This window comes from Hypanus sabinus, chromosome 25 (genome assembly GCF_030144855.1).
Source record: "Hypanus sabinus isolate sHypSab1 chromosome 25, sHypSab1.hap1, whole genome shotgun sequence".
NCBI lineage: Eukaryota > Metazoa > Chordata > Chondrichthyes > Myliobatiformes > Dasyatidae > Hypanus > Hypanus sabinus.
The window spans coordinates 42,530,690-42,674,868 of NC_082730.1; the positions used below are offsets into that span (position 1 = coordinate 42,530,690).

The 144,179-nt window shown below is 52.0% G+C and overlaps 2 long non-coding RNA genes across 4 annotated transcripts; both read left to right on the forward strand.

Moving 5' to 3' along the window:
• Positions 1 to 4,379: 4,379 nt before the first annotated feature.
• LOC132381200 (uncharacterized) lies at positions 4,380 to 29,280 on the forward strand. Of its 3 annotated transcripts, none has more exons than XR_009507979.1 (7): positions 4,380 to 5,646; positions 13,153 to 13,582; positions 16,466 to 16,822; positions 16,919 to 17,129; positions 19,361 to 19,705; positions 19,823 to 20,047; positions 27,438 to 29,280. It is a non-coding gene; the product is annotated as an uncharacterized LOC132381200 (long non-coding RNA). The 3 variants fall into 3 exon arrangements; XR_009507980.1 differs by having other exon boundaries at positions 16,466 to 16,808; XR_009507981.1 differs by lacking the exon at positions 27,438 to 29,280 and adding an exon at positions 25,130 to 25,242.
• A 269-nt stretch (positions 29,281 to 29,549) lies between these two features.
• Positions 29,550 to 64,446, forward strand: LOC132381302 (uncharacterized). The gene is made up of 4 exons (XR_009508001.1): positions 29,550 to 30,820; positions 36,213 to 36,329; positions 43,003 to 43,337; positions 64,273 to 64,446. It is a non-coding gene; the product is annotated as an uncharacterized LOC132381302 (long non-coding RNA).
• The last annotated feature ends 79,733 nt before the right edge of the window (positions 64,447 to 144,179 follow it).

Below are 144,179 nucleotides of genomic sequence, written 5' to 3' on the forward strand. Positions count from 1 at the left end.
AGGTTGTCTCCAGAAATGGAGAAAGAGAGATCGAGAATGGGTTTTGACGTGTCCCAAATGGAGCAAGTGAATTGAAGGACAGGTTGGAAATTAGAGGCAAAGTTGATTAAATTGACAGGCTCAGCATGGCTGTCTGATGCTACACCAATGCAGCCATCGACGTTGCGGAGGAAGAGTTGGGGAGTGTTACCTGGGAAGGCTTGGAATATGGGCTGTTTTACATAACTAACAAAGTGGCAGATATAGCTGGGGGCGATGCGAGTGCCAATGGCTATCCCTTTGAGTCTGGAGAAAATAGGAGGAGCCAAAGGAAATGTCCCAGATGGAGGAGAGGGGTGGTGGAGGGGAACTGATTGGTTCTTATATTGAGCTTGAGGCCTTCATGATGGGGTTAGAAGTATACAGGGACTGGACATCTATGGTGAATATCCTGAGCCACTTATGGCCAGGAAATATATGGAGGAGCTCAAGAGCATGGGAAGTGTGGTGGATGTCAGTGGGAAGGGACTGAACCAAGGTCGAGTTAGGAGTAGGTATAAGGAGGTGTCATAGAGCTGTCACTCTGCCTTAACAAGGTAGGGGTCTTGTTTGCCACAGCACCTTCTTTGTCTGCGGGTGTGATGGTAAGGTTGGGATCAGTTCGGAAAGAGAGGAGGGCCTATTGGCCTTCATTAGTCAAGGGACTGAATTCTAAGGACATGAGGTGATATTGTAGCTCTATAAAATTCTTGTTCAACCACACTTTAGAGTATTGTCTTCAGCTCTAGTCGCTTTATTACAGGAAGCATGTGGAAGGACAAGAAAGGGTGCAGAGGAAATTTACCTGGATGCTATCTAGATTAGAGAGCATGTCTTATGATGAAAGATCTTGGGAGCTTGGGGTTTTGTCTTTCAGGGAAGATGAATGAGATTAGACTTGACCTAGGTGGTGGTGTTCCTTTTCACACCTTCTGTACATTGGGTGGCATTTTGCCGGTTCCATAGCATATGACTACTTTCTTACAAGGCTAGGTTGCTAGCTCAGCATGTATGGAGCGTGTAGGGTGCTGGTCGGATTTGAACTTGGGATCATTCTTTTGGAAGTGCCATGTTGATTCCACCACGCCACCGGCCAGCACTTGATTTTGGTGTGCAAGTGAGCTAGCTGGTGTGTTCGCTGACATCTTCAACTGCTCCCTGCTTCAGTCTAAGATCCCCCTCATGTTTTAAGAAGGCAACGATAATCCCGGTGCCGAAGAAAAGCAAGGTGGCATGCCTGAATGAATATCGACCTGTGGCTCTGACAGCAATTGCTATGAAGTGCTTCAAGCGATTGGTAATGGCACACAACAACCATAGCCTACCGGTCAACCTTGACACTTTGCAATTCACCTACTGGAGCAACAGGTCAACGGCAGATGCCATCTCTCTGGCACTACATTCCTCCTTAGAACACCTGGAGAATAAAGACTCATATGTAAGGCTCCTTTTCACTGACTGCAGCTCTGCCTTTATTACCATCATTCCAAATTAACTGATTCCTAAGCTCTGGAACCTGTCTTAGCATTCAGATTTGCATCTGGATCTTCAACTTCCTCACAGACAGGACCCAGGCTGTAAAGGTAGGGGACAAGCTCTCCTCTGCAATCACTCTGAGCACTGGTGCCCCACAAGGCTGTGTACTCAGCCCCCTGCTGTACTCACTGTACACCCATGATTGTGTAGCTAAGTTTCCATCGAACTCAATATGTAAGTTTGCTGATGACATCACAATTGTAGGCTGTATCTTGGGTAATGATGAGTCAGAGTACAGAGAGGAAATTAAGAACCTGGTGGCATGGTGCGAAGACAATAACCTATCCCTCAATGTCAGCAAGACCAAGGAATTGGTTGTTTACTTCAGAAGGAGTAGCGGATCACACAACCCCATCTACATCAGTGCTGCGCAGGTGGAACAGGTCAAAAGCTTTAAGTTCCTCAGTGTGAATATCACAACTGACCTGACTTGGTCGAACCAAGCAATGTCCACTGCCAAGAAGGCCTACCAGCACATTTACTTCCTGAGAAAGCTGAAGAAATTTGGCCTGTCGCCTAAAACCCTCACTAATTTTTATAGATGCACCGTAGAAAGCATTCTTCTAGGGTACATCACAACCTGATATGGAAGTTGTCCTGTCCAAGACCGGAAGAAGCTGCAGAAGTTAGTGAACATAGCCCAGCACATCACACAAACCAATCTTCCATCCTTGGACTCATTTTACAGTGCACACTGTTGGAGTAGTGCTGCCAGGATAATCAAGGACATGACCCACCCAACCAACACACATTTTATCCCTCTTCCCTCCGGGAGAAGGTTCAGGAGCTTGAAGATTCATATGGCCAGATTTGGGAACAGCTTCTTTCCAACTGTGATAAGACTGCTGAAGTGGATCCTGACCCAGATCTGGGCTGTACCTTCCAAATATCCGGACCTAACATGCACTACCTTACTTTCCCTTTTCTATTTTCTAATTATGATTTATAATTTAAAATCTTATTATTATATCTACTTGGATTTGTACTTCAGGGAGCACGAAGCGCAGAATCAATTATCGCTGTGATGATCGTACACTCCAGCATCAATTATTTGGTGACAATAAAGTAAAGATGATAAAAGGCATAGAGTGGACAGCCAATACTTTTTTCACAAGGTGACAATGGCTAATAAAATGGTACATTATTTTACAATGATATTCAAAGTAGGTTTGTTTTCAAACAGAGAGTGTAGTGCACACATTTCCTGCCAGGGATGCTGGTAGAAGCAGATACATTAGCAACATTTAAAAAAGGCACATGAATGATAGGACAATGGAGGACTGTGGGAAGGAAAGGGTTTAGAAAGTTTTTGACAAGGACGGGGTATTTGGCTCAAAAACCCTTCTCCAATTCCTATTCAAATGGTGTGTTGAAATAACTATATAGAGTTCAGATTTGAAAGCCTCTACGATACTACTCTCAACTACACAACCAAATAGTTTGTTCCATGTGTCCACAGTTCCTTGTGTAAAGAAATGCTTCCTGATGGTAGTCTGAAATCTCCCCTTAACTAGTCTACACCGATGGCCCCATGTCCTTGATGATGGATTAACTTTAAAGTAGTTGCCCTTACTTACACCCTTAATTATTTTGAACACTTCTATCATATCTCCTCTCATTCTATGTCTACTTAGGTTATAAAGGTTTAATTCTGTAAATTTTTCATCATAGCTCATACCCTGCAGACCTGGAATGAGTCCAGTTGCCCTTCTCTGGACTCTCACAAGCGCCTTCACATCCCTGACAAAATATGGAGATGAAAATTGTACATAGCATTCAAGGTGTGTCCTCACAAATGCATTATAAAGCTGAGGGAGAATGTTTCTTGACTTGAACTCCACTGAGTGCATTCTTTTAGTCTTCCTAATTGTTTCTGTGCATTGTATAAAAAAAACTCAACTCCAACAGTCCTCCCTTTGATTCAATAAGGTAGTACATTACACACACTGCATCTGAAAATTCAGAGAGAGAAAATCTTATTAGTTTCTACGTTACAGAGTAATTAAAAACTACTTTGATTTTGTTGCAGGCAACGATACCATTTAGAAGAAGTCTGACTGGCACATTCTGGCTTTTATCTTTCTTAAGGCTAGGAGGGAACTCTTGCTTAAATGAAAGGATGCTGCTCTGCCTAATCACGCTCAGAGGTTACGGGATGTTATGGGACGCTTAAATTTAGAAAGGATTTGTTGTTCAATTTCTGAATGTAACCAAGATTTTCAAAATTTGTGGGGACTGTTTTTGAATTATTTTCAAAACCTTCAATTTCCCATTAAAGTACAGATGTTGGTTAATAGCATATTTCACTATCTGATAAGGTTTTTTCTCCTTTTTTTCTTTACCAAACAGCTTTGTCTTTGGTAGTGGGTATACATTTTTTACATATATAAAAATTATTCATATCTCAACATATGAATTAATGTAATCTACACCAATATAGAGTAAGGACTTTGTTAATGTAATTCAAATATAATGTACTTGGTATTATTTTATCTTTCTTTGGTTTTATAATATGTATTTTGTTCAACTCTGTATTTTTCTATGTAGAAATTAAGAAAAAGATTGAAAAAGAAATTCGAAGAGTATATTTTCCTTACTGTATCTGTGCTATTGTCAAGGGCAGATGGGGTAGTGTTGTGTTGTTTATATTAATACGTCCCATGGGTTACTCATAAAGAAACATATTGTGGAAGAATAAAACTAAAACTTATTGACAACAACCAGCCCACGCTTTAAACCGCCATGCTTCTCGATCATTCTGGATCTTTCTGAGATGTCTGCGCATGCTCGGAAGGCTGTCAACACTCAGGTGACATCCCCACGAGTGGAAGCTGTCTTCAGCGCGGCGGCGGGGCTTTTGTAAACTCTGTCGGATGGAGAGGGGGTGGAGTGGCGGTGATTTTGCCGGCTGCTTCCCCGAGACAGTGAGAAGTGGGACAGAGTTCCCGGGGGGAGATTGTTTTCTGTCTTGCGTCTCCATAATCCTCTGAATTTCTTGTAGTCACGGACAAGATGATAATGAGGGAGATTGAGTCCATCGGGTTGTGCTGTGGGATGTCTCGATAGACTATTCTTCTTCTGTACTGATGGTGGGTTGCACCTGTCAGCAACCCGCCCAGCCCCGACTCTTTCTGCTCGCCAAAACCCATCGGCTCCCCTCACTCAAACCGCCAGAGCCGACACTGTCCGGTTGTGTCCGCTCTCCCGGCCCGATCCTCCCCCCACACTCCCTCACCCTCCGTGTCTGCCACACTCGCTTCAATAGTCTGATAACTGCTGTCCGTCACACGGACATTTCCCCAGATATGGGCCCCGTCCGACACTCCCCGCGCTGGCGGCTGCGACTGTCGGCCGGCGGGGCCGCCCAATGTGGGGCAGGAAGGGGCGGCCGAGCCGGAGTGTGAGCGGGAGAAGGGAGTCGGTGGCCGAGAGGTCAGGAATTGAGGGAATTCTGGCCGTGGGGGAGAGGAAGCGACCGGGGAGCCCCAAGCTGGGGCGGCACGGCCCAGTCGGAAGGTTGGGGAGGGGAGCCTGGATCCAGGGGAGAGGGAATCAGATCAGGAGGTTGGGAACCTGCATGTGGGTGAGGGGAGACTGAATCTGGATATGGATCCGGAGCCTGGATGCCACAATTTACAGGCGGCAATATGGAAGCGGGGACGGGCTCTGAGGAAAGGGGCAGGGGGTCAAGCCTCAGGAACTGGCAGTTGGCCCAAAGATGAACAGGATGGACGGAAACTGGATCCTGGTGAGGAGAGAGTGAAAATGTGAAGTGAGGGCAGAGGAAGGGTCGGAGATGATCAGGAGCTGAACGACGACAAGAGGCCGGGGGTCCAGATAAAACAGAACAACACGGCACAGTGCCCGAAGAGATCTGGTAAAAAATAGAGAAGGTCGAATCCCAACTCTTATGGAGCAGATGAAGGCAAAAATGATAGTAAAATAGATCTGTGTATGTGAGAGAGTTTGAGCGGTTAAATGTCAAGGAAAAAAATGCATCAAGTTTAATTTTAATATGAAATCAACGCAGTGGTCTCCTGTGTCGAATGAAGTGGTTCACGGTCTTCTGTCGCCATCGCCCATCTCTTCAAGGTTTGACATGTTTTTCATTCGGAGATGCTGTTTTTCACTCTGCTGTTATAACGAGTGATTATTTGAGTTTCTGTTCCCTTCCTGTCTGCCTGAACCAGTCTGGCCATGCACCCCCAAACTTTCTGATTAACAAGGCGCTTTTACACAGAGAACTGCCACTCAGGATGTTTGTTTTTGTTGTTTATCCTACCGTTCCCTGTAAACTGGAGATATTGTTGTGCGTGAAAAGCCTGAACGATCAGCAGTTTGAGATACTGAAACCACCCTGCCTGGCATCAACAATCATCCACACTTTTCTTCCCCATTTTGATGTTTGGTCTGAACATCAACTGAACGTCTTTACCACATCTGCATGCTATAATGAATCGAGTTGCTGGCAGATGATGGGCTGAATAGATATTTGCATTAACAAGCAGGTGTACATATACAGTAGGTGCGCCAAAGAAAGTGGTCAGTGAGTGTTCTTCCGAGTATCCTTTGCACTTTTGTAGGGTTTAGGTAGCATTAAGAAGGAGATAGGGGACTCTGACTCGAATACTGGCGCTGACGTGCCTGTTCCTAGGTAATGGTGAATTCATCTTTCTCTTTTCACATCTCACTTGCAACCACATTCTCACTTTTTACCTTGCTCAAAGCAGGAATTGAGGGCAGTCTTTTAAAGATTAGCTTTATTTATCACATTGAAGCATTCAGTGAAATACATCTTTTTGTGACGACAAACAGCACAGTCGGAGAATGTGCTGGTGGGCAGCCCACAAGTGTCACCATGCTTCTGGTAACAACATAGCATTCCATAATTCACCAATACCACTACTATCCAGATATTTTGCTTGCTGCATTTGAATTTTACTTGATTTGTTATCTGACTGTGCAGCTGTATAAGGTATTCTTGAAATGTGATGTCAATATCATTCTCATCTCACAATATCCCTCAATGTTCCTCCAACATTATGGCAATCATGTCCTAATGGTGGACACAGTTCATGCAGAAACATCAGGAAGAGCATTCTTACATGATCCATGAATTCCCTGATTCTTCCAACCATCGAAAAGCATTACCAGATACGGAAGGCATTATATTTTGTAGTGGATTTGTTTTGAATAGCTCTTGATTTCTTTCTTTTTCAATGCTTTTGTTAATTTCTTACATAAGAATGCAGGGTACAGTAAGATATATATTGATTACAATATCTTGAAATCACAGATGAAGTGTAATTACCCCATATGCATATAGATCAAATTTAAACTTAAAATTGAAAAGAAATGATTTTTTTTATACATAAAATCTAAACCAACTACCAGAAGAAAAAAGCAACACATACAAACAAGCTGGGTGAACTCAGCAGGTCGGGCAGCATCCGTTGAAAGGAGCAGCCAGTGTTTCGGGCCGAGACCCTTCATGAAAACGAAACGTTGACTGCTCATTTCAGCGGATGCTGCCCGACCTGCTGAGTTCATCCAGCTTGTTTGTACATGTTGATTTGACCACAGCATCTGCAGTGTACTTTGTGTTTAGAAGAAAAAAATCAGGTGTTTGGTTAACAGAATGGAAAACATCCTTAACATATAGTAAAACATTATTAGTCAACATCTGTGCTTAATAGCAAATCAAAAATTTTGAAAGTAATTCAAAAAAGGTCCCCACATCATTAAAAAGATCTTGTGTAGGTTTAGAAATTGAACAGTGAATCTTATCTAAGTTTAAGCAAGACATAACATCATGTAACCAATGAGTATGAGTAGGCGGAGTGGCATCCTTCCACTTAAGCAACAATGCCCTCTTGGCTATAAGAGAAATAAAGGCCAAAATATGCAAATCATGTGTCTCCAAAATAATATTATTTCCTCCAACAATACCAAATAAGGCAGTCAAAGGATTAGGTTTAAAATATACTATAAAAAGCACCGAAAAAGTTTGAAATACTTCCATCCTACATTTTTTAAGACTTGGACAAGTGCAAAACGTGGATTAGTGATGCTTCTCCAATATTTCGTCTTTCACAATAGGGAGATACATCCAAATAAAAAGGAGACAGTTTATCTTTAGACATATGGGCTCTATGAACCACTTTAAATTGTAGAATGTACGGGCACATAATGATGAGGCATTAACCAATATAAAAATTTCATTCCATGTGTCCTCAGAAATTGACATCTGTAAATCTTGTTCCATAAGATTTTTAATTTTATCTAAAAGAATATTTCCTCATTCCCAACAACAAACCATAAATATCAGATATATTTGCATTATAGAAAGGTTTCAAATTAAAAATTATATCAAGTAAACTTTTATCTGGACTCTTGGGAAATGTCTGTACTTGAGAAGGCAGAAAGTTATCGATGAAAGTTGAGTTCTGGGTAGACTAAAGTGACAGTTGTTCAAATGAAGAGAGACTATCTCCAACAAACAAACCATGAAAATGTTTAATACCCAATCTATTCCACTCTTTAAAAATTACAGCAGTCATAGGTTTAAAAAAAATAGAAAAAATGGGACTGGAAAGTGAAAAACTCAATAAACCAAAATATTTTCTAAATTGTACCCAAATCCTTAAAGTGTGTTTAACTACAAAATTATCATTTAAATTACTTAAAGATAAAGGAATGGAAGATCCGAGAAGAGAAATGATAGAAAATTTATTAACAGAGTTGGCTTTCAAAGAGGCCCAGACCGCACAGTCCTCTCGATTAATATAATATCACCAAAAAGTAAAATTCTGCATATTAACTGCCCAGTAATAAAACCTAAAATTGGGTAAGGCTAAACCTCCATTCCTTCTAGCTTTCTGCGGATGAACTTTCTTTAACTAAGAAATTTTATTATTTCCTATATAAGAAGATATAATAGAATCCAAAGAATCAAAAAAGGATTTAGGAATAAAAACAGGTATGGCCTGAAATAAATATAAAAATTTAGGCAAAATATTCATTTTATTAGAATTGATTTGGCCAATCAACGATAAAGAGAGGGGTGACCAATTAGATAGTACCTTCTGAATATAATTCAGAATTGTAAAAAAAATTTCTTTAAAGAGGAATTTAGAATTCCTAGTGATTGTTATGCCCAAATAAGTAAAATAATTTCTTACCAATTTAAAAGGAAGGTTAGTATTAACTAAAACCAAATTATTCTAAAGAAAAAGTTCACTCTTAAGAAAGTTAATTAACTAAAGCCAGAGAGTAAAGAAGACTCCACATTAGAAATGTAGAGCAAAAGGTATTCAGCATAAAGCAAAACTTTGTTGGTAATACCCCTCCTTAAAATACCAGTGATATCATTAGATCCCGGAAAGCAACAGCTAAAGGTTCTAAAACCAAATCAAAAATCAAAGGACAACCGTCTTTAGTTCAATGATGACGTTTAAATAGTTTGGACTACTGAGAGTTAGTAAGAAGCTGAGTGCAGGGAGATAAATGTTAAGTAATTTAATCCATTGAATAAAATCGGGCCCAAAGTTAAATTTTTCTGAAGTTTTAAATAGATAATTCCATTCAGCCTGATCAAAGGCTATCTCAGCATCTAAGGATATCACACATTGCAAAATCTCTATAGAAGGAGAATAAATAATAATCAGTAAATGACAAATATTATTGAAGTTTGAGAAATCCAGTCTGATCATCAGAGATAATCGTTGGCAAAATATTTTCAATCCTACGAGCCAAAAATTAAGATAAAATTGTAGTATCAACGTTAAGTAAGGAAATAGGTCAATAAGAAGAGCATTCAGTTGGGTACTTATTCATTTTAAGAATAAGCAAAATAGAGGCTTAAGAAAAAGATTGTGGCAACTCACCCAATTTAAAAGAATCGGAAATGACTGAATATAAACGAGGTATGAGCAAAGAGGAAAAAGCCTTATAAGATACACAAGGCATATTTTGCAGTGGATTTCTTTGAAGAAATAGCTCTTGATTTCAAATATAGTTTCATATTTGGTATCTGACTTAAGATTTCAGGCAAAACGTCATTTTCTCTCTGGTATAATCTCACGTGAAATGAATCAGTATTGAATATACATAGAAAAATAAATGTAGCTTTTTGGTGTTTCTTTTTTTTCTTATTTTTTAATTAGTTTTTCAAAACATTTTACAAATTAAAAACCCCAAATCCCAATGAGGAACATTAAAACAGTGCAAAATTAAGCATACAATAACAATATGCTACAAAGGAAGAGAATTTAGCAAAAAAAAAGCACCAAAATTAAAGACAAGTAAGCTTAGTGTCCTCCTCAAGCCCCACAACACAAGAAAAAACAACAGCAACTCCAGACCAACCACAACACAATATAGAGAGTATAAGTCAGGACAGCCAAACTCCCAGACTGTGAATACACTCAGCAACAGAGGGTAATAATGCCTTCAACCAGAAAAAAAAGGAGCTGAAAGCAAGGGACCGAAAAGATAAAAAAACCCTAGTTAAGAGGAAGGTTATGAAAGTACTCAATAAAAGGTCCCCAGACCTTATGGAACTTTAGATGCGAATTGAGAACTGAATAATGAATTTTTTCGAGGTCCAAACAGGCCATGATGTCGTTAAGCCATTGAGCATGAGTGGGCGGGGCAACATCTCTCCATCTGAGGAGGATCAAGCGTCTAGCCAGGAGTGAGGCAAAGGATAATATTCGGCATTTGGTCGGACCCAGACATAAATCTGTCTCGCCCCAAAAACCGAACAGCAATTAAGGGGTTTGGTTCTAGGTGCTGATTCAGAATATACGACAACGTAGTGAAGACATCTTTCCAAAATTTCTCCAAGCTAGGACAGAACCAGTACATATGGATGAGAGAGGCCACGCCCCTCTTGCATTTATCACAGAGCGGACTAACACTAGGGTAGAATCGAGATAGTTTAGATTTAGACAAATGGGCTCTATGAACAATCTTAAACTGTAAAAGGCAGTGGCGAGCACAAAGAGAGGTTGAGTTAACCGATTTGAGAACTGAATCCCAGCTCTCCTCAGATAAGGAGATATTTAAATCCTGCTCCTAGGCCATTTTGATTTTATCCATGGGGGCCCGTCGTAAGGCTGCTAGTTTATCTCGGATGATTGATATTAAGCCTTTACCTAGTAGATTCATGGAAAGAAATAGGTCCTTAGCATTTTTCGCAGGCATTTCAGGAAAGTTAGGAATTAAAGGAGCAATTAAAGTGTCGGATTTGGAGATATCTGAAAAAATGAGCATTGTGCAGATTGAACTTAACAGAGAGCTGCTGAAAAGAAGCGAAGCGATTATCAATGAAAAGATCTTCAAAATGTCTAATGCCCTTCCTATACCAAACCTGGAATGCTGAATCGTATGTAGTTGGTAAAAAAAAAAGTGATTATGAGTAATAGGGCTGGAAACAGAAAACCCCTGGAAACAATAGCATTTCCTGATCTGAGCCCATATGCGCAAAGTGTGTCTAACAAGAGGATTAGCTATTGATCTGGGCAGACTACTAGGGAGTGCAGAGCCAAGAAGTGCAGAGATAGATAATTCTTTAGTGGAGCTCAGCACCATCGCCACCCAGTTAGGGCACTCAGGTTGGCCATGGAAGAAAGACCAGAAGGTAGCACAATGTATATTAGCTGCCCAATAATATAAACGAAAGTTAGGTAAAGCCATGCCACCTTTTTTTTAGATTTTTGGAGATGGATTTTATTAATTCTAGAGCGCTTATTCTGCCACAGATATGACAAAATAATAGAGTCTAAGGAATCAAAAAAAATTTAGGAATAAAAATTGGGATAGATTGAAATAGGTATAAAAATTTGGGGAGAACATACATTTTAACAACATTAATATGACCTACCAAAGACATAGATAGAGGTGACCATTGTACCAGACTCTGTTTTATAGCATATGAAAGATTGGCAAAGTTTTCACGAAAGAGATCTTTAAACTTCCTTGTGACTGTAATTCCAAGATAAGTAAATTGATTATGGACTACTTTAAAAGGGAGATCATGAAATGTTAGTTCTTGTGCTTCTTTATTAATTGGGAGAAGTTCACTCTTATGTAAATTAAGTTTATAGCCAGAGATCTGGCTAAACTGGTCAAGAAGTGAAAACATTAGAGGTAAGGATGTAGACAGATTTGAGAGAAAGAGTAATAAGTCATCAGCATAGAGAGAAACTTTATGCTCAACACCCCCTCTCCAAATCCCAGTCAATTCAGGGCAGTTTCGAAATGCTATCGCCAGAGGTTCCATAGCCAAATCAAAGAGAAAGGGACTTAAGGGGCATCCCTGGCGGGTGCCACGTTTGAGATGAAATACTTGGGATTTCTGAAAATTGGTTAAAACAGAGGCAGTAGGACACAGATACAGCAATTGGATCCAAGAGATGAAACTTTGGCTAAGGTCAAATTTTTCTAAAACTGCAAAAAAGTAGTTCCACTCTATACGATCAAATGCTTTCTCCGCATCGAGGGAAATAACACATTCAGGAATCCCAGTTGGAGGTGAGTACAAGATATTAAATAAATGCCGAATATTAAAAAATGGGAACGGTTTTTAATAAAGCCTGTTTGGTCATCAGAGATAATGGAGGGAATAACGGTTTCTAATTTATGAGCCAAAACTTTAGCTAAGATCTTTACATCAACATTGAGCAGAGAGATCGGCCTATACGATGAACCCTCTGTTGGGACTTTGCCCTTTTTTAAAAGAAGAATAATAGATGACTCACTGAAAGAGGGTGGCAATTTGCCGTAATTAAACGAGTCAGATAATACTGAAAGTAACTGAGGAGAAAGAAGAGAAGAGAATGATTTATAAAATTCTACAGGGAACCCATCAGGTCCAGCTTTTTGGTGTTTCTTAGACACATGCCATAATTTTTTTTTAAATGCGACAATATATTGAAATTCTGTGGGGCAATATAAGAATGTGGACGTCAAGAAAACTGAATTGAACTTCCTTTCAAAATATAAGTGTCAGGGATTTAATGGAGGTTGTAGCGGTAGATAATGTTGCATGGATCTTCAACTCTTTGCAATTTAGTCATTACTGGCAGATGATCCAACTGCAGTAATTGCAGCCTTCATGTCACATTTTATAAGTATAACACACAAGTGTCAGTGGGAAAGCAACTGGACCAGCCTCCTGCTTGAGACCTGCTGACTGGCTTTGCTGCAGACAGCCTTGTGAGGTAGTATTCCAAGACCTTTCATGAATCCGATGGTGGAGTGCAAAAAGCTCTTCCTAAAATGTTGAGTGTGGGATTTTGGTCTCATGTACCTCCTCTGATGATAGCAATGAGAAGAGGCATATTCTGATTCATGGGGCTGCCACAGTTTAATGTTATCACGTTTTCATGAAGCCCTTGATGCCAAGGAAACTAGTGCCCATTATGAAGTTTACAACCCTCTGTTACTTTTCCTGATTCTGTGCAATTGCACCTCCATTTATTGAGCTTATGCAACCAGTCAAAATGCATGGTACAGGATACAATGAATGGAGGCACATGTGAGATTGTAATGAGGTAGATTGTGAAGTCACAACTGTTTTTTATTATACTGCAGGAAGCTGGTTTCCGTGATGTGCTGAGCTGTTTCACAACACTCTTCAATTTCTTGTATTCACATGCTGAATCACAATGTGGTAGATTGTGAAGAGTACTACAGAACTATTCAACAGTCTATTAACTGCAGGATGGAAGCTGTACCTGACAAATCCGTTCCCCTCTATGCTGAAGATGATATTGTCTTAATACTTTGTCTCTGGAATATCGTTTGAAGCTCTGACCATATTCCCTTGCAATAGGCAACAGTTCTGTATCTGACCGAAGTAACTCCACATAATCACGGCACTGATGGTCCTCGGGAGTTTCATCGTGCATGGCTGCCATCTTCTTTGGCAGGTTAACCCACCAGAATTTCAGTAGGAAGAGCCAGACAAAGGAAGCTGGACCAGAAATTGAGTGGGAGAAAGGAATCTGTGGCCAACAGGCCGGTAAGTGAGCGACAGATCTCTGTGGGGGTGAGGTCGGCTGGGGAGTGGAAGCGACCGAGGAGAGGGTTGTCAGGATGCAAAAGGGGACAACCCAGATGATTCCGAAAAGCAAGAAGATTCAGGCAGGCTGAGAAGTGGAATGGGGCGACACAAAAGCAGCAGAGGGGCTTCCAGAGTTAGAAAACCAGTGTCTGAAGATAGGACAGTCAATCAAGAAATTGAAAAGATGAGTCCTTATATTTCATCTAAAGCAGATGGCTGGAATCCCAATTCTTATGGAGTAGATGAAGGTTAAAAAAAGGGTTATATAAATAAATCTGTCTATTTACTTGAGAGCGTTTGAGAAATTTAATGTATCGCCACAAATTTATATTTTTGCGGTCTCTTGCTGCTGGAACCAACCCACTTCAAACTGACATACTCTGCATTCACACTTTCATTTCTGCACACCACTCTTGTAAAGCTTGATTATCTGAGTTACTGCCAGATCCTGTCAGCTTGAACTAATCTGGCCATTCTCCTCTGACCTCTCTTGTTCACATGGCATTTTTGCCCACAGAACTGCCGCTCACTGGATGTCTTTATTGTTTATCCCATTGTTTTCTGTAAACTCTAGAAACCGGTGAGTGTGAAAATCCCAAAACAATATCAGTTTCTGAAATACTCAAATCACCCCATCAGGCATCAACAATTGTTCCACTGTCAAAGTCATTGAGGTCACATTTCTTCCTGAATTTTGATGTTTGGTCTGAATAACAGCTGAAATCTTCACCGTGTCTGCATGCTTTGATGAATTGACTTGCTATCACATGGTTGGCTGATAAGATTGTTGTATTAACAAGCAGGTCTACAGCTTTACCTAATATAGTGGCCATTGAGTGTAACTCAAGTTTAGACAGTATTATAAAGTAAAAAAGACTGTGACTCAAAAAGGAACGCTGATTCTGTTCTTTGGGAGTGCTGACTTCATCTTTCTGATTGCCATCTCTTCCTTGGCTGCCTCCTCTCTTTTTACCTCTCTGTGAAGCAATCTAGGCAGTCCTTTTAAAGATTAGCTTAATTTATCACATGTACATTGAAACAGTCAGTGAAATGCCTGAATTTGTGTCAGGGTCCAGCACAGTCCAAGGATGTGGTAGGGGCTGTGGCGGACATCCCACAGTTGTTGCCACAGTTCTCAGAGCAACATGGTACGCCTATCTTTCACAAACCTGAACCCGGACTTCTTTGAAATGAGGGAGGAAACAATTTCTAAATGTTTAAAATAGCACCCAGAAGGAACTATTCCAGTCATACAAAGTCCTTACAGACATTCGTGGGAATCAACCCCCAATTATGATGTTTGGCACTGCAAAGTGATAACCCAGCTGATAACTAATTGATGGGATTCTGAACGCTTTTTTGATTGAAACAGGTTTTGGTAAGCATGTTCAACTGAGTAGGGAATGACTCAATGAGGAGGTACCAGGACCAGTTTCTTCCAGTAACTTGCAGACTTGAGTCAGAGGTAAGGAAGGCAAATGCAATGTTAGCATTCATTTCAGGAGGACTGCAATATAAAATTATAAATGTAATGCTTTGGCTTCACAAGGCATTGGTTGGACTTCTCTTGAGTGTTGTGAGCTGTTGTGGGACTTTATATGTAAGAATGTGCTGGTATGGGAAAGGGTCAAGAGGAAGTTGACTAGAATGATCCTGGGAATGAGTAGATTAACAGATGAATAGCACTTGATGGCTCAGGGCTTGTACTGACTGGAATTTAGAAGAATGAGGGGGTATTTCATTTAAATCTATTGAATATTGGAAGTCTAGATATAGTGGATGTGGAGAGTATGTTTCCAATAGTTGAAGAGACTAGGACAAGTGGGCACATACTCAGAATTGAGAGACATCCCTTTACGACAGAGAAAATGGAATTTCTTTAGCTAGAGGGAGGTGAATCGAAGGAATTCATTTTCACAGATGGTAGTGTAGATTAATGTATTGGGAATATTTGAAGTGGAGGCTGATGGGTTCTTGGTTAGTAAGGGTGTCCAAGGTGATGGGGAGAAGGCAGGAGAATGGAATTGAGATGATTAATAAATTACTGATGATGGAATGGTGGAGCAGTTCTGATGGGCCAAAGGCAGTCATTTTGCTGCTGTTTATTATGTTGAATTGAATGTTTATTTCTGTGTTTGCTGAGACCCTGGGTGTAAACTGATTTGGTATCTGTTTACAATGCAGCCATCACTGTTTAAAAGCATAACACACAATATTTTGTAGGAACTCAGCAGGTCAGGCAGTATCAATAGATTGGAATGTAGTGTCAACATTTCAGGCTGAGATCCTTCGTCAGAACTGAAAAGGAAGCGTGCAGAAGCCAGAGTAAAGTGGAGCTCGATTCCCTAAGTCAGTCTTCCATTGAGTTCAGTGCTGGTAACTCCTGTGACACTGCTAGTACCAAAAAGGATTGGTCTGTGCCGTTCCTTTGAATTCATCAGAGGCGTGGAGAGGGGGAGTTTGCTACAGCTTGCTTTCCATATACCACCTTGAGTTCTGTACCTAGATAGTGAGGACATGATATCCATGGTGAACTCTGACTGACAGAGACTCATATCATCACAAATAACGAAGAATTTATGCTACAGAAACATAACTGGTCATTGTAAATTGTCCAGTGATTTGGCTAGAGATCAATAGGTGGGCTGTTGGGCAGTGCTGCTCATTGGGACAGAAGGACCGACTCTGTACCGTATTTCTAAATTAATAATGAGCAAGTAGTGTGTTATTCTGAATTTCCAGGACCAGCAGAATCTCTTGTCTTTATGAACTTGAATCTCCTATTTTGATCTCTGCTGTTGTTTTTCTCCTCCCCCCACCCCCATCCCTGAACCCCTGCAGTATTGATTTACGACATCCAGGAGTTGAAACCAGGTCATCAGTCGGATGTCATGCAGCGGTACACCGAGGAGATGCCCACCAGCTGCTGCTTCACTATTGTCTTCAAAGGCAGGAAGGAAAACATGGACCTGGTGACCCTCAATGGCACAGAGGCCTGCCACTGGATCTATGTCTTCACCAAACTCAAGAAGAGAGACTGCAACATCAACAGGAGAGTGTGACTGAACCAACGTCATTTGTGGTCTGTGCCAGGGGGTACACCACAGGGAGGATGCCGCTTCACCCAATATCTTCACTGATGGCAGCCCCTACGTCTGCTCCCACCTCGTGTGGAAGAGCAAAGGTAGTAGGCACATGGTAATAAACTCCCATCCAAGTGACGCTTCCTTACATAAGACAATAATGCAGTGGTTGTCAGTATTTTTGATACAATTAAAATGTATGTTTTCATAGGTTATGTGCAGCAACGTGGCTGGAAAGCAAAGGTACAACTGGTCAAAGTTGGCTGCAGAGGATTTGTAGCCAGATCAACATCAAGGCTACTCCGGGAGTTGAGAGTGCGAGGGAAGACGCCCCGACAAGCTATGAAATACCTCTCCAGAGCTGCTGAAAAGGGTAGTCAGAGGCACTTGATGTAGAGAAGAGATTCCATCTGGGCACCCAAGTGAGTGAATGGCATCAAGGAGGTGAGCCTGGGACGCCAGGATTCATTGCAGAACCTTCTGGAGATGTCATGGGCCTATCGGCGAAACACTGAGTAGAGAGGGTGCCACTCACTTGGCTACCCCGCAGAGTCCAGGCAGCATGTCTCAGGAGTATATATATATATAAGGGATATTAACAGCGAGTCCTGCATAACAGACCATAAATGTTTTAGTAGGTTATAGGTATATTGATAGTTTCAGAATCAGGTTTAATATCACTAGCATGTGTTGTGAGATTTGTTCACTTAGTGGCCGCAGTACAATGCATATGATAAAAGCTATTGAAAAATAATTGATTACAGTAAATATATGTATATTAAGTAGTTAAAATAGTGCAAAGAAAGAAATAATAGAAAAGTGATGTAGTCTTCATTGGTTCAATAAACATTTGAAAATCTGATACAGAGGGGAAGAAGCTGTTCCTGAATGGCTGAATGTGTACCTTCAGGCCTCTGAACCTCCTTGTGGACATTAACAATGAGAAGAGGGCATGCCTGGGTGATGGGGTTCCTTAAAAATGGATTCCACCTTTCAGAGCCAATACTTCTTAATAATGTCTTGGTATACTACAGAGGCTAGCACCTATGATGGAGTGACTCATTTTACAATTTTCTGTAGCTTGTTTTGATTCTGTGTGGTAGCCCTCCCCCATACCAGACGCTGATGCAGCCTGTCAGAATTTTCTCCACTGTACATCTGAAGAAGTTTTCGAGTGCTTTAGGTGACAAACCGGATGTCCTCAAACTCCTACTCAAATATAGCTGCTGTCTCGCCTTCATTATAGCTGTATCAATATGTTGAGATCAGGTTATATCCTCAGAGATATTGACACCCGGGAACCTGAAGTTGCTCGCTCTCTCCACTTCTGATCCCTCTATGAGGATTGGTTCGTGTTCCCTCGTCTTACCCTTTCTGAGGTCCACAATCAGTTCTTTAGTGTTACCGACATTGAGTGCAAGGTTGTTACTGCAACGCCACTCTACTTGCTGGTATATCTCACTCCTCTACTCCCTCTCTTCACTATCTGAGATACTGTCATTATCAGCAAATTGCTGGATGGCATTTCAACTGTGCATAGCCACACAGCCATGGCCTTGGAGAGTAGAGTAATCGGCTGAGCACACATCCCCGCGGTGCGGCAGAGTTGATTGTCAGTGAGGAGGAGATGTTATTACCTATCCGCACAGATTGTGGTCTTCCAGTGTAATGTTGAATCAGGTTTGTGGGTCTGGCAACAGATACAGAACATAATCTCTGTGAATAGGTATATTAATCATTTACTTACAAATAGTGAAATTTCACCGAACATTAATGTTCCCCCAAGTTACAGACACTAGAAACTGGAATATTCAACAGACATACTTAGTTAAAAGTGTTCGATTATCATGTCTGAAACAAAGGAAGGAGAGGGCAAGGCCCTTCCACATGCTATTTTACATACACAGGATATTTGAAATGGGATACCAATCAGCTATCCAATGGGAGGACCAGCTGTAGTTTCTAAACTAACGTCACAACAGAAGTGACTTTCCACAAGCGGAATAAGACGCGTCCCACAACCCTCAGTCCAGCATGACTCTCATGAACTCCCAACTAAATTATACATGAAACACGAGTCCAATACATAGTGCTGTAAGCCCAATTGTTACCCCCAATATTCTACAGTCGTCCTTCAGCTTTCCTTTGCTCCATAAGGCCACCAACCACACCCTGGAGTGTAATACCCATTGAGATGGTCTTGTGACGCTGCTGATACCAAACTGTATTGGTCTCTGCCGTTCCTTTGAATTCATCAGATGCGTGGAGAGGGGGAGCTTGCTACAGCTTGCTGTCCATATACTGCCCAGAGTTGTGTACCTGGACAGCAAGGACTTGATATCCATGGTCAATTCTGACTGATGGAGGCTTTTATCATCACCAATATTGAAGGATTTGTGCTATAGAAACGTAACTGGTCATTATAAATTGTCCAGTGATTTGGCTAGAGTTCAATAGGTGGGCTGTTGGGCAGTGCTGCTCATTGGGACAGACTCCGTGCTATATTTCTAAATAAATAATGAGCAAATAGTTACTCTGAATTTCCAGGACCAGCAGAATCTCTTGTCTTTATGAACCTGAATCTCCTATACTGATCTCTGCTCTTGTTTTTCTCCTCCCTCTACCCCCCCCCCCCATCCCTGAACCCCTGCAGCATTGATTTACGACATCCAGGAGTTGAAGCCAGGTCATCAGTCAGATGACATGCAGTGGTACGCCAAGGAGATGCCCACCAGCCGCTGCTTCACTATTGTCTTCAAAGGCAGGAAGGAAAACGCGGAACTGGTGATCCTCAGTGGCACAGAGGCCTGTCACTGGATCTATGTCTTCACCAAACTCAAGAAGAGAGACTGCAACATCAACAAGAGAGTGCGACTGGACCAACGTCGTTTGTGGTCTGTGCCAGGGGGTACACCACAGAGGGAAGGTGTCACTTCACCCAATATCTTCACTGATAGCAGACCCAAAGTCTGCTCCCACCTTGTGTGGAAGAGCAAAGGTAGTAGGCACATGGGAATAAACTCCCATCCAAGTGACATTTCTTTACATAAAACAATAATGCAGTGGTTGTCAATATCTTTGATATAATTAATATGGATGTTTTAATATGTTATAGGTTATATGCAGCAACGTGGCAGCTGGAAGGCAAGGGTGCGACTGGTCGAAGTCGGCAGAGAATATGTAGCCAGATCAACATTGAGGGTACTCCGTGAGTTAGGAGTGTGAGGGAAGACACACCGACAAGCAGTCAAATACCTCTCCAGAGCTGCTGAAAAGGGTAGTCTGTGGCTGTGGATGAAGAGAATGGATTCCATCTAGGTGCCCAAGTGGCATCAAGGAGGTGAGCCTGGGACACCAGCATTCATTGCTGAAACCTCTGGAGGTGTTGATTACAGTAAATATATATAAAGTAGTTAAATTAAAAATAATGCAAAGACAAATTATAAAAAAGTGATGTAGTCTTCATTGGTTCAATAAACACTTAAAAATCTGATGGCAGAGGGGAAGAAGCTGTTCCTGAATGGCTAAGTGTGTACCTTCAGGTCTCTGTACCTCTTTGTGGACATTAACAATGAGAAGAGGGCATGCCTGGGTGATGGGGTTCCTTAATACTGGATGACACCTTTCTGAAGCAATTCTTCTTAAAACTGTCTTGGTATGCTGCAGAGGCTAGCACCTCTGATGGAGTGACTCATTTTACAATTTTCTGTAGCTTGTTTTGATCCTGTGTGGTTGCCCTCCCCCATACCAGACGCTGATGCAGCCTGTCAGAATTTTCTCCACTGTACATCTGAAGAAGTTTTCGAGTGTTTTAGGTGACAAACCGGATGTCCTCAAATTCCTAATCAAATATAGCTGCTGTGTTGCCTTCATTATAGCTGCATCAATATGTTGAGATCAGCTTATATTCTCAGAGATATTGACCGGGAAACTGAAGTTGCTCACTCTCTCCACTTTACATCTGGAAATCTCCAGGAAGGCCTTCATTGCTGCTGCTGCTGCTGTGAGGTCCAGGTCTCTGCTGAGAAGAACAGGCCCCCAGTCTTCGGGGTTGTGTTACCGGTGACGATTGGCTGGGTCATCCTAATGCACTCGGCATAAGATGGTACTCGGAGAGGCTGTGCCAGAGGCTTGGAGGTTTGACGGACTCGGAGTTTGCTGTGGACGGGGTGCGTTCACTGTGTGCTGCGTCTGCGAGGCTGGGTCCGATGGAGCTTTCATTCTATGCTGCGTCTGCAAGGCTGAGTCCGGATGTGCCTTGAAAGTCCATAGCAGGGGTATTCCCTTCTGCCACTGGCGTGAGATGACGAGTCAATCGGGACCCTGAGAACTTGTGGAAACTGTGGTGGTTTCTTTCAAACTTACAGTCTTTTAACATCTTTGGACAATTTTTTACTGTGCCCATGTTCTTTTTTTATCAATTATGCTATTGTCTGCACTGTTGTATCTATATGTTAAATATAACGATATGGTTCTGTGTAGGCTTTGTCGCTTTAGTTTTTGGTTTGTTGGGTGGTAGAGCTGGTCTCTTGATTTAGTGTGTCTGGGTAGTCTTGTCTGGTGGTTTGGAGCTCCTTTCCGGGAACCACGATAAGATGGTAGCGCGATATTAATACGCAGCAGCCTGTCCGGATTCTGGATTGGGGATTGCCAAATCTTATGTGGATTTTCTGGTTTAGTCTGTTTTGTCATGTGCTATTGTGATATCATTCTGGAGGAACGTTGTCTCATTTTTTAACTGCATTGCATTTGTGGTTTCTAAATGACAATAAACTGAATCTGAATCTGAATCTGAAAATTGCTCTCTCCGTAGATGTTGAAAATGTTTAAGGACTCTTGGTTTACAGTTAACAGTTCCAGCTCTTTATAGTTTACAGTTTCTGTTCTATAGATTTACCCGCAGTAGAAGAATCTCAGGGTTGTATGTGCAGATCTATATGCAGTCTGATAATAAAGTTTACTGTGAACTTTGAACTCCAATCTGCCACAAAGGTCTGTTTTTTTTTTATCTTCAATCATGGACCTATATGAAGTCAACTCTTCGTGCAGTCCTGTTCACTGTTTGGGCCCAATTGAGACTCTGGAAACTGCCATTAAGCATTTTTTTTTAAAACCTTTACTGGCGAATCTGTGTGAAGTCGCCTTTTTTTCTTGCACTGCCGATCAGTGATAGAACAGAATCAAATGAAATGAATAAACAGTCGACAATATTGGGCCTTCTTCAAGACTGGAAAGGAAGGGATAAATGCCAGAATAAAAAGTTGCAGCAAGGGGAAGGATAGCTGGAAGGTGACAGGTGGAGCCCGGTGGGAGGAAAGATAAAGTACTGGAGAGGAAGGTATCTGATAGGACAGGAGATTGGACCATCGGAGAACGGGAAGGAGGAGGGTACCCTGAGAGAGGTGATAGGCAGCTGAGAAGAAGGAGGATGCCAGAGTGGAGAATAGAAAATCAGGGGATGTGTAGGAAATATATTATTTTACTGGCTAGAGAAATCAATTTTCATGCCATCAGGTTGGTGGCTACCCAGAATACTGTATAAGGTGTATATTTGGATATGAGGTGTCATTCCTTCACCCACAAGAGGAATCTATGGACCAACATGTAGCAATGGGAATGGGAATCACAATTAAAATGTTTGGTCAGTGGGAATTTTCTGCTTTCGTGGATGGAATGGAAGGACTTGACAAAACAGTACCCCATCTCACCAATATAGAGGAGGCAGGTTTTGAGCCCTGAGTGGAGGTGAGAGAGGAGGTGAATGGGCAGGTGTAGCATTTAAGCTACTCGCAGGGATATTTACCAGGAGGAGGATTAGTCAGGAGGGTCGGATAGACGAATGAATCATGGAGGGGTCGATTGTTGCTGAAAGCAGAGAGAGTGGGAGGTAAAAGTATTTTTGATGATCGGAACCCTTGGAGATGGTGAAAGTTGCAGAGGATAGTGTATCAGATGTGGAGTATCGTGGAGTGATTGGTCAGGACGGGAGGAACTATCACTGTTAAGGTGGTGGAAAGATGGGGTGAGTGTAGATGTTTGGAAAATGAAGGATATACAGGTGAGGGCAGCAAGAATGGTGGAGGAAAGCAAACCCCATTCTCTGAAGGAGGAGGACATTTCTCATGTCCTGGAAAGGAAAGCTGCATCCTGGAACAGATGGAGGAACTGAGAATAAGGAATAGCATTTTTACAGGAGACAGGGAGGGAAGAGGTTTAGTCACAATAACTGCAGGAGTCTGTTGGCTTATAAAAGATGTTCATCAACAGGTCGTCTCCAGAAATGGAGAAAGAGAGATCGAGAATGGGGATTGAGGTGTCCCAAATGGAGCAAGTGAATTTAAGGACAGGTTGGAAATTAGAGGCAAAGTTGATTAAATTGACAGGCTCAGCATGGCTGTCTGATGCTACACCAATGCAGCCATCGATGTTGCAGAGGAAGAGTTGGGGAGCGTTACCAGGGAAGGCTTGTAATATGGACTGTTTTACATAACTAACAAAGAGGCAGATATAGCTGGGGGTGATGTGAGTGCCAATGGCTATCCCTTTGAGTCTGGAGAAAATAGGAGGAGCCAAAGGAAACGTCCCAGATGGAGGAGAGTGGTGGTGAAGGGGAACTGATTGGTTCTTATATTGAGCTTGAGGTCTACATGATGGGGTTAGAAGTATACAGGGACTGGACATCTATGGTGAACATCCTGAGGAGCTCAAGAGCATGGGAAGTGTGGCGGATGTCAGTGGGAAGGGACTGAACCAAGATGAATAGAATATAGTCGAGGTAAGAGGACAAGAGTTCTGTGGGATAGAAACAGGCAGAGATAGGCCTACACAGACAGTCAGGTTTGTGGATTTCGGGTAAGAAGTAGAAGTAAGTAATGTAGGGTCTGAGAACTAGGAGTTTGGTAGCAGTTGGTGAGGTCAGTGATAGAGTTGCAGTTTTCTGATGGTCTGCAGTGAGGTCCTCTTAAAGGAGTAGGAATAAGGAGGTGTCAGAGAGCTGTCACTGTGCCTTAGCAAGGTAGAGGTCTTGTTTGCCACAGCACCTACTACAACAGCACCTCCTTGGTCTGTGGGTGTGATGGTAAGGTCTGGATTAGTGCGGAGAGAGAGGGCCTGTCAAGGGACTGAATTCTAAGGACATGAGGTGATGTTGCAGCTCTAGAAAACTCTTGATAGACAACACTTCAGAGTATTGTCTTCAGATCTGGTTGCTTTATTATAGGAAGCACGCGGAAGGACAAGAGAGGGTGCAGAGGAAATTTACCAGGATGCTGCCTAGGTTAGAGATCATGTTTTATGATGAAAGATTTTGTGAGCTTGGGCTTTTGTCTTTGAGGGAAGGTGAATGGAATTAGACTTGATCTCGGTGGTGGTGTTCCTTTTCACACCTTCTGTACATTGGGTGGCATTTTGCCGGTTGCATAGCATATGACTACTTTCTTACAAGGTTAGGTCGCAAGCTCAACACTCAAACCAGCATGTATGGAAAGCGTGCAGGGTGCTGGCCAGATTTCAACTTGGGATCATTCTTCTGGAATAGCCATGTTGATTCCACCACACCACCGGCCAGCACTTGATATTGGTGTGCAAGATGAAAACAGGCGTAGAGTGGACAGCCAATGCTTTTTTCACAAGGTGACAATGGCTAATAAAATGGTACATTATTTTACAATGATATCCAAAGTAGGTTTGTTTTCAAGCAGAGTGTGTGGTGCACACATTTCCTGCCAGGGATGCTGGTAGAGGCAGATACATTAGCAACATTTGGAAAAGGCACATGAATGATAGGACAATGGAGGGCTGTGTGGGAAGGAAAGGGTTTACAAATTTTTGACAAGGACAGGGTATTTGGCTCAACAACGCTTGTTCAATTCATATTCACATGGTGTGTTGAAAGAACTACAGAGTTTAGATTTGAACGCCTCTTCGTTACTACTCTCAACTGCACAACCAAATAGTTTGTTCCATCTGTCCACAATTTTCTGTGTAAAGAAATGCTGCCTGATGGTAGTCTGAAATCTCACCTTCACCAGACTGCACCGATAGCCCCATGTCCTTGATGATGGATTAATTTTAAAGAAGTTGCCCTGAATTATTTTGAACACTTCTATCATATCTCCTCTCATTCTATGTCTACTTAGGCTATAAATTCTTTCAATCTTTCTTCATAGCTCATACCCTGCAGACCTGGAATGAGTCCAGTTGCCCTTCTCTGGACTCTCTCAAGCGCCTTCACATCCCTGACAAAATATGGAGATGAAAATTGTCCATAGCCTTCAAGGTGTGGCCTCACAAATGCATTATACAGCTGAAGGAGAATGTTTCTTGACTTGAACACTGAGTGTATTCTATTAGCCTTCCGAATTGTTTCTATGCATTGTATAAAAAAACTCAATTCTAACAGTCCTCCCTTTGATTCAATAAGGTAGTACGTGACAATCACTGCTGAATTGGTAATCAACAGTACTTGCTGAGGACCTTCCCACCGAGCTCCTAGTGGTTCCTTGTATTGTTTTTTGACCAGGACCCACTCACCAGGAATCAAGGTGTGTCCTCCTTCCAATAGACCACTTCAAGCAGCTGAATCCTGTTGAGAAATAGAGTAAACAACTTGGGTTAGTTTCACACAACAATCAACAAAATTTCTGAGGCAATGTGTATATCAGCAACTTTAAGATCGAGAGGTTCTAGTCGTGATGTAGGTTGCCACAAGAACAGTGGAATACTTGGACCACCGAACAGTTGTCACTTCACAGAATCGGTGAAATCTGCCGCATATTACAGGCCTTCGGCCCACAATTTGTGCCGACCTTGTGACCTACTCTAGAAACTGCCCAAAATTTTCTCTAGCGGATTGTCCTCTACTTTTCTAAGCTCCATGTACCTATCTAAGAATCTCTTAAAGGATCCTACTGTATCTCCCTCTATTAATGTCCCTGGCAGTGCATTCCATGCACCCACTACTCGACGTGTAAAAACTTACCTCTGACATCCTCCTTGTACCTACTTCCAAGCACCTTAAAACTATGCCCCCTTGTGTTAGCCATTTCAGACCTATTCTCATAAGGCATGTTCTCCAATCCAGGCAACATCTTTGCAAACCTCCTCTGCACTCTGTCTATAGCATCAACATCCTTCTTGTACTGAGGTGACCAGATCTGAACACAGTACTCCAGGTGAGGCCTCAGTAAAGTCAATATAGCTTCATCATTACCTCATGGCTCTTGAACTCAATCCCACAGTTGATGAATCACACCGTAGGTCTTCTTCACAACAATGTCCACTGCGCAGCAGCTTTGACTGTACTATGGACATGAACCCCAAAATCTCACTGATCCTCCACTGCCGAGATTCTTAGCATGGATATTACATTCTGTCTTCAAATTTGACCTATTGAAATGAACCACTTCACACTCACCTGGTTTAAACTGCATCGACTGAGTTGGCTGGTGTGGTATCCTGCATCCGGTGCTCCCAGTGTGGCCTTTTATATATTGGCGAGACCTGACGCAGACTGGGAGACCGTTTCGCTAAACACCTACGCTCGGTCTGCCAGAAAAAGCAGGATCTTCCAGTGACCACACATTTTAATTCCACCTCCCATTCATATGTCTATCCATGGCCTCTATTGTCAAAATGAATCCAAACTCAGGTTGGAGGAACAACACCTTGTGTACCGGCTGAGTAGCCTCCAACCTGATGGCATGAACATTGACTTCTCTAACTTCCATTAATGCCCCTCCTCCACTTCTTACCCCATCCCTGACATATTTAGTTGTTTCCCTGTTCTCCATCTCCCTCTGGTGCTCCCCCCCCCTTTCTTTCTCCTGAGGCTTCCCATCCCATGATCCTTTCCCTTCTGTATCACTTTCGCCAATCACCTTTCCAGCTCTTAGCTTCATCCCAACTCCTCCAGTCTACTATCATTTCGCATTTCCCCCTCCCCCCTCTACTTTCAAATTTCTTACTATCTATCCTTTCGGTTAGTCCTGACGAAGGATCCCGGCCCGAAGGGTCGACATGGCTTCTCCCTACAGATGCTGCCTGGCCTGCTGTGTTCTACCAGCATTTTGTGTGTGTTGTTGTTTAAACTGCATCTGCCACTTCTCAGCCAGAGAACTTATTCTTAACCCATAAATTTATGAAGGCTGATTTCTTAGCCCATTCGAGTTGCAACTTGTAATTTCCTAGTCTGGATCCACCACAAACAAAGTAAAATACAGTTTTGTTCTCACTGATGGACTCCCTTTAAATGCTGTGCTGAAGCAGAATCAGATGTTTTCTCTGATAATTCAAGATCGGAGGAAGCTCTCTTATCTCATGGATGTGCATCAAAAATTGCTTTCTTTGACCAATGAATTCTGTGATTTCTGTTTCTTTCAAGTGACCGGTCCCACATTGTGTGGCAAAAACTATTGAATCTTGTGTAATTATTGATTTTTTACGTGTTTAAAATGAGCAAGTTGAACAACTACAGAGATAGCGCAGTGCAGTGCAGTTAAACAATAAGATGCAAAATCATAATAAGATAAATTGTAAGGTCTGCATTCCATCAAGAAAATATAGAACATTACAGCACAGTACAGACCATTCAACCCATGTTCCTATAACAACCTTTTAAGTTCCATCTAAATCTTCCCCCAACATAGCCCTCATGTTCTTGATATTTATTGTTTATTTATTATAATTATATAAATATCTTATCTTATTATTTCTTTTATTTGTATTTGCAGCTTGTGGTCATTTGTATACTGCTTGTCCATCCTGCTGGCATAGTCTTTCGTGATTCTGTTACGGTTATTGGATTTATTGAGTCTGCCTGCAAGAAGATACATCTCACGTTTGTATATGATGACATATGCACTTAGATAATAAATTTACTTTGAACTTTTTAAAATTATATAAAAAGAAAATTATCATTGGTTGTCTGAATTAATTGTATTAAACTGAATATCTTACTTAAATTTATATACCTTTTCCAGGCCTTACCCGTCTTTACTCGTAATCCTTTTTTGATTCTGTTGACTCTCTTTTATCCTCTTAGGTCTGGAGAAATAAACATCCTCGACTGAATAACGTTCATCTCTAGAAAGTTAAAACGAGTGGAGGTTTAGCTTAACCAAATTTTAGCTTTTATTATTGGGCAGTTAATATACAGAATCTTACGTATTGGTTCAATTATATTAATTATGAGGACTGTCCGGGGTGGGCTTCTTCAGAAGCTAACTCTGTTAATAAATGTTCTATCATCTCTCTTTTGGGATCTTCACTTCCTTTCTCTTTTAGTAAAATAACTGAAAATGTGGTAGTTAAACACATACCTTGTGGATCTGGATACATTTTAGAAAACACTTTGGTTTATTGAGATTTTCCCTCTCTAGTCCTATTTTTCTTAATTATTTTTAAAGCCCTCTATGACTGATGCAGTTTTTAAACAGTGGGATAGATTATGTGTTAAATGATTGCAGGATCTGTTTGTTGGAGTAAGTCTTTCTTCTTTCGAACAACTGTCAACAAAATATAGTTTACCAAAAACCCACTTTTTTCGATATTTACAAATTGGAGATGTTCTGCGATCTCAATTATGTACATTTCCTAAAAGTCCTGATAATTTCTTATTAGATGAAATTCTTAATTTGAAACTTTTTTATAATGGTTCAATATCCAATATTTATGATATGCTTATGGGAATGAGAAATGATTCTTTAAATAAAATCAAAAATCTTTGGGAACAAGATTTACAGACTTCAATTTCTGAAGAAACTTGGAATGACATTTTTAAACTGGTTAATACTTCCATCATTATGTGCCTGTCATTCCCCCTACAATTTAAAGTGGTCCATAGGGCTTAAATAACAAAGGATAAGCTATCTCATTTTTATATGGATATATCTCCCTACTGTGATAGGTGTAACAATGGAGAAGCTTCATTCATTCATCTTTTTTTTAAAGATATTGGATGGAAGTATTCCAATCATTTTCTGTTCTTTTTAAAGTAAAATTTAAGCCTAATCAATTGACTGCTTTATTTGGTATTGTTGGAGGGAAAGATACCATTTTGAAGACATCTGACTGGCACACTGGCTTTTATCTCTCTTATGGCTAGGAGGGCATTCTTGCTTAAAAGGAAGGATGCTGCTCCGCCTACTCACACTCACTGGTTACGGGATGTTATGGCATGCTTAAATTTAGAAAAGATTTGTTGTTCAATTTCTGAATCTAACCAAGATTTTCAAAATTTGCGAGGACTGTTTTTGAATTATTTTCAAAACCTTCGATTTCCCGTTAAAGTACAGATGCTTGTTACTAGCATATTTCATTATCTGATAAGGGTTTTTCTTTTTTTTCTTTACAAACAGCTTTGTCTTTGGTAGTGGGTATAGATTTTTTTATATATATATATAAAATTATTCATATCTCAACATATGAATTAATGTAATCTACATCAATATAGGGTAAGGTATTTGTTAATGTGATTCAGATATAACCTATTTGGCATTATTACATCATTCTTTTGTTTCATAATATGTATTTTCTTGAACTGTATTCTTCTATTTAGAAATTAATAAAATATTGAAAAAGGAGAAGAAATTTTAAGAGTTTCTTATTTTCCCTACTGTATCTGTGCTATTGTCAAGGACAGATGGGGTAGTGTTGTGTTGTTTATATTAATACGTGCCGTGGGTTACTCATACAGAAACATATTGTGGAAGAATAAAACTAAAACTTATTAACAACAACCAGCCCACGCTTTAAACCGCCATGCTTCTCGATCATTCTGGATCTTTCTGAGATGTCTGCGCATGCTCGGAAGGCTGTCAACACTCAGGTGACATCCCCACGAGTGGAAGCTGTCTTCAGCGCGGCGGCGGGGCTTTTGTAAACTCTGTCGGATGGAGAGGGGGTGGAGTGGCGGTGATTTTGCCGGCTGCTTCCCCGAGACAGTGAGAAGTGGGACAGAGTTCCCGGGGGGAGATTGATTTCTGTCATGTGTCTCCATAATCCTCTGAATTTCCTGTAGTCACGGACAAGATGATAATGAGGGAGATTGAGTCCATCGGGTTGTGCTGTGGGATGTCTCGATAGACTATTCTTCTTCTGTACTGATGGTGGGTTGCACCTGTCAGCAACCCGCCCAGCCCCGACTCTTTCTGCTCGCCAAAACCCATCGGCTCCCCTCACTCAAACCGCCAGAGCCGACACTGTCCGGTTGTGTCCGCTCTCCCGGCCCGATCCTCCCCCCACACTCCCTCACCCTCCGTGTCTGCCACACTCGCTTCAATAGTCTGATAACTGCTGTCCGTCACACGGACATTTCCCCAGATATGGGCCCCGTCCGACACTCCCCACGCTGGCGGCTGCGACTGTCGGCCGGCGGGGCCGCCCGATGTGGGGCAGGAAGGGGCGGCCGAGCCGGAGTGTGAGCGGGAGAAGGGAGTCGGTGGCCGAGAGGTCAGGAATTGAGGGAATTCTGGCCGTGGGGGAGAGGAAGCGACCGGGGAGCCCCAAGCTGGGGCGGCACGGCCCAGTCGGAAGGTTGGGGAGGGGAGCCTGGATCCAGGGGAGAGGGAATCAGATCAGGAGGTTGGGAACCTGCATGTGGGTGAGGGGAGACTGAATCTGGATATGGATCCGGAGCCTGGATGCCACAATTTACAGGCGGCAATATGGAAGCGGGGACGGGCTCTGAGGAAAGGGGCAGGGGGTCAAGCCTCAGGAACTGGCAGTTGGCCCAAAGATGAACAGGATGGACGGAAACTGGATCCTGGTGAGGAGAGAGTGAAAATGTGAAGTGAGGGCAGAGGAAGGGTCGGAGATGATCAGGAGCTGAACGACAACGAGAGGCCGGGGGTCCAGATAAAACATAGAACAACACGGCACAGTGCCCGAAGAGATCTTGTAAAATATAGAGAAGGTCGAATCCCAACTCTAATGGAGCAGATGAAGGCAAAAATGATAGTAAAATAGATCTGTGTATGTGAGAGAGTTTGAGCGGTTAAATGTCAAGGAAAAAATGCTGCATCAAGTTTAGTTTTAATATAAAATCAACGCAGTGGTCTCCTGTGTCGAATGAAGTGGTTCACGGTCTTCTGTCACCATCGCCCATCCCTTCAAGGTTTGACATGTTTTTTATTCGGAGATGCTGTTTTTCACTCTGCTGTTATAACGAGTGATTATTTGAGTTTCTGTTCCCTTCCTGTCTGCCTGAACCAGTCTGGCCATGCACCCCCAAACTTTCTGATTAACAAGGCGCTTTTACACAGAGAACTGCCACTCAGGATGTTTGTTTTTGTTGTTTATCCTACCGTTCCCTGTAAACTGGAGATATTGTTGTGCGTGAAAAGCCTGAACGATCAGCAGTTTGAGATACTCAAACCACCCTGCCTGGCATCAACAATCATCCACACTTTTAGACAATAGGTGCAGAAGTAGACCATTTGGCCCTTCGAGCTTGCGCGGCCATTTTGAGATCATGGCTGATCATCTACTATCAAAACCCTGTTCCTGCCTTGTCCCCATTTCCCTTGATTCCCCTATCCATAAGATACCTATCTAGCTGCTTCTTGAAAGCATCCAGAGAATTGGCCTCCACTACCTTCCGAGGCAGTGCATTCCAGTACCCCAGAACTCTCTGGGAGAAGAAGTTTTTCCTTAACTCTGTCCTAAATGACCTACCCCTTATGCTCAAACCATGCCCTCTGGTACTGGACTCCCAGCATCTGGAACATATTTCCTGCCTCTATCTTGTCCAATCCCTTAATAATCTTATATGTTGCAATCAGATCCTCTCTCAATCTCCTTAATTCCAGCATGTATAAGCCCAGACTCTCTAACCTCTCTGTGTAAGACAGTCCAGACATCCCAGGAATTAACCTCGTGAATCTATGCTGCACTTCCTCTACAGCCAGGATGTCCTTCCTTAACCCTGGAGAACAAAACTGTACACAATACTCCAGGTGTGGGCTCACCAGGGCCCTGTACAAATGCAAGAGGATTTCCTTGCTCTTGTACTCAATTCCCTTTGTAATAAAGGCCAACATTCCATTAGCCTTCTTCACTGCCTGCTGCACTTGCTCATTCACCTTCAGTGACTGATGAACAAGGACTCCTAGATCTCTTTGTATTTCTCCCTTACCTAACTCTACACCGTTCAGATAATAATCTGCCTTCCTGTTCTTACTCCCAAAGTGGATAACCTCACACTTATTCACATTAAACGTCATCGACCAAGTATCTGCCCACTCACCCACCCTATACAAGTCACCCTGAATTCTCCTAACATCCTCAGCACATGTCCACTGCCACTCAGCTTAGTACCATCAGCAAATTTGCTGATGTTATTCTCAATGCCTTCATCTAAATTGTTGATGTAAATCGTAAACAGCAGTGGTCCCAATACCGAGCCCTGTGGCACCCACTAGTCACCACCTGCCATTCCGAGAAACACCCATTCTCTGTTACCCTTTGCTTTCTATCTGCCAACCAGTTTTCTATCCATGTCAATGTCTTCCCCCCGATTCCATGAGCTTTGATTTTACCCACCAATCTCCTATGTGGGACCTTATCAAATGCCTTCTGAAAATCGAGTTACACTACATCCACTGGATCTCCCCCGTCTAACTTCCTGGTTACATCCTCGGAAAACTCCAACAGATTAGTCAAGCATGATTTACTCTTGGTAAATCCATGCTGGCTCAGCCCAATCCTATCACTGCTATCTAGATATGCCACTATTTCATCCTTAATAATGGACTCTAGCATTTTCCCCACCACCGATGACAGGCTGACAGGTCGATAGTTCTTTGTTTTCTCCCTCCCTCCTTTCTTAAAAAGTGGGATAACATTAGCCATTCTCCAATCCTCAGGAACTGATCCTGAATCTAAGGAACATTGGAAAATGATTACCAATGCATCTGCAATTTCCAGGGCCACCTCCTTCAGTACCCTAGGATGCAGACCATCTGTACCTGGGGATTTGTCAGCCTTCAGTCCCATCAGTCTACTCATCACCATTTTGGTCCTAATGTCAATCTGTTTCGTTTTCTCTGTTACTCTATGTCTTTGGCCCATACATTCATCTGGGAGATTGCTTGTGTCTTCCTTAATGAAGGTAGATCTAAAGTACTTCTTAAATGCTTCTGCCATTTCTCTGTTTCCCATAACAATTTCACCCAATTCATTCTTCAAGGGCCCAACATTGTTCCTAACTATCTTCTTTCTCTTCACATACCTAAAAAAGCTTTTGCTATCCTCCTTTATATTCCTGGGTAGCTTGCGTTCGTACCTCATTTTTTCTCCCCGTATTGTTTTTTTAGTTAAGTTCTGTTGTTCCTTAAAAACTTCCCAATCATCTGTCCTCCCACTCACCTTAGCTCTGTCGTACTTCCTTTTTTTTAATGCTATGCAATCTCTGACTTCCTTTGTCAACCACTGTGGCTCCTTTCCCCCCTTTGGGAAAGAACTGATTTTGCACCTTGTGCATTATTCCCAAGAATACCTGCCATTGCTGTTCCACTCTCTTTTCTGCTAGGATATCCATCCAGTCAACTTTGGCCAGCTCCTCCCTCATGGCTCCATAGTTTCCCCTGTTCGACTGCAACACTGACAACTCCGTCCGAGCTGCCCTTATCCTTCTCAAATTGCAGATAAAAACTTATCATATTATGATCACTACCTACTAATGGCTCCTTTACTGCAAGATCGCTTATCAAATCCTGTTTATTACATAACACTAAATCCAGAGTAGTCTTGTACCTGGTCGGCTCTCGTACAAGCTGTTCCAAGAATGCATCCCGTAGGCACTCTACAAACTCCCTATCCTGTGGTCCAGCACCAACCTGATTCTCCCAGTTCACCTGCATGTTGAAATCCCCCATAACTACTGCGACATTACCTTTGCCACATGCTAATGTTAACTCCCTATTCAACTTGCACCCAATAACCATGCTACTGTTTGGTGGCCTGTAGACAACACCCTTTAGGGTCCTTTTGCCCTCACTGTTCTTCCCCATTTTGACATTTGGTCTGAACAACAACTGAACATCTTTACCACATCTGCATGCTATAATGAATCGAGTTGCTGGCAAATGATTGGCTGAATAGATATTTGCATTAACAAGCAAGTATATAGGTGTGCCAAAGAAAGTGTTAATTGAGTGTATTTCAGAGTATCCTTTCCACTTGTGTAGGTTTTGGTAGTATTAAGAAGGAGAAAGGGGACTTTGACTTGAACACACGCTGACTTGCCTGTTCCTGAGTAATGCTGAGTTGATCTTTCTCTTTACGCAGCTCAATCTCGAACTGCCTGTCCCTTTTTACCTTGCTCAGAGAAGTAATTGAGGCCAGTCTTTCAAAGATTAGTTTTATTTTACAGATTTGCATTGAAGCATTCAGTGAAACACATCTTTTTGCAATGACAAACAGCACAGTCGGAGGATGTGCTGGTGGGCAGCCCACAAGTGTCACCACGCTTCTGGTAACAACATAGTATTCCATAATTCATCAACCTGAACCTATACATCTTTGGAATGTGGGGGGACACCGGAGCACCCAGAATAAATCCATGCAGTCGTACAAACTCCTTACAGACATGGGTGGGAAATGAGCCCCATTTGTGTTTGTGGGCAATGCAAAGCGATTTCACTATTGACTATGGAATAGTGATACCCGAGCCATTCAGTAGAAGGGGGAGTTCTGAACTGTTGCTTGTTTGGAAACTGTCCTGGTAAACAAGTTCAAATGAGCTTAAGGAAGGACTCAATAAGAAAGTACTAGATTCTTCTAGTGCCCTGCTTTGTAATGTTCAAGGAATTTCTAAATGGGGAGTATTTACAGCAATCAGAGTTACAAAGGGACTTGTGCACCTCATGCACGATTCCATAAGGGTAACTTGTGGTTTGAGTCAGTGGTAAGGAAGTTCATTCTCACACTGTTGGTGATTGACACAAAACTGATACAAAACTGTATTTTTGATATATTTGTGAGAAATAAATGACATCTTTTTTTCTGTTTAATAAATTGAGGTTGGCGCTATCTCATCTAGAACACCACTGATATCAGTGAAGGGAAAATGCTTGAGGTTCACTCTGTACAATTTGCCTCTTGATTTATGTGACAAAAATAATGAAATTACTTGCTCAATAATTCCAGCAATAAATATAGTGATGAGTACAAGACATCAGATTTCAACCAAGAGTGCTGAATCACAGTGAAGACAGATGTAAATATAAGCTGTACTACATCTTAGATCTTGAATTTTGGTCAGCTGAGGGCGTTATTCATTGGAGACTAAGGGTGATCTTATGGAGGTGTAAAACGTCATGGTGGGCACAGATCGAGTGAATGTACTCAGTCTTTTTCCCAGCTTTGGTGAATGAAGAACTTGAAGTTTAAAGTAAGAGAGGAGAGATTTATAACTGACTTTATGTGTCACGATATCTCAGAAACAGATGGTGAAATATGTTTTTTGTGTCAATGAGAAACACAGTCTGAAGACTGTGCTGGGGACAGTGTACAAGTGTCACCATGCTTCCAGCACCAACATGGCAGGCCCACATTGTACTGACCATAATCTGTTGTTCTGTCAGGCCATGAAGTGTCATAGAGCCCCACAACAGGGAAAAAGGCTCTTTGGCCCACAATCTCCATGCTGACCCATCAGTACTATCCCAGTTATGAGTATCATATTTGTTGTCTTCAACAGGGGCCCCCATCCATGCTACTTTGGGGTGATACTGATTCAGGTTCGAAGAGATGTGGTGTAAGACAGATGTGGTTCAGGTGAGAATCCAAAAGCACAAACTTGGTCTTAGATAAGCATTAACTGCACGAGAGACACCTGCCAAAGAGGGAATGTCTGTTGTGCCAGAGAACACTGTCGATATTAGTTCCAGAATGGAGTTGTATACTCAGACTGGATAATAGGGTTTTGAGCAATCAGTTCAAATGAGAAAGGGTAAATTCAAAGGAGATGTGCTGGGCCAGTTGTTTTTCACAGAGAGAGTGGTGGCTGCCAGGGATGGTACTGGAGGAAAGGATAAAAGAGGTATTTTAAAGGGCTCTTACATGGGTAGATGAATGTGTATGGAATGGAAAGAAATGGACATTGTGGAGGCAGAAGAGGGCAGGTTAATTAGGAATTAATTACTGTTGTAATTATTTTGTCAAGGCATGGTGGGGCAAAGAGCCTTTTTCAGAGCTGTGCTGTTCCATTTTCTAGATAGTTAGCAGACTCTGGTTAGAGTCTCTCATTACCTGTAACGTGGTCTCTGCAGAGTGGGTACTTGACTCTTCAGAGTGTCCTTTGTTTTGCAATCTTGGGACATTCTGTACAATCAACATTTTTTGTTTTCTAATCAGCTTGAATTTAACTTTGTACTTTAGTGAAAAGTCACCTTCCATGGACTGTCCTTTAACGTGATCTATATCTCAGTACTAGTGTGTCCAATCAAGTTGTCTTTATCACAATACCCATCCATTATTTAACCCTTTCTTTCCCCACCATGCAGGAGAATGCATCCTCTACAATCAACTGAAGTTCCTGGACTGGGAAGTGAAAGTACTGACTGCACGTGGCGTCTCACACTTCTCTGGAAATGGCGACAAATTGAGATGGTTCAATGACTGTAAGTGGTTTATTATTGTTGCGTGTACCAAGATGCACTGGTAAAAACTTTGTTTTGCACACCATCCATGTAGATCATTTTATGACATTAGTGCATTCAGGTTGTACTGGGGAAAAGCAATAAGGGAATGCAGAATGAAGTGTTACAGAGAAAGTGCAGTGTAGGTTCGAGGCCATGATGTAGTAGATTGTGTGTGCATGTGCAATTCGTATGGTGGAACAAAAGCGTTCAGTATTATAACAGTGGGGTAGAAACTTCTTCAGAATGATGGTAAATGCTTTCAGAGAGATTGAAGGTCTTTGATTTTGTTGGCTGCTCTACTGAGGCGGGGGAAGTGTGTGCTGAATCCATGGACTGGTTTCTGTGATATGTTGAGCTCTGTGCACAGCTCACTGCTGTTTCCTACATTCAGTGGCAGAGCAGTTGGCGTACCAATCTGCGATACATCCCACATAGGGTTCTTACTCCGTGATGTGTCGTGAGAAATCGGTGAGGTTCAAAGGGGACTTGCTGAATTTCTTTAGCATCCTGAGGGAGGAACGTTACTGATGGGCTTTGTTAGCCATGGTATCTATGTGTTTGGACCAGAACCTTCAGGGTCTCAGAAGATCTGAATGGGCCTTGTGTTCCCTGGAATTCAGACATTACCATCTCAGTGACACCAGATATCGTGGTGCTTGTTCACTTTCGAATATGAGAGCTGGGCTTTGGGTAACTGATTGCTACCATATAGACAATGACATTTAGCCCAAAGTACCACAGATTAACTCATGATACACGATGGTCTTCATCAAATCAGAGACACAAGGGACAGCAAATGCTGGGATGTGGAGTGTGAAAACAGGGAGAACCGGAGGTACTCAGCAGGTCAGGCAGCATCCAATGAGAGAAATGGATGGCTGAAATTTCGGGTTGAGATCATTGCTGAATATATTTGACCTGACCTGCTGAGTTCCTCCAGTGGCTCGACTCTGCACATAGTGAAAGCAGTCAATGTATGATTGTCGTAAATGATGAGAGTATTTCAGCTCCCTGCTCTCTCCACTGCAGCTTTTACCCTTCTTCACTTTATTCTCTGCTCCTGTCTAACTTTTCCTTTCACACCCTTATCCTTCAATCACCTCTTCTTCTCTTCCTCCCACCCCCTCGTCCTTCTGAATTCCAGCAAGTACAGACTCAGAGCCATCAAACGTTCCCCATATGATAACCCTTTTAGTCCTGGAATCTTCCTTGTGAGCCTCCTCTGGACCCTCTCCAATGCCAGCACATCTTTTCTACGATGAGGGTCCCAAAACTGTTCACAATACTCAAGGTGAGGCCTCACCAATGCCTTAGAAAGCCTGAGCTACGCATCCTTGCTCTTGTATTCTAGACCTCTTGCAATGAATTTGCCTTCCTCACCACTGACTCTACCTGCAAGTTGACCTTTTGGGTTTTCTGCACAAGGACTCCCAAGTCCCTTTGCATCTCAGATTTTTGGCTTTTCTCCCCATTTAGAAAATGTTCTGCACATTTATTTCTAATACCAAAGTGCATGACCATGCATTTTCTAACTTTGTATTTCCTTTGCCAGTTTCTTGCCCATTCTCCTAATCTGTCTAAGTCCTTCTGCATCCTGCCTGTTTCCTCAACACTACCTGCCCCTCTACCAATCTTCATATCATCTGCCAACTTGGGAACAAAGTCATCTATTCCATCAGCTGAATCATTTATATACAGTATAAACAGAAGTGGTTCCAACACCGATCCATGTAGAACACGTCTAGTCACTGGCAGCCAACCTGAAAATGATCCTTTTATTCCCACTGGCTGTCTCCTACCAATCAGGAAATGCTCTAACCATGTTAGTAACTTTCCTGTAATACCATGGGCTCTTAACTAGGTAGACTGCATCATGTCTGGCATCTTGTCAAAGGTCTTCTGAAAGTCCAAATAGACAACATACACTGATGTTAAGCCATTTTGGGGAGTAATCACATACAGAAGATCAAATCTGGCTCATGCACGAAATCCCGTTTTTACAAACTCCATGGTGACTGTCGGATAGTGTTGTACAATTTCCAAAAGATCCTGATGTTGGCCGGGAATCAGTCTGTGAGTATTGACGAGTTTTGGAGGGATGATGGGGGAGGGAGCATGTTTAAAGAAAGTTTACAAAAGTATTTGTTCAGAATATTGGACAGCTGAGCCTGTGATTAGTCCCTGATTCCTGATATGGCTCCATGCTGAAGCCAGTGGAGATTCTACATCAAGGCACAAGTATGCATTTTACTTATTTCATTGAGAGATGCAGCGTGGAACAGGCCCTTCTGGCCCATTGAGCCACTCTGCCCTGCAAACCACCTATTTAACACTAGCGTAATCACAGCACAATTTACAATGACCAACTAGCCTACCAACTGGTTCGTCTTTGGAATGTGGATGGAAACTGGGGCACCCGGTGGAAACTGATGGGAAGAACGTAGAAACTCTGTACAGATGGGTTACAGGTCCCATGGCACAAGCTGTAATTGTGTTGCACTAACCACTGCACCCCTTGACCTTTGATGCTGTCTGTGTGGAGTTTGCACCTTCTCCCTGTCGCCGTATGGGTTTCTCCTGGGAGTTTCACTTTCCTTCCTTTATTAATAATTGGGGTATTTTTCTCACAAATGACGAGATACAGTGTACAACTGTTGTTTTGCATAAATCACTTTGCACCGAAATGGACCTTGTTTTTTTGTAATTATGTTTTTTCAATACATTGCATATAATTTTATTTTCTAATGAATGCTGCTGATCTGACACTATGAGCCTGTTAGACTGTTGAAAGTAAGTTTCTCATTGCCCCTGTTCACACATGTACTTTACATATGACAATAAATACAACTGACAGCTACACAGATTATTTTAAAATGTAAGTACATTGAAGTCATACAAAGGAAAAACAATGCCAAACTGCAGAATATACACCCAATGGCCATTTCATTCAGTATCCCTGTACAGCTGCTCATTAATGCAAATAACTGTTCAACCAATAATGTGGCTGTCCCTGTATTCTTGAGCTGTTATATCTTCAGCCCAACAGGGAACAGAGAGAATGACCTATGTGGTAGGATTTCCTGGTTATGTTGGTGGTTTTAAAGGGCTTTAAGTTAATTGGCCACTGTCAATAGCCATTCGTGGATAGATGAGTGGTAAAATTTAGGGGGACTTAAGGTGAAACTGTGGAGCACCACAGGCTCATAGCAAAATACTGGAAGAATTTAACAAATCAGGCAGCATCTATGGACTAGAATAAACATTTGACATTTTGGGCCAAGACCCTTCATTAGGATGACATAGGAAGGAAGCAAAAGCCAGAGAAGAGGGTGAGAGGAGAGGGAAGAGTAAAAACTGATAGGTGAGAGGTGAACATGATCAGGGGAAAGGTGGGAGATGTGAGAAGGGGGATGAACTGAGAAGTTTGGTGACATGTGGACGAGATCTCTTCAATGTCCCTAATGTATCTGCCTTTACCACCACTGCTGGCAGTGTGTTCCACGCACTCAATATTCTGTGTAGTTTAAAAAAAGCACTACATGTGACATGCACCCTATACTTCCTCCAATCACCTTAAAATTATGCCCCTTCGCATTAGACATTCATGCTCTGGGAAAAAGTCTGGCCATCTGCTCGATCAATGCCTCTTATCGGCTTGTACACTGTGATTAAGTCTCCTCTCATCCTCCTTCGCTCCAGAGAGAAATCATACTTGCTTACCCAATCATCATAACATTTGTACACTTGTCCAGATATCATCATTGTAAATTTCCTCTGTAGACTCTCTATTGCTTCCACATTCCTCCTATAATGAGGCAATGGTGTGAGCTGCTTCACCATGAGGTGGGAGAGGGCATGAGCTGAAAATATGGAAGCACAGATGGACTATGGATGTGAACTGGTTGTGTTCCAAACTTGCAAACAGATCCTATATTATAACAAGGGATCTTTGATAAACATGGCATTTACATCATATCTTGAGTCTTTGATCTGGTTTTTCCAGGGCATCAACATTGAACAATACAGCACAGTACAGGCCTTTTGGCCCACAATGTTGTGCCGACCCTTAAACCCTGCCTCCGATATAACCCTCCAGCTTAAATTCCTCCATATATCTGTCTAGTAGTCTCTTAAATTTCACTAGTGTATCTGCCTCCACCACTGACTCAGGCAGTGCATTCCACGCACCAACCACTCTGAGTAAAAAAACCTTCCTCTAATATCCCCCTTGAACTTTCCACCCCTTACCTTAAAGCCATTCCCTCTTGTATTGAGCAGTGGTGCCCTGGGGAAGAGGCATGCACAAGAATTGTCACATTATACTTTTCAGAAGAATGAGATATTTCTAAATGCCTCACTGTGCCCCAATTCTGCCTTTGTTAATCTGCTGAGTACCCTATCTTTTATTCTGAGGATGTCCTTCTGCAACTGGATGTTCGACTTCCTAACTAGAAGACCACAGTCTGTGCCTTTTGGTAACAACATCTTCACCTCACTGACAGTCAACACTGGGGCATCTCAGGGATATGTACTTAGCCCACTTCTTCACTCTCTGTATACCTCTGACTGGGTGGCAGGGCACAGCTCAAATGCCATCTAAAGATGTGCTGATGGGACAGCCAGTGTTAGCAGAATCTCAGATGTTGACAAAAAGGTGTACAGGAGTGAGATATACCAGCAAGTTGAGTCGTGTCACAGCAACAGCCTTCAAGGAGCGATGCCTTGAAAAGGTGTCCATCATTAAGGACCTCCACCACCCAGGAGATGCCCCCTTCTCATGTTACCATCAGACAGAAGGTACATAAACCTGAAGGCACACACTGAGCCCTTCAGGAACAGCTTATTTCTCTCTGCCATCCAATTTCTGAATGGACATTGAAGCTATGAACACTACCTCACTACTTTTTTATTTCTGTTTTTGCACAACTTTAGCTATGTGATATACATATTTAAACGGTGAAATCAGTGGTTTGCTTTCTATATTATCAATATTGTATTGCTGCAAGAAAGCTCAGAAATTTCACAGCAGATGCCAGTGATATGATTCTTATTCTGGGTCTTGTGAGAATTTTTGTGGCCCCCAGGTAATAAAGGATTTGTTAGCCTTGGAGGCTTTGGACAAGGTCCAGAGTAGCATGGGAGAAAACCCAAGAATGAAAGGGTTAACATAACGTAAGTGGCTGAATGCTCTGGGTCTTTACTCACTTTAGTTCAGAAAAATTAGGGGGATCTCCTTGAAACCTATCAAATATTGAAAGGCAAGATGGAGTGGTTGCTGACAGGATGGCATTTATAGTAGGGGAGTCTCATGACCAAAGGACACAGGCGCAGTTTAGAAAGACGCCGCTTCTATTCTGAGAAGGGGAAAAATTCCTTTAGCCAGAGGGTGGTTAAACTGTGAAAGTCATTGCTGCAGTCAGCTCTGGAGGCTAAGTCATTGAGTATCTTTAAAGTGGAGGTTGATAAGTGCTTTATTAGTCAGGCATCAAAGGTTATGGGGAGAATGCAGGAAAACTGGTTGAAAGAGTGAAATAAATCAGCCATGAATGAATGGTGGAATAGACACAATCAGCCAGAGAGCCTAATTCTGCTCGTCTGTCTTATGGTCTTTCAGCAGAAAGTGACAGCACTTTAAGTGTCGCATTGGGTTAAAGTTGAAGTCCATTTGATTGCCACCTGCACAAGTCATGTAATAAAAAACTTACTTGCAGCAGCATCACAGGCACATCACATCAGATAAGCAACAGTCACCGGAAAAAAAAATTAAAAATAATTCATTCACATCTCTTACAAAAAAGAGTAATTTGAACAAAATACAATAAATTTTAGTGTATTCTTGGGTTCTGTAGCAGCTTCTGTAGATACCACTGCAGGTGGGGGAGGGATGTGTTTGTGTTGTCTTGGGGGGAATCCACTATTCTCTGCAGCTTCTTGCATTCCTTCTCATTCGAATTGTCATAAAAGTCTATGATGGTATGAGTCAGGATAATTTCATTAGTACGTCTAGAATATTGTTTGATGACAATCCGCACCTTCTTAAACTCCCGAGAAATTAAAGACACTGTGGTGCTTCCCTTGTTATCTTGTTCCCTTGTTCCCTTGGGCATCACTGCCTTGCTATGGATGGGCCACTGCACAGGATTGCAGAGGGTTTTAAATTTAGCCAGCTTTATTGTGGACACCAACCTCCCAAGCATCGAGGACGTCTTCAATGCATGAAGCCTTCGAAAGTCTGCATCCGTCATTAAAGATCCCCACCACACAAGGCATGTCTTGTTTGTATTATTACAATCAGCGAGGAGGTGCAGGAGTCTGAAGACTCAGCTTTTTAGGTATAAACCCATGAACAACGCTTCAATATTTTTGCTCTGTTTAGCACCGATAATAGGTTAATTAGTCATTGAAAATATCCTGTGATTATACTGTTGTGAAATTGGTGGATTGCATTGCAGAGCAGCACTTTGGGTTGAGGGGCTTTATTCACACAATATTTCATATTAAAACAATAAATGAATAAGGTGTGCTTTAGTATCTGCAAAATGTCTTGTGTTTATGCCTTTGAATCTGAATTTCTTATTCTTATCTTTGTTGTTATTTTACTCCCCCTTTCTCACCGTCACCCCTGAACCCCTGTGGTCTCGATCTCGATCAGTGACATTTAGGAGTTGAGGCCCGGTCACCAGTCGGTGGGGATGCAGCAGAATGCCATGGAAATGTCCAGTGACCACTGTTTCACCATCGTCTTTAAAGGCAGCAAGCTGGACCTGGTGGCCACTGACAGCAAGGAGGCCTGGCACTGAAACTATCACTTCACCAAACTCAAGAAACGAGACTCCAGCATGAACAAGAGAGAGTAACTTGTGATGCTGGGGTCAAATCAACACGTAGAAACAAGCTGGATGAACTCAGCATGTCGGGCAGCATCCGTTGAAATGAGCAGTCAACATTTTGGGCCGAGACCCTTCGTCAGGACTGAAGTCCTTCCAGGTGAGGCAACACTTCACTTGTGAGTCTGTTGGGGTAATCTATTGCATCCGGTGCTCCTGGTGTGGCCTCCTCTACATTGGCGAGACCCAACGCAGATTGGGGGACCGCTTCGTCGAGTACCTCCGCTCTGTCTGCCACAACAGACAGGATCTCCCAATTACCACCCACTTCAACTCTGCTTCACGTTCCCATTCGAATATGTCCATAGATGGCCTCCTCTACTGCCATGATGAGGCCAAACTCAGGTTGGAGGAGCAACACCTCATATACAGTCTGGGTAGTCTCCAGCCCCTTGGTATAACCATCGAATTCTCCAACTTCTGGTAATTCACTCCCTCTCCCTTCCCCCATCCCACTTACTTTCATTTTTTTAATTAGTTTTTTAATACATTTTACAGATTAAAAAACACCAAATCACAATGAGGAACATTAATACAGTGCAAATTTAAGCATACAATGACAATATGATACAGAGAAAGAGAATTTTAAAAAAAGCACCTAAATTGAAGAGAAGTAAACTTAGTATCCTCCCCAAGCCCCACAAAAAAAAACTCCAGACCAACCACAACACAATATAGAGAATATAAATCAGGACAATCAAACTCCCAGACTGTGAATACACTCAGCAACAGAGGATAGTAATGCCTACCACCAGAAAAAAAAGGGAGCTGAAAGCAAGGGACCGAAAAGAAAAAAAACCCTAGTCAAGAGGAAGGTTATGAAAGTACTCGATAAAAGGTCCCCAGACCTTATGGAACTTTAGGTCCGAATTAAGAACTGAATAATGAATTTTTTCGAGGTCCAAGCAGGGCATAATGTCGTTAAGCCATTGAGCATGAGTGGGCGGGGCGACATCGCTCCATCTAAGGAGGATCAAGCATCTAGCCAGGAGAGAGGCAAAGGATAATATTCGGCATTTGGTCGGACTCAGACCTAAATCTGTCTTGCCCCAGAAACCGAACAAAGCAATTAAGGGGTTTGGTTCTAGGTGCTGATTCAGAATATACGACAACGTAGTGAAGACATCTTTCCAAAATTTCTCCAAGCTAGGACAGAACCAGTACATATGAATGAGAGAGGCCTCGCCCCTCTTGCATTTATCACAGAGCGGACTAACGTCAGGGTAGAATCGAGATAGTTTAGATTTAGACATATGGGCTCTATGAACAATCTTAAACTGTAAAAGGCAATGGCGAGCATAAAGAGAGGTTGAGTTAACCAATTTGAGAATGGAGTCCCAGCTCTCATCAGATAAGGAGGTATTTAAATCATGCTCCCATGCCATTTTAATTTTATCCACAGGGGCCCGTCGTAAGGCTGCTAATTTATCTTGAATAATTGATATTAAACTTTTACCTAGTGGGTTAATGGAAAGAAATAAGTCCATAGCATTTTTTGCAGGCATTTCAGGAAAGTTAGGAATTAAAGGAGCAATAAACTGTTTAAGTTGGAGGTATCTAAAAAAAATGAGTATTGGGCAGATTGAATTTAACAGAGAGCTGCTGAAAAGAAGCGAAGCGATTATCAATGAAAAGATCTTCAAAATGTCTAATGCCCTTCCTATACCAAACCTGGAATGCTGAATTGTATGTGGTAGGTATAAAAAAAGGTGATTATGTACGACAGGGCTGGAAACGGAAAAACCATGGAAACCATAGCATTTCCTAAACTGAGCCCATAAATGCAAAGTGTGTCTAACAAGAGGATTAGCTATTAATCTGGAGAAGACTACTAGGGAGTGCAGAGCCAAGAAGTGCAGAGATAGATAATTCTTTAGTGGAGCTCAACTCCACTGCCACCCAACTAGGGCACTCGGGTTGGCCATGGAAGAAAGACCAAAAGGTAGCACAATGTATATTAGCTGCCCAATAATATAAACGAAAGTTAGGTAAAGCCATGCCACCCTCTTTTTTAGATTTTTGGATATGGATTTTTATTAATTCTAGAGTGCTTATTCTTCCTCAGATATGGCAAAATAATAGAGTCTAAGGAATCAAAAAAAGATTTAGGAATAAAAATTGAGATAAATTGAAATAAGTATAAAAATTTGGGGAGAACATACATTTTAACAACATTAATACGACCTACCAAAGACATAGATAGAGGTGACCATTGTACCAGACTCTGTTTTATAGTATATGAAAGATTGGCAAAGTTTTCACGAAAGAGATCTTTAAACTTCCTTGTGACTGTAATTCCAAGATAAGTAAATTGATTACGGACTACTTTAAAAGGGAGATCACGAAATGTTAATTCTTGTGCTCCTTTATTAATTGGGAAAAGTTCACTCTTATGTAAATTAAGTTTATCGCCAGAGATCTGGCTAAACTGTTCAAGAAGTGAAAACATTGGAGGTAAGGATGTCGACGGATTTGAGAGAAAGAGTAATAAGTTATCAGCATAAAGAGAAACTTTATGCTCAACACCCCCTCTCCAAATCCCAGTCAATTCAGGACAATTTCGAAATGCTATCGCCAAAGGTTCTATGGCCAAATCAGAGAAAGGGACTTAAGGGGCATCCCTGACGGGTTCCACGTTTGAGATTAAATACCTGGGATTTCTGAAAATTAGTTAAAACAGAAGCAGTAGGACACAGGTACAGCAATTTGATCCAAGAGATGAAACTTTGACCGAGGTCAAATTTTTCTAAGACTGCAAAAAGGTAGTTCCACTCTGTACGATCAAATGCTTTCTCCGCATCGAGGGAAATAACACATTCAGGAATCTCAGTTGGAGGTGAGTATAAGATATTAAATAAACACCGAATGTTAAAAAAAGGGTGACGGTTTTTAATAAAACCTGATTGGTCATCAGAGATAATGGAGGGAATGATGGTTTCTAATCTATGAGCCAAAACTTTAGCTAAGATCTTTACATCAACATTGAGCAAAGAAATCGGCCTATACGAGGAACACTCTGTTGGGTCTTTGCCCTTTTTTAATAGAAGAATAATAGATGCCTCATTGAAAGAGGGTGGCAATTTGCCGTAATTAAACGAATCAGATAATACTGAAAGTAACTGAGGAGAAAGAATGAAGAGAATGACTTTTAAAATTCTATAGGGAACCCATCAGGTCCAGGAGATTTCCCTGAGGACAGTGCAGAAATTGCAAAAGATATTTCTTCTGATGATATAGGTGCATTAAGTTTGGCTTTAGAATCAGATGAAAGTGAAGGAATATTCAGATTCTTTAAAAATTGATCAGAGATATTGTCATTCAAAGATTCAGAGGAATAAAGCCAAGAATAAAAATTTTTTAATGCGTCATTAATTTCTAAATGATCCGATGTAAAGTCTCCGTTCTCCTTCCGGATCTTTGTAATATGTTGTTTGGCTTTGGAACGCCTCAGCTGATTGGCTAGAAATTTACCAGACTTATCCCCATGAATGTAAAAGCGACTCTTGCTTTCGAGAAGTTGGCGTTCGACAGGTTGAGTAGACAGAAGATTAAATTTAGTTTGTTCAACACGTTTCTTGTATAGTTCAGGGTTCTTAGTTTGAGCATATAGTTGATCCAATTCTTTAATCTGGTTAATGAGGTCTAATCGATCTGCACAGGATCTTCTGTTGAGATTTGCTGTGTAAGAGATTATTTGACCCCTCAGAAATGCTTTCATGGCATCCCAGATAATCTGGGATGACACTTCAGGTGATGTATTAGTGTTAAAGTAAAAGGTTATCTGATCCTTAATAAATTTTTAAAAATCATCATCCGATAATAAAGTTGAATCAAACCGCCAGTGTTTATTCCTCTGAGAGAGACCAGGAAAGTTCAGAGAGAGAGAGAGTAATTGGGGCACGGTCAGAAATCAGTATACTCTGATAGTCACAAGAGTAGGCCAATGGAATAAGTTGGTTATCGAGTAAGAAATAGTCAATTCTAGTGTAGGTATGGTGAATATGTGAAAAAAAAAGAATAATCTCTCTCAGTTGGATGAAGGAAACGCCATATATCAGAGATACCAAAATTAGAGAGAAACGATTGGATAGCTAAGGCAGATTTAGTAGGTGATCTGGTAACAGAGGACGATCGATCCAGATTAGGATCTAACCAACAGTTGAAGTCACCACCCAGTATAAGAGAGTATGAGTTTAAGTCTGGTAGTGAGGAAAAAAAATGTTCAAAAAAGTTAACATCATCAAAGTTGGGGGCATACAGGTTTGCTAGTACAACTTTAGTGTTGTATAGTTCACCAGAAACAATAATAAAACGGCCATTTGTATCAGATATTTTATTATGGAGTTCAAAAGGAATATTTGAGTTAATAAAAATGGAGACTCCCCTAGCTTTAGCAGCAAAGGATGAATGAAAATGCTGACCTGCCCACTTTGACAGAAGCCGGGAGTTATCAAAACAACGAGTATGAGTTTCTTGAAGGAAAGCAATGTCAGCTTTGAGTTGTTTAATATGTGAGAATACCTTCCTCCTTTTAACAGGGTGATTCAATCCCTTTACATTCCAGCTGACGAATTTAAGTGCACTAGCCATTATCAATTACTAATGCATAAAAGGCAGCAGGCATATAAAAAGTCAAGCAATACAATAGCAGTCTGGGAGCAGAAATGTAAACATAGATTCGTGAAATCAGAACATAAACATGACCTGAGCAATAAAGACAAACAATAAATACAGTGAGTGATGTCGGAACTGGAAAATCCACCCCACCCACACAACCCAAAACTAGACGGCTACCAAAAAAAGCAGCTAGCTCTACCAAAAAAATTAACCCAAATATAACTTCCAGATCTGTGTCATTAACAGCAGTTCCGTATAGATACTATAGCAAATAGTAACTAGTTTATGCACTAGAAAACGTAACTACAAATTGGAATATCTTCTGCAGAAATATAAAACTTAATACAGAGAAAATCGGAAGAAAACCAAAACTAACCTACCCGTGAAAAATTATGGAAGAATAAAGTAAGAGAAAGGGAAAAAAAAAGGAAGGGGAAAATTATAGATTCAAGAAGAGTACTTATCAACCATTTACAGACAGGGAAAAAAATCAAAGATTTAAAAAAGTGGAAAAAAATAAGAAATAAAAAAATAAAAAATAATCAGTTAAACTGTGAACCAACAAACAGGGAGGCCTTCAATAAAGTCTTCAAACCTCCAAAGCAAGTTAGAGTCAATTGTAGAACTCTATAGATAAAGTTATAAAAGAATAAAATAGATTACACAAGTACTATTTAAACGTCCATAGGGAAACATTAAGCACAGAATGTCTATTTAAAAAAGACACACCAAATCCAGAGAGAGATTGTCAACAGCCCTTGGAGTTTCAATAAATAATGTCTGAGTGATTCAAGTAAAGTCTGAGTCCAGAAAAAAGTAATTTTACTACGAGAAGTACTTATCCACCATTTTAGCAGGTCCAATCGGGTTCCGAAGATGGCTGGATAGCCGGAAGATTTGCAACAAATGCATCAGCCTCCTTCACTGACTTAAACCACTTATATTTTCCAGTATTAAGCGTAATTCGTAAATCGGCAGGAGTGCGAAGAGAGGGTTTAAAACCACGATCAAAAAGCACTGTCATTAAGCCTTTCAACTCAGTGTGCATCTTTAAGGTCTGGGCTGCAAAATCTTCCACAAAGCGAATGATTATATTTTGGAAAGTAAAAGTACCTCTGCGATGTGCCTCCATAATCAGATGGTGTTTTACCTGGTATTGATGAAAGCACAAAATTACCGGTCACGGGCGGGAGCCCAGAATTCCGGGGGGAACGTAGATCCTGTGTGCCCTTTCAAGCTCAGGCGGGTTCAGAAGCAAAGCTTTCCTGAATATCTCACAGAGAAACTCAGCGAAAAACTTCACGGTTGATCCCTGTTCGGTGGCTTCTGGCAACCCAAGAATTCAAAGGTTACGTCTGCTGCGATTTTCGAGATCGACCATTTTGGAAAGGAATTTATTATTTTTTTCTTCTAGGCTGGAACAGAGAGTCTCCAAGTATAGAAAAAGACTTTCTAAATCTTCAGAAGTCGAATTGTGTTCAGCATGTTCGTCCACTCTATCATTGATCCGATCCAGTTTGGCTTCCAGCTTTTTGAAAGCAGTTCTAAGTTCCTTTAAAATATCATCTCGATGCTGTTCCAGTGCAGCGAGGGTCTCAGAAGGCAGAGCTGGAACTTCCTTTCTCCCGGTTTTAGAACTCTTGCTAGACATTGTAAGGTAGATGTGTTCACAGGTAAGTAAAAGAAACCAAATAAAGTTCCTAATTAAGGTTTAAAAAAATGGAGACATTTAGTGCAAAGGTAGCAAAAATAATGGAACAAAAGTTCGGAGCAGCTAAGCAATCGCCATCTTACCGGAAGTCCCCACTTTTTTTTTGTAATTTTTTTTATTGAAGTTCATCAAACAAACATTTCCATAAGATGTATTTCAGACATTGTACATATATATCATATAATCATATATATCACAAAATCACCACGAAATATTTATCTGGGGCATACACTTATAGAAAAGAGTAGAAAGAAAAAACAAGCAAAGGGAAAGAACTATGTACAAGTAGAGAGTGATCTTTTTTTTTTACAACAGATTCATTGATTTGTGAGAATAAAATCAGGCCTATGAGGCATTATGTAGTTAAACCATTTTTCCCAGTATGAATCAAATTGTTCCAGCTTATGATTAACAGATGCTGTTATCTTCTCTATTTTGTAAATGTCCATTGTAATTTCCATCCATGTATTTAAAGTTGGGCTCTCCTGTGATAACCATTTCCTAGTAAGAGTCTTTTTAACAGCCACCAACAGTATATTCATTAAATATTTATCTCTTTTCAACCATTCTTGAGGTATATATCCAAAATATATGGTCTTACTCTCCAAGGGTATTTCACATTTAAAGATGTCTTGTAGGGCATTGTGTATCCCCTCCAATAGTTTTTGATAACAGGGCAGTCCCAAAAAATATGATAATGATTTGCATTTTGATTTCCACAATTTCTCCAGCAAACAGGGAGGTTACTATCATAATGGGATTTCTGAGAGGGTGTAATAAAATATCTTATCAAGTTTTTCCATCCAAACTCCCTCCATTTCTGTGAATTGGTACACTTCCATTGATATCTCCATATTGTTGTCCATTCTTCTTCAGATGTAATTATCCCTCCTTCCTTCTCCCATTTTGTTTTAATGTATGAAGTCGAATGTGTTTTAAGATTTGACAACCCCTTATACATGCTTGAAGTGATTCTACTACCATTATCTGAATTATATGCTTTTCTAAAGAGCTCTATCAAGCACATATTTGCCTTGGTTACATTTTTAAGCATCTTATTAACATATTGTTGCATCTGTAAATATCGATAAAAATCTTGTTTTTCTAATAAGTGTTTGTCTTTAAGCATTTCAAAACTGAACAGTGTTCCTTCTTTCATTATGTTGCAAAGAACTGTTATTCCTTTAGTTGTCCAGTCCTTAAATCTAGCATCCAATTTATCTGGTATAGAATCAGAGTCATATGCACACCATTTAAGAATTGCAATATCTCCCTCTGGATTATATTCTTTTATAGTAGTTTTCCATATTTTAAGAGTCAGTTTCACCCATGGGTTATCAATAGTATTTACCTTTGTATGGGGATGGGAAGTACCTGCTTCTCAAAGTTTTTCCATTGAGCGTCATATGATGGGTTGCACCAACATACAAACTCTAGGCCTTTTACCCTGCCAAATATACCTTGAGAGCATCTTGTTCCATTCATTGAATTGATTTTGATTAATCTCTATTGGTAGGGTCTGAAAGAGATATAACAGTCTGGGCAGTATATTAATTTTAATAGACTCAATCCTTGAACTGAGACTGAAAAAAGGAATCCGGCTCCATCTTGCCACATCTTCCTTAATTTTTTTATATAAAGGCTGATAATTACATTCTGATAATTTTGCCAAATCTTTTGGCATAATGATGCCCAAATATTTGAAGGACTCTGTGTGCCATGCCCAGGGCTATCGACTTTCAATTTCTCTTGGTGGGCTATAGTAATATGAAAGTAATTGGGTTTTATCTATGTTGATCTTGTATCCTGATAATTGACCATATTGTTCAAAGGATTGCATCAATTTAGGTAAAGAGTATGTTGGTTGCCCTAGATAGATCAAAATATCATCCACATAACAAGCCCATTTATGCTCTGTCCCTTTAATAGTAATTCCCCTGATATCTTCATTTTGGCTGATGTATTGAGCTAATGGTTCCAGACATAACGCGAAGAGTAGAGGTGACCATGCACAACCCTGTCTCATGCCCCTTTCTAGGGTAAGACTATTTGATAAATATCCATTGATTTTAATCCTAGCAGTCGGATTGTCATATAGTGTCTGTATAGTGTTACGTACCCCGTAACTGGGTGTCTTACCAGCAAAGATAGAAGTATCCATTGGAGTCTGGTACTATTTCCAAAACAGTGTTTATTTGTAAAATATACAAATCAATATCAACAATGCAAATATACCGATAATACACATTAGCAACACTAAACCTAAAAGTGTGGGTATAATAATAATCAATAATAAACAAGCTCTGTCGTTGTCTAGGGGATAATGAATTATCATGGGTAAGTATAAAGTTCTGTTCAGTTCATGTAGGCTGAGGTAGTTGTTGGTTCTTTTGTTGTAACCATTGGAGGGAGAGAGAGAGAGAGAGAGAGGGTGAGCAAACAGTGACAGCTGCAGTCAGTCAAACCTTCCTTTACGTTCTTGATCCGTCGATGTGTTGTTGTGGCCATTCAGTTATGACCCCTCTGTCCTTTAGCTATACCGTTCTTCTATGGTGGACTCGTCACCCAGGCAAGGGTGGACACACACACAAGCCCCCACCGGCCTTGCTATAAACACTGTGAGTTAAAATTGACCGATCCTTCGTTCGGTCTCCGATGCCCCACACATTCTCGTGGGTTCCAACACTTAAGCAGTGCTCACTAGTGTGTCTCCTGGTGTGTCTGAGGGGTGTCTCCCCAGACCTCACTTTTATCCCTACTCACAGGGTCTCAGGTGTCAATCAGTTTTGAATGGCTTAGATCATCAAACCAGCCCACTCCGGCTGTCCACTGAGGAATTTTAATGAACAGAATAGTATAAGGTAAACAATCCTTCTCAGAAGCCATAAGTCTTACAGGAGTCATAAAATGGTGGAACAAGAAGTCTCTCTCCCCTCTCTTATCAGTAACAGATGTTCTGGCATGTTTTTGTTCCATCTCTTTCTCTCTCATTAGCAGCATGGCAACAGTAACGGTTTGTAATTCTTCCAGGGGAAGGGGCATGGGCAACCCTGTACACTTCTGCCCATCAGAGTTGTTCATCCTTCGTAACAATAGTTTTAATAATTGTGTCTTGGAAACCAAATCTATGTAAAGCTCTGTAAAGAAAATTCCAATTAACTGAATCAAATGCTTTTTCAGCATCCACGCTTATCACTATTGCTTCGATTTAATTTTTTTTTGTATGTGAAGTGTCCTTCGTATATTGTCTTGAGTCTGGCATTGTTGTATAAAACCTGACTGATCATTACGTATCAGTATGGGTAGAAACTCCTCTAATTGTTTGGCCATGATGGAGGTAAATAACCTATAATCTACATTAAGAACGGATATTGGTGTAAATGACCCGCATTCCATTTTATCCTTGCCTTCTTTCGGTATAGCTGAGATTATCCCTTCCTTCCAACTGGGTGGCATTTGTGCCTTTTTTAGAGCCCAGTTCAGTGGGGGAGTAAAACAGGAATTAACTCATTTTTAAATTCTTTGTACCACTTTGCCGTATACCCATCTGATCCTGGTGAGTTGCTTAATTTAAGCCTACTAATTGCAGCTTTTAATTCAACTTCAGTTATGTCAGCAGTCATCCTTCTATTTTGTTCTTCGCTTAAAGTGGGTAACTGTCGAGAATTCAAGGAGCTGTCAATTTGGATTATGCTTCTCCCTGGAACTTTGGAATATAGAGTTTTGTAAAACACTTCAAAAGCTTCTTGAATTTCACTTAGCTTATTTTTTTTATCATTTTCGTTCTTGAGTCCCTAATTCTATGAATTGTATTTTCTGCTATCTTTTTTTTCATTTTCCACGCCAGTATTTTCATAGATTTCGATCCACTTTCATAATGTCTCTGTTTCAGAAACATTAAGTTTTTCCTGATTTCTTGTGTAGCCAAATTATTTATTTCATTCCTAATTCTTTTAATTTCTCCTAAGGTATCCTGTGCCAAATTCAATTTGTGTTTTTCTCTAGTTCCTTCAGCCTATTTTGTAATTCCTCTGATGTTTTATTCCTTATTTTTTTCTTATATGAAGATATGAAGATATCGCTATAATTTTCCCTCTTAAGACTGCCTTCAGAGTATCCCATAAAATGAGAGGTCAAACCTCTCCAATATCATTAAATTCTAAGTAGAGACCAATTTCTTTTTTAAATTTGTTCCTTAAAGTACGGATCATCGGTCCACATGGGCCGGTTTGAGGTGGTCCACCGTAAGAACCTCCTCTTTCCCCCCAACGTCCAGCACGAACGTGGACCTGTTGTTCCGGAGCACCATAAACGGCCGCTCGTATGGCCGCTGCAGCGGTGGCCGATGCCCGCCCCTTCATACAAACACAAAAATTACAGTTGTGCAGGTCTTTGGGTACGCAGGTCGGATTCTGCCCGTGCTGTGAAGTGGGTATGGGGGCCAGGTTACCGAGCTTCTCACGTAGTCTGCCCAGGACTGCTGCGGGATCTTCCTGCAGGGGGCCCACAATATCCACATGAATGTGGTCGAAATGCCGGTGGGCGTGTTGGAACTGCTGCGGTGGGGCTTTGGTGTGCTGCTGCACCTTGGCCGTCTGGCAGTGCATGCACGTTTTGGCCCATTCACTGACCTGTTTGCGGAATCCGTGCCAAACGAACCTGCTGGAAGGATGCACCAAGTTATGAATGGAGTTGAAAACACGGCGCCGCCAGGCTGTCGGGACGACGGGACGGGGCTGGCCGGTGGTGACGTCACAGAGTAGGGTCCTCTCACCCGGGCCTACAGGGAGGTCCTGGAGCTGCAAACCGGAGACTGCGGTTCTGTAACTCGGAATCTCCTCATCCGCCTGCTGTGCCTCTGCCAGTGCCTCAAAGTCTACCCCTTGGGAAAGGGCATGAACGATAGGGCGAGAGAGCGCATCCGCCACGACATTGTCCTTACCCGAGACGTGCCGGACATCCGTCGTGTATTCAGAGATGTAGGACAGGTGGCGTTGCTGGCGGGACGACCAGGGGTCGGATGCTTTCGTAAACGCAAAGGTAAGCGGTTTGTGGTCCGTGAACGCGGTGAAGGGCCGACCTTCTAGGAAGTACCTGAAATGCCGGATTGCCAGGTAGAGCGCCAACAGTTCCCGGTCGAAAGCACTGTACTTGAGCTTGGGCGGCCGCAGGTGTTTGCTGAAAAACGCCAGGGGTTGCCAGCGACCTGCGATGAGTTGCTTCAGTACCCCACCAACTGCCGTGTTAGATGCTTCCACTGTGAGGGCGGTAGGGGCGTCCATTCTGGGATGTACTAGCATTGCGGCGTTCGCCAAAGCTTCCTTCATTTGAACGAAAGTGGCGGCGGACTCCTCGTCCCAGGTAATATCCTTGCTCGGACCCGACATCAGGGCGAACATCAAGGCATGATCCGGGCAGCTGAAGGGAGGAAGTGGTGGTTGAAATTGACCATACCTGCAAATTCCTGAAGGCCTTTGATCGTGGTGGGTCGGGGGAAGTGGCGGACCGCATCTACCTTAGCGGGCAGAGGGGTTGCCCCGTCTTTAGTAATCCTGTGGCCCAGGAAGTCAATGGTATCGAGTCCGAACTGGCATTTGGCAGGGTTGATTGTAAGACCGTACTCACTCAGTCGGGCACAGAGTTGAAGGAGGTGGGACAGATGCTCCTGACGACTGCTGCTGGCTATGAGGATGTCATCCAAATAGATGAACGCGAAGTCCAGGTCCTGTCCCACCGCGTCCATTAACCGCTGGAACGTCTGTGCGGCATTCTTCAGGCCGAACGGCATGCGGAGGAACTCGAAAAGGCCAAACGGGGTGATGAGAGCCGTTTTGGGGACGTCGTCAGGATGCATTGGGATTTGATGGTACCCTCGGACGAGGTCTACCTTGGAGAAGATCCGTGCGCCGTGCAGGTTTGCTGCAAAGTCCTGAATGTGCGGCACAGGGTAGCGATCCGGTGTGGTAGCCTCGTTCAGCCTGTGGTAGTCGCTGCACGGTCTCCAGCCTCCCGTCGCTTTGGGCACCATGTGCAGGGGGGAGGCCCATGGGCTGTCGGACCGCCGGATGATCCCCAATTCCTCCATCCTCTGGAACTCCTCCTTCGCCAGTCGGAGCTTGTCCGGGGGAAGCCGCCGAGCGCGGGCGTGGAGGGGTGGTCCCTGGGTCGGGATGTGGTGCTGTACACCGTGTCGGGGCATGGCCGCGGTGAACTGTGGTGCCAGAACCGAAGGGAAATCTGCCAGGACCCTGGTGAAGTCATTGTCGGACAGCGTGATGGAGATGAGGTGAGTGGCTGGCAACTGGGCTGCACCCAGGGAGAACGTCTGAAAGGTCTTGGCGTGTACCAGTCTCTTCCTGGGCAGGTCGACCAGTAGGCTGTGAGCCCACAAAAAATCCGCACCCAGAAGCGGTTGGGCTACGGCGGCCAGTGTAAAGTCCCACGTGAACTGGCTGGAGCCGAACTGCAGCTCCACCTGACGGGTGCCATAGGTCCTTACTGTGCTGCCGTTCACGGCCCTCGGGGGGGACCCGGTGCCCTGCTGCGGGTGTCGTAACTCGTCGGAGGTAAAACGCTGATTTTGGCACCAGTATCGACCAAAAACCGGTGTCCCGACCTTCTATCCCACACATACAGGAGGCTATCCCGATGACCAGCCGCCGTAGCCATCAGCGGCGGCTGGCCCTGGCGTTTCCCGGGAACTTGCAGGGCGGGCGACAACGGCGGGCTTCTGCGCCCCACCGCTGGTGGTAGAAGCACCAGTGTTCCTTGGGCCGGGGGTTGGCGGGCTCTGCGGCCGGGCCTGGACTGGTTTGCTGCTGGGAGCGGGGCTGGGTGATCTGCGCGAACGTGGAATTGGGCTTCGGCTTGCTGGAACCATAGGTTCGGTCGCTGTGTCCAGAAACCCAGCAGTTTCAACGAAACCCCATGAACAGAGGCGATGTCGGTCATTTCTGGTCCAAAAATCGTTTGGACCGTCGGGGTCACCAATTGTAGCGGTGTGCTACACGCAGCGCTAAAATTACGACACGGAGTCGGTAACTGCAGTCGAAGGAAAAAACTTTATTTGAAATCCTCAGCCTCACTTTTAAGCCTCCCTCAACCTGCCCCCCGTGGTGCAGAGGCTCCAAAGCTCTGTGCTCGCAAACCCCCGTAGGCTATCTAATTGTGAGCCGGTTCGGATGTGCCAGGAAATGGGTCGCCACATTATGCTCATTATCACTTAAATGAGTTTCTTGTAAATATACTACATGGGCTTGTTCTTTTTTCCTTTTGGATAAAATTCTCTTACATTTGATTGGATTTAATAGCCCATTTACTTTAAAAGAAATGAATTTTACCTTGTCCTTAGCCGTCTGTATTTATCTGTCAATGAATCATTGAAATTAGAATAGAACTTAATCCATCTACTCCCTGAACAAATAAGAACCAAGAAACTCAAATAATAACAAAAATGGCAATGAACGTGTGATTCCAAGGCTGAGGTCTCTAGTAAATGACCCTGCGTTGAGCTAGAGGAAATGTCTAGCTGTGGGGGATAACCCCTCCTACTTGTGAGTTGAGGGCCCCCATTGCAGTATTCATACAAGTCAGTGAACAAATCCATTGCACAGAAAAGATTTCCCTGTGTACTCCTATATTTACATATATATGCATGCGCGCTCGCGCACACACACACACACACACATATATACACACACACACACACACACACACACACACACAATCCACACGTACATGCACACATATGTACATATCCTCATTTTGGTGGGGAAAAAGAAGTAAGTGAGTGAATAAAGAATAACTAAGTAATATAAAATCCACATTATAATATGTATTTCTCGAGCTAGGTATATCACCGTGTACTTTTGCTTCTGTTTAGCTTCTCAACATTTTTAAAGTTGGCCAAACCTTATGGCTCTTCTGAAGTGGGTGAGGACTGTGTTTGGGAAACTCCTGGTCTCTTCCCGATATGTTTCTCTCGGCCTCCTCCTGTCTCCTGCCTTCTCGTTTCTCGCAGTATTTCCCAAGCCGAGCGGGACAATTCCTCAACCAGGCTTTCCTTCGTTTTGTTCACGCTCACGGGCAACCCTCTGGCCTTCTTCTCTGTAGTCGCCTCTTCCATTGTCTGGTACAACTGCGTCCTGTTGTCATAAAACACTTGAAGTTTAGCAGGGTACGGAGTTTGAAATCTAATCTTATTTTGCTTCAATACTCGCTTTACTTGGGAGTATTCTTTGTGTTTCTGCAGGACCGAGGGAGGGGGAAGGGGAATCTTGGTCAAAATATATTAATTTATCCTCTAAAAACACTCTCTTCTTACCCCACGCCCTTCGTAGAATCTCCACTTTGGTGCTGTACCAAAGGAATTTAATTATTATTGAGCGTGGTGTTCTATCCTGACTATGTTTTGGGACTACTGCGCCCAGCAGCCGCCTCGCTAGCACGCGGTCGGGTCGGAGAGCCGCTCGCTGCACACCTCTCGGACACAGGCTCCGTAGTGTCGCTTTTTTTATTTCCATTTCTTCTCCCCATTCTTGCCCCTCTTTTCAGTTCAAATATTTTTCAAAAACTATTATATTTGACGGGTTAATGGGGCTTAATACGCGTTTTTCCGGAGGAGCTAGTGACTTAAGCTGCCTTTCTCGATGATGACATCACCGGATACCCCCCCTATCCCACTTGCACTTTGTCTCCTCTTCTAGCTACCCATCACCTCTCTCATGATTCTGCCTTCTTCTATACTGCTTTCCCCTTAGATTCCTTCTTCACCTCTCCTGCCTATCTCCCCCCGTTTCCCCTCCCCCACCCCTTGATCTTTCCTCAGATTGGTTTTCCACCTTCCCCCTACCTTCTTTATGGGGCGCCCTGCCCCCTCCCTCTTCAGTCCTGACGAAGGGTCTCGGCCCGAAACGTTGACTGCTCATTTCAACAGATGCTGCAGCTGCCCGATCTGCTGAGTTCATCCAGCTTGTTTGTACATGAGGTTTTGAATATCTTGTTCATAACAGCATAATATTTACAGTGTTTTGATTGCAGATGAAGAGATTGAATAAAAACAATTCAACTAGGTAAGTGGTGGGAAATCCCATAAAAAAATGAATTTGGCTTTCTCTCAGAGTTTTGGAAAATTATTGTGAATATCACTGGTATCCAGAAATGTTGCCTGCTGCACTTGAATTTTGCTTGATTTGTTATCTCACTGTGCAGCTTAATAAGATATTCTTGCAATGTGATGTCAATATCATTCCCATCTCACAATATCTCCCAATGTTCTTCCAACGTTATGGTAGTCAGGTACTGATGGTGGACACAGTGTATGCAGAAACATCAGGAACAGCATTTTTTGTATGAACAATGAATTCTCTGTATCTTCCTATCATCGAAAAAGCATTACCAGATACACAAGGCATTATATTTTGCAGTGGATTTTTTTTTGAAGAAATAGCTCTTGATTTCAAATATAGTTTCACGTTTGGTATCTGCCTTAAGCTTTCAGGCAAAAAGTCATTTTCTCACTGGTGTAATCTCATGTGAAAAGTATCAGTATTGAATATACATACAAAAATAAATTTAGCTTTTTAGTATTTCTTAGATGTGTGTCAAGTATTTTTTAAAATGCTACAATATATTGAAATTCTATGGGGCAGTAAAGAATGTAGGCTTGTCAAGAAAAGTGAATTGAACTTCCTTTCAAAATATGATGAGTATCAGGGATTTAATGGAGATAATAGTGGCAGATAATGTTGCAGTGGTGGACTTCATTCGTTTTCAACTCTGCAATTTAGTCATTACTGGCAGATGGTCCCACTGCAGTAACTGCAGCCTTCACGTCATATTTTATAAGTATAACACGTATGGGTCAGTGGGAGGCCATCTGAACCAGCCTCCTGCTTGACACTTGCTGACTGGCTTAGCTGCAGACAGCCTTGTGAGGTAGTATTCATGAATCCGATGGTAGAGTGCAAAAAGCTCTTCCTAAAATGTTGAGTGTGGGTCCTTGGTCTTATATACCTCCTCTCTGATGGTAGCAATGAGAAGAGGCATATTCTGAGTGATGGAGCTGCCGCCGTTTAGTGTTACCACCTTTTGATGAAGTCCTTGATGCCAAGGAAACTGGTGCCCATTATGAAGTTTATGACCCTGCGTCGCTTTTCCCGACCTGTGCAATTGCACCTCCATATATGAAGTTTATGCAACCAGTCAAAATGCCTGGTATATACTACATTGAGTGGAGTCCCATGTAAGATCGTAATGAGGTAGATTGTGAAATCAGAACTCTCTTTTTATTGTACTGCAGGAAGCTGGTTTCCATGATGTGATGTGCTGTTTCCACAACACTCTTCAATTTCTTGTATTCACATCTAAATCACAATGTGAAGAGAACTACAGAGCTATTCAACAGTCTATTAACTGCAAGATGGAAACTGTAACTGACAAGTCCGTTCCCCTCTGTGCTGAAGATGATGTTGTCTTATTACCTTGTCTCTGGAATATCGTTTGAAGCTCTGACCATATTCCCTTGCAATAGGCAGCAGTTCTGTATCTGACCGAAGTAACTCCACACACTCACGGTGCAGATGGTCCTCAGAGTGTCACCGTGTATGGCTGCCACCTTCTTTGGCTGGTTAACCTGCCGGAAATTCAGTAAGAAGGGCCAGAAGTAGGAAGCTGGACCAGAAATTGAGCAGTTGAGTGGGAGAATGGAATCTGTGGCAAGAGGCCAGGAAGTGAGGGAAAGATCTCTGTGGGGTGAGGTCGGCTGGGGAGTGGAAGCGACCGAGGAGAAGGGTGGACAGCTAAGATGATTCTGAAAGCAAGAAGATTCAGGCAGGCAGAGGAGTGGATGGGAGCGACACAGAGGCAATGGGGGGGCTTCCAGAGTTAGAAAACTGGTGTCTGAAGGTAAGATAGTGAAATCAAATTGAAAAGATGAGTTGTTATATTTCATCAAAATCAGATAGCTGGAATCCTAATTCTTATGGAGTAGATGAAGGTAAAAAAGGGTTAAATAGATCTGTCTATGTTTACTTGAGAGAGTTTGAAAAATTAAGTGTATTGGCAGAAATGTATAACTTTATTTTCTTCTGCTGCTGTAACCCATTCACTGGCCAGCTGGTGGCGCAATGGCATCAGCGCCGGACTCCAGAGCGAAGGCTCCCAAGTTCGAATCCAAGTCTGGCCACCCGCGAGCACACTTTCCTTCCGTGCCGGGTTGAGCGTCAAGCCTCGTAAAAAATATAAGGGTCGAGTCAGGAATGTTCATATTATGACTTGGTTAACCTGAAAGAAGACCAATCCTGACATGACGTGCCAGACTAGAATGACCAAGAGTGTCTGGAGCAACACGCTCAAAAAACCCATACAATTCAAAGTATGACATTTTGTGCATTCAGACATGCTTTTATGTACACCACTCTTATAACGCATGATTATCTGAGTTATCAGCTTGAACTAATCTGGCCATTCTCCTCGGACCTCTCTTGTTCACATGGCATTTGTGCCCACAGGACTGCCGCTCACTGGATGTCTTTATTGTTTATCCCATTGTTTTCTGTAAATTCTAGAAACCGGTGAGTGTGAAAATCCCAAAACAATATCAGTTTCTGAAATACTCAAATCACCCCATCAGGCATCAAGAGTCGGTCCACGGTCAAAGTAACTGAGATCACATTTCTTCCTCCGTTCTGATGTCTGGTCTGAATAACAACTGAACCTCTTTGCCACATCTGCATGCTTTCATTAATTGAGTTGCTGTCACGTGATTGGCCAATAAGATTGTTGTATTAACAAACAGGTGTCTGGGTGTACCTAATAAAGTGGTCATTGAGTGTACTTTAAGACTGTTTGCAATTCTGTAAAGTTTAGGCAGTATTAATAAGTAGAAAAGACTGTGACTCAAAAATGAATGCGGATTCTGTTCCTCGCTAGTGCTGAATTCATCTTTCTGTTTGCTCTCTCTTTCTTGGCCACTACCTCTCTTTTTACCTCTCCATGAAATAATCTAGGCTGTCCTTTTAAAGATTAGCTTTATGTATCACGCATACATTGAAACAGTCAGTGAACTGCCTGATTTTGTGTCAATGTCCAACACAGTCCACGGATATGGTTAGCGGGGGGAGCGGGGTGCAGAAGGCAGCCCGCAGTTGTTGCCACAGTACTCGGACCAACAAAACATGCCTACCATTCACCAACCTGAACCCGGACATTATTGGAATGAGGGAGAAAACCATAGCACCCAGAAGCATCTATTCCAGTCATACAAAATTCTTCCAGACATTGGTGAGAATCAAACCCCAATTGTGATCTTTGGCACTGCAAAATGATTGCACTGATCACTTGGCAATAGTGATATCCTAGCTGGTAACTTATAGAGGAGTTCTGAACTCTTGCTTGATTGGAACAGGTCTTGGTAACCATGTTCAACTGGGCTTATGGAATGACTCAATGAGGAGGTACCAGTTTAATTGTTTAACTGCCCCTTGTCACTGGTACAGCACTGTAGAGTGACAGTGCAACACTCTCACAGTGCTAGCGATGACCAATCAAGGTTCAATTCTGCTGCTATAAGGAGTTTTTACATTCTCCCCGTGACCACATGGATTTCCTCTGTGTGCTGAGATTTCCTTCCACCTTTCAAAGATGTACGGGTTAAATTTAGCAAGTTGTAGGTGTGCTTTGTTGGCACTGGAGGTGTGGTGTTACTTGCAGATTGCCCAGTACCACCTCACAGTGTTGGTCGTTGATGCATTTCATTTTATGTTTCAATGTACATGTGAGAAATAAAACTCATGTTTTTGATAAAGCTAAGCTTGCGCTATCTCATCTCGTACCCACTGATATCACCGAAGGAAAGATGCTTGGGTGTGACTATGTACAGACAGTTTCTGTCAGAAACACCAGGATGCAATTGCTTGCTTCCGGGAATCGTGAGAGTAAACAGTACACATGGCAGAAATTCCACAAAAAAATTGAGTGATGAGCACAAAATAGAGTGCAATCAAGAATCCTGAATCACAGTGAAGACAGATGTAAATATAAGCTGTATCTCTGCATCTTGCATCTTGGTCAGGCTAGGGTTTTATTCCTTAGTACGTGAAATGCGTCATTTGTATCAATAATAAACAGTGTGAGCATTGTGCTGGTATAACCCGCCAGAGACGCCATGCTTCCAAGCACCGACATAGGCGCACAATCTACTAACTGACCTGCATGAATTTGAAATGTGAAGAAACCCACACAGTCACCTCCTTACAGACAGCGGTGGGAATTGAACCTCGACTGGTGAGTGCTGGCACTATTAAGCTTTGCACTAACTGACAGCTAATGAACAAGATGGAGAGTGCAGTTAATTAAAGCATCTGTCAGACCATGATGTGTCACAGAGCCCTACAGCAGGGAAAAGGCCCTTTGGTTTACTATCTTAATGCAGACCCATCTATAGTGGCCCAGTTATCTGCATTTGATATGTAGCTTTCTACAACTTAGATATTGAATGGACCCAAAGATATTTTAGGGTGATACTTATTCTGGTTCCAAGAGCAGCAGTATAATTCATGTGAGATTCCAACAGCACAAACTTGGACTTAGGTATTTACTGCATGAGGGGTACCTGCCGAAAAGGGAATGTCTGGTGTGCCAAAGGACGTTACTGATAATAGCTCCAATTGAAGTTGTATACTCAGGCTGGATAATGGACATGTACTTAAGATGAGAAGTGGTAAATTCAGAAGAAATATATGGGACAGGTTTTTTTTTCTTCCACACAGAGTGGTTGCTGCCAGGGATAGTAGTAGAGGCAATTATAATGGAGATATTTGAAAAGGCTCAAAGATATGGACATTGTGTAGGCAGAAAGGATTAGGTTAGCAAGGAATTATTTACTATTTTAAGGTTGTTATAGCCAGGGGTGGTAATGGGGACAAGATTCCATTATCTATTAAGTGCTCCCAGTGGCATGTGCCTCTGATAACCAAATTCAGCTACTGGTATTAATGTGTGGTTTAGCTAACAAGCCCAATGAAACCATTTCTAATAATGGCAGAAGGGAAACGGAGGGTTACTGTCATCTTAAAATCAGTAACTTTGGGTAGATGAGGCTCGGCAACTGTGGTTGGCAGCTCATCTAAGAGAAGGAAAACTCTGATCTCAAAGGTCTGCTACCTTGCTGCAATACCCACTCTTGCGGAAGGCTTTGGGAGTAAACCCTGAGGGAAAATTCCAGAAGTGGAATACCTAAGGCATTCCATACTGAGTTCAACGCTGACTGGCAACTTCTGTGATGCTTCTGGTATCAAACTGTATCGGTCTCTGCCTTTGGATTCATCAGATGTGTGGAGGGGGGGAGCTTGCTCTCTATGTGGCACTGCCTAGACATCTGGGACGCAACATCCATGGTCACCTCTGACTGACAGAGGCCCTCATCACCACCAATAGTGAAGGATTTGTGCTACAGAAATTTTACTGGTCATTGTAAATTGTCCAGTGATTCGGCTGGATTTCAACAGGTGGGCTGTTGGGTGGTGCTGCTCATTGGGACAGAAGGACCTGCTCCATGCTATATTTCTAAATAAATAATGAGCAAATTGTGTTACTCTGAATTCCCAGGATCAGCAGAATCTCTTGTCTTTATGAACCGGAACCTTTTGTTCTAATCTCTGCTGTCGTTTTTCTCCTCCCCTCCATTCCCACCCCTGAACCCCTGCAGAATGTGACAACATCCAGGAGTTGAAGCCAGGTCATCAGTCGGAGGTCATGCAGTGGTACACCAAGGAGATGCCCACCAGCCGCTGCTTCACCATTGTCTTCAAAGGCAGGAATGAAAACACGGACCTGGTGACCCTCAATGGCACAGAGGCCTGCCTCTGGATCTATGTCTTCACCAAACTCAAGAAGAGAGACTGCAGCATCGACCTGAGAGTGTGACTGGACCAACGTCGTTTGCGGTGTGTGCCGGGGGGTGGGGGGGGGGTGGTGGTACACCAGAGAGGGAGGATGCCACTTCACCCAATATCTTCACTGACAGCAGTCCCCAAGTCTGCTCCCACCCCATGTGGAAGAGCAAAGGCAGTAGGCACATGGGAGTAAACTCCCATCCAAGTGACCGTTTCCTTACATAAGACAATAATACAGTGGTTGTCAATATTGTTGATACAATCAGTATGAATGTTTCAATAGTTTCAGATCACTAGTATCTGTTGTGAGACTTGTTAACAGTGGCAGCAATACAATGGAATACAGGATAAAAAACTAGAAAAATACTTGAATTACAGTAAATATATGTTTATTAAATAGTTAAATTAAAAATAGTAGTGCTAAAACAAAATAAAAAAGTGATGTAGTCTTCATTGGTTCAATAACCATTTAAAAATCTGATGGCAGAGGGAAAGATGCTGTTCTTGAATTGATGTGTGTGTGCATTCAGGCTCCTGTACCTCCTTGTCAACAGTAATAATGAGAAGAGGGCATGTCTGGGTGATGGGGGTATACTCTGGTGGTTAATACCTATGATAGAGCTGACTTACAATTTTCTATAGCTTCTTTTGCTCCTGTGCGGTAGCCCTACCCCATACCAGACACTGATGCAACCTGTCAGAATGTTCTCCATTCTACATCTGTAGAAGTTTGAGTGTTTTAGGTGACAAACCAGATCTTCTAAAACTCCTCATGAAATATAGCTGCTGTCTCACTTCCATAATAGCTGCATCAATATGTTGAGACCACGTTATATCGTCAGATATTGACACCAAGGAACCTGAAGTTGCTCACTCTCTCCACTTCTGATCCCTCTGAGGATTGGTTTGTGTTCTGTCGTCTTACCCTTTCTGAAATCCACAATCAGTTCTATAGTCTCACTGACATTGAGTGCAAGGTTGTTACTACAACAACACTCTACTTGCTGGTATTTCTCACTCTACTCCTTCTCATCACTATCTGAGATTCTGCAACCATCAGCAAATTTCTAGATGGTATTTGAGCTGCGCCTCGCTACACAGTCATGGCCTTAGAGAGAGTAGAGCAATTGGCCAAGCACACATCCCTGAGGTGCAGCAGAGTTGATTGTCAGTGAGGAGGAGATGTTATTACCTATCCGCACAGATTGTGGTCTTCCAGTATAATGTTGAATCAGGTTTGTGGGTCTGGCAAGAGTTACAGAAAGCATCTCTTTGAATGGGTATGTTAACCATTGATGCACCATCGATAACTCTCGGAGATCTGAGTCAAGGTAGGCTTTTATTAGCTGGAAGGAAGCACAGTCAGCAGCAAGAGCGCACCACAGAACATCCTGGAGACTGAGGGAGGAGCAGTACCTCCAATTGCCTTTATACAGGGGTCTGTAGGAGGAGCCACAGGAGCAGTCAGCGGTGGGGGGGGGGTGTCCAGACAGGTATATGTAGTTCACCACATTCACCCCCCCTTTGTTTTAAAAGAGAGTCCCCATGGGGTGAAGTTACTTACAAGTATATTTACAGGTTAAGTCTATCAGGTGGTGGAATCTGTCGCTGTGATCTATGTAGCACCGGCGGTGATTGCACAGGAGATGGTGGAGGTGCTGGTTCCGGCCTGACTTGAGGTGTCAGCCCATTAGGCGTCAGTGATCCCTTATGTGTGTGCGAGGCGCCTGGTATGGGAGTGTCGTGAGGTGTCTGTGTAGGGCTTGGTGTGTGTGTGTTGTCAGGTGGGTATACGCCTAGGTGGGTGCAGGGTTCGTAGTTACCGTGGAGTGTTCAGGGTAGTGGTCTGCTGCTCCTGCGGGCGCTAGGTCGCAGACGGAGACAGTGTCCTCCCGCCCATCAGGTAAGACCACGTAGACATACTGGGGGTTCACATGGGGGTGAACCCTCTCGACCAGTGGGGAGTATTTATTGCCCCGTGCATGTTTCTGGAGCAGCACTGGCCCTGGGGACGTCAGCCAAGCCAGTAGGGTGGTCCCAGTGGCAGACTTCCTGGGAAAAGAAAAGAGGCGCTCATGAGGGGTGGCATTGGTGGACGTGCATAACAGGGAGCGGATGGAGTGGAGTGCCTCTGGGAGGACCTCCTGCCATCGAGAGACCGGCAACCCTTTTGACTTAAGGGCTGAAAGTATGGCCTTCCACACTCTGGCATTCTCCCTCTCCACCTGTCCATTTTCCCGGGGATTATAGCTCTTGGTCCTCATAGTAGCAATGCCCCTAGCCAGCAGGTACTGGCGCAGTTTGTCACTCATAAAGGAGGGCCCTCTATCACTGGATATAGCAGGGATATCCGAACAGAGTGAAGAGCTGGCGCAGGGCTTTTAGGACGGACGTGGCAGTGGTGTCGGGGCAGGGGATGGCAAAGGGGAACCGCGAGTACTCGTCGATAATGTTGAGAAAGTAGACATTGCAGTCGGTGGAGGGAAGGGGGCCCTTAAAGTCAACTCTCAGTCGCTCAAAGAGGCGGGTGGCCTTGATAAGTTGCGCCTTTTCAGGATGGTAGAAGTGTGGTTTGCACTCAGCGCAGACTTGGCAGTCCCTGGTCATCGTCCTGATGTCCTCAAGGGAGTAAGGCAGGTTCCGGGCTTTCACGAAATGGTAAAATTGGGTGACCCCTGGGTGGCAAAGATCTGCATGGAGGGCGTATAGCTGGTCGAGCTGCGCGCTGGCACACGCTCCCCGGGGTAGGGCATCAGGGGGCTCATTGAGCCTTCCAGGCCGGTACAGGATATCATAGTTGTAGGTGGAGAGTTCTATTCTCCACCACAAAATTTTATCACTTTTGATTTTGCCCCGCTGTTGGTTGCTGAACATGAACGCAACTGAGCGCTGGTCGGTCAGCAAGGTGAACCTTTTGCCGGCGAGATAGTACCTCCAGTGCCTAATAGCTTCCACTATGGCCTGGGCTTCTTTGTCCACCACGAGCGCCGAATTTCAGGGCCTTGAAGGGTACAAGAGAAGAATGCTACTGGCCTGCCTGCCTGATTGAGGGTAGCAGCCAGCGGGAAGTCAGAGGCGTCACTCTCTACTTGGAAGGGAATGGTCTCGTCCACCGCATGCATCGTTGCTTTGGCAATGTCCCCTGTAATGCGGCTGAAGGACGCGCGGGCCTCGGCAGAGAGGGGAAATGTAGTGGACTTGACCAGGGGGCAGGCCTTGTCTGCATAATGAGGGACTGTTACGGATTCAAGCAACAATAAATATATGAGTTAGGCAGGGGTTTTTATAACAAATAACACGTTTATTAAATACTGAAAATGAACTCTCCAAAAGTAAACAAATCACTAACGTAACCGGAAATCAGCTGCTGTGCGGCAGCTTAAACAGTTCTTAAAGCAATGAAGTTTAAACAGTTCTTAAAGCGATGTTGCAAAAACAGTTCTTCAAAGTAGTATTGCAAAAGTTCAAAATGCTCACAGTCCATTTAAGGGAGAGACTTTTTTAAGACGATTTAAATTCTCTTTCACATTGTGTTGCTTCGGTTCCCAAATCAAACTTTTCCCATGAAGAATTTACGTAGATTGACAGATGTAATGGCTTAAAGGCACTGACCTTTCCTTTACAGAATTGTCCCCAATCCTTTCTGCTATTTCACAGGGATTAACACGAGAACAGTCAACGAATTCCTTCCGAATGAGGATCAAACAAGGTCAAACCTGTTTCACCGTCCAAATCGATTCTCCTCGATCTTTTAACTCCCGAACTCCGATTTTCACTTTCCACTGATTCTCAACTAGCAGTATTATAAAGAAACTGCTGGCAATGACCTTTTAAACTTTAGGCATTAGATTAAACTTCATCTTTCATCTAAACTGTGTCATAACGTTAAATCACGCAGTGGCATGAAGTCAACATGGCAAATCCAGCCACGAACTGCCCCTCCTCACAGGGAGGGGTCCTCCTTTTATACCATGTAAAAAAAAAACCTGTCACATGACCTCTACTGGCGGGAAAATGATGTCACTCCACCCTCACAAGACGATTACCTCAAGTCCAGTATCGCTTCAACACCTGTCACGTGACAAGTACACCACTGTCACGTGTCACGGGTACGTAACAGGGACCCATTGGGCGTAATAGGAAAAGAAGCCCAGGCACCGTCTGAGAGTGGCGGGAAGAGAGAGTTCTAACGGGGCGCATACGGTCGGGATCAGGGCCACCAAGGATAGCGAGTCGGGTGGTTCCGAACACACACTTGTCCCTTTTATAGGTAAGGTTCAGAGCTTTGGCCACTTGGAAAAATCGTTGGAGGTTGGTGGTGTGATCCAGCCAGTCGTGACCGCAGATGGTGATGTTATCCAGATATGGAAATGTGGCCTTCAGTTGGCACTGGTCCACCATCCGGTCCATTTCCCTCTGGAAGACAGACACTATTCGTGACACTGAAGGGGACACGCAGGAAGTGATACAGCCTGCCGCCCGCCTCGAAGGCGGTGTAGGGGCGGTCCTCTGGGCGGATGGGGAGCTGGTGGTAAGTGGATTTCAGATCTATGGTTGAGTACACCTTGTATTGAGCTATCTGGTTGACCATATCCGCAATGTGGGGTAGGGGGTACATGTCAAGCTGCATGAACCTATTGATGGTCTGGCTATAGTCTATGACCATCCTATTTTTCTGCCCTGTCCAAACAACAACCACCTGGGCCCTCCAAGGACTTGTGCTTGGCTCAGTGATCCCCTCCCTGAGCAGCTGCTGCACCTCTGACTGAATGAAGGCCCTGTCCCCCACGCTGTACCTCCTGCTTTTAGCTGCCACAGGTTTACAGTCGGGGGTCAGGTTGGCGAACAGTGGTGGGGGAGGGATCTTGAGGGTGGAGAGGCTGCAAGTGGTGTCAGTAGTGCAGCTGTCGGCATGGTGCTGGATGGGATGAGCGGGTCGGTCTGTGTGTGGTCAGTAGCGGGGTATATGACGAAGTCCCACAAAACTGAGGGTTCCTGACAGTGAGTGGTGGGAGGCGCCCGTCATATGCCATAGTCACACTTTTTAGGTGGCTCTGGAAGTCCAGCCCCAATAGCACAGGCGCACACAGTTGAGGCATGACCAGTAGTGCAAAGTCCTGATATTCTGTGCCTTGCACCAGCAATGTCAGTACACAACCCTCCCCCCCCCCCCGGATGTCTGTGGAATGCGACCCAGAAGCCATGGTGACTCTCTGGCTTACCGCCTGTGTCACGAGTCCACAGCGTTGCACCGTGTCTGGGTGAATAAAACTCTCAGTGCTGCCCATGTCAAACAGGCAGCTAGTCCTGTGCCCCTCCACCAGGATGTCCACCATTGACCTTGCGAGCTGGTGTGGGGCGTTTTGGTCGAGGGTTACGGAGGCCAGAGTTGAATCGCCGTCTTGGTGCCCGGTAAGCACTTGTGGGTTGGAGGCAGGCAGCCAAGATGGCCACCCCATGCCTTGAACGAGGCGGGCAGGCAAGATGGCGGCGATAAAGATGGCGACCCCCATGCCTCGCACGCGGCATTGCTTGACCCCGCTCGTGATTTAGACTTACAGACCTTGGCAAAATGGCCCTTCTTTCCGCAGCTGGAGCAGGTAGCTTCTCGGGCCGGGCAGCATTTTCGGGGGTGCTTTTCGAGTCCGCAGAAGTAACACTGTGTGGACTTGTGACTGGCAGCAGCAGTGGTTGCTTCACCGGAGGGATTCGGGGAGTTTGTGGACTCGTGAGTGGCAGCAGCTGAGGTCGATTGGCCGGGTGGCGGGGCTTGCGGCGTCCACGGGGCCGGCGGGAGATTGCGCGGCTGGACAGCATCAGCGTTGTGCAGAGCAGCCTCCAACATGTTGGCCAACTCGATCGCCGAGCATAAGGTAAGATCGGTATTTTCTAGCAGCCACTGGCACATGTACACTGACCTGATCCCTGTAACGAAGGTGTCTCATACCAGGAGCTCTGCATGCTGTTGTCATCAGTCGCCGGCCCGCACGAGTGTCTGTAGGGCCTGGACAAACTCAGCGCTCGACCCTCCGGCCCACTGCCGCCGCGTTGCTAAGCAATCTCTTGCATAGACGGTGTTCACCGGCCGCAGGTACTGTCTTTTGAGGGCGTCCAGTGCCCCTTGGTAGGTCGGCAGGTCCCTGATAAGGGGGTATACCTTCGGACTGACTCTGGAGAGGAGGATTTTGTGCATGATAGCAGGCTCAGACATGGGAATCTCTTCCAAGTATGATTGGAAGCATGCAAGCCAGAGTTCAAAGGCAATAGCTGCTTCTGGGGCTTGAGGATCAATGTCCAATTTTTCCGGATGTAAAATACTTTACATGTTTTAAAATTACAGCTAATAAAATTGATGCACCATCAATAACTCTTGGAGACGTGAGTCAAGGTAGGCTTTTATTGGCTGGAAGAAAGCACTGTCAGCAGCAAGAGCCCACCACACAACATCCTGGAGACTGAGGGAGGAGCAGTGCCTCCAATCGCCTTTATACAGGGGTCTGTGGGAGGAGCCACAGGAGCAGTTAGCAGAGGGGTGTGTCCAGACAGGTATGCACACAGTTTAACAGAAACCTCACGCTGGTTGCGACTGTAGAAGCTTTGCCACAGCTGGGGTGCACTACGCTGTCTCCGAAAGCTCCCCTGAGATAGTTGAACAAGTCATCAGCCCGGTCTTCCTCAGCATCACCGCGCATACGTGCTTCGTCTAAGGCTGCACCCCTGAGCAGGGACATGACAAAGTCATACTGATCCTGGTCAGACTCATTTCTGCTATGAAGTGCACATTGTACTTCTTCAATAAAGTCATCAACAGGTCTCCCATCTTTCTCAACATCCCCCGTCAATGGAACGATGTGTCTTTTCCCTTGGGCCATATACATAGGACCCTTTGCTTAATGTATCTAAGGTTGCCATGGCTTCATCAAACCTACTATGCAATTCCCTAATTTCTTCATTTAAATCAAATTCAACTACTGTGTCCTCTGAGCGTAACATAGTAAAAGCTCAAGTCTTTAAAGTTTTCACAACAACCCTGTAGATGGATGCCTAAGTACACTTAACGATAATGAATAAGTTTCAACTGTCACCCAGTTACATAAGTCTCAGATAGACAGAGTTTTGCATCGCAGGGGTTGTGAGGAAAAGGGTGGTAAGTGCAACTGAGTTCATGGCCAGACCAGCCATGATCTTATTGAATGCAGTGAAGGTTCAAAAGGCCAAGTGGTCTACTTATGCTCTTAGTTCTAATGTTCTTGCATTCATCACACCCTTGGTCCAAAGAGGCTCTGGAAAGCTGAATTCCATAGGAGGGTCAGGAATAACTGTCTTTGACATCAAGGCAGAATTTGACCTAGTTTAGCCAATAGGAGCTGGAATACTCAGAGGAAGTCTATATGGTCACAGTGAGAATGCAGAAACTCCACAGGGACAGTGCCTGAGGTTTATAGGATTAAACCTAGGGTCTAGGATTGTGAGATTGTGAATGAGCTACCAGGCTGATCCAATTCTCCCAGGCATCCCCGCTCCCCTGCCTTTTCCCCATAACCTGTGATGCCCTTGCTAATTAAGAACCTATCTGTCTCTGCCTTAAATGCATCCAATGACTTGGCCTCCAGAGCCACTCGTGGCAAGGAATTCCACAGACATACCACCCTCTGACTAAAGTAATTTCTCCACATCTCTGCTCCTTCAATCCTGAAGTTGTGCCCTCTTTTGCTAGACTCCCCTACCATGGGAAATAACTGCCATATCTAATCTGTTCAGGCCTTTTAACATTTGGAATGTTTCAGTGAGATCCCTCCTCATTCTCCTGAACTCCAGGGAATACAGCCCAGGAGCTGCCAGACATTACGGTAACCCTTTCATTCCTGGAATCATTCTTGTGAATCTTCTCTGATCGATAGGAGAAGGCAGCTTAGTTAGGCATGGACTAGATGGGCTGAAGGGCCTGTTTCTGTGCTGTACTTTGCTCAGACTCTATAACACTATATAAGAACCTGCCTAAAAAGTTAGTTTTATTTTTTCATGTATATTTAATATTGATACTTTTTCAAGTGAGATTACACCAGTGAGGAAATGCTTTTTTCCTGAAAGTTAAAGACAGATACAAAAGGTGAAACTATTTTTGAAAAACAAAATTCTGCTGGAAAATATCATAGCTTGTGTAAGGAGGCATCCTTCTTTGATGGTAGGATGACATAGAGGATTCATTTCTCATTTAAAATGCAGTGCTTGATGTATTTTGCAAACAGGGTTTCATCCAACATCAGCATTGGTTGTAAAAACAAAATATTGTGTATTTTTGTTGATGATTGGAAGAATATTTTATCAATAAAGTATCTCATTCAGAGGTTTAAAGTAGTTTTATATTTCATAAACACCTATAACATGTTGTTACATACCCCGTAACTGGGTGTCAGACCAGCAGAGAGAAAAGAATCCGTTGGAGTCTGGTGGTACTATATTCAGAAGTGTTTATTAGTAAAATAAGCAAAACAATACCAATAATGCAAATATGCATATAACACAGGTTAGCAATAATAAAACAGAAGTGTAGGAATAACAATAAGCAATAACAAACAAGCTCTATTGATGTCTAGGGGTAAATGAATTGTCATAGAAAAGTATAAAGTTCTGTTCATAAATGCTGAAGTAGTTATGGTGGTTGTGTTGAAATCATCGGAGAGAGAGAGAGAGAGCGAGCGAGAGGTAACAGCTACAGCAGCCAAACCTTCCTTTGCTTCCTTAATCCGTCGTATCATTGTGGTCATTCAGTTATGACACCTCTGGTCTTCAGCTAGACCATACTTCTGTGGTGGACTCATCACTATGGCATGAGTGGACACACACACAAGGCCCCACCGGTCCTGCTGTAACACTGTGAGCTTTACTGACCGATCTCCTGGTTCGGACTTCGAAGCCCCCACCTTTCTGTGGGTTCCCAACACTCAATCAGTGTCCACTGGCGTGTATGAAGGGTGTCTCTCCAGACTTGTCTTTTATCCCCACTCACGGGGTCTCAGCTATCCATCAACTCTGAATGACCGTGTCCATCAAATCAGGCCACTCCTGCTATCCCCTGAGGAATGCTAACGAGCAAAGTACAGTCCTTGTAGTAGAAGGTAAATGATCCAGAAAGAGTCATAATACAGTAAATCAACAGTCTCTCTCCCGCTCTTATCTGTAGCAGATGTTCTTGCCTGGGCTTTATCTCTCTCATGAGCAGCATAACAACAGCAATAGTTCGTAGTTCTCAGGAGGGGGGGGGGGTTGGGAATGCTTAACTCTGCACCCCATTGTCCATCAGGTCTGTTCATCACTCATAACAAAGTTAAAACCTAAAGATTGACTATATATTTGTCAGGAACGGGGGCCGTATGGACCCAAACACAGGACGCAGACACTGAAGAACTAGGGGGGAGGACAGGATGGGGATGCCATAGCATTTAAGGGTTAATGCAGGCAAGAGGATCCCAGGGTTAAGACGAGGCAGGCAGGCAGATCCCACAGTTCAGGGCAGGCAGATCCCAGAGTTTGGGGCAGGCAGGTAGATCCCACAGTTCGGCGCAGGCAGGCAGATCCCACAGTTCAGGGCAGGCAGGCAGATCCCACAGTTCGGGGCAGGCAGGCAGATCCCACAGTTCGGGGCAGGCAGATCCAACATTTCGGGGCGGGCAGGCAGATCCCGCAGTTCGGGGCAGGCAGGCAGATCCCACAATTCGGGGCAGGCAGGCAGATCCCACAGTTCGGGACAGGCAGATCCCACAGTTCAGGGCAGGCAGGCAGATCCCACAGTTCGGGGCAGGCAGGCAGATCCCACAGTTCGGGGCAGGCAGGCAGATCCCACAGTTCGGGGCAGGCAGGCAGATCACACAGTTCAGGGCAGGCAGGCAGCTCCCACAGTTCGGGGCAGGCAGACAGATCCCACAGTTCAGGGCAGACAGATCCCACAGATCGGGGCAGGCAGATCCCACAGTTCGGGGCAGGCAGGCAGATCCCACAGATCGGGGCAGGCAGATCCCACAGTTCGGGGCAGGCAGGCAGATCCCACAGTTCGGGGCAGGCAGGCCGATCCCACAGCTCAGGGCAGGCAGGCAGATCCCGCAGTTCGGGGCAGGCAGACCGATCCCACAGTTCGGGACAGGCAGATCCCACAGTTCGGGGCAGGCAGGCAGATCCCACAGTTCAGGGCAGGCAGATCCCACAGTTCTGGACAGGCAGACAGATCCAACAGTTCGGGGCAGGCAGATCCCACAGTTCAGGGCAGGCAGATCCCACAGTTCGAGGCAGGCAGCCAAGCAGATCCCACAGCTCAGGGCAGGCAGGCAGATCCCACAGTTCAGGGCAGACAGACAGATCCCACAGCTCAGGGCAGGCAGGCAGATCCCACAGTTCGGGGCAGGCAGGCAGATCCCACAGTTCGGGGCAGGCAGACAGATCCCACAGTTCGGGGCAGGCAGATCCCACAGTTCGGGGCAGGCAGGCAGTTCCCACAGTTCGGGGCAGGCAAATCCCACAGTTCGGGGCAGGCAGGCAGATTCCACAGTTCGGGACAGGCAGGCAGATCCCACAGTTCGGGGCAGGGAGATCCCACAGTTCAGGGCAGGCAGATCCCACAGTTCGGGGCAGGCAGATCCCACAGTTCGGGGCAGGCAGATCCCACAGTTCGGGCAGGCAGATCCCACAGTTCGGGACGGGGAGGCAGATCCCATAGTTCAGGGCAGGCAGGCAGATCCCACCGTTCAGGGCAGGCAGGTCCCACAGTTCGGGGCAGGCAGGCAGATCCCACAGTTCGGGGCAGGCAGGCAGTTCCCACAGTTCGGGGCAGGCAAATCCCACAGTTCGGGGCAGGCAGGCAGATTCCACAGTTCGGGACAGGCAGGCAGATCCCACAGTTCGGGGCAGGCAGATCCCACAGTTCGGGGCAGGCAGATCCCACAGTTCGGGGCAGGCAGATCCCACAGTTCGGGCAGGCAGATCCCACAGTTCGGGACGGGGAGGCAGATCCCATAGTTCAGGGCAGGCAGGCAGATCCCACAGTTCAGGGCAGGCAGGGAGATCCCACAGTTCGGGGCAGGCAAATCCCACAGTTCGGGGCAGGCAGATCCCACAGTTCAGGGCAGGCAGATCTCACAGTTCGGGACAGGGAGATCCCACAGTTCGGGGCTGGGAAGCTGATCCCACAGTTCGGGGCAGGCAGGCAGATCTCACAGTTCAGGGCAGGCAGGCAGATCCCACAGTTCGGGGCAGGCAGATCCCACAGTTCGGGTCAGGCAGGCAGATTCCACAGTTCGGGACAGGCAGGCAGATCCCACAGTTCGGGACAGGCAGATCCCACAGTTCGGGGCAGGCAGATCCCACAGTTCGGGGCAGGCAGGCAGATCCCACAGTTCAGGGCAAGCAGGGAGATCCCACAGATCGGGGCAGGCAGATCCCACAGTTCAAGGCAGGCAGATCCCACAGTTCAGGGCAGACAGATCTCACAGTTCAGGGCAGGCAGATCCCACAGTTCGAGGCAGGCAGCCAAGCAGATCCCACAGCTCAGGGCAGGCAGGCAGATCCCACAGTTCAGGACAGACAGACAGATCCCACAGCTCAGGGCAGGCAGGCAGATCCCACAGTTCGGGGCAGGCAGGCAGATCCCACAGTTCGGGGCAGGCAGACAGATCCCACAGTTCGGGGCAGGCAGATCCCACAGTTCGGGGCAGGCAGATCCCACAGTTCAGGGCAGGCAGGCAGATCCCACCGTTCAGGGCAGGCAGGCAGATCCCACAGTTCAGGGCAGGCAGGCAGATCCCACAGTTCAGGGCAGGCAGGCAGATCCCATAGTTCAAGGCAGGCAGATCCAATAGTTCAAGGCAGGCACAACCCACAGTTCAGGGCGGGCAGATCCCACAGTTCAGGGCAGGCAGGCAGATCCCACAGTTCAGGGCCGGCAGATCCCACAGTTCGGGACAGGCAGATCCCACAGTTCAGGGCAGGCAGGCAGATCCCACAGTTCAGGGCAGGCAGATCCCGCAGTTCGGGGCAGGCAGGCCGATCCCGCAGTTCGGGACAGGCAGGCAGGCAGATCCCACAGTTCAGGGCAGGCAGATCCCACAGTTCAGGGCAGGCAGGCCGATCCCACAGTTCAGGGCAGGCAGGCCGATCCCACAGTTCGGGACAGGCAGATCCCACAGTTCGGGGCAGGCAGATCCCACAGTTCAGGGCAGGTTGATCCCACAGTTCGGGGCAGGCAGACAGATCCCACAGTTCAGGGCAGGCAGATCCCACAGTTTGGGGCAGGCAGATCCCACAGTTCAGGGCAGGCAGGCAGATCCCACAATTCGGGACAGGCAGGCAGATCCCACAGTTCAGGGCAGGCAGGCAGATCCCATAGTTCAAGGCAGCCAGATCCCACAGTTCAATGCAGGCAGATCCCACAGTTCGGGACATGCAGGCAGATCCCACAGTTCACGGCAGGCAGATCCAACAGTTCAGGGCAGGCAGATCCCACAGTTCGGGGCAGGCAGATGTCACAGTTCGGGGCAGGCAGATCCCACTCTTCAGGGCAGACAGGCAGATCCCACAGTTCAGGGCAGGCAGGCAGATCCCACAGTTCGAGGCAGGCAGGCAGATCCCACAGTTCGTGGCAGGCAGATCCCACAGATCGGGGCAGGCAGATCCCACAGTTCGGGGCAGGCAGGCAGATCCCACAGTTCGGGACATGCAGGCAGATCCCACAGTTCACGGCAGGCAGATCCAACAGTTCAGGGCAGGCAGATCCCACAGTTCGGGGCAGGCAGATGCCACAGTTCGGGGCAGGCAGATCCCACTCTTCAGGGCAGGCAGGCAGATCCCACAGTTCAGGGCAGGCAGGCAGATCCCACAGTTCGAGGCAGGTAGGCAGATCCCACAGTTCGTGGCAGGCAGATCCCACAGATCGGGGCAGGCAGATCCCACAGTTCGGGGCAGGCAGGCAGATCCCACAGTTCGGGGCAGGCAGGCAGATCCCACATTTCGGGGCAGGGAGATCCCACAGTTCAGGGCAGGCAGTTCCCACAGTTCAGCGCAGCCAGTTCCAACAGTTCGGGGCAGGCAGATCCCACAGTTCGGGGCAGGCAGATCCCACAGTGCGGGGCAGGCAGATCCCACAGTTCAGGGCAGGCAGTTGCCACAGTTCGGGGCAGGCAGATCCCACAGTTCGGGACATGCAGGCAGATCCCACAGTTCACGGCAGGCAGATGCCACAGTTCAGGGCGGGCAGATCCCACAGTTCAGGGCAGGCAGGCAGATCCCACAGTTCGGGACATGCAGGCAGATACCACAGTTCACGGCAGGCAGATCCCACAGTTCAGGGCGGGCAGATCCCACAGTTCAGGGCAGGCAGGCAGATCCCACAGTTCAGGGCAGGCAGATCCCACAGTTCGGGGCAGGCAGATCCCACAGTTCGGGGCAGGCAGATCCCACAGTTCGGGCAGGCAGATCCCACAGTTCGGGACGGGGAGGCAGATCCCATAGTTCAGGGCAGGCAGGCAGATCCCACAGTTCAGGGCAGGCAGGGAGATCCCACAGTTCGGGGCAGGCAAATCCCACAGTTCGGGGCAGGCAGATCCCACAGTTCAGGGCAGGCAGATCTCACAGTTCGGGACAGGCAGATCCCACAGTTCGGGGCAGGGAAGCTGATCCCACAGTTCGGGGCAGGCAGGCAGATCTCACAGTTCAGGGCAGGCAGGCAGATCCCACAGTTCGGGGCAGGCAGATCCCACAGTTCGGGGCAGGCAGGCAGATTCCACAGTTCGGGACAGGCAGGCAGATCCCACAGTTCGGGACAGGCAGATCCCACAGTTCGGGGCAGGCAGATCCCACAGTTAGGGGCAGGCAGGCAGATCCCACAGTTCAGGGCAGGCAGGGAGATCCCACAGATCGGGGCAGGCAGATCCCACAGTTCAAGGCAGGCAGATCCCACAGTTCAGGGCAGACAGATCCCACAGTTCGGGGCAGATAGGCAGATCGCACAGGTCGGGACAGGCAGGCAGATCCCACAGTTCGGGACAGGCAGATCCCAGAGTTCGGGGAAGGCAGGCAGATCCCACAGCTCGAGGCAGGCAGATCCCACAGTTCAGGGCAGGCAGGCAGTTCCCACAGTTCGGGGCAGGCAGGCAGTTCCCACAGTTCAGGGCAGGCAGTTCCCACAGTTAAGCGCAGCCAGATCCCACAGTTCGGGGCAGGCAGGCAGATTCCACAGTTCGGGACAGGCAGGCAGATCCCACAGTTCAGGGCAGGCAGGCAGATCCCACAGTTCAGGGCAGGCAGGCAGATCCCACAGTTCAGGGCAGGCAGATCCCACAGCTCGGGACGGGCAGGCAGATCCCATAGTTCAGGGCAGGCAGGCAGATCCCACAGTTCAGGGCAGGCAGGGAGATCTCACAGTTCGGGGCAGGCAGGCAGATCCCACAGTTCGGGGCAGGCAGATCCCACAGTTCGGGACAGTCAGATCCCACAGTTCAGGGCATGCAGATCCCACTGTTCGGGACAGGCAGATCCCACAGTTCGGGGCAGGCAGGCAGATCCCACAGTTCAGGGCAGGCAGGCAGATCCCACAGTTCAGGGCAGGCAAGCAGATCCCACAGTTCGGGGCAGGCAGGCAGATCCCACAGTTAAGGGCAGGCAGGGAGATCCCACAGTTCGGGACAGGCAGATCCCACAGTTCGGGGCAGGCAGATCCCCAGTTCGGGGCAGGCAGGCAGATCCCACAGTTCAGGGCAGGCAGGCAGATCCCACAGTTCGGGACAGGCAGATCCCACAGTTCGAGGCAGGCAGGCAGTTCCCACAGTTCGGGACATGCAGGCAGATCCCACAGTTCACGGAGGCAGATCCCACAGTTCAGGGCAGGCAGATGCCACAGGTAGGGGCAGGCAGATCCCACACTTCAGGGCAGGCAGGCAGATCCCACAGTTCGGGGCAGGCAGGCAGATCCCACAGTTCGGGGCAGGCAGGCAGATCCCACAGTTCAGGGCAGGCAGATCCCACAGTTCGGGGCAGGCAGATCCCACAGTTCGGGGCAGGCAGATCCCACAGTTCGGGACAGGCAGATCCCACAGTTCGGGGCAGGCAGGCAGATTCCACAGTTCGGGACAGGCAGGCAGATCCCACAGTTCAGGGCAGGCAGATCCCACAGTTCGGGGCAGGCAGGGAGATACCACAGTTCGGGACAGGCAGGCAGATCCCACAGTTCAGGGCAGGCAGGCAGATCCCACAGTTCAGGGCAGGCAGATCCCATAGTTCAGGGCAGGCAGGCAGATCCCACAGTTCAGGGCAGGCAGGGAGATCTCACCGTTCGGGGCAGGCAAATCCCACAGTTCGGGGCAGGCAGATCCCACAGTTCGGGACAGTCAGATCCCACAGTTCAGGGCATGCAGATCCCACAGTTCGGGACAGGCAGATCCCACAGTTCGGAGCAGGCAGGCAGATCCCACAGTTCAGGGCAGGCAGGCAGATCCCACAGTTCAGGGCAGGCAAGCAGATCCCACAGTTCGGGGCAGGCAGGCAGATCCCACAGTTCAGGGCAAGCAGGGAGATCCCACAGTTCGGGACAGGCAGATCCCACAGTTCGGGGCAGGCAGGCAGATCCCACAGTTCGGGGCAGGCAGATCCCACAGTTCGGGGCAGGCAGGCAGATCCCACAGTGCAGGGCAGGCAGGCAGATCCCACAGTTCGGGACAGGCAGATCCCACAGTTCGGGGCAGGCAGGCAGTTCCCACAGTTCGGGACATGCAGGCAGATCCCACAGTTAACGGCAGGCAGATCCCACAGTTCAGGGCAGGCAGATCCCACAGTTCGGGGCAGGCAGATGCCACAGTTTGGGGCAGGCAGATGCCACAGTTCGGGGCAGGCAGATCCCACACTTCAGGGCAGGCAGGCAGATCCCACAGTTCAGGGCAGGCAGGCAGATCCCACAGTTCGGGGCAGGCAGGCAGATCCCACAGTTCGGGGCAGGCAGGCAGATCCCACAGTTCAGGGCAGGCAGATCACACAGATCCGGCAGGCAGATCCCACAGTTCGGGGCAGGTAGGCAGATCCCACAGTTCGGGGCTGGCAGGCAGATCCCACAGTTCGGGGCAGGGAGATCCCACAGTTCAGGGCAGGCAGTTCCCACAGTTCAGCGCAGCCAGTTCCCACAGTTCGGGGCAGGCAGATCCCACAGTTCGGGGCAGGCAGATCCCACAGTGCGGGGCAGGCAGATCCCACAGTTCAGGGCAGGCAGTTCCCACAATTCGGGGCAGGCAGATCCCAGAGTTCGTGACATGCAGGCAGATCCCACAGTTCACGGCAGGCAGATGCCACAGTTCAGGGCAGGCAGGCAGATCCCACAGTTCAGGGCGGGCAGTTCCCACAGTTCAGGGCAGGCATGCAGATCCCACAGTTCAGGGCCGGCAGATCCCACAGTTCGTGGCAGGCAGATCCCACAGTTCGGGGCAGGCAGGCAGATCCCACAGTTCGAGGCAGGCAGGCAGTTCCCACAGTTCGGGGCAGGCAAATCCCACAGTTCCGGGCAGGCAGGCAGATTCCACAGTTCGGGACAGGCAGGCAGATCCCACAGTTCGGGGCAGGCAGATCCCACAGTTCGGGGCAGGCAGATCCCACAGTTCGGGGCAGGCAGGCAGATCCCACAGTTCAGGGCAGGCAGGCAGATCCCACAGTTCAGGGCAGGCAGATCCCACATTTCGGGACGGGCAGGCAGATCCCATATTTCAGGGCAGACAGGCAGATCCCACAGTTCAGGGCAGGCAAATCCCACAGTTCGGGGCAAGCAGATCCCACAGTTCGGCACAGTCAGGTCCCACAGTTCAGGGCAGGCAGATCCCACAGCTCGGGACGGGCAGGCAGATCCCATAGTTCAGGGCAGGCAGGCAGATCCCACAGTTCAGGGCAGGCAGGGAGATCTCACAGTTCGGGGCAGGCAGGCAGATCCCACAGTTCGGGGCAGGCAGATCCCACAGTTCGGGTCAGGCAGATCCCACAGTGCGGGGCAGGCAGATCCCACAGTTCAGGGCGGGCAGGCAGATCCCACAGTTCGGGGCAGGCAGGCAGATCCCACAGTTCGGGGCAGGCAGGCAGTTCCCACAGTTCGGGGCAGGCAGGCAGATCCCACAGTTCAGGGCAGGCAGGGAGATCTCACAGTTCAGGGCAGGCAGGCAGATCCCACAGTTCAGGGCAGGCAGATCCCACATTTCGGGACGGGCAGGCAGATCCCACAGTTCAGGGCAGGCAGGGAGATCCCACAGTTCGGGGCAGGCAAATCCCACAGTTCGGGGCAAGCAGATCCCACAGTTCGGCACAGTCAGGTCCCACAGTTCAGGGCAGGCAGATCCCACAGCTCGGGACGGGCAGGCAGATCCCATAGTTCAGGGCAGGCATGCAGATCCCACAGTTCAGGGCAGGCAGATCCCACAGTTCGGGGCAGGCAGGCAGATCCCACAGTTCGGGGCAGGCAGGCAGTTCCCACAGTTCGGGGCAGGCAAATCCCACAGTTCCGGGCAGGCAGGCAGATTCCACAGTTCGGGACAGGCAGGCAGATCCCACAGTTCGGGGCAGGCAGATCCCACAGTTCGGGGCAGGCAGATCCCATAGTTCGGGGCAGGCAGGCAGATCCCACAGTTCAGGGCAGGCAGGCAGATCCCACAGTTCAGGGCAGGCAGATCCCACATTTCGGGACGGGCAGGCAGATCCCATATTTCAGGGCAGACAGGCAGATCCCACAGTTCAGGGCAGGCAGGGAGATCCCACAGTTCGGGGCAGGCAAATCCCACAGTTCGGGGCAAGCAGATCCCACAGTTCGGCACAGTCAGGTCCCACAGTTCAGGGCAGGCAGATCCCACAGCTCGGGACGGGCAGGCAGATCCCATAGTTCAGGGCAGGCAGGCAGATCCCACAGTTCAGGGCAGGCAGGGAGATCTCACAGTTCGGGGCAGGCAGGCAGATCCCACAGTTCGGGGCAGGCAGATCCCACAGTTCGGGACAGTCAGATCCCACAGTTCAGGGCATGCAGATCCCACTGTTCGGGACAGGCAGATCCCACAGTTCGGGGCAGGCAGGCAGATACCACAGTTCAGGGCAGGGAGGCAGATCCCACAGTTCAGGGCAGGCAAGCAGATCCCACAGTTCGGGGCAGGCAGGCAGATCCCACAGTTCAGGGCAGGCAGGCAGATCCCACAGTTCGGGACAGGCAGATCCCACAGTTCGGGGCAGGCAGATCCCACAGTTCGGGGCAGGCAGGCAGATCCCACAGTTCAGGGCAGGCAGGCAGATCCCACAGTTCAGGGCAGGCAGATCCCACAGTTCGGGACAGGCAGATCCCACAGTTCGGGGCAGGCAGGCAGATCCCACAGTTCGGGGCAGGCAGTTCCCACAGTTCAGGGCAGGTAGTTCCCACAGTTCAGCGCAGCCAGATCCCACAGTTCGGGGCAGGCAGATCCCACAGTTCAGGGCAGGCAGGCAGATCCCACAGTTCAGGGCAGGCAGGGAGATCTCACCGTTCGGGGCAGGCAAATCCCACAGTTCGGGGCAGGCAGATCCCACAGTTCGGGACAGTCAGATCCCACAGTTCAGGGCATGCAGATCCCACAGTTCGGGACAGGCAGATCCCACAGTTCGGAGCAGGCAGGCAGATCCCACAGTTCAGGGCAGGCAGGCAGATCCCACAGTTCAGGGCAGGCAAGCAGCTCCCACAGTTCGGGGCAGGCAGGCAGATCCCACAGTTCAGGGCAGGCAGGGAGATCCCACAGTTCGGGACAGGCAGATCCCACAGTTCGGGGCAGGCAGGCAGATCCCACAGTTCGGGGCAGGCAGATCCCACAGTTCAGGGCAGGCAGGCAGATCCCACAGTTCAGGGTAGGCAGGCAGTTCCCACAGTTAGGGGCAGGCAGGCAGTTCCCACAGTTCGGGACAGGCAGATCCCACAGTTCGGGGCAGGCAGGCAGATCCCACAGTTCGGGGCAGGCAGTTCCCACAGTTCAGGGCAGGCAGTTCCCACAGTTCAGCGCAGCCAGATCCCACAGTTCGGGGCAGGCAGATCCCACAGTTCAGGGCAGGCAGGCAGATCCCACAGTTCAGGGCAGGCAGGGAGATCTCACCGTTCGGGGCAGGCAAATCCCACAGTTCGGGGCAGGCAGATCCCACAGTTCGGGACAGTCAGATCCCACAGTTCAGGGCAGGCAGGCAGATCCCACAGTTCAGGGCAGGCAAGCAGCTCCCACAGTTCGGGGCAGGCAGGCAGATCCCACAGTTCAGGGCAGGCAGGGAGATCCCACAGTTCGGGACAGGCAGATCCCACAGTTCGGGGCAGGCAGGCAGATCCCACAGTTCGGGGCAGGCAGATCCCACAGTTCAGGGCAGGCAGGCAGATCCCACAGTTCAGGGCCGGCAGATCCCACAGTTCGGGGCAGGCAGATCCCACAGTTCGGGGCAGGCAGGGAGATCCCACAGTTCGGGGCAGGCAGGCAGATTCCACAGTTCGGGACAGGCAGGCAGATCCCACAGTTCTGGGCAGGCAGATCCCACAATTCGGGGCAGGCAGATCCCACAGTTCGGGGCAGGCAGGCAGATCCCACAGTTCAGGGCAGGCAGGCAGATCCCACAGTTCAGGGCAGGCAGGCAGATCCCACAGTTGAAGGCAGGCAGGGAGATCCCACAGTTCCGGGCAGGCAGATCCCACAGTTCGGGGCAGGCAGATCCCACAGTTCGGGACAGGCAGATCCCACAGTTCGGGGCAGGCAGGCAGATCCCACAGTTCAGGGCAGGCAGGCAGATCCCACAGTTCAGGGCAGGCAAGCAGCTCCCACAGTTCGGGGCAGGCAGGCAGATCCCACATTTCAGGGCAGGCAGGGAGATCCCACAGTTCGGGACAGGCAGATCCCACAGTTCGGGGCAGGCAGGCAGATCCCACAGTTCGGGGCAGGCAGATCCCACAGTTCAGGGCAGGCAGGCAGATCCCACAGTTCAGGGCCGGCAGATCCCACAGTTCGGGGCAGGCAGATCCCACAGTTCGGGGCAGGCAGGGAGATCCCACAGTTCGGGGCAGGCAGGCAGATTCCACTGTTCGGGACAGGCAGGCAGATCCCACAGTTCTGGGCAGGCAGATCCCACAATTCGGGGCAGGCAGATCCCACAGTTCGGGGCAGGCAGGCAGATCCCACAGTTCAGGGCAGGCAGGCAGATCCCACAGTTCAGGGCAGGCAGATCCCACAGTTCGGGACGGGCAGGCAGATCCCATAGTTCAGGGCAGGCAGGCAGATCCCACAGTTCAAGGCAGGCAGGGAGATCCCACAGTTCCGGGCAGGCAGATCCCACAGTTCGGGGCAGGCAGATCCCACAGTTCGGGACAGGCAGATCCCACAGTTCGGGGCAGGCAGGCAGATCCCACAGTTCAGGGCAGGCAAGCAGATCCCACAGTTCGGGACAGGCAGATACCACAGTTCGGGGCAGGCAGGCAGATCCCACAGTTTGGGGCAGACAGATCCCACAGTTCGGGGCAGGCAGGCAGTTCCCACAGTTCGGGGCAGGCAGATCCCACAGTTCGGGGCAGGCAGGCAGATTCCACAGTTCGGTACAGGCAGGCAGATCCCACAGTTCAGGGCAGGCAGGCAGATCCCACAGTTCAGGGCAGGCAGGCAGATCCCACAGTTCAGGGCAGGCAGATCCCACAGCTCGGGACGGGCAGGCAGATCCCATAGTTCAGGGCAGGCAGGCAGATCCCACAGTTCGGGGCAGGCAGGCAGATCCCACAGTTAAGGGCAGGCAGGGAGATCCCACAGTTCGGGACAGTCAGATCCCACAGTTCGGGGCAGGCAGATCCCCAGTTCGGGGCAGGCAGGCAGATCCCACAGTTCAGGGCAGGCAGGCAGATCCCACAGTTCGGGACAGGCAGATCCCACAGTTCGAGGCAGGCAGGCAGTTCCCACAGTTCGGGACATGCAGGCAGATCCCACAGTTCACGGAGGCAGATCCCACAGTTCAGGGCAGGCAGATGCCACAGGTCGGGGCAGGCAGATCCCACACTTCAGGGCAGGCAGGCAGATCCCACAGTTCGGGGCAGGCAGGCAGATCCCACAGTTCGGGGCAGGCAGGCAGATCCCACAGTTCAGGGCAGGCAGATCCCACAGATCGGGCAGGCAGATCCCACAGTTCGGGGCAGGCAGATCCCACAGTTCGGGGCAGGCAGATCCCACAGTTCGGGACAGGCAGATCCCACAGTTCGGGGCAGGCAGGCAGATTCCACAGTTCGGGACAGGCAGGCAGATCCCACAGTTCAGGGCAGGCAGATCCCACAGTTCGGGGCAGGCAGGGAGATTCCACAGTTCGGGTCAGGCAGGCAGATCCCACAGTTCAGGGCAGGCAGGCAGATCCCACAGTTCAGGGCAGGCAGATCCCATAGTTCAGGGCAGGCAGGCAGATCCCACAGTTCAGGGCAGGCAGGGAGATCTCACCGTTCGGGGCAGGCAAATCCCACAGTTCGGGGCAGGCAGATCCCACAGTTCGGGATAGTCAGATCCCACAGTTCAGGGCATGCAGATCCCACAGTTCGGGACAGGCAGATCCCACAGTTCGGAGCAGGCAGGCAGATCCCACAGTTCAGGGCAGGCAGGCAGATCCCACAGTTCAGGGCAGGCAAGCAGATCCCACAGTTCGGGGCAGGCAGGCAGATCCCACAGTTCAGGGCAAGCAGGGAGATCCCACAGTTCGGGACAGGCAGATCCCACAGTTCGGGGCAGGCAGGCAGATCCCACAGTTCGGGGCAGGCAGATCCCACTGTTCGGGGCAGGCAGGCAGATCCCACAGTGCAGGGCAGGCAGGCAGATCCCACAGTTCGGGACAGGCAGATCCCACAGTTCGGGGCAGGCAGGCAGTTCCCACAGTTCGGGACATGCAGGCAGATCCCACAGTTAACGGCAGGCAGATCCCACAGTTCAGGGCAGGCAGATCCCACAGTTCGGGGCAGGCAGATGCCACAGTTTGGGGCAGGCAGATGCCACAGTTCGGGGCAGGCAGATCCCACACTTCAGGGCAGGCAGGCAGATCCCACAGTTCAGGGCAGGCAGGCAGATCCCACAGTTCGGGGCAGGCAGGCAGATCCCACAGTTCGGGGCAGGCAGGCAGATCCCACAGTTCAGGGCAGGCAGATCACACAGATCCGGCAGGCAGATCCCACAGTTCGGGGCAGGTAGGCAGATCCCACAGTTCGGGGCTGGCAGGCAGATCCCACAGTTCGGGGCAGGGAGATCCCACAGTTCAGGGCAGGCAGTTCCCACAGTTCAGCGCAGCCAGTTCCCACAGTTCGGGGCAGGCAGATCCCACAGTTCGGGGCAGGCAGATCCCACAGTGCGGGGCAGGCAGATCCCACAGTTCAGGGCAGGCAGTTCCCACAATTCGGGGCAGGCAGATCCCAGAGTTCGTGACATGCAGGCAGATCCCACAGTTCACGGCAGGCAGATGCCACAGTTCAGGGCAGGCAGGCAGATCCCACAGTTCAGGGCGGGCAGTTCCCACAGTTCAGGGCAGGCATGCAGATCCCACAGTTCAGGGCCGGCAGATCCCACAGTTCGTGGCAGGCAGATCCCACAGTTCGGGGCAGGCAGGCAGATCCCACAGTTCGGGGCAGGCAGGCAGTTCCCACAGTTCGGTGCAGGCAAATCCCACAGTTCCGGGCAGGCAGGCAGATTCCACAGTTCGGGACAGGCAGGCAGTTCCCACAGTTCGGGGCAGGCAGATCCCACAGTTCGGGGCAGGCAGATCCCACAGTTCGGGGCAGGCAGGCAGATCCCACAGTTCAGGGCAGGCAGGCAGATCCCACAGTTCAGGGCAGGCAGATCCCACATTTCGGGACGGGCAGGCAGATCCCATATTTCAGGGCAGACAGGCAGATCCCACAGTTCAGGGCAGGCAAATCCCACAGTTCGGGGCAAGCAGATCCCACAGTTCGGCACAGTCAGGTCCCACAGTTCAGGGCAGGCAGATCCCACAGCTCGGGACGGGCAGGCAGATCCCATAGTTCAGGGCAGGCAGGCAGATCCCACAGTTCAGGGCAGGCAGGGAGATCTCACAGTTCGGGGCAGGCAGGCAGATCCCACAGTTCGGGGCAGGCAGATCCCACAGTTCGGGGCAGGCAGATCCCACAGTGCGGGGCAGGCAGATCCCACAGTTCAGGGCAGGCAGTTCCCACAGTTCGGGGCAGGCAGATCCCAGAGTTCGGGACATGCAGGCAGATCCCACAGTTCACGGCAGGCAGATGCCACAGTTCAGGGCAGGCAGGCAGATCCCACAGTTCAGGGCGGGCAGTTCCCACAGTTCAGGGCAGGCATGCAGATCCCACAGTTCAGGGCCGGCAGATCCCACAGTTCCGGGCAGGCAGGCAGATTCCACAGTTCGGGACAGGCAGGCAGATCCCACAGTTCGGGGCAGGCAGATCCCACAGTTCGGGGCAGGCAGATCCCATAGTTCGGGGCAGGCAGGCAGATCCCACAGTTCAGGGCAGGCAGGCAGATCCCACAGTTCAGGGCAGGCAGATCCCACATTTCGGGACGGGCAGGCAGATCCCATATTTCAGGGCAGACAGGCAGATCCCACAGTTCAGGGCAGGCAGGGAGATCCCACAGTTCGGGGCAGGCAAATCCCACAGTTCGGGGCAAGCAGATCCCACAGTTCGGCACAGTCAGGTCCCACAGTTCAGGGCAGGCAGATCCCACAGCTCGGGACGGGCAGGCAGATCCCATAGTTCAGGGCAGGCAGGCAGATCCCACAGTTCAGGGCAGGCAGGGAGATCTCACAGTTCGGGGCAGGCAGGCAGATCCCACAGTTCGGGGCAGGCAGATCCCACAGTTCGGGACAGTCAGATCCCACAGTTCAGGGCATGCAGATCCCACTGTTCGGGACAGGCAGATCCCACAGTTCGGGGCAGGCAGGCAGATACCACAGTTCAGGGCAGGGAGGCAGATCCCACAGTTCAGGGCAGGCAAGCAGATCCCACAGTTCGGGGCAGGCAGGCAGATCCCACAGTTCAGGGCGGGCAGTTCCCACAGTTCAGGGCAGGCATGCAGATCCCACAGTTCAGGGCCGGCAGATCCCACAGTTCGTGGCAGGCAGATCCCACAGTTCGGGGCAGGCAGGCAGATCCCACAGTTCGGGGCAGGCAGGCAGTTCCCACAGTTCGGGGCAGGCAAATCCCACAGTTCCGGGCAGGCAGGCAGATTCCACAGTTCGGGACAGGCAGGCAGATCCCACAGTTCGGGGCAGGCAGATCCCACAGTTCGGGGCAGGCAGATCCCACAGTTCGGGGCAGGCAGGCAGATCCCACAGTTCAGGGCAGGCAGGCAGATCCCACAGTTCAGGGCAGGCAGATCCCACATTTCCGGACGGGCAGGCAGATCCCATATTTCAGGGCAGACAGGCAGATCCCACAGTTCAGGGCAGGCAAATCCCACAGTTCGGGGCAAGCAGATCCCACAGTTCGGCACAGTCAGGTCCCACAGTTCAGGGCAGGCAGATCCCACAGCTCGGGACGGGCAGGCAGATCCCATAGTTCAGGGCAGGCAGGCAGATCCCACAGTTCAGGGCAGGCAGGGAGATCTCACAGTTCGGGGCAGGCAGGCAGATCCCACAGTTCGGGGCAGGCAGATCCCACAGTTCGGGGCAGGCAGATCCCACAGTGCGGGGCAGGCAGATCCCACAGTTCAGGGCAGGCAGTTCCCACAGTTCGGGGCAGGCAGATCCCAGAGTTCGGGACATGCAGGCAGATCCCACAGTTCACGGCAGGCAGATGCCACAGTTCAGGGCAGGCAGGCAGATCCCACAGTTCAGGGCGGGCAGTTCCCACAGTTCAGGGCAGGCATGCAGATCCCACAGTTCAGGGCCGGCAGATCCCACAGTTCGTGGCAGGCAGATCCCACAGTTCGGGGCAGGCAGGCAGATCCCACAGTTCGGGGCAGGCAGGCAGTTCCCACAGTTCGGGGCAGGCAAATCCCACAGTTCCGGGCAGGCAGGCAGATTCCACAGTTCGGGACAGGCAGGCAGATCCCACAGTTCGGGGCAGGCAGATCCCACAGTTCGGGGCAGGCAGATCCCATAGTTCGGGGCAGGCAGGCAGATCCCACAGTTCAGGGCAGGCAGGCAGATCCCACAGTTCAGGGCAGGCAGATCCCACATTTCGGGACGGGCAGGCAGATCCCATATTTCAGGGCAGACAGGCAGATCCCACAGTTCAGGGCAGGCAGGGAGATCCCACAGTTCGTGGCAGGCAAATCCCACAGTTCGGGGCAAGCAGATCCCACAGTTCGGCACAGTCAGGTCCCACAGTTCAGGGCAGGCAGATCCCACAGCTCGGGACGGGCAGGCAGATCCCATAGTTCAGGGCAGGCAGGCAGATCCCACAGTTCAGGGCAGGCAGGGAGATCTCACAGTTCGGGGCAGGCAGGCAGATCCCACAGTTCGGGGCAGGCAGATCCCACAGTTCGGGACAGTCAGATCCCACAGTTCAGGGCATGCAGATCCCACTGTTCGGGACAGGCAGATCCCACAGTTCGGGGCAGGCAGGCAGATACCACAGTTCAGGGCAGGGAGGCAGATCCCACAGTTCAGGGCAGGCAAGCAGATCCCACAGTTCGGGGCAGGCAGGCAGATCCCACAGTTCAGGGCAGGCAGGCAGATCCCACAGTTCGGGACAGGCAGATCCCACAGTTCGGGGCAGGCAGATCCCACAGTTCGGGGCAGGCAGGCAGATCCCACAGTTCAGGGCAGGCAGGCAGATCCCACAGTTCGGGACAGGCAGATCCCACAGTTCCAGGTAGGCAGGCAGTTCCCACAGTTCGGGACATGCAGGCAGATCCCACAGTTCACGGAGGCAGATCCCACAGTTCAGGGCAGGCAGATCCCACAGTTCGGGACAGGCAGATCCCACAGTTCGGGGCAGGCAGGCAGATCCCACAGTTCGGGGCAGGCAGTTCCCACAGTTCAGGGCAGGCAGTTCCCACAGTTCAGCGCAGCCAGATCCCACAGTTCGGGGCAGGCAGATCCCACAGTTCAGGGCAGGCAGGCAGATCCCACAGTTCAGGGCAGGCAGGGAGATCTCACCGTTCGGGGCAGGCAAATCCCACAGTTCGGGGCAGGCAGATCCCACAGTTCGGGACAGTCAGATCCCACAGTTCAGGGCATGCAGATCCCACAGTTCGGGACTGGCAGATCCCACAGTTCGGGGCAGGCAGATCCCACAGTTCGGGGCAGGCAGATCCCACAGTGCGGGGCAGGCAGATCCCACAGTTCAGGGCAGGCAGTTCCCACAGTTCGGGGCAGGCAGATCCCAGAGTTCGGGACATGCAGGCAGATCCCACAGTTCACGGCAGGCAGATGCCACAGTTCAGGGCAGGCAGGCAGATCCCACAGTTCAGGGCGGGCAGTTCCCACAGTTCAGGGCAGGCATGCAGATCCCACAGTTCAGGGCCGGCAGATCCCACAGTTCGTGGCAGGCAGATCCCACAGTTCGGGGCAGGCAGGCAGATCCCACAGTTCGGGGCAGGCAGGCAGTTCCCACAGTTCGGGGCAGGCAAATCCCACAGTTCCGGGCAGGCAGGCAGATTCCACAGTTCGGGACAGGCAGGCAGATCCCACAGTTCGGGGCAGGCAGATCCCACAGTTCGGGGCAGGCAGATCCCATAGTTCGGGGCAGGCAGGCAGATCCCACAGTTCAGGGCAGGCAGGCAGATCCCACAGTTCAGGGCAGGCAGATCCCACATTTCGGGACGGGCAGGCAGATCCCATATTTCAGGGCAGACAGGCAGATCCCACAGTTCAGGGCAGGCAGGGAGATCCCACAGTTCGGGGCAGGCAAATCCCACAGTTCGGGGCAAGCAGATCCCACAGTTCGGCACAGTCAGGTCCCACAGTTCAGGGCAGGCAGATCCCACAGCTCGGGACGGGCAGGCAGATCCCATAGTTCAGGGCAGGCAGGCAGATCCCACAGTTCAGGGCAGGCAGGGAGATCTCACAGTTCGGGGCAGGCAGGCAGATCCCACAGTTCGGGGCAGGCAGATCCCACAGTTCGGGACAGTCAGATCCCACAGTTCAGGGCATGCAGATCCCACTGTTCGGGACAGGCAGATCCCACAGTTCGGGGCAGGCAGGCAGATACCACAGTTCAGGGCAGGGAGGCAGATCCCACAGTTCAGGGCAGGCAAGCAGATCCCACAGTTCGGGGCAGGCAGGCAGATCCCACAGTTCAGGGCAGGCAGGCAGATCCCACAGTTCGGGACAGGCAGATCCCACATTTCGGGGCAGGCAGATCCCACAGTTCGGGGCAGGCAGGCAGATCCCACAGTTCAGGGCAGGCAGGCAGATCCCACAGTTCGGGACAGGCAGATCCCACAGTTCCAGGCAGGCAGGCAGTTCCCACAGTTCGGGACATGCAGGCAGATCCCACAGTTCACGGAGGCAGATCCCACAGTTCAGGGCAGGCAGATCCCACAGTTCGGGACAGGCAGATCCCACAGTTCGGGGCAGGCAGGCAGATCCCACAGTTCGGGGCAGGCAGTTCCCACAGTTCAGGGCAGGCAGTTCCCACAGTTCAGCGCAGCCAGATCCCACAGTTCGGGGCAGGCAGATCCCACAGTTCAGGGCAGGCAGGCAGATCCCACAGTTCAGGGCAGGCAGGGAGATCTCACCGTTCGGGGCAGGCAAATCCCACAGTTCGGGGCAGGCAGATCCCACAGTTCGGGACAGTCAGATCCCACAGTTCAGGGCATGCAGATCCCACAGTTCGGGACTGGCAGATCCCACAGTTCGGAGCAGGCAGGCAGATCCCACAGTTCAGGGCAGGCAGGCAGATCCCACAGTTCAGGGCAGGCAAGCAGCTCCCACAGTTCGGGGCAGGCAGGCAGATCCCACAGTTCAGGGCAGGCAGGGAGATCCCACAGTTCGGGACAGGCAGATCCCACAGTTCGGGGCAGGCAGATCCCACAGTTCAGGGCATGCAGGCAGATCCCACTGTTCAGGGCAGGCAAGCAGCTCCCACAGTTCGGGGCAGGCAGGCAGATCCCACAGTTCAGGGCAGGCAGGGAGATCCCACAGTTCGGGACAGGCAGATCCCACAGTTCGGGGCAGGCAGGCAGATCCCACAGTTCGGGGCAGGCAGATCCCACAGTTCAGGGCAGGCAGGCAGATCCCACAGTTCAGGGCCGGCAGATCCCACAGTTCGGGGCAGGCAGATCCCACAGTTCGGGGCAGGCAGGGAGATCCCACAGTTCGGGGCAGGCAGGCAGATTCCACTGTTCGGGACAGGCAGGCAGATCCCACAGTTCTGGGCAGGCAGATCCCACAATTCGGGGCAGGCAGATCCCACAGTTCGGGGCAGGCAGGCAGATCCCACAGTTCAGGGCAGGCAGGCAGATCCCACAGTTCAGGGCAGGCAGATCCCACAGTTCGGGACGGGCAGGCAGATCCCATAGTTCAGGGCAGGCAGGCAGATCCCACAGTTCAAGGCAGGCAGGGAGATCCCACAGTTCCGGGCAGGCAGATCCCACAGTTCGGGGCAGGCAGATCCCACAGTTCGGGACAGGCAGATCCCACAGTTCGGGGCAGGCAGGCAGATCCCACAGTTCAGGGCAGGCAAGCAGATCCCACAGTTCGGGACAGGCAGATACCACAGTTCGGGGCAGGCAGGCAGATCCCACAGTTTGGGGCAGACAGATCCCACAGTTCGGGGCAGGCAGGCAGTTCCCACAGTTCGGGGCAGGCAGATCCCACAGTTCGGGGCAGGCAGGCAGATTCCACAGTTCGGGACAGGCAGGCATATCCCACAGTTCGGGGCAGGCAGATCCCACAATTCGGGGACAGGCAGGCATATCCCACAGTTCGGGGCAGGCAGATCCCACAGTTCAGGACGGGCAGGCAGATCCCACAGTTCAGGGCAGGCAGGCAGATCCCACAGTTCGGGGCAGGCAGGGAGATCCCACAGTTCGGTACAGGCAGATCCCACAGTTCGGGGCAGGCAGGCAGATCCCGCAGTTCGGGGCAGGCAGATCCCACAGTTCGGGGCAGGCAGGCAGTTCCCACAGTTCGGGGCAGGCAGGCAGATTCCACAGTTCGGGGCAGGCAGATTCCACAATTCGGGGCAGGCAGATCCCACAGTTCGGGACGGGCAGGCAGATCCCACAATTCGGGGCAGGCAGATCCCACAGTTCGGGGCAGGCAGATTCCACAGTTCGGGACGGGCAGGCAGATCCCACAGTTCAGGGCAGGCAGGCTGATCCCACAGTTCAGGGCAGGCAGGCAGATCCCACAGTTCGGGGCAGGCAGATCCCACAGTTCCGGGCAGGCAGGCAGATCCCACAGTTCGGGGCAGGCAGATCCCACAGTTCAGGGCAGGCAGGCAGATCCCACAGTTCGGGGCAGGCAGATCCCACAGTTCGGGGCAGGCAGATCCCACAGTTCGGGACAGGCAGATCCCACAGTTCGGGACAGGCAGATCCCACAGTTCGGGGCAGGCAGGCAGATTCCACAGTTCGGGACAGGCAGGCATATCCCACAGTTCGGGGCAGGCAGATCCCACAGTTCTGGACAGGCAGGCAGATCCAACAGTTCGGGGCAGGCAGATCCCACAGTTCAGGGCAGGCAGATCCCACAGTTCGGGGCAGGCAGGCAGATGCCACAGTTCGGGGCAGGCAGGCAGATCCCACAGTTCAGGGCAGGCAGGCAGATCCCACAGTTCAGGGCTGGCAGATCTCACAGTTCAGGGCAGGCAGATCCCACAGTTCGAGGCAGGCAGCCAAGCAGATCCCACAGCTCAGGGCAGGCAGGCAGATCCCACAGTTCAGGGCAGACAGACAGATCCCACAGCTCAGGGCAGGCAGGCAGATCCCACAGTTCGGGGCAGGCAGGCAGACCCCACAGTTCGGGGCAGGCAGACAGATCCCACAGTTCGGGGCAGGCAGATCCCACAGTTCGGGGCAGGCAGATCCCACAGTTCAGGGCAGGCAGGCAGATCCCACCGTTCAGGGCAGGCAGGCAGATCCCACAGTTCAGGACAGGCAGGCAGATCCCACAGTTCAGGGCAGGCAGGCAGATCCCATAGTTCAAGGCAGGCAGATCCCATAGTTCAAGGCAGGCACAACCCACAGTTCAGGGCGGGCAGATCCCACAGTTCAGGGCAGGCAGGCAGATCCCACAGTTCAGGGCCGGCAGATCCCACAGTTCGGGACAGGCAGATCCCACAGTTCAGGGCAGGCAGGCAGATCCCACAGTTCAGGGCAGGCAGATCCCGCAGTTCGGGGCAGGCAGGCCGATCCCGCAGTTCGGGACAGGCAGGCAGGCAGATCCCACAGTTCAGGGCAGGCAGATCCCACAGTTCAGGGCAGGCAGGCCGATCCCACAGTTCAGGGCAGGCAGGCCGATCCCACAGTTCAGGGCAGGTAGATCCCACAGTTCGGGGCAGGCAGACAGATCCCACAGTTCAGGGCAGGCAGATCCCACAGTTTGGGGCAGGCAGATCCCACATTTCAGGGCAGGCAGGCAGATCCCACAATTCGGGACAGGCAGGCAGATCCCACAGTTCAGGGCAGGCAGGCAGATCCCATAGTTCAAGGCAGCCAGATCCCACAGTTCAATGCAGGCAGATCCCACAGTTCGGGACATGCAGGCAGATCCCACAGTTCACGGCAGGCAGATCCAACAGTTCAGGGCAGGCAGATCCCACAGTTCGGGGCAGGCAGATGCCACAGTTCGGGGCAGGCAGATCCCACTCTTCAGGGCAGGCAGGCAGATCCCACAGTTCAGGGCAGGCAGGCAGATCCCACAGTTCGAGGCAGGCAGGCAGATCCCACAGTTCGTGGCAGGCAGATCCCACAGATCGGGGCAGGCAGATCCCACAGTTCGGGGCAGGCAGGCAGATCCCACAGTTCGGGGCAGGCAGGCAGATCCCACATTTCGGGGCAGGGAGATCCCACAGTTCAGGGCAGGCAGTTCCCACAGTTCAGCGCAGCCAGTTCCAACAGTTCGGGGCAGGCAGATCCCACAGTTCGGGGCAGGCAGATCCCACAGTGCGGGGCAGGCAGATCCCACAGTTCAGGGCAGGCAGTTGCCACAGTTCGGGGCAGGCAGATCCCACAGTTCGGGACATGCAGGCAGATCCCACAGTTCACGGCAGGCAGATGCCACAGTTCAGGGCGGGCAGATCCCACAGTTCAGGGCAGGCAGGCAGATCCCACAGTTCGGGACATGCAGGCAGATCCCACAGTTCACGGCAGGCAGATCCCACAGTTCAGGGCGGGCAGATCCCACAGTTCAGGGCAGGCAGGCAGATCCCACAGTTCAGGGCCGGCAGATCCCACAGTTCGGGGCAGGCAGATCCCACAGTTCGGGGCAGGCAGGCAGATCCCACAGTTCGGGGCAGGCAGGCAGTTCCCACAGTTCGGGGCAGGCAAATCCCACAGTTCGGGGCAGGCAGGCAGATTCCACAGTTCGGGACAGGCAGGCAGATCCCACAGTTCGGGGCAGGCAGATCCCACAGTTCGGGGCAGGCAGATCCCACAGTTCGGGGCAGGCAGATCCCACAGTTCGGTCAGGCAGATCCCACAGTTCGGGACGGGGAGGCAGATCCCATAGTTCAGGGCAGGCAGGCAGATCCCACCGTTCAGGGCAGGCAGATCCCACAGTTCGGGGCAGGCAGGCAGATCCCACAGTTCGGGGCAGGCAGGCAGTTCCCACAGTTCGGGGCAGGCAAATCCCACAGTTCGGGGCAGGCAGGCAGATTCCACAGTTCGGGACAGGCAGGCAGATCCCACAGTTCGGGGCAGGCAGATCCCACAGTTCGGGGCAGGCAGATCCCACAGTTCGGGGCAGGCAGATCCTACAGTTCGGGCAGGCAGATCCCACAGTTCGGGACGGGGAGGCAGATCCCATAGTTCAGGGCAGGCAGGCAGATCCCACAGTTCAGGGCAGGCAGGGAGATCCCACAGTTCGGGGCAGGCAAATCCCACAGTTCGGGGCAGGCAGATCCCACAGTTCAGGGCAGGCAGATCTCACAGTTCGGGACAGGCAGATCCCACAGTTCGGGGCAGGGAAGCTGATCCCACAGTTCGGGGCAGGCAGGCAGATCTCACAGTTCAGGGCAGGCAGGCAGATCCCACAGTTCGGGGCAGGCAGATCCGACAGTTCGGGGCAGGCAGGCAGATTCCACAGTTCGGGACAGGCAGGCAGATCCCACAGTTCGGGACAGGCAGATCCCACAGTTCGGGGCAGGCAGATCCCACAGTTCGGGGCAGGCAGGCAGATCCCACAGTTCAGGGCAGGCAGGGAGATCCCACAGATCGGGGCAGGCAGATCCCACAGTTCAAGGCAGGCAGATCCCACAGTTCAGGGCAGACAGATCCCACAGTTCGGGGCAGATAGGCAGATCGCACAGTTCGGGACAGGCAGGCAGATCCCACAGTTCGGGACAGGCAGATCCCAGAGTTCGGGGAAGGCAGGCAGATCCCACAGCTCGAGGCAGGCAGATCCCACAGTTCAGGGCAGGCAGGCAGTTCCCACAGTTCGGGGCAGGCAGGCAGTTCCCACAGTTCAGGGCAGGCAGTTCCCACAGTTAAGCGCAGCCAGATCCCACAGTTCGGGGCAGGCAGGCAGATTCCACAGTTCGGGACAGGCAGGCAGATCCCACAGTTCAGGGCAGGCAGGCAGATCCCACAGTTCAGGGCAGGCAGGCAGATCCCACAGTTCAGGGCAGGCAGATCCCACAGCTCGGGACGGGCAGGCAGATCCCATAGTTCAGGGCAGGCAGGCAGATCCCACAGTTCAGGGCAGGCAGGGAGATCTCACAGTTCGGGGCAGGCAGGCAGATCCCACAGTTCGGGGCAGGCAGATCCCACAGTTCGGGACAGTCAGATCCCACAGTTCAGGGCATGCAGATCCCACTGTTCGGGACAGGCAGATCCCACAGTTCGGGGCAGGCAGGCAGATCCCACAGTTCAGGGCAGGCAGGCAGATCCCACAGTTCAGGGCAGGCAAGCAGATCCCACAGTTCGGGGCAGGCAGGCAGATCCCACAGTTAAGGGCAGGCAGGGAGATCCCACAGTTCGGGACAGGCAGATCCCACAGTTCGGGGCAGGCAGATCCCCAGTTCGGGGCAGGCAGGCAGATCCCACAGTTCAGGGCAGGCAGGCAGATCCCACAGTTCGGGACAGGCAGATCCCACAGTTCGAGGCAGGCAGGCAGTTCCCACAGTTCGGGACATGCAGGCAGATCCCACAGTTCACGGAGGCAGATCCCACAGTTCAGGGCAGGCAGATGCCACAGGTCGGGGCAGGCAGATCCCACACTTCAGGGCAGGCAGGCAGATCCCACAGTTCGGGGCAGGCAGGCAGATCCCACAGTTCGGGGCAGGCAGGCAGATCCCACAGTTCAGGGCAGGCAGATCCCACAGATCGGGAAGGCAGATCCCACAGTTCGGGGCAGGCAGATCCCACAGTTCGGGGCAGGCAGATCCCACAGTTCGGGACAGGAAGATCCCACAGTTCGGGGCAGGCAGGCAGATTCCACACTTCGGGACAGGCAGGCAGATCCCACAGTTCAGGGCAGGCAGATCCCACAGTTCGGGGCAGGCAGGGAGATTCCACAGTTCGGGACAGGCAGGCAGATCCCACAGTTCAGGGCAGGCAGGCAGATCCCACAGTTCAGGGCAGGCAGATCCCATAGTTCAGGGCAGGCAGGCAGATCCCACAGTTCAGGGCAGGCAGGGAGATCTCACCGTTCGGGGCAGGCAAATCCCACAGTTCGGGGCAGGCAGATCCCACAGTTCGGGACAGTCAGATCCCACAGTTCAGGGCATGCAGATCCCACAGTTCGGTACAGGCAGATCCCACAGTTCGGAGCAGGCAGGCAGATCCCACAGTTCGGGGCAGGCAGGCAGATCCCACAGTTGAGGGCAAGCAGGGAGATCCCACAGTTCGGGACAGGCAGATCCCACAGTTCGGGGCAGGCAGGCAGATCCCACAGTTCGGGGCAGGCAGATCCCACAGTTCGGGGCAGGCAGGCAGATCCCACAGTTCGGGGCAGGCAGGCAGTTCCCACAGTTCGGGGCAGGCAAATCCCACAGTTCGGGGCAGGCAGGCAGATTCCACAGTTCGGTACAGGCAGGCAGATCCCACAGTTCGGGGCAGGCAGATCCCACAGTTCGGGGCAGGCAGATCCCACAGTTCGGGGCAGGCAGATCCTACAGTTCGGGCAGGCAGATCCCACAGTTCGGGACGGGGAGGCAGATCCCATAGTTCAGGGCAGGCAGGCAGATCCCACAGTTCAGGGCAGGCAGGGAGATCCCACAGTTCGGGGCAGGCAAATCCCACAGTTCGGGGCAGGCAGATCCCACAGTTCAGGGCAGGCAGATCTCACAGTTCGGGACAGGCAGATCCCACAGTTCGGGGCAGGGAAGCTGATCCCACAGTTCGGGGCAGGCAGGCAGATCTCACAGTTCAGGGCAGGCAGGCAGATCCCACAGTTCGGGGCAGGCAGATCCCACAGTTCGGGGCAGGCAGGCAGATTCCACAGTTCGGGACAGGCAGGCAGATCCCACAGTTCGGGACAGGCAGATCCCACAGTTCGGGGCAGGCAGATCCCACAGTTCGGGGCAGGCAGGCAGATCCCACAGTTCAGGGCAGGCAGGGAGATCCCACAGATCGGGGCAGGCAGATCCCACAGTTCAAGGCAGGCAGATCCCACAGTTCAGGGCAGACAGATCCCACAGTTCGGGGCAGATAGGCAGATCGCACAGTTCGGGACAGGCAGGCAGATCCCACAGTTCGGGACAGGCAGATCCCAGAGTTCGGGGAAGGCAGGCAGATCCCACAGCTCGAGGCAGGCAGATCCCACAGTTCAGGGCAGGCAGGCAGTTCCCACATTTCGGGGCAGGCAGGCAGTTCCCACAGTTCAGGGCAGGCAGTTCCCACAGTTAAGCGCAGCCAGATCCCACAGTTCGGGGCAGGCAGGCAGATTCCACAGTTCGGGACAGGCAGGCAGATCCCACAGTTCAGGGCAGGCAGGCAGATCCCACAGTTCAGGGCAGGCAGGCAGATCCCACAGTTCAGGGCAGGCAGATCCCACAGCTCGGGACGGGCAGGCAGATCCCATAGTTCAGGGCAGGCAGGCAGATCCCACAGTTCAGGGCAGGCAGGGAGATCTCACAGTTCGGGGCAGGCAGGCAGATCCCACAGTTCGGGGCAGGCAGATCCCACAGTTCGGGACAGTCAGATCCCACAGTTCAGGGCATGCAGATCCCACTGTTCGGGACAGGCAGATCCCACAGTTCGGGGCAGGCAGGCAGATCCCACAGTTCAGGGCAGGCAGGCAGATCCCACAGTTCAGGGCAGGCAAGCAGATCCCACAGTTCGGGGCAGGCAGGCAGATCCCACAGTTAAGGGCAGGCAGGGAGATCCCACAGTTCGGGACAGGCAGATCCCACAGTTCGGGGCAGGCAGATCCCCAGTTCGGGGCAGGCAGGCAGATCCCACAGTTCAGGGCAGGCAGGCAGATCCCACAGTTCGGGACAGGCAGATCCCACAGTTCGAGGCAGGCAGGCAGTTCCCACAGTTCGGGACATGCAGGCAGATCCCACAGTTCACGGAGGCAGATCCCACAGTTCAGGGCAGGCAGATGCCACAGGTCGGGGCAGGCAGATCCCACACTTCAGGGCAGGCAGGCAGATCCCACAGTTCGGGGCAGGCAGGCAGATCCCACAGTTCGGGGCAGGCAGGCAGATCCCACAGTTCAGGGCAGGCAGATCCCACAGATCGGGAAGGCAGATCCCACAGTTCGGGGCAGGCAGATCCCACAGTTCGGGGCAGGCAGATCCCACAGTTCGGGACAGGAAGATCCCACAGTTCGGGGCAGGCAGGCAGATTCCACAGTTCGGGACAGGCAGGCAGATCCCACAGTTCAGGGCAGGCAGATCCCACAGTTCGGGGCAGGCAGGGAGATTCCACAGTTCGGGACAGGCAGGCAGATCCCACAGTTCAGGGCAGGCAGGCAGATCCCACAGTTCAGGGCAGGCAGATCCCATAGTTCAGGGCAGGCAGGCAGATCCCACAGTTCAGGGCAGGCAGGGAGATCTCACCGTTCGGGGCAGGCAAATCCCACAGTTCGGGGCAGGCAGATCCCACAGTTCGGGACAGTCAGATCCCACAGTTCAGGGCATGCAGATCCCACAGTTCGGTACAGGCAGATCCCACAGTTCGGAGCAGGCAGGCAGATCCCACAGTTCGGGGCAGGCAGGCAGATCCCACAGTTGAGGGCAAGCAGGGAGATCCCACAGTTCGGGACAGGCAGATCCCACAGTTCGGGGCAGGCAGGCAGATCCCACAGTTCGGGGCAGGCAGATCCCACAGTTCGGGGCAGGCAGGCAGATCCCACAGTTCAGGGCAGGCAGGCAGATCCCACAGTTCGGGACAGGCAGATCCCACAGTTCGGGGCAGGCAGGCAGTTCCCACAGTTCGGGACATGCAGGCAGATCCCACAGTTAACGGCAGGCAGATCCCACAGTTCAGGGCAGGCAGATCCCACAGTTCGGGGCAGGCAGATGCCACAGTTTGGGGCAGGCAGATGCCACAGTTCGGGGCAGGCAGATCCCACACTTCAGGGCAGGCAGGCAGATCCCACAGTTCAGGGCAGGCAGGCAGATCCCACAGTTCGGGGCAGGCAGGCAGATCCCACAGTTCGGGGCAGGCAGGCAGATCCCACAGTTCAGGGCAGGCAGATCACACAGATCCGGCAGGCAGATCCCACAGTTCGGGGCAGGTAGGCAGATCCCACAGTTCGGGGCAGGCAGGCAGATCCCACAGTTCGGGGCAGGGAGATCCCACAGTTCAGGGCAGGCAGTTCCCACAGTTCAGCGCAGCCAGTTCCCACAGTTCGGGGCAGGCAGATCCCACAGTTCGGGGCAGGCAGATCCCACAGTGCGGGGCAGGCAGATCCCACAGTTCAGGGCAGGCAGTTCCCACAGTTCGGGGCAGGCAGATCCCAGAGTTCGGGACATGCAGGCAGATCCCACAGTTCACGGCAGGCAGATGCCACAGTTCAGGGCAGGCAGGCAGATCCCACAGTTCAGGGCGGGCAGTTCCCACAGTTCAGGGCAGGCATGCAGATCCCACAGTTCAGGGCCGGCAGATCCCACAGTTCGTGGCAGGCAGATCCCACAGTTCGGGGCAGGCAGGCAGATCCCACAGTTCGGGGCAGGCAGGCAGTTCCCACAGTTCGGGGCAGGCAAATCCCACAGTTCCGGGCAGGCAGGCAGATTCCACAGTTCGGGACAGGCAGGCAGATCCCACAGTTCGGGGCAGGCAAATCCCACAGTTCCGGGCAGGCAGGCAGATTCCACAGTTCGGGACAGGCAGGCAGATCCCACAGTTCGGGGCAGGCAGATCCCACAGTTCGGGGCAGGCAGGCAGATCCCACAGTTCAGGGCAGGCAGGCAGATCCCACAGTTCAGGGCAGGCAGATCCCACATTTCGGGACGGGCAGGCAGATCCCATATTTCAGGGCAGACAGGCAGATCCCACAGTTCAGGGCAGGCAAATCCCACAGTTCGGGGCAAGCAGATCCCACAGTTCGGCACAGTCAGGTCCCACAGTTCAGGGCAGGCAGATCCCACAGCTCGGGACGGGCAGGCAGATCCCATAGTTCAGGGCAGGCAGGCAGATCCCACAGTTCAGGGCAGGCAGGGAGATCTCACAGTTCGGGGCAGGCAGGCAGATCCCACAGTTCGGGGCAGGCAGATCCCACAGTTCGGGGCAGGCAGATCCCACAGTGCGGGGCAGGCAGATCCCACAGTTCAGGGCAGGCAGTTCCCACAGTTCGGGGCAGGCAGATCCCAGAGTTCGGGACATGCAGGCAGATCCCACAGTTCACGGCAGGCAGATGCCACAGTTCAGGGCAGGCAGGCAGATCCCACAGTTCAGGGCGGGCAGTTCCCACAGTTCAGGGCAGGCATGCAGATCCCACAGTTCAGGGCCGGCAGATCCCACAGTTCGTGGCAGGCAGATCCCACAGTTCGGGGCAGGCAGGCAGATCCCACAGTTCGGGGCAGGCAGGCAGATCCCACAGTTCAGGGCAGGCAGATCCCACATTTCGGGACGGGCAGGCAGATCCCATATTTCAGGGCAGACAGGCAGATCCCACAGTTCAGGGCAGGCAGGGAGATCCCACAGTTCGGGGCAGGCAAATCCCACAGTTCGGGGCAAGCAGATCCCACAGTTCGGCACAGTCAGGTCCCACAGTTCAGGGCAGGCAGATCCCCAGTTCGGGGCAGGCAGGCAGATCCCACAGTTCAGGGCAGGCAAGCAGATCCCACAGTTCGGGGCAGGCAGGCAGATCCCACAGTTAAGGGCAGGCAGGGAGATCCCACAGTTCGGGACAGGCAGATCCCACAGTTCGGGGCAGGCAGATCCCCAGTTCGGGGCAGGCAGGCAGATCCCACAGTTCGGGGCAGGCAGATCCCACAGTTCGGGGCAGGCAGATCCCACAGTTCGGGACAGTCAGATCCCACAGTTCAGGGCATGCAGATCCCACTGTTCGGGACAGGCAGATCCCACAGTTCAGGGCAGGCAGGCAGATCCCACAGTTCGGGACAGGCAGATCCCACAGTTCGGGGCAGGCAGATTCCACAGTTCGGGGCAGGCAGGCAGATCCCACAGTTCAGGGCAGGCAGGCAGATCCCACAGTTCGGGACAGGCAGATCCCACAGTTCGGCACAGTCAGGTCCCACAGTTCAGGGCAGGCAGATCCCACAGCTCGGGACGGGCAGGCAGATCCCATAGTTCAGGGCAGGCAGGCAGATCCCACAGTTCAGGGCAGGCAGGGAGATCTCACAGTTCGGGGCAGGCAGGCAGATCCCACAGTTCGGGGCAGGCAGATCCCACAGTTCGGGGCAGGCAGATCCCACAGTGCGGGGCAGGCAGATCCCACAGTTCAGGGCAGGCAGTTCCCACAGTTCGGGGCAGGCAGATCCCAGAGTTCGGGACATGCAGGCAGATCCCACAGTTCACGGCAGGCAGATGCCACAGTTCAGGGCAGGCAGGCAGATCCCACAGTTCAGGGCGGGCAGTTCCCACAGTTCAGGGCAGGCATGCAGATCCCACAGTTCAGGGCCGGCAGATCCCACAGTTCGTGGCAGGCAGATCCCACAGTTCGGGGCAGGCAGGCAGATCCCACAGTTCGGGGCAGGCAGGCAGATCCCACAGTTAAGGGCAGGCAGGGAGATCCCACAGTTCAGGGCAGGCAGGCAGATCCCACAGTTCGGGACAGGCAGATCCCACAGTTCCAGGCAGGCAGGCAGGTCCCACAGTTCGGGACATGCAGGCAGATCCCACAGTTCACGGAGGCAGATCCCACAGTTCAGGGCAGGCAGATCCCACAGTTCGGGGCAGGCAGATGCCACAGTTCGGGGCAGGCAGATCCCACACTTCAGGGCAGGCAGGCAGATCCCACAGATCAGGGCAGGCAGGCAGATCCCACAGTTCGGGGCAGGCAGGCAGATCCCACAGTTCGGGGCAGGCAGGCAGATCCCACAGTTCAGGGCAGGCAGATCCCACAGATCGGGCAGGCAGATCCCACAGTTCGGGGCAGGCAGATCCCACAGTTCGGGGCAGGCAGATCCCACAGTTCGGGACAGGCAGATCCCACAGTTCGGGGCAGGCAGGCAGATTCCACACTTCGGGACAGGCAGGCAGATCCCACAGTTCAGGGCAGGCAGATCCCACAGTTCGGGGCAGGCAGGGAGATTCCACAGTTCGGGACAGGCAGGCAGATCCCACAGTTCAGGGCAGGCAGGCAGATCCCACAGTTCAGGGCAGGCAGGGAGATCTCACCGTTCGGGGCAGGCAAATCCCACAGTTCGGGGCAGGCAGATCCCACAGTTCGGGACAGTCAGATCCCACAGTTCAGGGCATGCAGATCCCACAGTTCGGGACAGGCAGATCCCACAGTTCGGAGCAGGCAGGCAGATCCCACAGTTCAGGGCAGGCAGGCAGATCCCACTGTTCAGGGCAGGGAAACAGATCCCACAGTTCGGAGCAGGCAGGCAGATCCCACAGTTCAGGGCAGGCAGGGAGATCCCACAGTTCGGGACAGGCAGATCCCACAGTTCGGGGCAGGCAGGCAGATCCCACAGTTCGGGGCAGGCAGATCCCACAGTTCAGGGCAGGCAGGCAGATCCCACAGTTCAGGGCCGGCAGATCCCACAGTTCGGGGCAGGCAGATCCCACAGTTCGGGGCAGGCAGGGAGATCCCACAGTTCGGGGCAGGCAGGCAGATTCCACAGTTCGGGACAGGCAGGCAGATCCCACAGTTCGGGGCAGGCAGATCCCACAATTCGGGGCAGGCAGATCCCACAGTTCGGGGCAGGCAGGCAGATCCCACAGTTCAGGGCAGGCAGGCAGATCCCACAGTTCAGGGCAGGCAGATCCCACAGTTCGGGACGGGCAGGGAGATCCCATAGTTCAGGGCAGGCAGGCAGATCCCACAGTTCAAGGCAGGCAGGGAGATCCCACAGTTCCGGGCAGGCAGATCCCACAGTTCGGGGCAGGCAGATCCCACAGTTCGGGACAGGCAGATCCCACAGTTCGGGGCAGGCAGGCAGATACCACAGTTCGGGGCAGGCAGGCAGATCCCACAGTTTGGGGCAGACAGATCCCACAGTTCGGGGCAGGCAGGCAGTTCCCACAGTTCGGGGCAGGCAGATCCCACAGTTCGGGGCAGGCAGGCAGTTCCCACAGTTCAGGGCAGGCAGATCCCACAGTTCGGGGCAGGCAGGGAGATTCCACAGTTCGGGACAGGCAGGCAGATCCCACAGTTCAGGGCAGGCAGGCAGATCCCACAGTTCAGGGCAGGCAGGGAGATCTCACCGTTCGGGGCAGGCAAATCCCACAGTTCGGGGCAGGCAGATCCCACAGTTCGGGACAGTCAGATCCCACAGTTCAGGGCATGCAGATCCCACAGTTCGGGACAGGCAGATCCCACAGTTCGGAGCAGGCAGGCAGATCCCACAGTTCAGGGCAGGCAGGCAGATCCCACTGTTCAGGGCAGGGAAACAGATCCCACAGTTCGGGGCAGGCAGGCAGATCCCACAGTTCAGGGCAGGCAGGGAGATCCCACAGTTCGGGACAGGCAGATCCCACAGTTCGGGGCAGGCAGGCAGATCCCACAGTTCGGGGCAGGCAGGCAGATCCCACAGTTCTGGGCAGGCAGGCAGATCCCACAGTTCAGGGCCGGCAGATCCCACAGTTCGGGGCAGGCAGATCCCACAGTTCGGGGCAGGCAGGGAGATCCCACAGTTCGGGGCAGGCAGGCAGATTCCACAGTTCGGGACAGGCAGGCAGATCCCACAGTTCGGGGCAGGCAGATCCCACAATTCGGGGCAGGCAGATCCCACAGTTCGGGGCAGGCAGGCAGATCCCACAGTTCAGGGCAGGCAGGCAGATCCCACAGTTCAGGGCAGGCAGATCCCACAGTTCGGGACGGGCAGGCAGATCCCATAGTTCAGGGCAGGCAGGCAGATCCCACAGTTCAAGGCAGGCAGGGAGATCCCACAGTTCCGGGCAGGCAGATCCCACAGTTCGGGGCAGGCAGATCCCACAGTTCGGGACAGGCAGATCCCACAGTTCGGGGCAGGCAGGCAGATCCCACAGTTCAGGGCAGGCAAGCAGATCCCACAGTTCGGGACAGGCAGATACCACAGTTCGGGGCAGGCAGGCAGATCCCACAGTTTGGGGCAGACAGATCCCACAGTTCGGGGCAGGCAGGCAGTTCCCACAGTTCGGGGCAGGCAGATCCCACAGTTCGGGGCAGGCAGGCAGATTCCACAGTTCGGGACAGGCAGGCATATCCCACAGTTCGGGGCAGGCAGATCCCACAATTCGGGGACAGGCAGGCATATCCCACAGTTCGGGGCAGGCAGATCCCACAGTTCAGGACGGGCAGGCAGATCCCACAGTTCATGGCAGGCAGGCAGATTCCACAGTTCGGGGCAGGCAGGGAGATCCCACAGTTCGGTACAGGCAGATCCCACAGTTCGGGGCAGGCAGGCAGATCCCGCAGTTCGGGGCAGGCAGATCCCACAGTTCGGGGCAGGCAGGCAGTTCCCACAGTTCGGGGCAGGCAGGCAGATTCCACAGTTCGGGGCAGGCAGATTCCACAATTCGGGGCAGGCAGATCCCACAATTCGGGGCAGGCAGATCCCACAGTTCGGGGCAGGCAGATTCCACAGTTCGGGACGGGCAGGCAGATGCCACAGTTCAGGGCAGGCAGGCTGATCCCACAGTTCAGGGCAGGCAGGCAGATCCCACAGTTCGGGGCAGGCAGATCCCACAGTTCCGGGCAGGCAGGCAGATCCCACAGTTCAGGGCAGGCAGATCCCACAGTTCAGGGCAGGCAGGCAGATCCCACAGTTCGGGGCAGGCAGATCCCACAGTTCGGGGCAGGCAGATCCCACAGTTCGGGACAGGCAGATCCCACAGTTCGGGACAGGCAGATCCCACAGTTCAGGGCAGGCAGGCAGATCCCACAGTTCGGGGCAGGCAGATCCCACAGTTCGGGGCAGGCAGGCAGTTCCCACAGTTCGGGGCAGGCAGGCAGTTCCCACAGTTCGGGGCAGGCAGATCCCACAGTTCGGGGCAGGCAGGCAGATTCCACAGTTCGGGACAGGCAGGCAGATCCCACAGTTCGGGGCAGGCAGATCCCACAGTTCGGGGCAGGCAGATTCCACAGTTCGGGACGGGCAGGCAGATCCCACAGTTCAGGGCAGGCAGGCTGATCCCACAGTTCAGGGCAGGCAGGCAGATCCCACAGTTCGGGGCAGGCAGATCCCACAGTTCGGGGCAGGCAGATCCCACAGTTCGGGACAGGCAGATCCCACAGTTCGGGACAGGCAGATCCCACAGATCGGGGCAGGCAGGCAGATCCCACAGTTCAGGGCAGGCAGGCAGATCCCACAGATCGGGGCAGGCAGATCCCACAGTTCAAGGTAGGCAGATCCCACAGTTCAGGGCAGACAGATCCCACAGTTCGGGGCAGATAGGCAGATCCCACAGTTCGGGACAGCCAGGCAGATCCCAGAGTTCGGGGAAGGCAGGCAGATCCCACAGTTCGGGGCAGGCAGGCAGTTCCCACAGTTAGGGGCAGGCAGGCAGATCCCACAGTTCGGGGCAGGCAGTTCCCACAGTTCAGGGCAGGCAGTTCCCACAGTTCAGCGCAGCAAGATCCCACAGTTCGGGGCAGGCAGATCCCACAGTTCGGGGCAGGCAGGCAGATCCCACAGTTCAGGGCAGGCAGGGAGATCTCACCGTTCGGGGCAGGCAAATCCCACAGTTCGGGGCAGGCAGATCCCACAGTTCGGGACAGTCAGATCCCACAGTTCAGGGCATGCAGATCCCACAGTTCGGGACAGGCAGATCCCACAGTTCGGAGCAGGCAGGCAGATCCCACAGTTCAGGGCAGGCAGGCAGATCCCACAGTTCAGGGCAGGCAAGCAGCTCCCACAGTTCGGGGCAGGCAGGCAGATCCCACAGTTCAGGGCAGGCAGGGAGATCCCACAGTTCGGGACAGGCAGATCCCACAGTTCGGGGCAGGCAGGCAGATCCCACAGTTCGGGGCAGGCAGATCCCACAGTTCAGGGCAGGCAGGCAGATCCCACAGTTCAGGGCCGGCAGATCCCACAGTTCGGGGCAGGCAGATCCGACAGTTCGGGGCAGGCAGGCAGATCCCACAGTTCGGGGCAGGCAGGCAGTTCCCACAGTTCGGGACAGGCAGATCCCACAGTTCGGGGCAGGCAGGCAGATCCCACAGTTCGGGGCAGGCAGTTCCCACAGTTCAGGGCAGGCAGTTCCCACAGTTCAGCGCAGCCAGATCCCACAGTTCGGGGCAGGCAGATCCCACAGTTCGGGGCAGGCAGGCAGATCCCACAGTTCAGGGCAGGCAGGGAGATCTCACCGTTCGGGGCAGGCAAATCCCACAGTTCGGGGCAGGCAGATCCCACAGTTCGGGACAGTCAGATCCCACAGTTCAGGGCATGCAGATCCCACAGTTCGGGACAGGCAGATCCCACAGTTCGGAGCAGGCAGGCAGATCCCACAGTTCAGGGCAGGCAGGCAGATCCCACAGTTCAGGGCAGGCAAGCAGCTCCCACAGTTCGGGGCAGGCAGGCAGATCCCACAGTTCAGGGCAGGCAGGGAGATCCCACAGTTCGGGACAGGCAGATCCCACAGTTCGGGGCAGGCAGGCAGATCCCACAGTTCGGGGCAGGCAGATCCCACAGTTCAGGGCAGGCAGGCAGATCCCACAGTTCAGGGCCGGCAGATCCCACAGTTCGGGGCAGGCAGATCCGACAGTTCGGGGCAGGCAGGCAGATCCCACAGTTCGGGGCAGGCAGGCAGTTCCCACAGTTCGGGGCAGGCAAATCCCACAGTTCGGGGCAGGCAGGCAGATTCCACAGTTCGGGACAGGCAGGCAGATCCCACATTTCTGGGCAGGCAGATCCCACAATTCGGGGCAGGCAGATCCCACAGTTCGGGGCAGGCAGGCAGATCCCACAGTTCAGGGCAGGCAGGCAGATCCCACAGTTCAGGGCAGGCAGATCCCACAGTTCGGGACGGGCAGGCAGATCCCATAGTTCAGGGCAGGCAGGCAGATCCCACAGTTCAAGGCAGGCAGGGAGATCCCACAGTTCCGGGCAGGCAGATCCCACAGTTCGGGGCAGGCAGATCCCACAGTTCGGGACAGGCAGATCCCACAGTTCGGGGCAGGCAGGCAGATCCCACAGTTCAGGGCAGGCAAGCAGATCCCACAGTTCGGGACAGGCAGATACCACAGTTCGGGGCAGGCAGGCAGATCCCACAGTTTGGGGCAGACAGATCCCACAGTTCGGGGCAGGCAGGCAGTTCCCACAGTTCGGGGCAGGCAGATCCCACAGTTCGGGGCAGGCAGGCAGATTCCACAGTTCGGGACAGGCAGGCATATCCCACAGTTCGGGGCAGGCAGGCAGATCCCACAGTTCGGGGCAGGCAGATCCCACAGTTCGGGGCAGATAGGCAGATCCCACAGTTCGGGACAGGCAGGCAGATCCCAGAGTTCGGGGAAGGCAGGCAGATCCCACAGTTCGGGGCAGGCAGGCAGTTCCCACAGTTAGGGGCAGGCAGGCAGTTCCCACAGTTCGGGACAGGCAGATCCCACAGTTCGGGGCAGGCAGGCAGATCCCACAGTTCGGGGCAGGCAGTTCCCACAGTTCAGGGCAGGCAGTTCCCACAGTTCAGCGCAGCCAGATCCCACAGTTCGGGGCAGGCAGATCCCACAGTTCGGGGCAGGCAGGCAGATCCCACAGTTCGGGTCAGGCAGATCCCACAGTTCAGGGCAGGCAGTTCCCACAGTTCGGGGCAGGCAGATCCCACAGGTCGGGACATGCAGGCAGAACCCACAGTTCACGGCAGGCAGATCCCACAGTTCAGGGCGGGCAGATCCCACAGTTCAGGGCAGGCAGGCAGATCCCACATTTCAGGGCCGGCAGATCCCACAGTTCGGGGCATGCAGATCCCACAGTTCGGGGCAGGCAGGCAGCTCCCACAGTTCCGGGCCGGCAGGCAGTTCCCACAGTTCGGGGCAGGCAGATCCCACAGTTCAGGACGGGCAGGCAGATCCCACAGTTCATGGCAGGCAGGCAGATTCCACAGTTCGGGGCAGGCAGGGAGATCCCACAGTTCGGTACAGGCAGATCCCACAGTTCGGGGCAGGCAGGCAGATCCCGCAGTTCGGGGCAGGCAGATCCCACAGTTCGGGGCAGGCAGGCAGTTCCCACAGTTCGGGGCAGGCAGGCAGATTCCACAGTTCGGGGCAGGCAGATTCCACAATTCGGGGCAGGCAGATCCCACAATTCGGGGCAGGCAGATCCCACAGTTCGGGGCAGGCAGATTCCACAGTTCGGGACGGGCAGGCAGATGCCACAGTTCAGGGCAGGCAGGCTGATCCCACAGTTCAGGGCAGGCAGGCAGATCCCACAGTTCGGGGCAGGCAGATCCCACAGTTCCGGGCAGGCAGGCAGATCCCACAGTTCAGGGCAGGCAGATCCCACAGTTCAGGGCAGGCAGGCAGATCCCACAGTTCGGGGCAGGCAGATCCCACAGTTCGGGGCAGGCAGATCCCACAGTTCGGGACAGGCAGATCCCACAGTTCGGGACAGGCAGATCCCACAGTTCAGGGCAGGCAGGCAGATCCCACAGTTCGGGGCAGGCAGATCCCACAGTTCGGGGCAGGCAGGCAGTTCCCACAGTTCGGGGCAGGCAGGCAGTTCCCACAGTTCGGGGCAGGCAGATCCCACAGTTCGGGGCAGGCAGGCAGATTCCACAGTTCGGGACAGGCAGGCAGATCCCACAGTTCGGGGCAGGCAGATCCCACAGTTCGGGGCAGGCAGATTCCACAGTTCGGGACGGGCAGGCAGATCCCACAGTTCAGGGCAGGCAGGCTGATCCCACAGTTCAGGGCAGGCAGGCAGATCCCACAGTTCGGGGCAGGCAGATCCCACAGTTCGGGGCAGGCAGATCCCACAGTTCGGGACAGGCAGATCCCACAGTTCGGGACAGGCAGATCCCACAGATCGGGGCAGGCAGGCAGATCCCACAGTTCAGGGCAGGCAGGCAGATCCCACAGATCGGGGCAGGCAGATCCCACAGTTCAAGGTAGGCAGATCCCACAGTTCAGGGCAGACAGATCCCACAGTTCGGGGCAGATAGGCAGATCCCACAGTTCGGGACAGCCAGGCAGATCCCAGAGTTCGGGGAAGGCAGGCAGATCCCACAGTTCGGGGCAGGCAGGCAGTTCCCACAGTTAGGGGCAGGCAGGCAGATCCCACAGTTCGGGGCAGGCAGTTCCCACAGTTCAGGGCAGGCAGTTCCCACAGTTCAGCGCAGCCAGATCCCACAGTTCGGGGCAGGCAGATCCCACAGTTCGGGGCAGGCAGGCAGATCCCACAGTTCAGGGCAGGCAGGGAGATCTCACCGTTCGGGGCAGGCAAATCCCACAGTTCGGGGCAGGCAGATCCCACAGTTCGGGACAGTCAGATCCCACAGTTCAGGGCATGCAGATCCCACAGTTCGGGACAGGCAGATCCCACAGTTCGGAGCAGGCAGGCAGATCCCACAGTTCAGGGCAGGCAGGCAGATCCCACAGTTCAGGGCAGGCAAGCAGCTCCCACAGTTCGGGGCAGGCAGGCAGATCCCACAGTTCAGGGCAGGCAGGGAGATCCCACAGTTCGGGACAGGCAGATCCCACAGTTCGGGGCAGGCAGGCAGATCCCACAGTTCGGGGCAGGCAGATCCCACAGTTCAGGGCAGGCAGGCAGATCCCACAGTTCAGGGCCGGCAGATCCCACAGTTCGGGGCAGGCAGATCCGACAGTTCGGGGCAGGCAGGCAGATCCCACAGTTCGGGGCAGGCAGGCAGTTCCCACAGTTCGGGACAGGCAGATCCCACAGTTCGGGGCAGGCAGGCAGATCCCACAGTTCGGGGCAGGCAGTTCCCACAGTTCAGGGCAGGCAGTTCCCACAGTTCAGCGCAGCCAGATCCCACAGTTCGGGGCAGGCAGATCCCACAGTTCGGGGCAGGCAGGCAGATCCCACAGTTCAGGGCAGGCAGGGAGATCTCACCGTTCGGGGCAGGCAAATCCCACAGTTCGGGGCAGGCAGATCCCACAGTTCGGGACAGTCAGATCCCACAGTTCAGGGCATGCAGATCCCACAGTTCGGGACAGGCAGATCCCACAGTTCGGAGCAGGCAGGCAGATCCCACAGTTCAGGGCAGGCAGGCAGATCCCACAGTTCAGGGCAGGCAAGCAGCTCCCACAGTTCGGGGCAGGCAGGCAGATCCCACAGTTCAGGGCAGGCAGGGAGATCCCACAGTTCGGGACAGGCAGATCCCACAGTTCGGGGCAGGCAGGCAGATCCCACAGTTCGGGGCAGGCAGATCCCACAGTTCAGGGCAGGCAGGCAGATCCCACAGTTCAGGGCCGGCAGATCCCACAGTTCGGGGCAGGCAGATCCGACAGTTCGGGGCAGGCAGGCAGATCCCACAGTTCGGGGCAGGCAGGCAGTTCCCACAGTTCGGGGCAGGCAAATCCCGCAGTTCGGGGCAGGCAGGCAGATTCCACAGTTCGGGACAGGCAGGCAGATCCCACATTTCTGGGCAGGCAGATCCCACAATTCGGGGCAGGCAGATCCCACAGTTCGGGGCAGGCAGGCAGATCCCACAGTTCAGGGCAGGCAGGCAGATCCCACAGTTCAGGGCAGGCAGATCCCACAGTTCGGGACGGGCAGGCAGATCCCATAGTTCAGGGCAGGCAGGCAGATCCCACAGTTCAAGGCAGGCAGGGAGATCCCACAGTTCCGGGCAGGCAGATCCCACAGTTCGGGGCAGGCAGATCCCACAGTTCGGGACAGGCAGATCCCACAGTTCGGGGCAGGCAGGCAGATCCCACAGTTCAGGGCAGGCAAGCAGATCCCACAGTTCGGGACAGGCAGATACCACAGTTCGGGGCAGGCAGGCAGATCCCACAGTTTGGGGCAGACAGATCCCACAGTTCGGGGCAGGCAGGCAGTTCCCACAGTTCGGGGCAGGCAGATCCCACAGTTCGGGGCAGGCAGGCAGATTCCACAGTTCGGGACAGGCAGGCATATCCCACAGTTCGGGGCAGGCAGATCCCACAATTCGGGGACAGGCAGGCATATCCCACAGTTCGGGGCAGGCAGATCCCACAGTTCAGGACGGGCAGGCAGATCCCACAGTTCAGCGCAGCCAGATCCCACAGTTCGGGGCAGGCAAATCCCACAGTTTGGGGCAGGCAGGCAGATCCCATAGTTCAGGGCAGGCAGGCAGATCCCACAGTTCAGGGCAGGCAGGGAGATCCCACAGTTCAGGGCAGGCAGGCAGATCCCACAGTTCGGGGCAGGCAGATGCCACAGTTCGGGGCAGGCAGATCCCACAGTTCGGGTCAGGCAGGCAGTTCCCACAGTTCGGGGCAGGCAGATCCCACAGTTCGGGGCAGGCAGGCAGATTCCACAGTTCGGGACAGGCAGGCAGATCCCACAGTTCGGGGCAGGCAGATCCCACAGTTCGGGGCAGGCAGATTCCACAGTTCGGGGCAGGCAGGCAGATCCCACAGTTCAGGGCAGGCAAGCTGATCCCACAGTTCAGGGCAGGCAGGCAGATCCCACAGTTCGGGGCAGGCAGATCCCACAGTTCGGGGCAGGCAGATCCCACAGTTCGGGGCAGGCAGATCCCACAGATCGGGGCAGGCAGGCAGATCCCACAGTTCAGGGCAGGCAGGCAGATCCCACAGATCGGGGCAGGCAGATCCCACAGTTCAAGGTAGGCAGATCCCACAGTTCAGGGCAGACAGATCCCACAGTTCGGGGCAGATAGGCAGATCCCACAGTTCGGGACAGGCAGGCAGATCCCAGAGTTCGGGGAAGGCAGGCAGATCCCACAGTTCGGGGCAGGCAGGCAGTTCCCACAGTTAGGGGCAGGCAGGCAGTTCCCACAGTTCGGGACAGGCAGATCCCACAGTTCGGGGCAGGCAGGCAGATCCCACAGTTCGGGGCAGGCAGTTCCCACAGTTCAGGGCAGGCAGTTCCCACAGTTCAGCGCAGCCAGATCCCACAGTTCGGGGCAGGCAGATCCCACAGTTCGGGGCAGGCAGGCAGATCCCACAGTTCGGGTCAGGCAGATCCCACAGTTCAGGGCAGGCAGTTCCCACAGTTCGGGGCAGGCAGATCCCACAGGTCGGGACATGCAGGCAGAACCCACAGTTCACGGCAGGCAGATCCCACAGTTCAGGGCGGGCAGATCCCACAGTTCAGGGCAGGCAGGCAGATCCCACATTTCAGGGCCGGCAGATCCCACAGTTCGGGGCATGCAGATCCCACAGTTCGGGGCAGGCAGGCAGCTCCCACAGTTCCGGGCCGGCAGGCAGTTCCCACAGTTCGGGGCAGGCAAATCCCACAGTTTGGGGCAGGCAGGCAGATCCCACAGTTCAGGGCAGGCAGATCCCACAGTTCGGGACGGGCAGGCAGATCCCATAGTTCAGGGCAGGCAGGCAGATCCCACAGTTCAGGGCAGGCAGGGAGATCCCACAGTTCGGGGCAGGCAGATCCCACAGTTCGGGGCAGGCAGATCCCACAGTTCGGGACAGTCAGATCCCACAGTTCAGGGCAGGCAGATCCCACAGTTCGGGACAGGCAGATCCCACAGTTCGGGGCAGGCAGGCAGATCCCACAGTTCAGGGCAGGCAAGCAGATCCCACAGTTCGGGGCAGGCAGGCAGATCCCACAGTTCAGGGCAGGCAGGCAGATCCCACAGTTCGGGACAGGCAGATCCCACAGTTCGGGGCAGGCAGGCAGATCCCACAGTTCGGGGCAGGCAGATCCCACAGTTCGGGGCAGGCAGATCCCACAGTTCGGGGCAGGCAGGCAGTTCCCACAGTTCGGGGCAGGCAGATCCCACAGTTCGGGGCAGGCAGATTCCACAGTTCGGGACGGGCTGGCAGATCCCACAGTTCAGGGCAGGCAGGCAGATCCCACAGTTCGGGGCAGGCAGGCAGTTCCCACAGTTCGGGGCAGGCAGATCCCACAGTTCAGGGCAGGCAGGTAGATCCCACAGTTCGGGGCAGGCAGGCAGATCCCACAGTTCGGGGCAGGCAGGTAGATCCCACAGTTCAGGGCAGGCAGGCAGATCCCACAGTTCGGGGCAGGCAGATCCCACAGTTCGGGACAGGCAGATCCCACAGTTCGGGGCAGGCAGGCAGATTCCACAGTTCGGGACAGGCAGGCATATCCCACAGTTCGGGGCAGGCAGATCCCACAGTTCGGGGAAGGCAGATTCCACAGTTCGGGACGGGCAGGCAGATCCCACAGTTCAGGGCAGGCAGGCAGATCCCACAGTTCGGGGCAGGCAGATCCCACAGTTCGGGGCAGGCAGATTCCACAGTTCGGGACAGGCAGGCAGATCCCACAGTTCGGGGCAGGCAGATCCCACAGTTCGGGGCAGGCAGATTCCACAGTTCGGGACGGGCAGGCAGATCCCACAGTTCAGGGCAGGCAGGCTGATCCCACAGTTCAGGGCAGGCAGGCAGATCCCACAGTTCGGGGCAGGCAGATCCCACAGTTCGGGGCAGGCAGATCCCACAGTTCGGGACAGGCTGATCCCACAGTTCGGGGCAGGCAGATCCCACAGATCGGGGCAGGCAGGCAGATCCCACAGTTCAGGGCAGGCAGGCAGACCCCACAGATCGGGGCAGGCAGATCCCACAATTCGGGGACAGGCAGGCATATCCCACAGTTCGGGGCAGGCAGATCCCACAGTTCAGGACGGGCAGGCAGATCCCACAGTTCAGGGCAGGCAGGCAGATCCCACAGTTCGGGACAGGCAGATCCCACAGTTCGGAGCAGGCAGGCAGATCCCACAGTTCAGGGCAGGCAGGCAGATCCCACTGTTCAGGGCAGGGAAACAGATCCCACAGTTCGGGGCAGGCAGGCAGATCCCACAGTTCAGGGCAGGCAGGGAGATCCCACAGTTCGGGACAGGCAGATCCCACAGTTCGGGGCAGGCAGGCAGATCCCACAGTTCGGGGCAGGCAGATCCCACAGTTCAGGGCAGGCAGGCAGATCCCACAGTTCAGGGCCGGCAGATCCCACAGTTCGGGGCAGGCAGATCCCACAGTTCGGGGCAGGCAGGGAGATCCCACAGTTCGGGGCAGGCAGGCAGATTCCACAGTTCGGGACAGGCAGGCAGATCCCACAGTTCGGGGCAGGCAGATCCCACAATTCGGGGCAGGCAGATCCCACAGTTCGGGGCAGGCAGGCAGATCCCACAGTTCAGGGCAGGCAGGCAGATCCCACAGTTCAGGGCAGGCAGATCCCACAGTTCGGGACGGGCAGGCAGATCCCATAGTTCAGGGCAGGCAGGCAGATCCCACAGTTCAAGGCAGGCAGGGAGATCCCACAGTTCCGGGCAGGCAGATCCCACAGTTCGGGGCAGGCAGATCCCACAGTTCGGGACAGGCAGATCCCACAGTTCGGGGCAGGCAGGCAGATCCCACAGTTCAGGGCAGGCAAGCAGATCCCACAGTTCGGGACAGGCAGATACCACAGTTCGGGGCAGGCAGGCAGATCCCACAGTTTGGGGCAGACAGATCCCACAGTTCAGGGCAGGCAGGCAGTTCCCACAGTTCGGGGCAGGCAGATCCCACAGTTCGGGGCAGGCAGGCAGTTCCCACAGTTCAGGGCAGGCAGATCCCACAGTTCGGGGCAGGCAGGGAGATTCCACAGTTCGGGACAGGCAGGCAGATCCCACAGTTCAGGGCAGGCAGGCAGATCCCACAGTTCAGGGCAGGCAGGGAGATCTCACCGTTCGGGGCAGGCAAATCCCACAGTTCGGGGCAGGCAGATCCCACAGTTCGGGACAGTCAGATCCCACAGTTCAGGGCATGCAGATCCCACAGTTCGGGACAGGCAGATCCCACAGTTCGGAGCAGGCAGGCAGATCCCACAGTTCAGGGCAGGCAGGCAGATCCCACTGTTCAGGGCAGGGAAACAGATCCCACAGTTCGGGGCAGGCAGGCAGATCCCACAGTTCAGGGCAGGCAGGGAGATCCCACAGTTCGGGACAGGCAGATCCCACAGTTCGGGGCAGGCAGGCAGATCCCACAGTTCGGGGCAGGCAGATCCCACAGTTCAGGGCAGGCAGGCAGATCCCACAGTTCAGGGCCGGCAGATCCCACAGTTCGGGGCAGGGAGATCCCACAGTTCGGGGCAGGCAGGGAGATCCCACAGTTCGGGGCAGGCAGGCAGATTCCACAGTTCGGGACAGGCAGGCAGATCCCACAGTTCGGGGCAGGCACATCCCACAATTCGGGGCAGGCAGATCCCACAGTTCGGGGCAGGCAGGCAGATCCCACAGTTCAGGGCAGGCAGGCAGATCCCACAGTTCAGGGCAGGCAGATCCCACAGTTCGGGACGGGCAGGCAGATCCCATAGTTCAGGGCAGGCAGGCAGATCCCACAGTTCAAGGCAGGCAGGGAGATCCCACAGTTCCGGGCAGGCAGATCCCACAGTTCGGGGCAGGCAGATCCCACAGTTCGGGACAGGCAGATCCCACAGTTCGGGGCAGGCAGGCAGATCCCACAGTTCAGGGCAGGCAAGCAGATCCCACAGTTCGGGACAGTACCACAGTTCGGGGCAGGCAGGCAGATCCCACAGTTTGGGGCAGACAGATCCCACAGTTCGGGGCAGGCAGGCAGTTCCCACAGTTCGGGGCAGGCAGATCCCACAGTTCGGGGCAGGCAGGCAGATTCCACAGTTCGGGACAGGCAGGCATATCCCACAGTTCGGGGCAGGCAGATCCCACAATTCGGGGACAGGCAGGCATATCCCACAGTTCGGGGCAGGCAGATCCCACAGTTCAGGACGGGCAGGCAGATCCCACAGTTCAGGGCAGGCAGGCAGATTCCACAGTTCGGGGCAGGCAGGGAGATCCCACAGTTCGGTACAGGCAGATCCCACAGTTCGGGGCAGGCAGGCAGATCCCGCAGTTCGGGGCAGGCAGATCCCACAGTTCGGGGCAGGCAGGCAGTTCCCACAGTTCGGGGCAGGCAGGCAGATTCCACAGTTCGGGGCAGGCAGATTCCACAATTCGGGGCAGGCAGATCCCACAATTCGGGGCAGGCAGATCCCACAGTTCGGGGCAGGCAGATTCCACAGTTCGGGACGGGCAGGCAGATCCCACAGTTCAGGGCAGGCAGGCTGATCCCACAGTTCAGGGCAGGCAGGCAGATCCCACAGTTCGGGGCAGGCAGATCCCACAGTTCCGGGCAGGCAGGCAGATCCCACAGTTCCGGGCAGGCAGATCCCACAGTTCAGGGCAGGCAGGCAGATCCCACAGTTCGGGGCAGGCAGATCCCACAGTTCGGGGCAGGCAGATCCCACAGTTCGGGACAGGCAGATCCCACAGTTCGGGACAGGCAGATCCCACAGTTCGTGGCAGGCAGGCAGATTCCACAGTTCGGGACAGGCAGGCATATCCCACAGTTCGGGGCAGTCAGATCCCACAGTTCGGGGAAGGCAGATTCCACAGTTCGGGACGGGCAGGCAGATCCCACAGTTCAGGGCAGGCAGGCAGATCCCACAGTTCGGGGCAGGCAGATCCCACAGTTCGGGGCAGGCAGGCAGTTCCCACAGTTCGGGGCAGGCAGGCAGTTCCCACAGTTCGGGGCAGGCAGATCCCACAGTTCGGGGCAGGCAGGCAGATTCCACAGTTCGGGACAGGCAGGCAGATCCCACAGTTCGGGGCAGGCAGATCCCACAGTTCGGGGCAGGCAGATTCCACAGTTCGGGACGGGCAGGCAGATCCCACAGTTCAGGGCAGGCAGGCTGATCCCACAGTTCAGGGCAGGCAGGCAGATCCCACAGTTCGGGGCAGGCAGATCCCACAGTTCGGGGCAGGCAGATCCCACAGTTCGGGACAGGCAGATCCCACATTTCGGGACAGGCAGATCCCACAGATCGGGGCAGGCAGGCAGATTCCACAGTTCGGGACAGGCAGGCAGATCCCACAGTTCGGGGCAGGCAGATCCCACAGTTCGGGGCAGGCAGATCCCACAGTTCGGGGCAGGCAGATTCCACAGTTCGGGACAGGCAGGCAGATCCCACAGTTCAGGGCAGGCAAGCTGATCCCACAGTTCAGGGCAGGCAGGCAGATCCCACAGTTCGGGGCAGGCAGATCCCACAGTTCGGGGCAGGCAGATCCCACAGTTCGGGACAGGCAGATCCCACAGTTCGGGGCAGGCAGATCCCACAGATCGGGGCAGGCAGGCAGATCCCACAGTTCAGGGCAGGCAGGCAGATCCCACAGATCGGGGCAGGCAGATCCCACAGTTCAAGGTAGGCAGATCCCACAGTTCAGGGCAGACAGATCCCACAGTTCGGGGCAGATAGGCAGATCCCACAGTTCGGGACAGGCAGGCAGATCCCAGAGTTCGGGGAAGGCAGGCCGATCCCACAGTTCGGGGCAGGCAGGCAGTTCCCACAGTTAGGGGCAGGCAGGCAGTTCCCACAGTTCGGGACAGGCAGATCCCACAGTTCGGGGCAGGCAGGCAGATCCCACAGTTCGGGGCAGGCAGTTCCCACAGTTCAGGGCAGGCAGTTCCCACAGTTCAGCGCAGCCAGATCCCACAGTTCGGGGCAGGCAGATCCCACAGTTCGGGGCAGGCAGGCAGATCCCACAGTTCGGGTCAGGCAGATCCCACAGTTCAGGGCAGGCAGTTCCCACAGTTCGGGGCAGGCAGATCCCACAGGTCGGGACATGCAGGCAGAACCCACAGTTCACGGCAGGCAGATCCCACAGTTCAGGGCGGGCAGATCCCACAGTTCAGGGCAGGCAGGCAGATCCCACATTTCAGGGCCGGCAGATCCCACAGTTCGGGGCATGCAGATCCCACAGTTCGGGCAGGCAGGCAGCTCCCACAGTTCCGGGCCGGCAGGCAGTTCCCACAGTTCGGGGCAGGCAAATCCCACAGTTTGGGGCAGGCAGGCAGATCCCACAGTTCAGGGCAGGCAGATCCCACAGTTCGGGACGGGCAGGCAGATCCCATAGTTCAGGGCAGGCAGGCAGATCCCACAGTTCAGGGCAGGCAGGGAGATCCCACAGTTCGGGGCAGGCAGATCCCACAGTTCGGGGCAGGCAGATCCCACAGTTCGGGACAGTCAGATCCCACAGTTCAGGGCAGGCAGATCCCACAGTTCGGGACAGGCAGATCCCACAGTTCGGGGCAGGCAGGCAGATACCACAGTTCAGGGCAGGCAGGCAGATCCCACAGTTCGGGACAGGCAGATCCCACAGTTCGGGGCAGGCAGGCAGATCCCACAGTTCGGGGCAGGCAGATCCCACAGTTCGGGGCAGGCAGATCCCACAGTTCGGGGCAGGCAGGCAGTTCCCACAGTTCGGGGCAGGCAGATCCCACAGTTCGGGGCAGGCAGATTCCACAGTTCGGGACGGGCAGGCAGATCCCACAGTTCAGGGCAGGCAGGCAGATCCCACAGTTCGGGGCAGGCAGGCAGTTCCCACAGTTCGGGGCAGGCAGATCCCACAGTTCAGGACAGGCAGGTAGATCCCACAGTTCGGGGCAGGCAGGCAGATCCCACAGTTCGGGGCAGGCAGGTAGATCCCACAGTTCAGGGCAGGCAGGCAGATCCCACAGTTCGGGGCAGGCAGATCCCACAGTTCGGGACAGGCAGATCCCACAGTTCGGGGCAGGCAGGCAGATTCCACAGTTCGGGACAGGCAGGCATATCTCACAGTTCGGGGCAGGCAGATCCCACAGTTCGGGGAAGGCAGATTCCACAGTTCGGGACGGGCAGGCAGATCCCACAGTTCAGGGCAGGCAGGCAGATCCCACAGTTCGGGGCAGGCAGATCCCACAGTTCGGGGCAGGCAGATTCCACAGTTCGGGACAGGCAGGCAGATCCCACAGTTCGGGGCAGGCAGATCCCACAGTTCGGGGCAGGCAGATTCCACAGTTCGGGACGGGCAGGCAGATCCCACAGTTCAGGGCAGGCAGGCTGATCCCACAGTTCAGGGCAGGCAGGCAGATCCCACAGTTCGGGGCAGGCAGATCCCACAGTTCGGGGCAGGCAGATCCCACAGTTCGGGACAGGCTGATCCCACAGTTCGGGGCAGGCAGATCCCACAGATCGGGGCAGGCAGGCAGATCCCACAGTTCAGGGCAGGCAGGCAGACCCCACAGATCGGGGCAGGCAGATCCCACAGTTCAAGGTAGGCAGATCCCACAGTTCAGGGCAGACAGATCCCACAGTTCGGGGCAGATAGGCAGATCCCACAGTTCGGGACAGGCAGGCAGATCCCAGAGTTCGGGGAAGGCAGGCAGATCCCACAGTTCGGGGAAGGCAGGCAGTTCCCACAGTTAGGGGCAGGCAGGCAGTTCCCACAGTTCGGGACAGGCAGATCCCACAGTTCGGGGCAGGCAGGCAGATCCCACAGTTCGGGGCAGGCAGATCCCACAGTTCGGGGCAGGCAGATTCCACAGTTCGGGACAGGCAGGCAGATCCCACAGTTCGGGGCAGGCAGATCCCACAGTTCGGGGCAGGCAGATTCCACAGTTCGGGACGGGCAGGCAGATCCCACAGTTCAGGGCAGGCAGGCTGATCCCACAGTTCAGGGCAGGCAGGCAGATCCCACAGTTCGGGGCAGGCAGATCCCACAGTTCGGGGCAGGCAGATCCCACAGTTCGGGACAGGCTGATCCCACAGTTCGGGGCAGCAGATCCCACAGATCGGGGCAGGCAGGCAGATCCCACAGTTCAGGGCAGGCAGGCAGACCCCACAGATCGGGGCAGGCAGATCCCACAGTTCAAGGTAGGCAGATCCCACAGTTCAGGGCAGACAGATCCCACAGTTCGGGGCAGATAGGCAGATCCCACAGTTCGGGACAGGCAGGCAGATCCCAGAGTTCGGGGAAGGCAGGCAGATCCCACAGTTCGGGGAAGGCAGGCAGTTCCCACAGTTAGGGGCAGGCAGGCAGTTCCCACAGTTCGGGACAGGCAGATCCCACAGTTCGGGGCAGGCAGGCAGATCCCACAGTTCGGGGCAGGCAGTTCCCACAGTTCAGGGCAGGCAGTTCCCACAGTTCAGCGCAGCCAGATCCCACAGTTCGGGGCAGGCAGATCCCACAGTTCGGGGCAGGCAGGCAGATCCCACAGTTCGGGTCAGGCAGATCCCACAGTTCAGGGCAGGCAGTTCCCACAGTTCGGGGCAGGCAGATCCCACAGGTCGGGACATGCAGGCAGAACCCACAGTTCACGGCAGGCAGATCCCACAGTTCAGGGCGGGCAGATCCCACAGTTCAGGGCAGGCAGGCAGATCCCACATTTCAGGGCCGGCAGATCCCACAGTTCGGGGCAGGCAGATCCCACAGTTCGGGGCAGGCAGGCAGCTCCCACAGTTCCGGGCCGGCAGGCAGTTCCCACAGTTCGGGGCAGGCAAATCCCACAGTTTGGGGCAGGCAGGCAGATCCCACAGTTCAGGGCAGGCAGATCCCACAGTTCGGGACGGGCAGGCAGATCCCATAGTTCAGGGCAGGCAGGCAGATCCCACAGTTCAGGGCAGGCAGGGAGATCCCACAGTTCGGGGCAGGCAGATCCCACAGTTCGGGGCAGGCAGATCCCACAGTTCGGGACAGTCAGATCCCACAGTTCAGGGCAGGCAGATCCAACAGTTCGGGACAGGCAGATCCCACAGTTCGGGGCAGGCAGGCAGATCCCACAGTTCAGGGCAGGCAAGCAGATCCCACAGTTCGGGGCAGGCAGGCAGATCCCACAGTTCAGGGCAGGCAGGCAGATCCCACAGTTCGGGACAGGCAGATCCCACAGTTCGGGGCAGGCAGGCAGATCCCACAGTTCAGGGCAGGCAGGCTGATCCCACAGTTCAGGGCAGGCAGGCAGATCCCACAGTTCGGGGCAGGCAGATCCCACAGTTCGGGGCAGGCAGATCCCACAGTTCGGGACAGGCTGATCCCACAGTTCGGGGCAGGCAGATCCCACAGATCGGGGCAGGCAGGCAGATCCCACAGTTCAGGGCAGGCAGGCAGACCCCACAGATCGGGGCAGGCAGATCCCACAGTTCAAGGTAGGCAGATCCCACAGTTCAGGGCAGACAGATCCCACAGTTCGGGGCAGATAGGCAGATCCCACAGTTCGGGACAGGCAGGCAGATCCCAGAGTTCGGGGAAGGCAGGCAGATCCCACAGTTCGGGGAAGGCAGGCAGTTCCCACAGTTAGGGGCAGGCAGGCAGTTCCCACAGTTCGGGACAGGCAGATCCCACAGTTCGGGGCAGGCAGGCAGATCCCACAGTTCGGGGCAGGCAGTTCCCACAGTTCAGGGCAGGCAGTTCCCACAGTTCAGCGCAGCCAGATCCCACAGTTCGGGGCAGGCAGATCCCACAGTTCGGGGCAGGCAGGCAGATCCCACAGTTCGGGTCAGGCAGATCCCACAGTTCAGGGCAGGCAGTTCCCACAGTTCGGGGCAGGCAGATCCCACAGGTCGGGACATGCAGGCAGAACCCACAGTTCACGGCAGGCAGATCCCACAGTTCAGGGCGGGCAGATCCCACAGTTCAGGGCAGGCAGGCAGATCCCACATTTCAGGGCCGGCAGATCCCACAGTTCGGGGCAGGCAGATCCCACAGTTCGGGGCAGGCAGGCAGCTCCCACAGTTCCGGGCCGGCAGGCAGTTCCCACAGTTCGGGGCAGGCAAATCCCACAGTTTGGGGCAGGCAGGCAGATCCCACAGTTCAGGGCAGGCAGATCCCACAGTTCGGGACGGGCAGGCAGATCCCATAGTTCAGGGCAGGCAGGCAGATCCCACAGTTCAGGGCAGGCAGGGAGATCCCACAGTTCGGGGCAGGCAGATCCCACAGTTCGGGGCAGGCAGATCCCACAGTTCGGGACAGTCAGATCCCACAGTTCAGGGCAGGCAGATCCAACAGTTCGGGACAGGCAGATCCCACAGTTCGGGGCAGGCAGGCAGATCCCACAGTTCAGGGCAGGCAAGCAGATCCCACAGTTCGGGGCAGGCAGGCAGATCCCACAGTTCAGGGCAGGCAGGCAGATCCCACAGTTCGGGACAGGCAGATCCCACAGTTCGGGGCAGGCAGGCAGATCCCACAGTTCGGGGCAGGCAGATCCCACAGTTCGGGGCAGGCAGGCAGTCCCACAGTTCGGGGCAGGCAGATCCCACAGTTCGGGGCAGGCAGATTCCACAGTTCGGGACGGGCAGGCAGATCCCACAGTTCAGGGCAGGCAGGCAGATCCCACAGTTCGGGGCAGGCAGATCCCACAGTTCGGGGCAGGCAGATCCCACAGTTCGGGACAGGCAGATCCCACAGTTCGGGACAGGCAGATCCCACAGTTCGGGGCAGGCAGATCCCACAGATCGGGGCAGGCAGGCAGATCCCACAGTTCAGGGCAGGCAGGCTGATCCCACAGTTCAGGGCAGGCAGGCAGATCCCACAGTTCGGGGCAGGCAGATCCCACAGTTCGGGGCAGGCAGATCCCACAGTTCGGGACAGGCTGATCCCACAGTTCGGGGCAGGCAGATCCCACAGATCGGGGCAGGCAGGCAGATCCCACAGTTCAGGGCAGGCAGGCAGACCCCACAGATCGGGGCAGGCAGATCCCACAGTTCAAGGTAGGCAGATCCCACAGTTCAGGGCAGACAGATCCCACAGTTCGGGGCAGATAGGCAGATCCCACAGTTCGGGACAGGCAGGCAGATCCCAGAGTTCGGGGAAGGCAGGCAGATCCCACAGTTCGGGGAAGGCAGGCAGTTCCCACAGTTAGGGGCAGGCAGGCAGTTCCCACAGTTCGGGACAGGCAGATCCCACAGTTCGGGGCAGGCAGGCAGATCCCACAGTTCGGGGCAGGCAGTTCCCACAGTTCAGGGCAGGCAGTTCCCACAGTTCAGCGCAGCCAGATCCCACAGTTCGGGGCAGGCAGATCCCACAGTTCGGGGCAGGCAGGCAGATCCCACAGTTCGGGTCAGGCAGATCCCACAGTTCAGGGCAGGCAGTTCCCACAGTTCGGGGCAGGCAGATCCCACAGGTCGGGACATGCAGGCAGAACCCACAGTTCACGGCAGGCAGATCCCACAGTTCAGGGCGGGCAGATCCCACAGTTCAGGGCAGGCAGGCAGATCCCACATTTCAGGGCCGGCAGATCCCACAGTTCGGGGCAGGCAGATCCCACAGTTCGGGGCAGGCAGGCAGCTCCCACAGTTCCGGGCCGGCAGGCAGTTCCCACAGTTCGGGGCAGGCAAATCCCACAGTTTGGGGCAGGCAGGCAGATCCCACAGTTCAGGGCAGGCAGATCCCACAGTTCGGGACGGGCAGGCAGATCCCATAGTTCAGGGCAGGCAGGCAGATCCCACAGTTCAGGGCAGGCAGGGAGATCCCACAGTTCGGGGCAGGCAGATCCCACAGTTCGGGGCAGGCAGATCCCACAGTTCGGGACAGTCAGATCCCACAGTTCAGGGCAGGCAGATCCAACAGTTCGGGACAGGCAGATCCCACAGTTCGGGGCAGGCAGGCAGATCCCACAGTTCAGGGCAGGCAAGCAGATCCCACAGTTCGGGGCAGGCAGGCAGATCCCACAGTTCAGGGCAGGCAGGCAGATCCCACAGTTCGGGACAGGCAGATCCCACAGTTCGGGGCAGGCAGGCAGATCCCACAGTTCGGGGCAGGCAGATCCCACAGTTCGGGGCAGGCAGGCAGTTCCCACAGTTCGGGGCAGGCAGATCCCACAGTTCGGGGCAGGCAGATTCCACAGTTCGGGACGGGCAGGCAGATCCCACAGTTCAGGGCAGGCAGGCAGATCCCACAGTTCGGGGCAGGCAGATCCCACAGTTCGGGGCAGGCAGATCCCACAGTTCGGGACAGGCAGATCCCACAGTTCGGGACAGGCAGATCCCACAGTTCGGGGCAGGCAGATCCCACAGATCGGGGCAGGCAGGCAGATCCCACAGTTCAGGGCAGGCAGGCAGATCCCACAGATCGGGGCAGGCAGATCCCACAGTTCAAGGTAGGCAGATCCCACAGTTCAGGGCAGACAGATCCCACAGTTCGGGGCAGATAGGCAGATCCCACAGTTCGGGACAGGCAGGCAGATCCCAGAGTTCGGGGAAGGCAGGCAGATCCCACAGTTCGGGGAAGGCAGGCAGTTCCCACAGTTAGGGGCAGGCAGGCAGTTCCCACAGTTCGGGACAGGCAGATCCCACAGTTCGGGGCAGGCAGGCAGATCCCACAGTTCGGGGCAGGCAGATCCCACAGTTCGGGACAGTCAGATCCCACAGTTCAGGGCAGGCAGATCCAACAGTTCGGGACAGGCAGATCCCACAGTTCGGGTCAGGCAGGCAGATCCCACAGTTCAGGGCAGGCAAGCAGATCACACAGTTCGGGGCAGGCAGGCAGATCCCACAGTTCATGGCAGGCAGGCAGATCCCACAGTTCGGGACAGGCAGATCCCACAGTTCGGGGCAGGCAGGCAGATCCCACAGTTCGGGGCAGGCAGGCAGTTTCCACAGTTCGGGGCAGGCAGATCCCACAGTTCGGGGCAGGCAGATTCCACAGTTCGGGACGGGCAGGTAGATCCCACAGTTCAGGGCAGGCAGGCAGATCCCACAGTTCGGGGCAGGCAGGCAGTTCCCACAGTTCGGGGCAGGCAGATCCCACAGTTCAGGGCAGGCAGGTAGATCCCACAGTTCGGGGCAGGCAGGCAGATCCCACAGTTCGGGGCAGGCAGGTAGATCCCACAGTTCAGGGCAGGCAGGCAGATCCCACAGTTCGGGGCAGGCAGATCCCACAGATCGGGACAGGCAGATCCCACAGTTCGGGGCAGGCAGGCAGATTCCACAGTTCGGGACAGGCAGGCATATCCCACAGTTCGGGGCAGGCAGATCCCACAGTTCGGGGAAGGCAGATTCCACAGTTCGGGACGGGCAGGCAGATCCCACAGTTCAGGGCAGGCAGGCAGATCCCACAGTTCGGGGCAGGCAGATCCCACAGTTCGGGGCAGGCAGATTCCACAGTTCGGGACAGGCAGGCAGATCCCACAGTTCGGGGCAGGCAGATCCCACAGTTCGGGGCAGGCAGATTCCACAGTTCGGGACGGGCAGGCAGATCCCACAGTTCAGGGCAGGCAGGCTGATCCCACAGTTCAGGGCAGGCAGGCAGATCCCACAGTTCGGGGCAGGCAGATCCCACAGTTCGGGGCAGGCAGATCCCACAGTTCGGGACAGGCAGATCCCACAGTTCGGGGCAGGCAGATCCCACAGATCGGGGCAGGCAGGCAGATCCCACAGTTCAGGGCAGGCAGGCAGATCCCACAGATCGGGGCAGGCAGATCCCACAGTTCAAGGTAGGCAGATCCCACAGTTCAGAGCAGACAGATCCCACAGTTCGGGGCAGATAGGCAGATCCCACAGTTCGGGACAGGCAGGCAGATCCCAGAGTTCGGGGAAGGCAAGCAGATCCCACAGTTCGGGGAAGGCAGGCAGTTCCCACAGTTCGGGACAGGCAGATCCCACAGTTCGGGGCAGGCAGGCAGATCCCACAGTTCGGGGCAGGCAGTTCCCACAGTTCGGGGCAGGCAGTTCCCACAGTTCAGCGCAGCCAGATACCACAGTTCGGGGCAGGCAGATCCCACAGTTCGGGGCAGGCAGGCAGATCCCACAGTTCGGGTCAGGCAGATCCCACAGTTCAGGGCAGGCAGTTCCCACAGTTCGGGGCAGGCAGATCCCACAGGTCGGGACATGCAGGCAGAACCCACAGTTCACGGCAGGCAGATCCCACAGTTCAGGGCGGGCAGATCCCACAGTTCAGGGCAGGCAGGCAGATCCCACATTTCAGGGCCGGCAGATCCCACAGTTCGGGGCAGGCAGATCCCACAGTTCGGGGCAGGCAGGCAGCTCCCACAGTTCCGGGCCGGCAGGCAGTTCCCACAGTTCGGGGCAGGCAAATCCCACAGTTTGGGGCAGGCAGGCAGATCCCACAGTTCAGGGCAGGCAGATCCCACAGTTCGGGACGGGCAGGCAGATCCCATAGTTCAGGGCAGGCAGGCAGATCCCACAGTTCAGGGCAGGCAGGGAGATCCCACAGTTCGGGGCAGGCAGATCCCACAGTTCGGGGCAGGCAGATCCCACAGTTCGGGACAGTCAGATCCCACAGTTCAGGGCAGGCAGATCCCACAGTTCGGGTCAGGCTGATCCCACAGTTCGGGGCAGGCAGGCAGATCCCACAGTTCAGGGCAGGCAAGCAGATCCCACAGTTCGGGGCAGGCAGGCAGATCCCACAGTTCAGGGCAGGCAGGCAGATCCCACAGTTCAGGGCAGGCAGGCAGATCCCACAGTTCGGGGCAGGCAGATCCCACAGTTCGGGGCAGGCAGATCCCACAGTTCGGGACAGGCAGATCCCACAGTTCGGGGCAGGCAGATCCCACAGATCGGGGCAGGCAGGCAGATCCCACAGTTCAGGACAGGCAGGCAGATCCCACAGATCGGGGCAGGCAGATCCCACAGTTCAAGGTAGGCAGATCCCACAGTTCAGAGCAGACAGATCCCACAGTTCGGGGCAGATAGGCAGATCCCACAGTTCGGGACAGGCAGGCAGATCCCAGAGTTCGGGGAAGGCAGGCAGATCCCACAGTTCGGGGAAGGCAGGCAGTTCCCACAGTTAGGGGCAGGCAGGCAGTTCCCACAGTTCGGGACAGGCAGATCCCACAGTTCGGGGCAGGCAGGCAGATCCCACAGTTCGGGGCAGGCAGTTCCCACAGTTCAGGGCAGGCAGTTCCCACAGTTCAGCGCAGCCAGATCCCACAGTTCGGGGCAGGCAGATCCCACAGTTCGGGGCAGGCAGGCAGATCCCACAGTTCGGGTCAGGCAGATCCCACAGTTCAGGGCAGGCAGTTCCCACAGTTCGGGGCAGGCAGATCCCACAGGTCGGGGCATGCAGGCAGAACCCACAGTTCACGGCAGGCAGATCCCACAGTTCAGGGCGGGCAGATCCCACAGTTCAGGGCAGGCAGGCAGATCCCACATTTCAGGGCCGGCAGATCCCACAGTTCGGGGCAGGCAGATCCCACAGTTCGGGGCAGGCAGGCAGCTCCCACAGTTCCGGGCCGGCAGGCAGTTCCCACAGTTCGGGGCAGGCAAATCCCACAGTTTGGGGCAGGCAGGCAGATCCCACAGTTCAGGGCAGGCAGATCCCACAGTTCGGGACGGGCAGGCAGATCCCATAGTTCAGGGCAGGCAGGCAGATCCCACAGTTCAGGGCAGGCAGGGAGATCCCACAGTTCGGGGCAGGCAGATCCCACAGTTCGGGGCAGGCAGATCCCACAGTTCGGGACAGTCAGATCCCACAGTTCAGGGCAGGCAGATCCCACAGTTCGGGACAGGCTGATCCCACAGTTCGGGGCAGGCAGGCAGATCCCACAGTTCAGGGCAGGCAAGCAGATCCCACAGTTCGGGGCAGGCAGGCAGATCCCACAGTTCAGGGCAGGCAGGCAGATCCCACAGTTCGGGACAGGCAGATCCCACAGTTCGGGGCAGGCAGGCAGATCCCACAGTTCGGGGCAGTCAGATCCCACAGTTCAGGGCAGGCAGGCAGATCCCACAGTTCGGGGCAGGCATGTAGATCCCACAGTTCGGGGCAGGCAGGCAGATCCCACAGTTCGGGGCAGGCAGGTCGATCCCACAGTTCGGGGCAGGCAGGCAGATCCCACAGTTCGGGCAGGCAGGCAGATCCCACAGTTCGGGGCAGGCAGGTAGATCCCACAGTTCAGGGCAGGCAGGCAGATCCCACAGTTCGGGGCAGGCAGGTAGATCCCACAGTTCGGGGCAGGCAGGCAGATCCCACAGTTCGTGGCAGGCAGATTCCACAGTTCGGGACGGGCAGGCTGATCCCACAGTTCAGGGCAGGCAGGCAGATCCCACAGTTCGGGGCAGGCAGATCCCACAGTTCGGGGCAGGCAGATCCCACAGTTCGGGGCAGGCAGATCCCACAGTTCGGGACAGGCAGATCACACAGTTCGGGGCAGGCAGATCCCACAGTTCGGGGCAGGCAGGCAGATCCCACAGTTCAGGGCAGGCAGGCAGATCCCACAGATCGGGGCAGGCAGATCCCACAGTTCAAGGCAGGCAGATCCCACAGTTCAGGGCAGGCAAGCAGATCCCACATTTCGGGGCAGGCAGGCTGATCCCAGTTCAGGGCAGGCAGGCAGATCCCACAGTTCGGGACAGGCAGATCCCACAGTTCGGGGCACGCAGATCCCACAGTTCGGGGCAGGCAGGCAGTTCCCACAGTTCGGGGCAGGCAGATCCCACAGTTCGGGGCAGGCAGGCAGATTCCACAGTTCGGGACAGGCAGGCAGATCCCACAGTTCGGGGCAGGCAGATCCCACAGTTCGGGGCAGGCAGATCCCACAGTTCGGGGCAGGCAGATTCCACAGTTCGGGACGGGCAGGCAGATCCCACAGTTCGGGGCAGGCAGATCCCACAGTTCGGGGCAGGCAGATCCCACAGATCGGGGCAGGGAGATCCCACAGTTCAGGGTAGGCAGGCAGATCCCACAGTTCGTGGCAGGCAGATCCCACATTTCGGGGCAGGCAGATCCCACAGATCGGGGCAGGGAGATCCCACAGTTCAGCGTAGGCAGGCAGATCCCACAGTTCGGGGCAGGCAGATCCCACAGTTCGGGGCAGGCAGATCCCACAGTTCGGGACAGGCAGATCCCACAGTTCGGGGCAGGCAGATCCCCCAGTTCGGGGCAGGCAGGCAGATCCCACAGTTCAGGGCAGGCAGGCAGATCCCACAGATTGGGGCAGGCAGATCCCACAGTTCAAGGCAGGCAGATCCCACAGTTCAGGGCAGACAGATCCCACAGTTCGGGACAGGCAGATCCCACAGTTCGGGGCAGGCAGGCAGATTCCACAGTTCGGGACAGGCAGGCATATCCCACAGTTCGGGGCAGGCAGATCCCACAGTTCGGGGAAGGCAGATTCCACAGTTCGGGACGGGCAGGCAGATCCCACAGTTCAGGGCAGGCAGACTGATCCCACAGTTCGGGGCAGGCAGTTCCCACAGTTCAGGGCAGGCAGTTCCCACAGTTCAGCGCAGCCAGATCCCACAGTTCGGGGCAGGCAGATCCCACAGTTCGGGGCAGGCAGGCAGATCCCACAGTTCGGGTCAGGCAGATCCCACAGTTCAGTGCATGCAGTTCCCACAGTTCGGGGCAGGCAGATCCCACAGGTCGGGACATGCAGGCAGAACCCACAGTTCACGGCAGGCAGATCCCACAGTTCAGGGCGGGCAGATCCCACAGTTCAGGGCAGGCAGGCAGATCCCACATTTCAGGGCCGGCAGATCCCACAGTTCGGGGCAGGCAGATCCCACAGTTCGGGACGGGCAGGCAGATCCCATAGTTCAGGGCAGGCAGGCAGATCCCACAGTTCAGGGCAGGCAGGGAGATCCCACAGTTCGGGGCAGGCAGATCCCACAGTTCGGGGCAGGCAGATCCCACAGTTCGGGACAGTCAGATCCCACAGTTCAGGGCAGGCAGATCCCACACTTCGGGACAGGCTGATCCCACAGTTCGGGGCAGGCAGGCAGATCCCACAGTTCAGGGCAGGCAAGCAGATCCCACAGTTCGGGGCAGGCAGGCAGATCCCACAGTTCGGGACAGGCAGATCCCACAGTTCGGGGCAGGCAGGCAGATCCCATAGTTCAGGGCAGGCAGGCAGATCCCACAGTTCGGGGCAGGCAGGCAGTTCCCACAGTTCGGGGCAGGCAGATCCCACAGTTCGGGGCAGGCAGATTCCACAGTTCGGGACGGGCAGGCAGATCCCACAGTTCAGGGCAGGCAGGCAGATCCCACAGTTCGGGGCAGGCAGGCAGTTCCCACAGTTCGGGGCAGGCAGATCCCACAGTTCGGGGCAGGCAGGCAGATTCCACAGTTCGGGACAGGCAGGCAGATCCCGCAGTTCGGGGCAGGCAGATCCCACATTTCGGGGCAGGCAGGCAGATCCCACAGTTCGGGGCAGGCAGGTTCCACAGTTCGGGACGGGCAGGCAGATCCCACAGTTCAGGTCAGGCAGGCTGATCCCACAGTTCAGGGCAGGCAGGCAGATCCCACAGTTCGGGACAGGCAGATCCCACAGTTCGGGGCCGGCAGATCCCACAGTTCGGGGCAGGCAGGCAGTTCCCACAGTTCGGGGCAGGATGGCAGTTCCCACAGTTCAGGGCAGGCAGTTCCCACAGTTCAGCGCAGCCAGATCCCACAGTTCGGGGCAGGCAGATCCCACAGTTCGGGGCAGGCAGATCCCACAGTTCGGGGCAGGCAGATCCCACAGTTCACGGCAGGCAGATGCCACAGTTCAGGACAGGCAGGCAGATCCCACAGTTCAGGGCGGGCAGATCCCACAGTTCAGGGCAGGCAGGCAGATCCCACAGTTCTGGGCCGGCAGATCCCACAGTTCGGGGCAGGCAGATCCCACAGTTCGGGGCAGGCAGGCAGATCCCACAGTTCGGGGCAGGCAGATCCCACAGTTCGGGACAGGCAGGCAGATCCCACAGTTCAGGGCAGGCAGGCAGATCCCACAGTTTGCGGCAGGCAGGCAGATTCCACAGTTCGGGACAGGCAGGCAGATCCCACAGTTCAGGGCAGGCAGGCAGATCCCACAGTTCAGGGCAGGCAGATCCCACAGTTCAGGGCAGGCAGGGAGATCCCACAGTTCGGGACAGGCAGATCCCACAGTTCAGGGCAGGCAGATCCAACAGTTCGGGGCAGGCAGGCAGATCCCACAGTTCAGGGCAGGCAGATCCCACAGTTCGGGACGTGCAGGCAGATCCCACAGTTCAGGGCAGGCAGGGAGATCCCACAGTTCGGGACAGGCAGATCCCACAGTTCAGGGCAGGCAGATCCCACAGTTCGGGACAGGCAGATTCCACAGTTCGGGGCAGGCAGATCCCACAGTTCAGGGCAGGCAGATCCCACAGTTCGGGACAGGCAGATCCCACAGTTCGGGGCAGGCAGGCAGATCCCACAGTTCAGGGCAGGCAAGCAGATCCCACAGTTCGGGACAGGCAGATCCCACAGTTCCGTGCAGGCAGGCAGATCCCACAGTTCGGGGCAGGCAGATCCCACAGTTCGGGGCAGGCAGGCAGTTCCCACAGTTCGGGGCAGGCAGATCCCACAGTTCGGGGCAGGCAGGCAGATTCCACAGTTCGGGACAGGCAGGCAGATCCCACAGTTCGGGGCAGGCAGATCCCACAGTTCGGGGCAGGCAGATCCCACAGTTCGGGGCAGGCAGATTCCACAGTTCGGGGCAGGCAGATCCCACAGTTCAGGGCAGGCAGATTCCACAGTTCGGGGCAGGCAGATCCCACAGTTCAGGGCAGGCAGGCAGATCCCACAGTTCGGGGCAGGGAGATCCCACAGTTCAGGGTAGGCAGGCAGATCCCACAGTTCGTGGCAGGCAGATCCCACATTTCGGGGCAGGCAGATCCCACAGATCGGGGCAGGGAGATCCCACAGTTCAGCGTAGGCAGGCAGATCCCACAGTTCGGGGCAGGCAGATCCCACAGTTCGGGGCAGGCAGATCCCACAGTTCGGGACAGGCAGATCCCACAGTTCGGGGCAGGCAGATCCCACAGTTCGGGGCAGGCAGGCAGATCCCACAGTTCAGGGCAGGCAGGCAGATCCCACAGATTGGGGCAGGCAGATCCCACAGTTCAAGGCAGGCAGATCCCACAGTTCAGGGCAGACAGATCCCACAGTTCGGGACAGGCAGATCCCACAGTTCGGGGCAGGCAGGCAGATTCCACAGTTCGGGACAGGCAGGCATATCCCACAGTTCGGGGCAGGCAGATCCCACAGTTCGGGGAAGGCAGATTCCACAGTTCGGGACGGGCAGGCAGATCCCACAGTTCAGGGCAGGCAGACTGATCCCACAGTTCGGGGCAGGCAGTTCCCACAGTTCAGGGCAGGCAGTTCCCACAGTTCAGCGCAGCCAGATCCCACAGTTCGGGGCAGGCAGATCCCACAGTTCGGGGCAGGCAGGCAGATCCCACAGTTCGGGTCAGGCAGATCCCACAGTTCAGTGCATGCAGTTCCCACAGTTCGGGGCAGGCAGATCCCACAGGTCGGGACATGCAGGCAGAACCCACAGTTCACGGCAGGCAGATCCCACAGTTCAGGGCGGGCAGATCCCACAGTTCAGGGCAGGCAGGCAGATCCCACATTTCAGGGCCGGCAGATCCCACAGTTCGGGGCAGGCAGATCCCACAGTTCGGGGCAGGCAGGCAGCTCCCACAGTTCCGGGCCGGCAGGCAGTTCCCACAGTTCGGGGCAGGCAAATCCCACAGTTTGGGGCAGGCAGGCAGATCCCACAGTTCAGGGCAGGCAGATCCCACAGTTCGGGACGGGCAGGCAGATCCCATAGTTCAGGGCAGGCAGGCAGATCCCACAGTTCAGGGCAGGCAGGGAGATCCCACAGTTCGGGGCAGGCAGATCCCACAGTTCGGGGCAGGCAGATCCCACAGTTCGGGACAGTCAGATCCCACAGTTCAGGGCAGGCAGATCCCACACTTCGGGACAGGCTGATCCCACAGTTCGGGGCAGGCAGGCAGATCCCACAGTTCAGGGCAGGCAAGCAGATCCCACAGTTCGGGGCAGGCAGGCAGATCCCACAGTTCGGGACAGGCAGATCCCACAGTTCGGGGCAGGCAGGCAGATCCCATAGTTCAGGGCAGGCAGGCAGATCCCACAGTTCGGGGCAGGCAGGCAGTTCCCACAGTTCGGGGCAGGCAGATCCCACAGTTCGGGGCAGGCAGATTCCACAGTTCGGGACGGGCAGGCAGATCCCACAGTTCAGGGCAGGCAGGCAGATCCCACAGTTCGGGGCAGGCAGGCAGTTCCCACAGTTCGGGGCAGGCAGATCCCACAGTTCGGGGCAGGCAGGCAGATTCCACAGTTCGGGACAGGCAGGCAGATCCCACAGTTCGGGGCAGGCAGATCCCACATTTCGGGGCAGGCAGGCAGATCCCACAGTTCGGGGCAGGCAGGTTCCACAGTTCGGGACGGGCAGGCAGATCCCACAGTTCAGGTCAGGCAGGCTGATCCCACAGTTCAGGGCAGGCAGGCAGATCCCACAGTTCGGGACAGGCAGATCCCACAGTTCGGGGCCGGCAGATCCCACAGTTCGGGGCAGGCAGGCAGTTCCCACAGTTCGGGGCAGGATGGCAGTTCCCACAGTTCAGGGCAGGCAGTTCCCACAGTTCAGCACAGCCAGATCCCACAGTTCGGGGCAGGCAGATCCCACAGTTCGGGGCAGGCAGATCCCACAGTTCGGGGCAGGCAGATCCCACAGTTCACGGCAGGCAGATGCCACAGTTCAGGACAGGCAGGCAGATCCCACAGTTCAGGGCGGGCAGATCCCACAGTTCAGGGCAGGCAGGCAGATCCCACAGTTCTGGGCCGGCAGATCCCACAGTTCGGGGCAGGCAGATCCCACAGTTCGGGGCAGGCAGGCAGATCCCACAGTTCGGGGCAGGCAGATCCCACAGTTCGGGACAGGCAGGCAGATCCCACAGTTCAGGGCAGGCAGGCAGATCCCACAGTTTGCGGCAGGCAGGCAGATTCCACAGTTCGGGACAGGCAGGCAGATCCCACAGTTCAGGGCAGGCAGGCAGATCCCACAGTTCAGGGCAGGCAGATCCCACAGTTCAGGGCAGGCAGGGAGATCCCACAGTTCGGGACAGGCAGATCCCACAGTTCAGGGCAGGCAGATCCAACAGTTCGGGGCAGGCAGGCAGATCCCACAGTTCAGGGCAGGCAGATCCCACAGTTCGGGACGTGCAGGCAGATCCCACAGTTCAGGGCAGGCAGGGAGATCCCACAGTTCGGGACAGGCAGATCCCACAGTTCAGGGCAGGCAGATCCCACAGTTCGGGACAGGCAGATTCCACAGTTCGGGGCAGGCAGATCCCACAGTTCAGGGCAGGCAGATCCCACAGTTCGGGACAGGCAGATCCCACAGTTCGGGGCAGGCAGGCAGATCCCACAGTTCAGGGCAGGCAAGCAGATCTTACAGTTCGGGACAGGCAGATCCCACAGTTCCGTGCAGGCAGGCAGATCCCACAGTTCGGGGCAGGCAGATCCCACAGTTCGGGGCAGGCAGGCAGTTCCCACAGTTCGGGGCAGGCAGATCCCACAGTTCGGGGCAGGCAGGCAGATTCCACAGTTCGGGACAGGCAGGCAGATCCCACAGTTCGGGGCAGGCAGATCCCACAGTTCGGGGCAGGCAGATCCCACAGTTCGGGGCAGGCAGATTCCACAGTTCGGGGCAGGCAGATCCCACAGTTCAGGGCAGGCAGGCAGATCCCACAGTTCGGGGCAGGCAGATCCCACAGTTCGGGGCAGGCAGATTCCACAGTTCGGGGCAGGCAGATCCTACAGTTCGGGGCAGGCAGATCCCACAGTTCGGGGCAGGCAGATCCCACAGTTCGGGGCAGGCAGGCAGATTCCACAGTTCGGGACAGGCAGGCAGATCCCACAGTTCGGGGCAGGCAGATCCCACAGTTCGGGGCAGGCAGATCCCACAGTTCGGGGCAGGCAGATCCCACAGTTCGGGGCAGGCAGATCCCACAGTTCGGGGCAGGCAGATCCCACAGTTCAGGGCAGGCAGGCTGATCCCACAGTTCAGGGCAGGCAGGCAGATCCCACAGTTCGGGGCAGGCAGATCCCACAGTTCGGGGCAGGCAGATCCCACAGTTCGGGGCAGGCAGGCAGATCCCACAGTTCAGGGCAGGCAGGCAGATCCCACAGATCGGGGCAGGCAGATACCACAGTTCAAGGCAGGCAGATCCCACAGTTCAGGGCAGACAGATCCCACAGTTCGGGGCAGATAGGCAGATCCCACAGTTCGGGACAGGCAGATCCCACAGTTCGGGGCAGGCAGGCAGATCCCACAGTTCAGGGCAGGCAAGCAGATCCCACAGTTCGGGACAGGCAGATCCCACAGTTCCGTGCAGGCAGGCAGATCCCACAGTTCGGGGCAGGCAGATCCCACAGTTCGGGGCAGGCAGGCAGTTCCCACTGTTCGGGGCAGGCAGATCCCACAGTTCGGGGCAGGCAGGCAGATTCCACAGTTCGGGACAGGCAGGCAGATCCCACAGTTCGGGGCAGGCAGATCCCACAGTTCGGGGCAGGCAGATCCCACAGTTCGGGGCAGGCAGATTCCACAGTTCGGGGCAGGCAGATCCCACAGTTCAGGGCAGGCAGGCAGATCCCACAGTTCGGGGCAGGCAGATCCCACAGTTCGGGGCAGGCAGATTCCACAGTTCGGGGCAGGCAGATCCCACAGTTCGGGGCAGGCAGATCCCACAGTTCGGGGCAGGCAGATCCCACAGTTCGGGGCAGGCAGGCAGATTCCACAGTTCGGGACAGGCAGGCAGATCCCACAGTTCGGGGCAGGCAGATCCCACAGTTCGGGGCAGGCAGATCCCACAGTTCGGGGCAGGCAGATCCCACAGTTCAGGGCAGGCAGGCTGATCCCACAGTTCAGGGCAGGCAGGCAGATCCCACAGTTCGGGGCAGGCAGATCCCACAGTTCGGGGCAGGCAGATCCCACAGTTCGGGGCAGGCAGGCAGATCCCACAGTTCGGGGCAGATAGGCAGATCCCACAGTTCAGGGCAGACAGATCCCACAGTTCGGGGCAGATAGGCAGATCCCACAGTTCGGGACACGCAGGCAGATCCCACAGTTCGGGACAGGCAGATCCCACAGTTCGGGACAGGCAGATCCCACAGTTCGGGGAAGGCAGGCAGATCCCACAGTTCGGGGCAGGCAGATCCCACAGTTTGGGGCAGGCAGGCAGTTCCCACAGTTCGGGGCAGGCAGGCAGTTCCCACAGTTCAGGGCAGGCAGGCAGATCCCACAGTTCGGCACAGGCAGGCAGATCCCACAATTCAGGACAGGCAGGCAGGCAGATTCCTCATGGCGGGCCGTATGGATCCTGCGGTTAGGCTGGTGTTAAATAGGTGGGGTGTTGGGCAATGTGGCTCTTTGGGGCTGAAGGGCCAGTCCTTTGGAGTATCTCTACATAGATAGAGTACTGTGAATAAATAACTTTGCATCTGTGTTACTCTGAATTCCAGCTTCTGTAGAATCTCTTGTTCTGATCTCTGCTGCTGTTTTGCTCCCTTCCTTGCCTTCTCCAGTGACGATATCAAGGAGTTGAAATCTGCTCACTAGACGAAGGGAATACAGCGGTATGCCGCAGAAATACCCACCGACCAATGCTTTAGCGTAATATTTAAAGGCAGCAGGAAGAACTTGGATCTGGTGGCCAGGCATTGGATCGGTGGCATTTCCAAATTAATGCAGAGAAACTGCCGCATGAAGTGGAGAGAATGGCTGTTCAAGCATCTATCCAGCAGTGTGCCACAACTTAGAGCCAGGGAGAGAGTGCCAAGTCCACCCTTACCCCATGTAGGAGGTCAAAGGCACATCCCCATGTTACAATACTTTTCTGTTTGCTTCCCCTACGTGGCCTTTAGTTCCCTCAGGCCCTCAGCATCCACAGATTCCATTAGTTAGTAATGTTTTTCTCAGTAGTATTTTAATATTGTCAGGGTTCGGTCCGGTCCGGAATCCGTGTTCCGGGTCTAGATCCGGTCCTAAAAGGTTCCGGATTCCCGGTCTTGCAGCTGTCCCTCCCGGCCGCTTTGAGCCTGTTAAGATCATCCTGGATCGAGGAGGCACATTCGGTCAGGTGGCCAATTCGGCCGCAGGTGTTTATAAGGGGCCGTGGGATGGAGACCGGGAAAGTGGTCATTTTGTTTTGTATCTGGTGAGCTCCGAAGCTGGTTTAACCAGCTCTATACCTGGTTCGTCTACTCCTTGTCTGCTCCGAAGTCGGTTTAACCTGTGTTACCCGGTTCGTCATGCTTTTCCTGCCCCTCTCGGGTGTGCTGGCCCCGCCGTTCAGTCTTACTTGTCTTACCCGCGCTTTCGGTTGCCTTTACCAACGTACCCGGTGGATCATCTGAAAGTTCTTCTGCCTGTGGAATGCTGAAAGAATCGGAGAGTTGTTATCCTGAGCAGTACACACACACACACACACCCCTACACCTACACCTACACACACACTGCTACAGGAACACAGCAAAGCAGGTGGCTATGCTCTCTCTCTCTCCACACACACACACACCCCTACACCTACACACACACTGCTACAGGAACACAGCAAAGCAGGTGGCTATGCTCTCTCTCTCTCCACACACACACACACCCCTACACCTATACCTACACACACACACACTGCTACAGGAACACAGCAAAGCAGCTGGCTATGCTCTCTCTCTCTCTCCACACACACACACCCCTACACCTACACCTACACACACACTGCTACAGGAACACAGTATAGCAGGTGGCTATGCTCTCTCTCTCTCTCCACACACACACACACCCCTACACCTACACACACTGCTACAGGAACACAGTATAGCAGGTGGCTATGCTCTCTCTCTCTCCACACACACACACAAAATGCTGGAGGAACAAAGCAGGTGGTTTCTATGGAGGGAAATGAACCGTCGATGTTTGACGTTTCGGGTCAAGACCCTTCATCAGGACCGGTGGAGCTTGGGTCAGTGTGTTCCTCACTGTGGTGTGGTGAATAACACTGTTGCTGCCTTCGCCAGTTTTCACTGGGCCCTAGTGCACCCTGACAAGAGCCTGGGGCTGGAGTAACTCTGACCCCTGGACACGGGGCAGGAATTGGTTCTACAAGCACCTGTGTGAGCCTACAGCTTGAAAGGGCACCCTTGCTCTCACTTTCTCCCCGGCTGGCCCAGTCCACAAGGCAGGTTGCACAGCCCCCAGTCTCACGGATATTAGCGCACACACATTGCCACCCTTCCAACCCACCCATGGGTGCTTCGGGCACCAGTTAATGAGCTGTGGATGCTTGATGACACAGAAGAAACTGCTTAAGTTAATATTCTTTCTTTGTTGTCAGAAAAAGCACAGTGAGTGTTGAAGTTGGGGCATTCTGTTGCAGTGGCAGAGACTGTGTTTGGAGTACTGTGTACAGTTTAGCCCTGTTTTGCAAAATGCATGATTCAACTGGAAAGAGTTGAGAGAAGATTTTCCTGTTGGCAGCCAGGACTCGAGGGTCTGAGTTAATATGGAGAGGTTGGGCAGGCTCAGACTGTCACCTTTTGTCTATGTGTCAAGAGTGATATATATTTAGTAGGTGCACTGTGGTTTCATTTGGTTGTAGATAATTACTGTCACATGGCAATAAACTCAAACTTGAACTTTATTCCTTGGAATGCCTGGAGACTGAAGTGAGGAAAATGATGAGGACGAATACACATAATCTTTACCCAGGGACATGGAACCAAAAACTAGGGCACAGAGGTTTAAGGTGCGAGGGGAAAGATTTAAAAGGGACATCAAGGTGTTGTCAAGTGGAGTGAGCTCCCAGAGGATGGAGTTGTGGCAGGTCGAATAATAATATTTCAGACCTTTGGTTAAGTGCATGTTTAGGAAAAGCTCAGAGGGATTTGGGCCAAAAGTGAGCGAATGGGACGAGCTTGGTGGACTCTGTGGTTGAATGGATGGTGGCTGTGGCATTGACTCTCAGGAGTCATGTGACTTTGGCACAGTTGCTGAGACTTGCCCTAGTTCGCTCCTTTTGTTTGGCAGATTATAATCCAACCTCTGGGATTTAAGGTACAATGAGCTTTATGTGTCTCATGTATATCATAGCGAACAATGAAACACCTCATTTGTATCAACGAGCAACACAATTCGAGGATGTGCCGGACACAGCCTGCAAATGTTGCCGTGCTCCTGGTGCCACCATTGCAAATATTCAGGTAAGATGAGTGAGTTGTGGGCATGCCGTGTTGGTACCAGGACATGGTGATGCTTTTGTGGGCTGCCCAGCATAACCTTCGGTGATTTGATTTGATGCATTTCACTCTGCTTTCAATGCCCATGTGACAAATGAAGCTGATCTTGATCTTTTCTTGCCACCACCCCTGGCAGCCTCTGCACCCACCGCAGTGTGTCCATTCCAGTGTTATCTGCATGTCCTTCCTGTGAGTGTGGGGGTTTCCTCTGGGAGCTCCGGTCTCAACCCACAGTCCAAAGACCGACCAGTTAGTAAGTGAATTGGTCATTGTAAATTGTCCTGTGATTTGGCTGGTGCTAAACAGGTGGACCGCTGGGTGGTGTGGCTGATTGGGCCAGAAGGACCTGTCTGTACTCTATCTCCAAACCAAACAGAATCAATGAAAGATAGAATCTAGGTCACTGGTGCAGTGAAGCAGTAACTCTACTGGCCTGAGTGTGGTGCCATACCAGGAATCAAGGACTAATACCTGCAGTTGTTGGTGCCCAGGACAATTTTTTGAAACTTATTTAAAATACGTTTGCCGTCACACCATCCCTCCAAGATTTGAGCAGCACTCACACATTTGGCTCCTGGCTGACTTCAGGATCTACTTGGAATTGTACCACACCGTCTGACAGTCTTCCTGCAGCTTGTAAAACCGGGTCTTCCTCCACGATCTGGATCTGAGCTTCTGCATGTGACTACCCTCGAGCATGGCTTTAATATCCTTGTCCTTGGCGAGGTCTTGGGAGGAGCACAGAGAGGACACATCAGTCAGGGTGATGGCAGAAGGGATGTGGAGGGTGGGGGGAGTGGGTAGTGAAGGAGAAATGGAATGGAGGGAAGGAGTGATGGAACAGACAAGAGGAGAGTGAGTGAGGATCTGGTGAGGTAGGGGTAGGAGTTCAGGAGTTAGGAAGGTAGGGGAGAACAGTGGAGGACAGAGGAAGGGTGTTAAATCTTTGTCGTTAGATTATATTAATGTTATTAACATCCATGTTTAAAATTTCATTTGATATTTTATAAAAAAAAACTATTGCACAAGTGCAGATTAATCCAAAAGGCACGGATATGACTAGAAGGAATGATGTATTTGTGAAAAAAAATCCATCCAAAGAACCGCCCAATCGAGAAAAGAAACCTACTCGAATAGCTCCATCCCGCAAAGCCAGAAAGACAGCAACCAATCAGCTGGTCGCATGCTAACCTAGTGACTCTTGACCCTATTCTCCATTTTGCAGCTACATATATTAAATTTGAAATATTAATCCCACCCAATATAGCCATAATAAAAGGAACAAACAAATTTCAAATACTGCAATGTTATGTCTAACAGTAATAAAAACATAATTGGCAATGGCTATCTTAAATTCATCTACAGTATATTAATCACATATTAAAAGAAAAGTAAATCCAAGCAAATAATATTACAAATGAAGTTCTTTCTCTCAAAAAGAAAAGAAAAAAAATATATATAACAAACCTAAAACTATATCAATGTTGAAACAAACAAAAAAAAAATAAAAAGAGTAATACACGGCAGGTCCGACACAGACCTTTATAGTATAATACTGTGAGTTCCCTCCAAAACAATTATATATATATATATATATATATATATATATACACTAATTATTAATGAGTGAAAAAAAGTTTAATCAGCCACATCCCATACCAGAGACTCAAAAAGCATAGAATAAACTTAACTCAGGGCATCTGTAAACATCTCATACATCAGAATTACCTATTCAGCAATCAGCTTAACTTTTAAGATTTTTAATGTCAAAACACAAAAATACAACTGCAGATGCTGTGGATCAAGGAATACATATACAACGCTGGAAGAACTCAGCAGGTCAGGCAGCATCCGTGAGAAAAGTGTAGCCAACGTTTCGGGCAGAGACCCTTCATCAAGAATTTTAATGTACGCCCATCCCTCCTGGGGAGAGTAGATTCTCAGTGACTGAGACCCTTCAGGAAAGATTATCAGCTGCGCTGGATGCCAAAGTGATGGATGTAAATTTTTCTTATACATTTCACTCATGACGTCTCGGTATTTCCTTCTTTCGGCAAAAATTTCAGGAGGAAAATTTTCGACTATACAAATCTCTGTTGATTTAAAGGTTATCTTTCGCTTTCTTCTGGCCTCTCAAAGTATGGCTCCCTTGGTTGTATAATAATGCAAACAAAGTACAATTGGTTGAGGATGTAATTCAGATGAACACTGAGAAATGGAATTCTATGGACTCTATCGATTAAAGGGCTAGCTTCCAGGGTCTCACTAAAAAGTGAGTACAGCATGTCTGAGAAGAAGTTTAACAGATCAGCAGCTTCAGTATTTTCAGGCAATCCTAGTATACGCAAATTCCTCCGACACGCTCTACTATCTAAATCAACCATTTTTGCTTCATTTTAGATAGTTCCAAGGTAATTTTATTAATTTTCTTTTCCTTCAGAGACATCTTCACTCCTTGTTCTTTAATAGTTTGACTGAATTGATCATGTTTGTTCTCAATTCGATTTGTAGTCTGCTTCAGCGTCTGAAATTGAAAGTCCAAATTCTTCAGAGATTCTTACACTAGAGATAGACTTTTCAAGCTTCCCGTTGGTGTCCGTCAGCTTATCAATCTTAGTATTGAGCGATCCAAATTCCAACTTCATGTCTTCTATTGAAGAAAATATTCCCGCTGAAGGAACAGGTTCCTCCGCTTTCTTGTTCAGTTTGCTCTCTTTCAGGAAAAGTCTTGCCACTTCTCAGTTCAATACCAGATCGACTTACGGCCATCGTAATTAAATCGTAACTCCTTCAGTAGAAGTAATAAATCATCAAACTTAAAAAGAATCTGTCAGTGGGATGTAAAAAGAAAAGTGGCGCCGCTGTGAAATGCGACTTACTCCATGCGCTGCAAAATGGCGGATCCCATCCTCTCCTCATAAGACTACATGAGGATGGGTTAAACTCGTCCAGATAGCATCCGAGTGAATCTCCTCTGCACAATCGATACCAGGAAGGGGGGAAATTGGAAGATTTCAATTGAACTTGGAGGAAAACCATGGTGTCTTGGGGAGAATGTACAAACTCCTTACAGAGAGCAGTGGAACTGTATCCTGATTGGTGATCGCTGGCCCTGTGGAGGGCTGCACTAATTGCTTCTCCACTGCCCCGTA